General features: G+C 39.8%; 2 protein-coding genes across 9 annotated transcripts; both read right to left on the bottom strand.

Moving 5' to 3' along the window:
* Positions 1-1,997: 1,997 nt before the first annotated feature.
* kdm5c (lysine demethylase 5C) lies at positions 1,998-33,663 on the bottom strand. Of its 5 annotated transcripts, none has more exons than XM_062999257.1 (28): positions 33,520-33,663; positions 21,862-22,012; positions 21,500-21,577; positions 20,633-20,755; positions 20,166-20,336; positions 19,292-19,426; positions 17,439-17,492; positions 15,729-15,849; positions 15,341-15,585; positions 14,501-14,659; positions 14,106-14,225; positions 13,825-13,983; positions 13,477-13,658; positions 13,069-13,231; positions 12,314-12,433; positions 11,936-12,130; positions 11,399-11,580; positions 11,181-11,305; positions 10,489-10,721; positions 9,585-9,970; positions 9,357-9,495; positions 7,763-7,942; positions 6,848-6,967; positions 5,185-5,934; positions 4,872-4,905; positions 4,542-4,741; positions 4,177-4,338; positions 1,998-2,981 (listed from the first exon to the last, which is right to left on the bottom strand). In XM_062999257.1, exons 2-28 carry the CDS (start codon positions 22,006-22,008, stop codon positions 2,973-2,975), a joined length of 4,692 nt encoding a protein of 1,563 aa, XP_062855327.1. In that variant the 5' UTR covers positions 22,009-22,012; positions 33,520-33,663; the 3' UTR covers positions 1,998-2,972. The 5 variants fall into 5 exon arrangements, with proteins under 5 accessions (XP_062855327.1, XP_062855326.1, XP_062855330.1 ...); XM_062999256.1 differs by having other exon boundaries at positions 7,763-7,945; XM_062999260.1 differs by lacking the exon at positions 17,439-17,492.
* A 9,495-nt stretch (positions 33,664-43,158) lies between these two features.
* On the bottom strand, positions 43,159-108,300 carry iqsec2b (IQ motif and Sec7 domain ArfGEF 2b). Of its 4 annotated transcripts, none has more exons than XM_062999263.1 (14): positions 107,797-108,300; positions 59,469-59,751; positions 57,059-57,376; positions 55,880-56,895; positions 54,873-55,034; positions 54,562-54,684; positions 53,534-53,700; positions 52,937-53,076; positions 52,373-52,498; positions 51,108-51,207; positions 50,854-51,015; positions 49,680-49,877; positions 47,743-47,792; positions 43,159-45,686 (listed from the first exon to the last, which is right to left on the bottom strand). In XM_062999263.1, the coding sequence occupies exons 1-14, from the start codon at positions 108,234-108,236 to the stop codon at positions 44,334-44,336; spliced, it is 4,638 nt and encodes a 1,545-aa protein (XP_062855333.1). In that variant the 5' UTR covers positions 108,237-108,300; the 3' UTR covers positions 43,159-44,333. The 4 variants fall into 4 exon arrangements, with proteins under 4 accessions (XP_062855333.1, XP_062855335.1, XP_062855334.1 ...); XM_062999265.1 differs by lacking the exon at positions 107,797-108,300 and adding an exon at positions 64,532-64,591; XM_062999264.1 differs by having other exon boundaries at positions 44,430-45,700.
* Between the last annotated feature and the right edge of the window lie 5,977 nt (positions 108,301-114,277).

The raw sequence follows: 114,277 nt of genomic DNA on the forward strand, positions 1-114,277 counted from the left end.
TATTCACTATAATCTCTTCATCATTTATAAAAGTTTTTCTGTTAAAGACCAACAATCTTGTTGTTGTTATCTAATGTGTGACAGACCTTGGCAAACAAGCACATAGGTGTGTTTAAATGTTGTATATTTTATAGTACATGAAAATTTCCCTGTACAATGAAAATCTTATAGAAGTCAGGTTTAGAAGATTTAGGGCAGGATGTAAAATGCTATCTAATCTGTAATCCCACTACCATATATATATATATATATATATATATATATAATAAAAATAAATTAATAACAGGGACATCCAGGAAAGGCTTAGCGCTTTATAAACAAGGATGGGTGCTCCTCAATGAGTAACTGCAATGATTTTACTTCTACCAGTCAACCAAGTACTGAATAAATATGTGTCTAAAGAGCAAAACCAAATTTACCTGAGACTTTTAATCCCTTGGTTGCTCTATTCTGCTTCCATTCTGTCATTTCTTGACACAGATGTAAATGTGAGGTGCAAATTAGCGTTTAGTCTCTGGACTAACTGGCCTCAAGTCTGGGACAATCAAGACTGATCCCATGGGCAGGGCTTTTTAACTCATCACAAGTAGCTCTGAATGAATGTGTCTACCAAGCTAATAAAAAAAAAAAACCCTCTAAGGCAGTGATGGCTCAGTGATTATAGTACAGGACTGCTGACCATAAGGTTATAGATTCAAGTCCTAGCACCAAGCTGATAACAACACATTGTATCCGGTCCTGGGTGTCATCTGCTTTAGATAAATGTGACTGCCATAAATGTAAATGAACCCTTTCTTTATGTGCGTACATTCAAATCAGGAACTGATCCAAGCATGAACCAGTGGAACTTGACTTCTGCACACCACAACAGGCATGAGTATTCAGACATCCCTTTTAAGTGCAGCTACAGTATTCATTAAACCCATGGTGCATACAATCTAGCACACACTTCAGTCTTAAATGAATATTGGCAGTAGAATAAATTGTACTTATACGTTCTCTTTGAATGCTACACATGAACAAACTAGTTCACCAAATCCCAGCCTGTTAAAAGTGGTTTGGGCAAATAGAGGTCCTGTTGGAGCTCAACAGAACTACTGTAAGATGAATCGTGATATTTACTTAACTGTGTCACTACAGTTGCAAGCTAGCTCTGAAAGCAAAATCAAGGCAAGAACTGCTTGTCAAGAGCAGTGTCATATCTACCTTATAAATAATAAGCTGCTGCTTATTTCGCTTGAGGTTTATTAACACACCCTTCCTACACATTCACCCTGATCAGGGTCATAGCGGTTCCAGCTCTTTGCGGTAACACTGGGCACAAAGCAGCATCACACATTGAACAAACAAGAGAAATGCCCTGGGCCCGATCAATAAAATGGTTCCAGATGGACTGAGCTTGCTCAAGGTTAATTGTATCTAATTTTATTTAAAACTACGAGGAAAACATAATTCATTAACCTTTTTGCAAACACCATTGGCTAGAATGAATCGGTACTTCAAAAAATTAACAGTGAATACTGGTGACCCCTGTTGGCCAAATCTGGTATAGCACTCAGTCCTGTAATAGTGACTGTCTATAAATAAAGCATGTTTGTATGTCATTTATTAGATACCCATGCCTTTTTTACATGTGTGCCAGATACTTCAGTACATACTTGTAAACTGTTATTTTTATACAATTAGGTACAATAAGCATTATGTACAATATGTTTTTTTCTTCAGGATTTCCATGACCATATGAAACCTTTAAAAATATTTGCTCACTTGTAATCTGTCGAGCAGTCTCACTGTAAAGAAAACTATAAAAGCCTTTATTTATAGCCCACCTCTATGTGCGGTTAACTGTGCATTTTTAAGAATATGGCTGCAAAAATAAAAAGGGGTATCAGATTATGCAGTCCTAACTCAGTGCCCACCCAGGGGCCTTAAACACTCCTTATTCAATGGCTATAAAAAGAATTAAAAAAATAAATAAAAATCACACCTATAACAGATTCCTAAAACAAGTCTAAACTTTTATTCTCTAACAAGAGTGTAAAGAAACAAAGGCAACTTTGAAATGAAAATGTTTATACACAAACTCACAATTGCTCAGCTGCAATACCAATAATAATAACAATAATAATTATTAGAACCCAGGACAAAATAAAGGAAATGAAGTGTTACAGTGAGGTGTGAGGTTTGTACAGTTCCTTGGACTTAGAAAAGAGAGAACGAGGTGAGAGAAAGATAACAGCAAAATAAACAAAATTAAAAAAAATAATCTGATAATAGATAATTCAAATGAAAGTCAGTAGAGTAAGGAACAGAAATAATATACAGTGACCTATTCTGGGAAAGTAGCACCAAAACTGCCTGTTTATTTCCCCCACCCATCCAAAAACGTTACTAGTTTATTCAGAACTGAAAGCCTCCATCGACAGCCTCAACGAAACACAAGACTTAATACATTGAAAATACAAGTATTATCATGGCACCCGGGCCACATTTCTGTTTACAGCTCCAACACCATCAAACCATCGTGTGTGTGTGTCTGTATAGCTGAAGTGTGTGTCATTATGAGGGACAGCGAGTTGGCATTTAAGGTGGTACAGTTAAATGGTACAGACAGAAGGACAGCAGGAGGTGTGGCTAACTCTCAGTTGTGCCCACTGTAAAGCAGCAGATAGAAGGGCGTGGTTTAAAGTAATTAGCACATTAATAAACAGCAATGGAGAGACAGAATATGTAAAAGAAAGAAAACATAATGCTAATGCCAACTGGAAACAGAAGGGAGTGTGGTTTTTAACGGTAGCGCTATGCTGAATGGAGGAGTGTCCATGAAGCAAAAAAATATCAGTGTGTGAACTTAGAGCCAATGTCCATAAAACCTCTGCTGTCTGGGTACGTCTTTGGCCCACTGTGATTTTCTGAACTCTGAGACTCTCCGTTCCATCGTTTTCCTCTTTACCAGTTCCTAACACAAGTCATCACAAAACCTGCAGTGGAGAAAGGAGACAGGTCAACAAATCTGGAAGATTCACAAGCATTAGGTGTACAAAGTTCATCATTAACACTGAGTCTAGTGGTGTAGGGATATTTCATTTGTTTTGGCACTACTAAAAAAAAAGGTCATAAGGTGCTCAGGTGGTGCAGAGGTTAAACATGCTAGCACACCAGAGCTGACTCATCAGTTTGAATCTCAGCTCTGCTAGCGGCAGGCTAGGTAATTACGACCTCTGCTGACTGATCGATGGCGCCTGCACAGAGACGGGGGATAACGTGATCAGGGTGTGATCTCTCAGTGCGCAAAGCTGATCCACATAAGAACTCGCCTCATGCAGGTGAAAAGATGCAGTGGGTTGCTGCACACGAGTCAGAGGGGGTGTGTGTTAGTCAAGGCTCTGCTCAGTCAGGAGTAGAGGACAACATCAGTAAAGCAATCGGATACGACTAAATTGGTAAGAAAATTGGGTGGGAAAATGCAATAAAAATGTAATTCATGGCTAAAAACTGCTATTTACATTAAGACAGGACTGCTAGTGTGTCCAATTAAACAACAGCACCTGGAGACAAACCTATAGATGTGCCGCCATACTTTGACTGCAGAACCTGATTCTCCATCAGCGCATTACTTTGTCTTATCTGTAGTGGATTGTATTTATTTATTAGTAAAATGTTATTTTTCAACCATCAGTCTGGCTCTGGTCATGGCATTTGCGCTGTGGTAACCAGGTAATAGTTTTATTTTATTGAATGTGCCCCAAAGCCCCCAAAGTGAGGAGGAAAGCATAATCTAGGGGTGCCAATGCTTTATTTTTTGGGATGAATTCACTTTGTGGGGCAGCACAGTGGCGCAGTGGGTAGCGCTGTTGCGGCACAACAAAGAGGGTCAGGGTTTGATCCTCCGTTCCTCCTTCCCCACAAGTCCAAAGCCATCAGTGCAATCAGCGTGTTTGTGATGGACTGGTGACCTATCTGGGCTGTTTCCTGCCTTTCTTCCAATTAATCAGACCCACTGCAGCCCTGACCAGGATAAAGTGGTGCTTAAACAGACATTAAATAATGGAAAAGATAAAACTGTTAGGAAAAAAATGCATGCGTTTGTACAGTTTATGATGCTGTGAGAGCTGTAATGGTTTGTTTTTTTTGTGTCTCCAAGGTCCCGGAGCGGTTACTGAGTGCTTGAAGTACCTCTTGCTCAAGCTGTACAGGCATGTGGTTAACAGGTCGGGTTTTCTTGGACTCCGAGGGCTCGGTACACTTGGCTCCGCCCTCTTTTTGACCTTTCCTCTTTCTTTTGGAATCTTTCGTCCTGCTGCTGCGACCTGAGCGCGTCTGCTCCTGCAGCTCGATCTAACATACGGGGGGAAATGGAAACGTGACCAAAATGACCCAAAAGCAAAGACGTCCACAATGATGCCATTATATACAGAAAGCTATTGCATATAATGTTTACCACATATTTCCCACTCTAAGACTGAAAAGCCTGTATCTACTCAGACAACAGCCAGGACTTTGAGGTAAAAACTTAATATGGCATTTCAGAATTCTTTTACCTGTATGAGTGTGTGTAAAGCCTGTTGTGGTGGTAGAGAAGCAGCCTGCAGGAGTCGGTAGATGGTTTGTGTTTGGTCGAGAGTAACCTCTAGCAGGTCTCCCTCTAGCTGCAGCTCTTCTAACTGAGCTCTGGTTGAAGGGGCCAGTTCTATTACACACCCCTTAAGTTGTGGAACCACTGGTGCTAGAGACTCCACACCTGTAAAAAAGAAACAATGAACAGTCACATAAAAGCTCTGTAAGATTCCAAAGTCAGCTAATTTTGGGAAAATTAAAATCCAGTAAGACTGAGTGAAGCACACAAAGCTTGATGAATTAGGAGCACTAACCTGTTACACTTTCAATGCTATTTTCACAGCCCGACTGTGGAAAGAGAACCAGATTTCACAAGTTACAATGTGGTCAAAAAAATGTCAATAAAATCAATCTGCTTTGACTCCCTCCCCTCACAAAAAGCCAGTCTAATCATGTCCAGTTCCCCTGTTAAAATACTCCTGCATTTTATCACCTGTCAGTGGCAGTCTTACAGAGAACAGTACTGCGTATGGAGAGGCATACAGCTCAAGTGAAGCTCAGTCAAGGGTAAGGATGCACTTCCATAATTTGTGAAGAGCTAATTTAAGCTTTTTTTCCAACACTCACCTGTATGCCATTAGCAGCGTTCCCGCCGTTACTCTTCTTCGAGTTGCTCTCCTCAGTCAGATCGATCACTCCATCATCCTGCTCCTCAGAGTCCGACAACACGATTACATCCTCCACGTTTCCTTTCTTTTCCTCCTGCTCGGTCTTCTCCCTGCTTAAATTTGTTTTCAGTTCTTGCAGCCTCTCCAGGGCCTTCTGCACTTCTGGAGTGTCCAGGACCTGTTTGGCCCGCCCCTGCCAATTGATGGCTCTTTCAGTGAGACACTGCAGCGCCTCGCCTTCCGGGAGCCGGACAGGCAGCTTCTGCAGCGCGACCAGCAATGCTAGAATGGTTTCAAGCCGTGGGCGCCGGGTCCGCTGACACCGCGGGCACAGAAAACGCGTGTCCCAGTCCCACCAACAGAGCGGGTTGACGAGCGGTACGTCAGCAGGGCCGAGCAGCGACGGAAAGGGCACGCAGCTCCCGTGGAACCAGTCTCTGCACAGATGGCAGCGGTGGAGCAGGGAGTTAGGCTGGCCACCACACACGCACACCGATTGGCTGCCTTTGTGAGAAGGGGAGGTGCCGCCATTCTGGTGTGGGACTTTTTCTAAGGGCAGCGACGTGTCCGTGTCCATTGAGTCACTCCACCGCTGCTCTTTTTTAACGTCCTTGTTGGTGCTGTCCACACCGGGCTTTTCCAGGTTCAGCTGCCGTAGACGCTGGAGAGCCGCTTTCTCCTGCCGCTCTCCCTCTTTAAACGCCATCACCTGGCCAAGTGAGAAACCACACAAAATGTTTAATTGTACTGAACAGAAAAAATAAAGCATTAGGCAGTAAAATAGAATAAATTACAGAGGGGGGTTTTGACCCTTTGCAGTGTGCCCTGCTCATTTACTGCAGAGGAAATACCAGTCAGATTAGCACTGTTTTTACACAGCTTTATCCTTGGTCAGGGTCACAATGGGTCCGGTCTTCCCGTAATTACTGGGCGCAATGCAGTTACATACCCCGAACAAAACGCCAATCCATAGTGGGGTCTCGGCCATCCCCCCCCTTAGACATAACCAAACTCTGAATCCCATGCTGTGCCATCTAAGGACATCTTCAAATATTAAGTCTGCTACCAGCAGGCCGGGCACCTATATGGACAACGATTGGCTCGTCTGAGGGGTGGGAGTGCTGAAGGGGGTTCCTGCAATTATGATCACTGCTGGCTGAACAATGGCACCTACACAGACACGCTGCATAATGGAGATAACAGCATGTCTCTCCATGTGCAATAACAATAATGTGAACGCCCACATGCAGTTAAAAAAGAAGAGGTCGGTTACAGCACGTGTCGAATGGGCGTGTGTTAGTCACAACCCTCCTCGGTCAGAAGTGGAGGTCAAAAGCAGTACAGGAAGCGAAATGTGTCAAAATTGATGGTGAATAAACTTACACACAAGATGACCACTATAAAGCTGATAAAAGCAATTCCACCTTGGATTAACTTTGCTAATTGAAAACCAATGAAAAAATAAAAACAGTAATATGCAGTATAACCAATCAGCAAAAATGTTCTGCTAGCTATTTCTGTTAGTAGAATCTGAAGTGGGAATTCTTGGTAATGGAAACTAGCATTGCGGGGTAGAAAAAAGAATTATTTTTATGTGGATGTCTGCTTATACTCTGACATACAATTGCTCCTGGGTCTCTGAGGTCCTGAGCAGTGAGACCCAAAACATTAACATCAGTGTCTGCTTCTGAACTTGAATCCTCCTCCTTCTTCTTTCTCTTCTCCACACATGGACACAAAACCTGCACACAGAGAGTGAAAAAATGCAGAATAGGTTGCTTACTTAAGAAATCCCATCTGACCAGTATGTCTGAGGCAGTGGCGGCTGCTGGTCTTTCAAAGAGGGGAAGCTCATTGTCAGCTTACATCATAAAATTTGTCAATTTATTTATACATAAATTCTACCCTCCGTTCCTTTTCAAGAAAATGGCCTGTGATCCTATCGTACCAAGTAGGCGTCTTTTCCAGGGACTTCACCAGTGTCCTCTCAATGGCCAGCAGAGCTAGGCTGCTTAGGAAGCTCTCAGTGATTAAGTGACGGTGTAGATCTCAAAATAGCTGTCAATCAAAACGGGATTCAGCCTTTCGACTGATCCTCCAATAATCTTGCAGAAGCGCCCACAGCTCCATTCACCCCCAGAGCGTCCGGGGGTGGGACAAAATCGTGGCATTTATCCAATGACCGGCGAGTTTCGAAGCAATGAAAAAACCGTTCCATGCAGTCCCGTTGAAGTGAATAGACGCTCAGCTTCTACGGGCAAATGCACTGACGCTACGGGAATGTATGAGAAGTTCGAGTCAGTCGATTTGTGATAAGTAGCTGATTCTGAACGAACTCGTCTTCGAGATGAACGTGTTCTAACGCATTTGTAGTCAATGAAATGTTAACACAACTGTACATATTTGACCATAACATTTTTGACATTTTAGGGAAAGCTGAGCTTCCCTTGCAGTCTTAGAGAAATCGCCACTGGTCTGAAGTCTGTTGTTTGGTAAATGCACAGTAAATGATACCAGTTCTTGCTGACCAGACTCACCTCCAGCAGGCTGTGCTGACTGGACTTCTTTAGGAAGGTCTTGCTGGCCTTCTCTCTCCAGGAGTGAGCGCTGGCCACCTGTAGCTCAAGCTGCCGCAGCTCCTCCATCCACACGGGCAGGTCGCGGCCGATTGCCACCAGACCCTCAAGATCGTCAAGACATGGGTAGTGCTCTCCGTTCTGCTGTGAGATGTAATGTAATGTGAAGAAGAAGGAGAAGAAGAACATTAGACATTATTAAGATACAACAGAGATGCTCAATCATGCTGAGTGAATTAAAACCCCTCATTTTAATTAATAAAAGAAAAGAGCTGTGTGGGACTTCATATTAATGCCCAGGGATGTGGAATGTCTAACAAGCTCATGGTCAGCTGTCCACATAATTATGGTCATACTAGGGCTGGGCGATATGGATCAAAAATTATATCTCGATATATATTAGCTGAATGGCGATATACGATATATATCTCGATATTTTTTCATCCCATAAGGTAATAACAACAAGACACTTCTGAGACAAAGCTACATGTTCCAAATACTAAATACCAAAAATTTTTACAGGCACTTTTATTAATATTCATGCTGGGAAGCTTCACACAGGAACTATTTTTCCTTAAAAAAAAAAAAAGAGCTATTCTAAGAAAAAGTTTGTTGTTTTCTAATGTCTCGCCTGTCGTGTGATGTGAATTACAAATATATTGTCTGGCCCTTTAAGAATGTTAAGTGCACTATAGGGCGCAGGGAGCGAGTGTGTAGGGAAGGTATCAGAATTTATCTGATCACGACCACGTACAACATCCAGTACAGAAATCACTCCCCATAATGTTTGATTTTTACAGATAGAGCAAATACATGCACATCACATATACAAACACACACGTCAGAACAACAGGAGACGCACCGTTACGTTATTATTACTTTCTCAACACGTGCATACACTGTTTATATATAAAGTAAACACGTGCATGTCAGCGCGTGCATGCGCTTGCGTTTGTTTATTTCCGTTTTCCAATATTGGTTTTTAAAACGAGTAACGATTTCTTGTTTTTCAACTTTGGGATTTGAAGTGAAAAACGAATGAGCAAAAGGAACCTTTTGTCTGGACTTGTTTTCGGTTTTCTCTACAGAATACATTATTCCGCTGCTCATCTGACACTTTGAATCCGAACCATCTCCAAATAACTGAGCCATTATTATTCTTTTTACTAAGCAGCTCCTCCACCGTCTCCAAGCTATCATGGGAGTTTTACTTACAGAAATGTGTTCTGAGGGCAGAAATAATTGGCGGTGGGGAGGGGTGAGTTGTGTTCAGTGAGGGAGAGGGGCGGGGCAGGTGAACATGTGCAGAGACAAACTGGGAGAAGAGAAAGACGAACTGTCGGATCTAACTGGAACGCAACATCTATATCGATATATGCGATATTGTCTTATCTTATATCGCGTATGAAAATATATCAATATTTTATAAAATCTCGATATATCGCCCAGCCCTAGGTCATACATAGTATAAGCTAGAAGAGAAAAGGTCACAAATATTTGCTGGATGGCAGGTCATCCTAACAATGGAAACATGCATTAATGAAAAAGCTCTTGCCTGTATCTCCTCTAGGTCAGTGACCCAAGCACGGGCACGACTTAGGCAAGCCTGCAGGGCCAGGATGTTGGGCAACTGCACCGGAATCAGCTGGGCTTCGTTAACTATAGCCTCCAGCGTGGAGAGAGGATGCTTCTGCCTGTTTTAATAAATACACAGGGCAGCAAACCTTAGTCATAAGTGTACAGTAAAACATAATTATGTTATGAACTGTGCATCGAGCATCACCTGTGCTCGAGGCAGATTTGAGCCTTTTCCTCCCAGCGCTCAGCAATGGTCAACAGCTCCTGCAGCTCTGCCATCGCCGTCTCGACGCTGACGCTCTGTGGAATGCTGCAGCCGACCTCCATCAGGTTTCTCAGCACGGCCAAAGTGACATCGCCACCTCCGGTTTTCATCGTCCGGCGCACCTGCTCCAGCCAGCGTCTTTGCTCCTGCAGACCCGACAGGTGCTGACACGATGGAACCACGACCGGCAGAGCAAGTCCCTCCTCCAGCAGAGTCTGGACCTCCTCTTTCGATGGAGCAGGGGAGGAATGTTTCCACTCGCCAGCATTGCTGCTTAGGACAACCTGGGCACGTGATTCGAACTCTTCCATCTTTTGTAGAACAGCCTGAAAGAGCGAATATGTGGGATGTTTCATGCATGTTTGATGCTTAGTGCAAGTGAAGGGGTTATTATTAAATGATTTAAAGACTGAACCGAAAGTGCAGTCATGCACAATTTAAGCTTTTAAAATAAAGAAAATCAATTATTAAATTTGGGACATAGGGGTTGTTCACCTTGGTGGAATAAATCATAAACTGCACATAATAAACTGCACAAACTGGCTGATCACTTGGACCAAAGATTTGTTGCTTTCAATTCCATCCGATTTTGATCATTCACACCCACGTATTACCTACTTAACCACAACATTTCTAAGAATGGTTTCGTACTAAGTTTCCCCCCTACTCAATAGAGCACAATTCTGTAATTCTTCTGCTTCTTTTGTTTAGAAATGGTTTTGTAAGTATAAGTATTCACCTATTTAAAGCGTTTCCCCAAAGCAAAGTTTAGTACACTAAAGATATCACTCCCAGCTTATTTGCAAAGTTTGTTTTTCACTGGTTTGGCATTCACTCAGCTCACCTGCACTTCAGTCAGCTGTTCTATGACACAAGGAAGGTTTTGCATGGTTTCCACAAGTGTCTGAAGTTCCTGCAGACTCATCTTGGCCTTCTGGTTGCCATTAATAAGCTCTGTACTTGTGCTCTGACACTTCTGGGCGTCAGCCAGTACAGATGTTAATCTCTGGAGCAGCTCGTTGTCTGGAAACTTGCGCTCCACTGCCTCCTCTTTCAGTTCCTCCAAATTTTTAATGCCTAGAATAGAAACCAATAGCAAATTTACTCAAGCTGTAGTTGTAGATTTGAAAACCTTTATTTTCACATGTAAAGCTGCTCGCAGTGGACTGGTAGCTCAGGACTGTGTTCATTAACTGATGTATTGACTATACTGAATATAAATACAGATATTATATTGTCTATAATATACATTTACATATACAAAAAAACAATATATATATATTGTATGCAGACCATTGTACAGCACCCCAGGAGCTGAGATGGTTAAGGGCCTTGCTTAAGATCTTCCAGTTTACCCACTAGGCTACCACTGTCCCAAAAAAACAACCTTATTATAAAAGCACCACATTCTTTTATAATTTACATATAAAAAATATTTTATGGGTTTTTCAGTATTCCAGCTTCTAAGAGCAACATTCAAACACTTTAAGCATCTTTTCTACTAAATAATGCTTGCTATTATTAATAAATTCAAACCTATTTTGTTGCCCTCTTCTTGCTCTAGGGCTTCTTTCACTCTGTTAGCCCAGGAGTCAAAAGACTCAGCCCGAACTTTCAGCCGGTGCAGCATGGCCAACAGCTCGTCTAAAGTATAGCGATACCTGAAGAAAAAACACCACAGTTATATTTCATATCCATCTGCTGTATCAATGTTAAGTGGGAGGCAAAATCCCATACAGCAGCACTGTTCGTACCTGAGGTAGAGTTTCTCTGTGGAGCAGGAGCAGAGGTCTTGTGTGTGGTAGAGGCAGACCAGGTGCTCGGGGCAGTTGGTGCAGGCCAGGGCAGAGAGAAAGCAGGTGGTCTTGCACTTGTCACACTGCCTCTCATCATCCGGTAACAATTCAAACGCCTCCCGTTCTGCCTCGGTTATACCCTGTGATCAGGATTACCAGGTGAGAAAGAACATTAATGTGATTAACATTTACAACTACGGCATTTAGCAGACACTTTTATCCAAAATGACCTTCAATTGTGACCCAATACAATTCAAGCAATTGAGAGTTCTTGCTCAGGGGGCCAACAGAGAACACTCTATCTCCTTGCTGTCCTTTCATACATTATATGGACAAAAGTATTGGGACACCCCATTTAAATTTGGAATTCAATTTTGCAGTGTTTACAAAATCTGATACTGGATTGTCTAATATAAAAGCACATTTTAACTCCAGCTTTAGCACAAGCATCCTACTACATCCTCCCAAAGAATGCATCTCCACCTCCCAACTGACCTTCTCCAGCAGAGCCTTGCGCAGTTTCCTTTCCTCTTGTACAAAAATAAACATTTCCCGATGTGTGGCAGCAGCCAGGTTTAAGTCCAGCTTCTCCGGGCAAGCAGCCATTTTGCACGTGAGCTCCTCATGAGAGAATACGCAGTAACGCCTAAGACGACGGTAATGCTCGATACAGGAGCGCCCTGTGGGCAGCTAATAAAGAGAACAAGGAAAGAATTTTTAAATACAAACATCCAACCATTATAACATAAAAAATATTCAATAAGGGTTATACAAGACTAGCTTTACGTGTTTTAATGTACATTTTAATGTATGTGGAAGGATTATGCAATACAAAAATAAAGCAATCAGATTTCCACAGACAGCTATAATTACCCAGTCTGCAGTGCAAAAGTTGACAGCTTCAGCAAAGTTATATCCCTGATTAAATCCACTGTGATAGGCTCGAGGAAACGTGATGACGAACTCTCCTGCACACTGATTGGTACGCACAACCTGTTAAATATACAGAATTTGTATTTTAAACATTAAAGCAAAGCTTACTAAATGACTAAATACATACAGTGTATTTAAGTTCCTTGCAGGTTTCTAGGGGCTTTTACTATCATCCAATAAATTAAATATCAGATGTGATTGGTCTAAGGTTGTGCAGCTTAAACTGGTTCCATTTAATGCATAATGATAATAAATAATAATAATATATACATTATTATAATTTATAAATCATATTTATTTATTTATTAGCATTTTAATGTCATGTTTTACACTTTGGTTACCTTCATGACAGAACAGGTAGTTACTGGTTATATAAGATTCATCAGTTCCAAGTCTTTTAATGTCAAACACAGTCATGGACAATTTTGTATCTCCAATTCACTTCCCTTGCATGTTTTTGAACTGTGGGAGGACACCCACACAGACATGGGGAGAACATGCAAACTCCACACAAAAAGGACCCGGACTGCTCCATCTGGGAATCGAACCCAGGACCTTCTCGCTGTGAGGCGACAATGCTACCCACCAAGCCACCGTTTGCAGCAGGGGCTAAATGTATTACCATCTGTATGTATTTAACACAATGATTAAATGTAAAGTGATAACATTGAATAAAAGATCGATGTTTTACTGACCGGTACTCCATGAGCCATGAGTATATTAGGGTTCATGATTGTTACAAGTTGATGGAGCAGGTCTGGCTGGAACTCAAACAGTTCAGGAGTGAGCTTTTTCATGACTTCCTCCAGCTTTTCTGCTGCTATTGCTGGAACACCATACCATGTTTTGGGCTCCCCCCTGAAAACACACACATTTTCATTATTGTTATTTTGCCTATAAAATGTACAAGGCGCACCCTAAACTATTACACACCCTAAAGCTATTTAGGGGTGTCCTGATATAAGGATTTCAAACACACCAACCAATCACAGACAAGTACAAACAGATATACTATATTATTATATATTATAATATACATTTTTTGACAATAGCAAACAGAATAAGTTGAAGTTGACACAATGGAATGTGTGTGGCATTATTACCAGTGTAAGTAGTTAATGGAGTAGCTCCAGTGGTCCTCAATGTGCCAGCAGAAGGCTGAGAACACCATGCCCACATACAACCACGGCACCTTCATACCTGAGATGTCGGCATTGATATGGCACAATACCGACTGCTCCAACACTGGCAGCACATTCAGATTCCAGCCACTGTGTGCATATGCCTATAACAGGAGGGCAGGGTGACAGTTTAAACGACGGGTTACTAGATAAGGATCATTTAAACATCTTAAACAGCAAAAACAAAGAAAAATTCTGAAAAATAAACAAGACCGTAAACAAAGCACGACTGAATACTTAGAATGGTTTGGAGGGTGATAAAATGCAAACCTCTTCTTCCTCTGTCAAATGTTTCTTGCCGTTGTTGACAGGAAAGCCGCTGCCAAAGTCTTTTGAGTGAATGTCCGCTCCATATTCTACAGTCACGTCCTCCTCAATACTACTAACCAACCGCCAAAACTCCCTTTCAACCAGCTCTGTCGGCACCATCTATAAACATACACGTGTACTTTAGTGAGTTTAAATGCAATATTTAAGCTCTGATAAACACCCCTGATACACACTGTAAACTCACTGGATAATCTACATAAACTTCATTCTAAATAACTTACATGAACTGGCATGTTGAAGTAATCAGCCTTAAACGCGTCAGCCATCTCGCCAAAACTCTGCAATGTGTATTCTCGCGTGGCCTGCTCAAAACCGAACGCTTCTGTGGGTTTCTTACACTCCTATCGCACAGAAAAGCAGAAATACATCTTTAAACATGTTGCAGCAATAACAAGAAAAAAAAATTGAATTAGAAGTGTAGCAGTGTGGTTTTTGCAAAACACACTATATTATTTTAAAAATGCACACAGTAAACTTGAGCTTAATGTCTTTTATTAGTTGTCACACCCTAAATAAAATATTCTACATTACTGAGCTTTACTCATAGCCTTAAAGGGCGAATTACAGCAAATAATTTGTATACAACTTTTAAACGTAATCCCTAGAGATTGCTCACCTCTGCCACACATTTGGGACAGCGCCAATTGCCCTTGGGTGGGTCTGTGAGTGGGGGCAGTAGGCAGAAAGTGTGGTAATTATCATCGCAACCATCACACAGCAGCAGCTTCTCATCGTTGTCCCCACGGCCACACATGCGGCACACAAATGAGTCCACCTGGGGCAAAACAAGGAATTCTGGGTTAGAGATGTTATAGAAATGGCTGTACATTTCACATCTCTTTTGACAGCATTTATTTTTATATTACTACTTTATAGGTTGACATTTTAGAAAATGCGATAAGAATCTTTAATTTGTTAATTTCCTTGAATCTGTATTAATACAAAAGCAAGATCTGTAAATATGAACAAAATGTTGAATTCACGTTTAGAAAAGTTGGTACAGAGGCAAAATAAGAGTAAAATTTTTATAGAACATTCAAGCTGCACTGTTTTGAAACATTCCACAATGAGCAGGTGAGTTGGAACAAGTGAGGATATTATGATCGATTGTGGATCCTGCTTGTATTAACAAAGATGTATCACAGTCCACTAATTACTTTTTTTTGCAAATAATCTAGGCCTTTTACCATCTACTGCACAAAATACTGTAAAAAGGAAATACAGAGATAACTCAGTGGAAATGTGTGCTGTGGTCAGATAAGTCCGTGTCCAAGCAAAATTTTACTTGCAAACTTTATTAAACAAAAAAAAAATATATCCAATCAAAATCTACACACACACAATGATAATGTCAATATCAGTACCGATTGTAGGAGCTAAACATCCCCATTTGCTAATCCTTCATCAGTTGTCAACAACTGTTTTCTCGTTTACGCACAGCTGCATTCACACTTACAAACTGCGGGTTGTTGAGGTTTCGCCGAAGCCTCATGGTCATCTTGGTGCAGGGTTCGTTTGTACTAGAATCGTTGGGCTTAATTGGACTGAGCTCCTCCTCCTCCTTTTTCTTCACTTCGCTCTTTATAATGAGGTTTGGGGGCGGAGGAGGGATGTCTGGGTCTGACTTTGTGATTAACATCTCCCCGGATTCTTCTTTAACACCGCTGTTGTCTTTAACTATCACAGTCTGAGGAAGTTCGTCTGAGGAAACGCAGACAGAAAGGTCAAGCAGGGCGGGTATATGATTTCATGCTGATAAGTAACATTTACTTTGCAATATGTGTGTGTGTATCTAAACATGTTAATGCAAACGCTTGACATGCCTAATGCGTAGCTCAAAATACCTTTCTTCCTAGCCTTATCTCGCGCCACTAAGCCAAGGCCCATCATTTTGGGTCCGGCGCCATAGATTTGCAACTTTTTTAGCTCAGGGTTCTTCTCAATGTCTTCCTCAGTGGGTTCAGGCTAAAAAGAAATAAATAAAACAAAAAACAAAAGACACAGCAGGTTAACGGACTAAATATAGGTAAAGAATTAATGAATTTTTACACATTATAAAGAGCAGTGAAGCTGAATCAGCATGGTTTGTGTTAACAGTAATCTAGTCCTGGAGTTCTTCCGCTTCATCTTGGCTTGGTTAAAGATCGTAGTCTTAGATATGGCTAGAGACTGTTGTTCATTCAGTCAGTATGTGTTTAACAAAAAACAGGTACTCAGCAGGTAATGAAGGTTTTACAAGCAACATGATTTAAAACTGACCTACACCTTAACCTCATTATTATGAAATCTGGATCATCCCCAATACTGGATCATCTGGATCATCCCCAATACTGTAATACACAGTACAGCTGTTCCTAAACCCAGTGGCTAAATCTAAAACTGCATCCTACATGCAAAATAGTATGCTGAATGAGTAACAGCACACACAGTTTGTAATTTGGTATACTAATAAGCAAGCCTGTTATATTCCTTGAAACGTACATTAGAATTTCAGTTACAGAAAAGATGTATTGTTTTTGTTATTCTGGCCATTTTAAGAGCTACACCTTTGTGGGTAAACAATTACTAAACTCACCACTCTCGACCCCACTCAGCAGTGGAAAAGGACTTTATAATAGCCTCACTGACCAGATGTTACATGGGTGGACCATTCTGAATACAAATAAACCAATGACCCATGAAAATGACACAAACATAGTAGTAGGGAACAAGGCAGAACGTGCCGTTCTGGTATATGTGCATCAGGTGTAGCAGCTTTAAAATTGTTTGCTTTAAGTGGACTATTTTAGGAACACATTTCCTGTTAGCTCCCACTGTATGGTCTTCAACCAGGGGACAGTTTTTGATTACACAGGATGAGTGAAACGTTATTCTTCTCACCAGATTAACAGTGAAGTTTAAAAAATAAATCCAAACACCCCTGCTGCACCTACTAACCTGTTAGTGTTATTGCACTGCGTAGAATAAGTCCCAACCCAAATAATATCTGGTCATTGGGAGTCTTTGCATTAATGGTTGGTGTAGAGTGGTGTGTAGTCAGTAATTGTACACATACAAAGTACATCAATATCATACGAGTAGCTAAGACAAGGCCTATCAATGTACCTTCAATATCAATAAGTGAACACACACATACAAACCTTTGGGCAAAACAATTCAGGTCAGGTTAATCAGTCTGTTACTTATTAACACAAAAGCAAGATCAGATGTGTACCAGCTGCAATATTTTATTGTCAGTCATTCAAATTGTGAGTTGTAAAAAAAAGCAGCAGCGAAGCTGAGGAGTTAGTGCATTAGAGAATACAACAGCAGAGATCCCAGTACAGCACACTACAGGAAAACACAAGTAAGCGAGCACTGGCTATTAAACAGCACAACAAGCAAGAAAGCCCAGCTTATAAGAGGGATGCTAGATAATTAACACAGAATACAGAGCAGCACAGGAACCCAATGTTAGTGGGTGTGACAGAATGAGTATGAGCATGAGAGGGTGTTAATGAGTAAGCAAAAAAAGCAGAATGAGAAGGACAGAGTGGGTCGGTGAGAAGCAGTACCGAAGTATGTTGAGAGCCAGTGGCTAGAGGTTGATGGCTCGGATCCTCTGGACCCTGCATGGGGAGACAACAACCATAACAAAATAGACTCCAAAGACAAACAAGTGGCCGTTAGGTTTAAATAAAAAGAGCTGACATTAAATAAAAAGGAGCAGGGCAAAAAAAAACAAAGACAGATCTGAAAACAGGGTGTGTGTGGCTTTTCTAAAATATGTCCTTTCAATCCATTTTATGTAATTAAAACAATCATCTTTTTTATCTGTCTGCCAGGAACCAATCAGAGCAAGCCTGTGGTCAGCTGGGACTGTGATTCACTACTAGAGACAAAGAAAATAAGAGTCTGAGATTTTATCATAGAAATAAACAATTGGTTAGCAAAACAGCTTACTAACCAGCCTCCTGTATTATAATAGTATCAATATGTAATATCTACCCAATAAGGAATCACTAATCGTAAGTGTTTAGATCAAATATCACATAGTCTAAGTGGTTATATCTTATAACAAAGCTTTAAGTATACCTAAATTATCTGATTTTAGATTTTATTGAAACAGGAAAGATGTTTAAAGGTTTCAGATTATTTCTGTTCAGTGTCAAGAGCAAATGAAATTAGTCTAAAGCTAGTCTAATGCTTCAATGGAATTACAGCTTACTGTAGAAACTAAAATGCCGATCTTTAATACCTCCACCGATCAAGCATTCAGGAAGACAAAAAGCCAGGATGTGCAAAATAAAGGCATGTGATGAAAAGTGGCTTTGATGAAAAATGACTGAAATGGACTGCATGAACGGTCTAACTTTAAACAAAACCCCCATATTAGGATCCAGCTAAATGTATTTGCAGATGCAAAGTGAAGACAATAAAGGACAAATAATGACACATCAACATCAGGAAAATAATGTCCTTTATCCCGACCCCTCGCATTGCGAGGGGTCGGGATAAAGGCTGAAAAAAGAAAAGAAATAATGCATCCAGTAGAGAAATAAAAGCTGCACATGGATGCATTTTGCAGCACAAGGTGCGAAGCAAGCCGGAGCACTGTTCCTAAGAGCAGAGTAGTCAGAGGTTGCCTGCTTTTGGATTGAATATTTCACACACAAAAAAAACAGGTTCTATGTACCACTTTATTTTAAATACTGTCAGAGATAAATTAACTTTGTTTTATGCTTAGGCTAAGATTTCTGATAAAACTGATTTTTAATATTAAAGGTTACTAAACAGCACCCCTGCATAAATTTCTGCTTTGTGGTACCTGCATTGCACAGGTTCTGTTTCAACTGGGTCTTAGGGGTGCTCTCTGGTCCTCCATGACTTTTCAGACTGTTTTCCTTGAAACATGATACACTTCAGCAATTTAGACACCATTTTTGGCTGCTTTGTAACAGTGATCTAGCTTAGGTTGCGTTGAAGTATCAAAATGAATGTCAAAGATATTTTCTAGCTGATAGATGGTGTTAAATCTGCAATCAGCCTAAAACAACTTGTGTACCTGTGAACTTGTCATGATGTAAGCACTGATGCCATAGCTTTGCCTTAAAAGACAGTTTGCTGGTTTACAGACATTATAGCAAAGAGGATTATCTCCATACAGTCTTACATTTAGCACAGATTTGTACACAGGTTCCCTTTAGAACTAGGTGTCCTGTGGTTGATGGAGTACATACATTTCCAGGCACTGGCATGTAATTAAATCATGCTTTATAACAATGTAATAACCTCCTCTAGTGCCTTCCTAGCAAAAAATATAGATTAGGGTGGGTGTGACAGTGTTGGTGGTCCGAAACTGATCTTGTAATTAGCATACATGGTTCTCAAATTAGGATTTGACCAGACCAAGACAGATAATATTCACCTCAGACTGCAGACGTTTGGCTCTTCGTCCATAATTGTTGATCTTGGGTGGCTGGACTGACTGTCGTAGAGGAATGGAGTGTGGTTTGTACTCCTTGTCCACATCGTCACTCTCGTATGGCTTGGGCTTACATGGCTGCATAGAGGTTTACAGAAACATAACATTTTTGATTATGAAATGAAATTGTCACTGACCAACCCGAATTTGCAAATAAATGACACTTGTACCGTTATACAAATTAAAAATCAATCAAGAATTTCTTTACATTTGAAAAGAACTCAGTTCGTTGCTCTGGAAGCATCGGATGCTCTCTCATTATTTAGTTAGTTCATCACTCAGGATTAAGGATCACTCAGTAGGTAGCATTTTGAGGTATCTAAGAATTAGACAGCCTTCTTCTCGAGAGCACAAAGGATGACATAATATGCTGTCTATTTAGAGAGCATACTAGGTTTTCGGACAGACCCTTATTAGGTTGTGATGGGATGATTCAGATACATTCAGTGAATTCTTTGTTAAATCAATGACACATGTCTGTAATACAGTCATTTATGTGCCATCTGCAAACCACTCCAAGAAGTTAGCACGATGCATACTATAAACAAACTACACCGAATCCAAAGCATGTGGAAGTTGTTACAGATGACGTTTTATTTTCAGTTCTTGAATGTTGGTTTGAGTTTAAAGCGTAAATGTGTGGGGTTGTTTCCAGGAAAGGTAACCTTAAAAAAGCACCCAAGTTTTGAGTGTAAAAAGGACCTGACATGACACTTAAAAGCTCACAATTACATTCACTCTGAAGGGCTTGTGTATGAGCACTTAAAAATACGATCAGAAAATGACAGCATAAAAAAAAAATTTGTAAAAAGTGTACCAGTAAGCTGGCACCAGACTGGAACATCTCGAAAGGAGAGACAATCCTCTCATAGTGTGACCTTAGCAGAGATCCAATGTTTTTGCCCGGTGGGTAGCCGAGTCTCTGAGCCACCCGTGCCCATCGCCTCTCCTTGCACACCGTCTCGAAGCCCCCCTCTTCTGTAACGATCTGCAAACAGTAGTCAAACAAAACTGCAATATTTAACATAGCACTACAAATAATCAATTCTTAACACTCAGCAAGCATCAAGGCCAAGGCCTATCATCAGGTTTCTATTGTTTGCAAAGGAACACAAAAGATGTTGAAGAGGTCTTAAATTATTCACTACTATCTTATGATGGGACTTGCCTTTGACCTATTTAACTGTCACACTAACAACACAAACATAAACATGTCAATGTTACTGTAATGTAAGTGGACTACAAATTTCCAAGACACATATCAGTACATTGAGTAAACTGTACCTTGGACAAGCTGAACAGATCTAGAATGCGGCGCTCCAAGTTGGGAAGTTTGAGTGAGGATCCCTGGATCTCCCAGAACTTGGCGATTCTGTCCAGATAATTCAGCTTAACTCTTGTCTCCGCCTAAAATGTATTAGAAATAATACATACACTGTACTTACTGCAGGATGGTTAATTGGTCTTAGTTGCTAATTAAATGTGGAAAATAAAATGAATAAACTACCATTTTGCACACAGTATGTAAATCAAGTTGGTCAACAACAGAGTTTACAGCCAATAAGGCGACTGCTGTGCTCTTTTACGTCTGCTGTGTTTAATTAGATATCCTAGTTACTTAGTTCTGTGCTTAAAATACACTTTGTTTAATAAAAAGAAAAGACCACATCAAGACCATGTATGTAATGTAAGTATGTAATATACTTGTTTAACTTGGTGTGAGTCTGCAATGAATCCTTACTGTGCAATGAGAGCTCATCAGTAAGGCCCTACCTAATTCACGGCCGTGAAAATCACATCATGGACTGATAAGCCTTTTCCCTTGTAATATGCAATTAAATTAGGTCTTTGCAATCTTACGGCAATTCAGGTAGCAATTGGTTATTTGAAACGTCCATTTATTCTATCATTTATATCATCTGTGGTCCATGAAATTAAGCACATTTCCTTGTGAATTTCGTAGAGCCCTACACAGAAATGTAAGTAATCAATATTTCTTACTCACATTTATGTTGAGCTCTAAATGCTTAATACATTTTGTGACAAAGCAGAGATACGTACATTATAAAACAGCAAGCTCTTGTGCAAAGTGTACTAATGTGGATGGTGGCAAATGTAATTAGTATAAAGAAAAAGAGCCATAGAACCCACCTCTAGTTCATTTAGTCTCTGTATACGCGGTGTAAAATGGAAATTGTCCACCTCTACAGCAAAGGGTGGCTGCCAGTCCTGTAAATGATAAAAGACAGCTGAACGAACACTCAAACTGAATTAAAAGCAATTATTTAATCATTGTGCTTGCTCACTGGGAACCATTGAAGAACCAATGTCAACCCTAAAAAAACATAATTTCTAGCATAGTGTGAAGAAGAACTTTAGAAGCACCTAAATGGCTTCACTTTAGGCATAAGAAAAGCAAATGTAAGCACAAACATTCAAACACACATTCAAATCACTACTATTTCAAAAGAAAACTGCACCTATTATAATAATAAAACAGAACTGAAGCTTACTGGTGGAGGGCGAATCTTGCATATTCCAGACTTTTCTGCAATTGGACGAATCTTGGCAATATAACCGAGCGGATCTGCAAACTCCTCCCATGACGGCTCAAACACTGGACATTCTGGAGGTGGAATAAATTCATCTCCTCCCTCCATTGCCCTGAAACAGTTTAGGAGAATGTTAGACCTTCCTAAGGCATAAGTAAACATCTTAAATACTACTGATCCATTTTTCAAATCTCAATCTACAACAGTCATACACGCTAAAAACTAATGCAGTAAATAAACTCTTATCACCACACTTTGGCTAAGAAAACAGGAACATACAATTATCAGGAAGTACACACGTTCAAAATGTATTACTTGTTTTAAACGTATTACAAATACATTGCTAAATTACATACACCTGGTTGTATAAAGTCTCACAGGAACAAATCAGATCAGGGCAAGGATATAAACAATATCTAAGGCAAATAAGTGTCCCCAGTACCACAGTAGTTACCACAAATTTGCACAACCCTGAGCCTTCCAGTAGCTGGCCCTCCAGTTAATTTTGTTGTCTAGACTAGAAGGTCCTTCACCAGGGACATAAAGAGCCAAACAATTACTGTAATAGAGCTCCAAAAGCCCTGTGCAAATTAATGATTGGAAAACTTATTGGACAGACAGCAATCTATGTAGCTTTTCAGAATGGTAAGAGTAACTCTGACTCTGGCAACATGAGGAAAAACCTTCTGTGATCTGACTCTTTGGGCAGAACAGCAAGCACTGTGTCTGGTGAAAAACAGGTACTGCTAATAACCGAGTTAATACAATCCCTAAGGTGAAACATGGTGGTGGCAGCATCATATGTCAAATCAAGAAACGTCCTTGAAGAAAATTCAGACTGAGGTGACAGTTCACTTTCTAACAGACAAAGCAATACTGGAGTGTCTTTGGGGTAAGTCTCTATACTTGTGTAACCCAGATAAAACTTAAAACCTATTTGTGGAAACATTTGTGGAAAGACCCCAAGATGGCAGTTCCCAGAGGCTGATTTAAGGTGCATGTGCTAAAAACAATCATGTTCAACTCTTTAAGCGCAGAGAAAGTTCTGTATACAAATCTGGAGCATCAGTACAACTCAAATGGTATTTTGAAACAATGACGTGTAAAGAATTTAGGCTACTAGACTACTAGAATGATCAAAGGTACTGAAGGTTATAATGGTGCTGTTTACAATATCAAATTATCTTAAAAGTGGTTGTCAAATCTTTAGTTAAAAGGGTTGTGATACATTATTTATAGGTCAACAAAAAGGAAGGGAGTCACTATTCTGTTTTCTGTGTATGTACGTTATGTGTGTTGCTTTACCTTTGTTATTGACAGGACATTTAGGAAATGTCCTTGGTTTTGTGTTATTGAACAGTTCTTGAATGGTCTTTGCTGTTAAGATTTGTTTGTTTGTTTATTAGGATTTTAACGTCATGTTTTACACTTTGGTTACATTCATGACAGGAACGGTAGTTACTCATTACACAAGGTTCATCAGTTCACAAGGTTATATCAAACACAGTCATGGACAATTTTGTATCTCCAATTCACCTCACTTGCATGTCTTTGGACTGTGGGAAAAACCCGGGGGAAACCCACACAGACACGGGGAGAACATGCAAACTCCACACAGAAAGGACCCGGACCGCCCCACCCGGGGTTAAAACCCAGGGCCTTCTTACTGTGAGGCAACAGTGCTACCCACTTAACCACCGTGCCGCCCTGCTGTTAAGTTCTGTCATCTCGCTCTCATAAATGACCCATTCTAGCATTAAGTGTTTTTTCTAAAGACCTTTAAGTCTAGACATGCCATATTAAAACCTGGTAACTATATATTTTTGTTGATTATGTAAAATACAACTTTAAAAACTGTAGACAGCAACATAAAGGGCACAGCTTCTTTAACTCCACATTTTGTTCATTTCCTCTCAGGTTAATTAGAGAACTGTTTCACACTATGCTTCTGCTTCTGTTATCAAATGTGACGACAACTCAAGATTAGAGTTTCGAGCCTAAATCCTTATTTTCTTTGTTGGGATGGAATACGTCCGATTGCAACTGTATCTTCATGGACTTGAAGATTTAGTCATATAACAAAAGGGCAACTTGTCCACTAGTCCCATCCCATTTACTGAGTGACGACATATGGCTTATAGTGCTTAAATGCAAGGCTAGGCCCTGTTTGCATCTTAAAGCTAGTTGTTGTTTAAAATGACGTGTATGTTTTTACTTTTTTTCCCAGTAATTACTGGGACGTTCCAAGAATTTTGACTATGCATCTGTTATCAGTAAAATGTTGTACATACTACAAATGTTAGACATCAACACATGTAATAAGTATTGTGAATTATATGTTAATAAATCAACACATAGGTTAAAAAAGTGATCACTGGGGATGAGTATACAAAAAGTAAACACTTAATGTGCCCAAGGGTCTATTGCTCTCACAGCCTTTCAAGGCCCATTAGAAATAGTCATAATATAAGCTAGACATAAGTAGACATCTAATAATTAATTAATGTTTGCTCACATTTAAATAAATGCTAATTAACATCTAGATAAATCAAGCTCATAATTCAAAACCATACGTTAATAATAAGAATAAAAATAAATCTGTCACCTATTTATAACTCACCTAAATAGAAAAACCACAACAGCACTGAAAATTTTACTTTTCCTGCTTCAGTGTCTGAGCTTTAAACAAAGCCCTAATTCGGTGACTTTTCTGCTAACGTAACAGGGCTGTTTTATGACTTATGAGGTCTAACAACTTAATATCAAATTATTATATTAAACCCCTACTTTCCCAGAGACAGTATGACTAGTACAATATGCAACTAATTTGCCATATTAGCTCGGTCAGAAGCACAGCGCGTACATAGTGCTATATCTGTTTAAAGATTGTGTACACATAGCCAGCACTAAACTTGTTCCAAGAAAACCGTGAAAACAATCTAATAACTCATTATTAGGGGTTATGCAACAAAATAAGTAAACTGATAATCAGTTTGGTCTGTATAATATATAAATATGTCAGTAAAAGCCATATATTATTAGCAGAAACCTCAAGACAAAGAATCATCACAAACAAAACCAGAGGCTAAATTAGCTGTTAGCTTGCTAGCTAAGCTAACCTTGCTATGAAGCATACAGATTCTGTACACTAGCAAGCTATCAAAACATTAGCTTAGCTGTTAGCTATGGCAACCCACATTTTTTTCCGAAACAACGCAATATTAAATGTGACTGAATGAAACATGTAATACTTACAAAACATAGTCGTGAAAAACACGAACCGAGATAACTGATATCAAACGCCGACAGTAATACTGTTGTGAGAATGTGTCCCAAACCGCAGCCTGCCTACCGCACTAAACAGTGAACCAGTGCACTAAACAGTGAACCAGTGCACTAAACAGTACGTTAAACCAGTGCACTAAACAGTGAACCAGTGCACTAAACAGTGAACCAGTGCACTAAACAGTACGTTAAACCAGTGCACTAAACAGTGAACCAGTGCACTAAACAGTGAACCAGTGCACTAAACAGTACGTTAAACCAGTGCACTAAACAGTACGTTAAACCAGTGCACTAAACAGTGAACCAGTGCACTAAACAGTACGTTAAACCAGTGCACTAAACAGTACGTTAAACCAGTGCACTAAACAGTGAACCAGTGCACTAAACAGTGAACCAGTGCACTAAACAGTGAACCAGTGCACTAAACAGTGAACCAGTGCACTAAACAGTACGTTAAACCAGTGCACTAAACAGTGAACCAGTGCACTAAACAGTGAACCAGTGCACTAAACAGTACGTTAAACCAGTGCACTAAACAGTACGTTAAACCAGTGCACTAAACAGTGAACCAGTGCACTAAACAGTGAACCAGTGCACTAAACAGTACGTTAAACCAGTGCACTAAACAGTGAACCAGTGCACTAAACAGTGAACCAGTGCACTAAACAGTGAACCAGTGCACTAAACAGTACGTTAAACCAGTGCACTAAACAGTACGTTAAACCAGTGCACTAAACAGTACGTTAAACCAGTGCACTAAACAGTGAACCAGTGCACTAAACAGTGAACCAGTGCACTAAACAGTGAACCAGTGCACTAAACAGTGAACCAGTGCACTAAACAGTACGTTAAACCAGTGCACTAAACAGTACGTTAAACCAGTGCACTAAACAGTGAACCAGTGCACTAAACAGTGAACCAGTGCACTAAACAGTACGTTAAACCAGTGCACTAGACAGTACGTTAAACCAGTGCACTAAACAGTACGTTAAACCAGTGCACTAAACAGTGAACCAGTGCACTAAACAGTGAACCAGTGCACTAAACAGTGAACCAGTGCACTAAACAGTGAACCAGTGCACTAAACAGTACGTTAAACCAGTGCACTAAACAGTGAACCAGTGCACTAAACAGTACGTTAAACCAGTGCACTAAACAGTACGTTAAACCAGTGCACTAAACAGTGAACCAGTGCACTAAACAGTGAACCAGTGCACTAAACAGTGAACCAGTGCACTAAACAGTACGTTAAACCAGTGCACTAAACAGTACGTTAAACCAGTGCACTAAACAGTGAACCAGTGCACTAAACAGTGAACCAGTGCACTAAACAGTACGTTAAACCAGTGCACTAGACAGTACGTTAAACCAGTGCACTAAACAGTACGTTAAACCAGTGCACTAAACAGTGAACCAGTGCACTAAACAGTGAACCAGTGCACTAAACAGTGAACCAGTGCACTAAACAGTACGTTAAACCAGTGCACTAAACAGTACACAAAGCTATAAACTTTAAGTAAACATTTGCATTAACGGCACTAAGCAGACGATTTTATTCAAGGCGACTTGCATTTTCTACAGAATTCAATCCAAGCAATTAAGGGTCTTGAGCCCAACAATGCCGGGTCATGAACCAGCAACCTTCTGATTCCTGCCCCCATAACCCATCACCTTTATACCTTTCATCAGCACCGATTGCATTTAGACCTATGCACCAGTATAACCTGAACACGTGATATTAAAATATACTTATTAATATATATTTACATTTTCAGCATTTAGCAGTAAACAACCTGAGCAATTGAGGGTTAAAGCCATGCTCAGAGGCCCAACAGCGGCAACCTGGCATTGGCAGGGCTTGAACCGGCAACCTTCTGATTACTAGTCCAGTGCATCAATCACTAGGCTACAACTGTCCTGTTGCATGTATCAATAACAGAAAAAATAGTCTCTGGCTTTATGTGTCCCAAACAGTATACTATTCTATATATGTGTCCCAAACAGTATACTATTCTATATGTGTCCCAAACAGTATACTATTCTGTGTGTGTCCCAAACAGTATACTATTCTATATGTGTGTTCCAAACAGTATACTATTCTGTGTGTGTCCCAAACAGTATACTATTCTATATGTGTCCCAAACAGTATACTATTCTATATGTGTGTTCCAAACAGTATACTATTCTGTGTGTGTCCCAAACAGTATACTATTCTATGTGTGTCCCAAACAGTATACTATTCTATATGTGTGTTCCAAACAGTATACTATTCTATATGTGTGTTCCAAACAGTATACTATTCTATATGTGTGTTCCAAACAGTATACTATTCTATATATGTGTCCCAAACAGTATACTATTCTATATGTGTGTTCCAAACAGTATACTATTCTATATGTGTGTTCCAAACAGTATACTATTCTATATATGTGTCCCAAACAGTATACTATTCTATATGTGTGTTCCAAACAGTATACTATTCTATATATGTGTCCCAAACAGTATACTATTCTATATGTGTGTTCCAAACAGTATACTATTCTATATATGTGTCCCAAACAGTATACTATTCTATATGTGTGTTCCAAACAGTATACTATTCTATATATGTGTCCCAAACAGTATACTATTCTATATGTGTGTTCCAAACAGTATACTATTCTGTGTGTGTCCCAAACAGTATACTATTCTATATGTGTGTTCCAAACAGTATACTATTCTGTGTGTGTCCCAAACAGTATACTATTCTATGTGTGTCCCAAACAGTATACTATTCTATATGTGTCCCAAACAGTATACTATTCTATATGTGTGTTCCAAACAGTATACTATTCTATATGTGTGTTCCAAACAGTATACTATTCTATATGTGTGTTCCAAACAGTATACTATTCTATATATGTGTCCCAAACAGTATACTATTCTATGTGTGTCCCAAACAGTATACTATTCTGTGTGTCCCAAACAGTATACTATTCTATGTGTGTCCCAAACAATATACTATTCTATATGTGTCCCAAACAATATACTATTCTATGTGTGTCCCAAACAATATACTATTCTATATATGTGTCCCAAACAGTATACTATTCTATGTGTGTCCCAAACAGTATACTATTCTATGTGTGTCCCAAACAGTATACTATTCTATATGTGTGTTCCAAACAGTATACTATTCTATATGTGTGTTCCAAACAGTATACTATTCTGTGTGTGTCCCAAACAGTATACTATTCTATGTGTGTCCCAAACAGTATACTATTCTATATGTGTGTTCCAAACAGTATACTATTCTATATGTGTGTTCCAAACAGTATACTATTCTATATGTGTCCCAAACAGTATACTATTCTATATGTGTGTTCCAAACAGTATACTATTCTGTGTGTGTCCCAAACAGTATACTATTCTATATGTGTCCCAAACAATATACTATTCTATGTGTGTCCCAAACAGTATACTATTCTATGTGTGTCCCAAACAGTATACTATTCTATATGTGTCCCAAACAATATACTATTCTATGTGTGTCCCAAACAATATACTATTCTATATGTGTCCCAAACAATATACTATTCTATGTGTGTCCCAAACAATATACTATTCTATATACAGTGTATCACAAAAGTGAGTACACCCCTCACATTTCTGCAGATATTTAAGTATATCTTTTCATGGGACAACACTGAGAAAATGACACTTTGACACAATGAAAAGTAGTCTGTGTGCAGCTTATATAACAGTGTAAATTTATTCTTCCCTCAAAATAACTCAATATACAGCCATTAATGTCTAAACCACCGGCAACAAAAGTGAGTACACCCCTTAGTGAAAGTTCCTGAAGTGTCAATATTTTGTGTGGCCACCATTATTTCCCAGAACTGCCTTAACTCTCCTGGGCATGGAGTTTACCAGAGCTTCACAGGTTGCCACTGGAATGCTTTTCCACTCCTCCATGACGACATCACAGAGCTGGCGGATATTCGAGACTTTGCGCTCCTCCACCTTCCGCTTGAGGATGCCCCAAAGATGTTCTATTGGGTTTAGGTCTGGAGACATGCTTGGCCAGTCCATCACCTTTACCCTCAGCCTCTTCAATAAAGCAGTGGTCGTCTTAGAGGTGTGTTTGGGGTCATTATCATGCTGGAACACTGCCCTGCGACCCAGTTTCCGGAGGGAGGGGATCATGCTCTGCTTCAGTATTTCACAGTACATATTGGAGTTCATGTGTCCCTCAATGAAATGTAACTCCCCAACACCTGCTGCACTCATGCAGCCCCAGACCATGGCATTCCCACCACCATGCTTGACTGTAGGCATGACACACTTATCTTTGTACTCCTCACCTGATTGCCGCCACACATGCTTGAGACCATCTGAACCAAACAAATTAATCTTGGTCTCATCAGACCGTAGGACATGGTTCCAGTAATCCATGTCCTTTGTTGACATGTCTTCAGCAAACTGTTTGCGGGCTTTCTTGTGTAGAGACTTCAGAAGAGGCTTCCTTCTGGGGTGACAGCCATGCAGACCAATTTGATGTAGTGTGTGGCTTATGGTCTGAGCACTGACAGGCTGACCCCCCACCTTTTCAATCTCTGCAGCAATGCTGACAGCACTCCTGCGCCTATCTTTCAAAGACAGCAGTTGGATGTGACGCTGAGCACGTGCACTCAGCTTCTTTGGACGACCAACGCGAGGTCTGTTCTGAGTGGACCCTGCTCTTTTAAAACGCTGGATGATCTTGGCCACTGTGCTGCAGCTCAGTTTCAGGGTATTGGCAATCTTCTTGTAGCTTTGGCCATCTTCATGTAGCGAAACAATTCGTCTTTTAAGATCCTCAGAGAGTTCTTTGCCATGAGGTGCCATGTTGGAACTTTCAGTGACCAGTATGAGAGAGTGTGAGAGCTGTACTACTAAATTGAACACACCTGCTCCCTATGCACACCTGAGACCTAGTAACACTAACAAATCACATGACATTTTGGAGGGAAAATGACAAGCAGTGCTCAATTTGGACATTTAGGGGTGTAGTCTCTTAGGGGTGTACTCACTTTTGTTGCCGGTGGTTTAGACATTAATGGCTGTATATTGAGTTATTTTGAGGGAAGAATAAATTTACACTGTTATATAAGCTGCACACAGACTACTTTTCATTGTGTCAAAGTGTCATTTTGTCAGTGTTGTCCCATGAAAAGATATACTTAAGTTTCTGCAGAAATGTGAGGGGTGTACTCACTTTTGTGATACACTGTATGTGTCCCAAACAGTATACTATTCTATATGTGTCCCAAACAATATACTATTCTATGTGTGTCCCAAACAATATACTATTCTATATGTGTCCCAAACAATATACTATTCTATGTGTGTCCCAAACAATATACTATTCTATATGTGTCCCAAACAATATACTATTCTATGTGTGTCCCAAACAATATACTATTCTATATGTGTCCCAAACAATATACTATTCTATATGTGTCCCAAACAATATACTATTCTATGTGTGTCCCAAACAGTATACTATTCTATGTGTGTCCCAAACAGTATACTATTCTATATGTGTCCCAAACAATATACTATTCTATGTGTGTCCCAAACAATATACTATTCTATATGTGTCCCAAACAATATACTATTCTATATATGTGTCCCAAACAGTATACTATTCTATATGTGTCCCAAACAGTATACTATTCTATGTGTGTCCCAAACAATATACTATTCTATGTGTGTCCCAAACAGTATACTATTCTATGTGTGTCCCAAACAATATACTATTCTATGTGTGTCCCAAACAATATACTATTCTATATGTGTCCCAAACAATATACTATTCTATATATGTGTCCCAAACAGTATACTATTCTATATGTGTCCCAAACAGTATACTATTCTATGTGTGTCCCAAACAATATACTATTCTATATGTGTGTTCCAAACAGTATACTATTCTATGTGTGTCCCAAACAATATACTATTCTATGTGTGTCCCAAACAATATACTATTCTATATGTGTCCCAAACAATATACTATTCTATATGTGTCCCAAACAGTATACTATTCTATATGTGTCCCAAACAGTATACTATTCTATGTGTGTCCCAAACAATATACTATTCTATATATGTGTCCCAAACAGTATACTATTCTATGTGTGTCCCAAACAATATACTATTCTATATGTGTCCCAAACAATATACTATTCTATATGTGTCCCAAACAATATACTATTCTATGTGTGTCCCAAACAGTATACTATTCTATGTGTGTCCCAAACAATATACTATTCTATATATGTGTCCCAAACAGTATACTATTCTATATGTGTCCCAAACAGTATACTATTCTATGTGTGTCCCAAACAATATACTATTCTATATGTGTCCCAAACAATATACTATTCTATATGTGTCCCAAACAATATACTATTCTATATATGTGTCCCAAACAGTATACTATTCTATATGTGTCCCAAACAGTATACTATTCTATATGTGTCCCAAACAATATACTATTCTATGTGTGTCCCAAACAATATACTATTCTATGTGTGTCCCAAACAGTATACTATTCTATATGTGTCCCAAACAATATACTATTCTATGTGTGTCCCAAACAATATACTATTCTATATGTGTCCCAAACAATATACTATTCTATGTGTGTCCCAAACAATATACTATTCTATATGTGTCCCAAACAATATACTATTCTATGTGTGTCCCAAACAATATACTATTCTATATGTGTCCCAAACAATATACTATTCTATATGTGTCCCAAACAATATACTATTCTATGTGTGTCCCAAACAGTATACTATTCTATGTGTGTCCCAAACAGTATACTATTCTATATGTGTCCCAAACAATATACTATTCTATGTGTGTCCCAAACAATATACTATTCTATATGTGTCCCAAACAATATACTATTCTATATATGTGTCCCAAACAGTATACTATTCTATATGTGTCCCAAACAGTATACTATTCTATGTGTGTCCCAAACAATATACTATTCTATGTGTGTCCCAAACAGTATACTATTCTATGTGTGTCCCAAACAATATACTATTCTATGTGTGTCCCAAACAATATACTATTCTATATGTGTCCCAAACAATATACTATTCTATATGTGTCCCAAACAGTATACTATTCTATATGTGTCCCAAACAGTATACTATTCTATGTGTGTCCCAAACAATATACTATTCTATATATGTGTCCCAAACAGTATACTATTCTATGTGTGTCCCAAACAATATACTATTCTATATGTGTCCCAAACAATATACTATTCTATATGTGTCCCAAACAATATACTATTCTATGTGTGTCCCAAACAGTATACTATTCTATGTGTGTCCCAAACAATATACTATTCTATATATGTGTCCCAAACAGTATACTATTCTATATGTGTCCCAAACAGTATACTATTCTATGTGTGTCCCAAACAATATACTATTCTATATGTGTCCCAAACAATATACTATTCTATATGTGTCCCAAACAATATACTATTCTATATATGTGTCCCAAACAGTATACTATTCTATATGTGTCCCAAACAGTATACTATTCTATATGTGTCCCAAACAATATACTATTCTATGTGTGTCCCAAACAATATACTATTCTATGTGTGTCCCAAACAATATACTATTCTATGTGTGTCCCAAACAGTATACTATTCTATGTGTGTCCCAAACAGTATACTATTCTTTTAAACAATATATACAAAAAAAGGTTTTGTAGAAATTGTGTTTAGAAACGAAGCATGCTATTTAGGACGAAATAGGTTTGCTAAGTAAGTTGTTAACTTAGGACACATACATGGATAATTCAACTACACAGTAACAAAAGGTGCTGGGCAAACTATGCGTGATGTACAAGGCCATGGCTACTTAAAGTGCATACTACCATACTAAACAGTATGCCTGATCAGTACAACACCTACAGTGACGTTATTATTGTGACACACTATCTAGTATGGAAGTATGCGGTTTGAGACGCAGCCCGTGTTTAGATCACTAAGCTAGAGCTAACTAGCAAAACTTTAGCTTTTCAACATTTTCAGGCCATATGCTCTTACATTCCCACACTTGATCTGTGCGCACTTCTTCAGATAAGCTGTGGTGCTGCTGCTGAGTGATTATAGACCCGTGTGACAGAGGAAAATAATCCGGGTAGAGTGGATGTGTCGGCGGATAACAGGCTCTATTGTTCGGCTCTGGGTCACTCTCTCTGGGCTGAACCTCTGCGGCCTCTCCGCTCTCAGCCCATCCCAGCGATTCCACACTTCTCAGTGACTTTACTCACCCAGGTATCGCTGATCGGTGGTTTTCCTTATTTCCAGTAATATCACAAATTTTGGCACTTCTGTTATTAGACCAAATTCTTGTTAATAACCAGTTTTCTTCAACTATCCCCCATTCGTCCTGTCTAAGCTAAACGCCATTTTGGTTTTCATCACGACCTAAGCACAACCCTCAACATCCACTCATCACAGTTGGGCTTGACTGGATACCACTAGAGTTGCACATAAAATAGTCCTCTACCCTTAACGTTTAATTAAAAATTACTGGCAGTTAAAATCTATCACAATACGTGGATTTGTATGGTTAAATTGTACTAAACTATAAACGACGTCAAGCAGTGTGTAAGCAAAATGTACTGCATCGCAGGTGATCATACAGAGGTGACGCGGACTAATACTAGCAAGGAGTTCACACAACCGTCTTCTGAGAAGTAGCTCCGGCTAGTCTTCACAGAATCTTCACTCAAAGCCAAGAGCCTGATAGCTACATACAGTACAGTGCATGTTATAAAATACTGTAAAATAGTTTATTTACAGTAGTATGCGATATGGTTTTATGTCATAAAGTAGGTCATAAGTTCACACAAACTGTCTAAATGATACTGTTTATATAATAACATGATAATAGCCATGTTACAAAGCACTGGTCAACTTAAACTGGTCCCTAGAACATGGCAATGAGTTCTATGTACTTCAGAGATGTTAGTAAGTGGAGAATGACCAAAGTGTTTCAAGCTGACAGGGATGGTAAGCTATGGTAAATCAAATAAGCACTCTTTACAACCATGGCGAAGAAAAACATCTCAGGATCAGCATCTACTAGAATTCACTAAAACCCAGAGGTGTAAAAATGATTTTCCTGTGAGTAATTGCCTCTTTTAACAAGACTGGACAAAAAAATATATATAGATATTTCCCACCTACTAGATTTTCATAATGTTAGGATCTGTCAGTGTTCCCATCAGTTGTTGATATGGCTGGGATGTTTAGAATGGCAAGAAACCAGCCCCCCAGGTAGATTTGCCCCCCTCCCCCATGCTCAGTTCATGGCTACGCCTTCCTTGGATTTTAGATTATTCAATGAACATGACATTACAAATAGGGAACTTGAGTGAAACATCATTTATTTAAGAAATTAAGTTACCCAACTTGCATTTCACCTTTGTGAAAAATACATTTTAAACCTTGACGTTAAAGTAAAGCAAATACCTTAAATGTACACAGGAATGCTATGCCATGAAGTAAGGACATCTTTGAAGATTTGATTTGAATATACAGTACATACCTGTGTGATGGTGTTTAAGCATCTGGAACATGGGTGACACTGTCTACAGCCAAGCAAGTTTAACATTATTATGAGTGGGCTTACATGCTTCTGCAAAAAAGCGAATGGAAACCGGCACCTTGAAGCTTGACTGAAATTTGCTACTATTCACAGAAGCAGAGGCTTTTTCCTTTTTTTCAAAAGGGTATTTAAAACTTCATTATAAATAAAGAAATTTTAACAGTCAGTCAAGGGTCAATAGCATTCAGCAAAAACAATTAGCATTTAGGAGTTCAAATCAGGTTTGTCATATGTTGGTGGTGCATGGGTGGTGAAGCATCACCAACCCACACCAAGCTGTTGCACATTTAAGGTAGAATGTGAACTCTACAGGAAGTAAGGTCTAACTTCAGTCATTCTGTCCCTTGTGTGCCCAAAAGGTGCGACAAGCAGAAAGCATTTTCCTGTACAGATGCTTTACATATAAAAACTCGTCTCACATTTGCCAAAAAGCACCTTGATGACCACTAAGTCTTTTGGGCTAATGTTCTGTGGACTGTTCATGGGTCTCCTTATATCCTGGCCATTGTTAGTGCACTGATGTGATCTGTTATTTGGTATAATTATATGGTGGTCATTGAGTTTTAGGTTTGAAGCACTTGAGCTGGCCATTTAGATGGTTCTAACCAATTAAAATCAATATGTTTCCATTGTTTATATTATGTTATATATATATATATATATATATACAGGGGTTGGACAATGAAACTGAAACACCTGTCATTTTAGTGTGGGAGGTTTCATGGCTAAATTGGACCAGTCTGGTGGCCAATCTTCATTAATTGCACATTGCACCAGTAAGAGCAGAGTGTGAAGGTTCAATTAGCAGGGTAAGAGCACAGTTTTGCTCAAAATATTGCAATGCACACAACATTATGGGTGACATACCAGAGTTCAAAAGAGGACAAATTGTTGGTGCACGTCTTGCTGGCGCATCTGTGACCAAGACAGCAAGTCTTTGTGATGTATCAAGAGCCACGGTATCCAGGGTAATGTCAGCATACCACCAAGAAGGACAAACCACATCCCAACAGGATTAACTGTGGACGCAAGAGGAAGCTGTCTGAAAGGGATGTTCGGGTGCTAACCCGTATTGTATCCAAAAAACATAAAACCACGGCTGCCCAAATCACGGCAGAATTAAATGTGCACCTCAACTCTCCTGTTTCCACCAGAACTGTCCGTCGGGAGCTCCACAGGGTCAATATACACGGCCGGGCTGCTATAGCCAAACCTTTGGTCACTCGTGCCAATGCCAAACGTCGGTTTCAATGGTGCAAGGAGCGCAAATCTTGGGCTGTGGACAATGTGAAACATGTATTGTTCTCTGATGAGTCCACCTTTACTGTTTTCCCCACATCCGGGAGAGTTACGGTGTGGAGAAGCCCCAAAGAAGCGTACCACCCAGACTGTTGCATGCCCAGAGTGAAGCATGGAGGTGGATCAGTGATGGTTTGGGCTGCCATATCATGGCATTCCCTTGGCCCAATACTTGTGCTAGATGGGCGCGTCACTGCCAAGGACTACCGAACCATTCTGGAGGACCATGTGCATCCAATGGTTCAAACATTGTATCCTGAAGGCGGTGCCGTGTATCAGGATGACAATGCACCAATACACACAGCAAGACTGGTGAAAGATTGGTTTGATGAACATGAAAGTGAAGTTGAACATCTCCCATGGCCTGCACAGTCACCAGATCTAAATATTATTGAGCCACTTTGGGGTGTTTTGGAGAAGCGAGTCAGGAAACGTTTTCCTCCACCAGCATCACGTAGTGACCTGGCCACTATCCTGCAAGAAGAATTGCTTAAAATCCCTCTGACCACTGTGCAGGACTTGTATATGTCATTTCCAAGACGAATTGACGCTGTATTGGCCGCAAAAGGAGGCCCTACACCATACTAATAAATTATTGTGGTCTAAAACCAGGTGTTTCAGTTTCATTGTCCAACCCCTACACACACACACACACTGATCAGCCATAACATTAAAAAACTGTCCATTTTATCTACAGTTACTGACTGTAGGTCCATCTGTTTCTCTACATACCTTTTTAGTCTGTTTTCACCCTGTTCTTCAATGGACAGGACCACCACAGAGCAAGTATTATTTAGGTGGTGGATCATTCTCAGCACTTCAGTGACACTGACATGGTGGTGGTGTGTTAGTGTGTGTTGTGCTGGTATGAGTGGATAAGACATAGCAGCGCTGCTGGAGTGTCCACTCACTGTCCACTCTATTAGACACTCCTACCTAGTTGGTCCACCTTGTAGATGTAAAGTCAGAGACGATCGCTCATCTATTGCTGCTGTTTGAGTTGGTCATCTTCTAGACCTTCATCAGTGGTCACATGACGCTGCCCATGGGACGCTCTTGGCTGGATATTTTTGGTTGGTGGACTATTCTCAGTCCAGCAGTGACAGTTAGGTGTTTAAAAATTTATCAGCGCTGCTGTGTCTGATCCACTCATACCAGCACAACACACACTAACACACCACCACCATGTCAGTGTCACTGCAGTGCTGAGAATAATCCACCACCTAAATAATACCTGCTGGTGGTGGTCCTGGGAGAGTCCTGACCATTGAAGAACAGCATGAAAGGGGGCTAACAAAGCATGCAGAGAAACAGATGGACTACAGTCAGTAATTGTAGAACAACACAGTGCTTCTATATGGTAAGTGGAGCTGATAAAATGGACAGTAAGTGTAGAAACAAGGAGGTGGTTTTAATGTTATGGCTGATCAGTGCATATGCTAGTTGATCTCACTATAACATTTTGTAAAGCATTGTGGGAGCCACGTTTGCATACTTGGAAATTGGATTAAAATAGCACTTCAAACAGGTCTTTTTACATACTTGAGATATTTATACTATACAGAAATTTTGCCTCGGGGTAGGGTGAGCAGTAGAAAAGGCATGAAGTAAAAGATGAATATACGTATAATACGTATATACGTAATATTACGTATAATAACGTAATGCTACTGTTGTTTGCAATGTTATTTGGCTATAGTACACAATTTAGGATGTAGCCATATAATACAGCTCAGTTGCCAAAATGAGTTGACATGTTGGTTAACAGTCTCCACCAGAATATCTATTAAAATTGTGTTAATTCCTAGTTCATATGTTTTAAGACAGTCCATCTATATTTTCTACATTCATGTTTCTGCATTAACACACAATAAGAAATAAATGACACCAGATTTAATCCACTGCAAGGACACTTTATAATAGTTTAGAAGCAATAAATATTGACATTTCTATATTCATTGCACACTTTCTGTACACAAATTATATGACTCCATATTTCTAAAAGAACATTCAGCTCTGTTATGACATATAGGTCTGCATTTTTATAGGCTTACAAAATAAATATGCAATATTTACCCACACTGGTGATGTACTCTCACACGCATCACATTCACACGTGCACAATCAAACCATGGTAATAGTTATTTGTATTGTGATCAATAGGATGTATGATATAATATTATAATAGGCTTTTTTATGTACAAATCTGTTTACAGAACACTTTTCATTCGGTAAGTACTGCAGTCATGCAAGGGAAGGGGGAATGCACCTGGAGAGAATGGCTATTGACTGGCTCTATCCAATATATTATATGAATTTTCTGGTTTTAGTGGTAGCAGATAAGCACCCTGATTAAAATAGCACTATTAATAAAACTACTTTGTGTTCTGATTACAAATAAAAAAGGCATTTGCTAACACCTTTTTAAAACTGACCCGTTTCAGTTTTGTATTGCACACTATAAACAAACCAAAAGCCAGGGACTAAAAAGACTGAATAAATACAAGCCTGCAACATTCAGTAAACACTTGTTAAGTCAAGTGTGATTGTCCATTTAAAAACAGCAATATTTTCTAATCTTCCCACTACTCTCTCATCACATGTGAGTGTATTTATATACAACACGGATCTATTTTACTTTGTTGTATCTATAATCTCTGTATAGACATTAATTATAATTATACGTAATAATATTCAATATAAATCATGTTCATAGTAAACAATAATCATCATAAAAAAGAAAACATTGCACAAAATTATGAAAGCTTAAAACATCAATACAACCCTGTGGGATGCATGAGCACTAACACAAACGAGCATTGTAAATATGCAACGACCAAAAGGAAGAGAGACAGTTGAAGCAGCTCAGTCTTTTCTGGAACGTTGCTTTAAGTTAACCGTGAATGTCCTTCATATTTCCCCAGATCAGATCAATTCAAATGAATTATGTAACACTTACTATTGCGCAAGTAAACGAGGAATCACTTTGACTTTCAAAGAAATACAAATGCTTTTAGGAATGACACCACCCTCTTTTTAACACTTTGAGTAACTTCATCTGTTAGTCAAAGATCTGTAATAAACAACTGTCGTGATCATTAATGACATACAATCAGAGCCGAAGTTTCCATACATTTGTAAGAGACATGTAAATCATAACAGCCGTTTTTTTAATTGAATGATTAAAACGTGCGCAACTTGTCCAAAATCTAAAGTTTGTTGTTAATCACATGGAGAAATTGCATTCTTTTTGGCACGGCATCATCTAAGCCCACAGCAACTGACCATTCAAACAATAAACAATTTCCCTCTAAGTGTACTTGTCATATATATCAGGGGTTTTGAAACTTTTTTTTTAAGCGACCCGCATTTTGTACATGATTGTTACCGTGACCCAGGCAACACATCAAAACACATTAAATTTGCCGCTCAGGTGGCACAGCAGCAAAAACACACGCTGAACACCAGAGCTGGGATCTCGAATACATCGTATCGAGTCTCAGCTCTGCCTGCAGGCTGGGCTGAGCGGCCACATGAACAACAGCTGGCCTGTTGTTTATATAGGGGTGGGGCTCTCGTAAATGATGCACTACGACCTCTGCTGGCTGATTGATGGCGCCTGCACAGAGATGGGAAAAGAGTGCGGATCAGGGTGTGTCTCTCCGTACACAGAGCTGATCCGCAGCTGATCTCATCTGGTGTGGGTGACAAAATGCATACGACCGCTGCCCACGTGTTGGAGGGGGCATGGGTTAGCTTCGTTCTCCTCAATCAGAGCGGGGATCAGCATTAGTGGAGAGGAAGCATGACGTAATTGGGCAATTGGACGCGATAAAAGTCGCAAGATAAAGGGTGGAGAAAATGCACAAACAAAATATATAAAAAATAATATATAAAATAATATAAAAAAACACATTAAATTTGTCAAAACATCAAATTTATCAAAATCAAACATAAAACAAAATATACTTAATTAATGAAAATTGGTGGCAATCTGGTCCCACTGTGGTTTACAATGTGTAACATAAAGCCTCCACAAGGGGCCGTTTGTGTACAAGTTTCTTTTTTTATGTGGCAGTTTAAATTTGTTTATTTAATTATTATTATTTTGTCTGCAACCCATTTGGTTACATTCATGACAGGAACGGTAGTTACTCATTACACAAGATTCATTAGTTCACAAGGTCATATCAGCTCACTTGCACGTCTTTGGACTGTGGGAGGAAACCGGAGCTCCCGGAGGAAACCCACACAGAAACGGGAGAACATGTAAACTCCACACAGAAAGGACTGGGACCACCCCACCTGGGGATCGAACCCAGGACCTTCTTGCTGTGAGGCGACAGTGCTACCCACTTAGCCACATGTTCTCCAATTATTCAGTTGCAGAAAAAAGTCACACAGATAATCCAGTAATAATTGTCCTGGTATTGAAAGACTGTCAGGAAATACATGTCTCTTGCAAGGTCTCTGCTTGGAGCTAATCTACAGTAGCTATTGCACTTATAAAAGTCCTTCACGGTTACTTGAATAGCTAACCAGCAAACAACGTTTTGTTATTATTAGTGACAACCAGTAGTCTTAATTTTGACTCACTTTCCACAAATAAACTTGTCTGTTTACACAGCTATACCAAACTAGTCAAATACTTTAGATCAATACAAATCAAGCCCTTAAGCACTTTCTTCATAAAAGCATACAATAATAACTTGGATAATGGATTACACCATATCTATTGAAGTAAGCACTGGTGCTAAAACAGTGATACCAGAGCTTGCTTTTATATATTTTTATATGTATTTTGAGCTTAATTTAGTTGATCTGTAAGGACTCAAGGATGTACATAAAAAAAAAGATATTTTCACGAGAGATTTGATGTAGGACATGCTATTGCACTAGTTCACCAGCAGATGATGTTAACATTACACTGGTACTTTATTGTTCTAGTGTGGAGATATTAAAAGAACTAATAATGAACTAATAATGAACTAATAACTAATAATGTTCTTTGAAATAATGAAAAATACATAATAGTACACCAGTGGCATAACTAGGAGCTCACAGGCGCCAGTGCAACAAAAAAATGCTGTATGCTGATCAGAATGAATTAAAGGTACTCACTCACTTTTAATATTTTACTTAACAAAAATATTGTAATATAATAATCACGATCTGGCGAGTGCAGCCAATGGGCCCCAGTGCAGCTGACGACCCATCTACCCCCACCCCCCGCCATGGTAGTTACGCCCCTGTAGTAGAAAGAAAGAAAACTATTATGAGTAAGAATGAGTCTGTAATGTAATAAAACAGAGAGAAGGTGAAGGGGTGTGCAGACTTTCCTGTACATTTAGACAATGACTTCATGGCATGTGACTTAAAATCCTTTTCAATAGTTTACCTACTACTGAAACAAACCATTACTGAAAAAATACCATTAAAACACACGCATAGGTTTTACAGTGTTTGATTGCTGGGGATACCTGGGTACGCCTCACTAGCTTAAGTCAGGCAGTGGAACTGCATGTGCATTAAGTGTATATGCTCTATAAAGGAAATAAATAAATAAAAGCTGTTTGACTAAGCACAGATCAGCAATTGCTGTTAATTGGGAAATATTTTGCCAACAAAACAACCATTTTATTTTTTATAGTTTTATATTTCTGCTTCTTAGATAAAGGTCATTTATTATATACATACGGTGGTACCTTAAAACTTAACGTCAGTTGGTTCTGGGACTGGCATTGAGTTTAAAAGGCGCTGAGTCTCAAGGCATTTTTTCCCATAAGGATGTATGGGAAACCTGTTAATGCGCTCCAAGGTCTTGTGGATTTGCATATATTTTAGGCTTATGTAAAATAATTGGGTTGTTTTTGACACGTATACACTAAAAATAACACAAATATAATATAAAAACACTGAAATAAAAAGCTGATTCTTACAATTTCTCAGAACCCTGAGCTGTAACACAAGTTTAAAAGTGAAACAGTGAGAAAATTCCAGCTAAACACACATACATGTGGAGCTTTCAGAGTGAATTTGATGGTTATTCCATACAAATGCAGATTCGTCTCATATGCACACTTTGCTAACTAGGGGTGTAACGATGCATCACGATGCAAAAATGTAGCGATGTGCATCGTGGACATCTTCGCGATTGCGCGTGCGTTCTGTAATTTATTAGTGATGGGTCGGTCGCGAACAATCTGGCTCTTAGAGTCGGCTCTTAAAGTAAACGACGGGATCCGGCTCCTCATTGGGAGCCGATTCGTGTTTTTTCCGGGTTTTTTTCTGTTTTTTCTGAGAGAGAGAGAGAGAGAGAGAGAACTTGATTTACAGAGCGTAGTTTTACATAGCGCTTTACGCAGCCAGACATTACACGCTGGAAAGGTGAGGAAAATGAGTGACAGGAAACAGTTCAGACCCACTGAGCTGGTGGGAGACCAAGTGTTCAGTCTACCCACATCTTATACATGTCACTGTGTATTGTAGCAACATCTGTCCCCTCAGATAGAATCTTTTCTAAAACAGGGCAGATCATAACAGAAAGGAGAAACAGGATCAACCCCTTAAAGATGAGCTGCTTGGTTTTTCTGAATGCCAATCTTCACTAAATACTTACAAATACTGTCACCTGGATGCTGCTTTTTGTTTTGCACATTTTCATTTATATTTTGTTGAGTGATGCTTTGTTGATGTTGTGTTGTTCCACTGTAGATGCAAATTTACAAATAATATACACAATCAGACCTTTTTGTCTAATTGAGATGGGTCTTTTTGTATTTTATAATTTATTGTTGTGGCACTCTGTTCCACGTTAAGTATATAAATAAAGCCATTTAAATAATAAACATTTAATAAAATGTTTTTTACATTAGTATTTCATTATACATGTAATTTGGTAATTTTAAACAACAACAAAAAATCTGTTTAAAGACTCAGCTCAGCTCAATGAGCTTGTTTGATTACTTTGATTTTCAATTTAAGATGGCGATAAGTAATTTAAAATTTGGTAAACCTGTTAGTAGGTTACAGTAAAGTACTCTGTTCTTTGTAATTACCTTTAATTGCAGGGGACTGAAGTTTTTTTTTTGCTTAAAAATGTACAAGAAAATGTGCATTGTTTTGCACTGTTTACACTTCAGAAAAAATCGTGAGAAAATCGAATCGTGAACTCAGAATCGTGAATCGAATCGAATCGAGAGCAGAGTGTATCGTTACACCCCTATTGCTAACGTATTACCGCACCGGTCAAGCTGAGTGCTGAGCAAAGCGGCTGTTCATTGTTTATTTGAAATGAAATAAATACATTTTTAAAAACAAACGTTTAAAGGAAACGTTGAGTTTAAGGGTACAAATTTCTCGACGTAGGGTGTTGAGTTTCAAAGACTTAGAGTTTAGGGGACGTTGAGTTCCAAGGTACCACTGTATTAGGCCAATATCTTATTTTTTCTTCACACAGAATCATTAGTGCTTCATTGTATTAGCCAAAGTATTATGCGGAGTTAAGGAAAGTGCTCTGTGAAATCAGTAAAGTATTTCTCTTAAATTCCATATGCTCTCTTTAAACATGCATCTTTCTCTCATCCTGTAAAAGTTCAAGACTAACCGTTCATCTGAGCAAGAAGCGAAAACATCAAAAAATTCATAGATTGATTATTGCGTACAGTTCTTCTCACTGTAATGCTTGAGACACGTCTTGTTCTATAATACAGGATGGATGCACACTGTATGCCTTATATAGGATAAAGACTCAGCACTGTAGGTGTGCTTTCCCTGATCTACAGGGTCCAGTTTCATTTCTTTATCAATAAAGAAATTAACACAAGCTCTTCTTCTGATGTAAGAACCGACTGAGAACGCATTCTCGTATGGCTGTAGGTATTTATGCACTCTCTGTGCAAGGTCAGTCAGTCAGAATTGTGAGCGAATGTCAGTCTGTGTGCGTGTTTCTTTGTGAATACATGCATGTCTTTAATAACTTTAAGTGCTAACATTTTCATTAATGTTATATAAGAGAGAAAAATTCATTTTTTGGCACTGAGTCAGTAACATCCACACTTGCAATTAGACAGTTCTGCCTTTTCTTAAGTGGCATTCTATGTATGATGGCCCTAAAACATAAGAGTGCACTTATTTATGTGCTCTAACTTGTCTCTGTTGTCCCGTGTCCCTCTATACTTGCGGGAAACGCAAGTGAAAGTAACAGAGTCTTAACAGGTTGCGTTTCTTCTTGCTGCCTTCCGTCCTGGCGCGACTTCCGCCTCCCATGTCTTCCAATCTCTCCGCAGTTCCTCCTCCCACCATTAGTGGGCCTCGTAGCGAGCCCCAGGATCGCACCTTTGGCCTTCCCCTGTTTATACTACCGTGCTGATCCGGCTGGAAGGTTTGGATTTGGCCCTGTCGGCTGTGCCAGTTTGACCTGGCGATGGTGCCGTAGCCTGTGGCGGTGGCGGGGCGGGGTGCTGGGGGGGGAGAGGGGAGAGAGGCATAAGAGGGGTAAGGGGGGAGGAAGGGGGGGGTAAAGGGGAGTGGGGTGGGGGAGGCGGTATGGAGGACATTGGAGGATACGGGGGCGGATACGGGCCGGCCGGCGACACGTGCTGGGCAGCGGCGGGCTGCCCGGAGGCTGGCAGGGCTGGCGGAGTGGGCGCTGGAAAGGGCGGTGGTGGGGGGCTGGCGAACACGAAGTGTTGCGGATGGGACGGGGGGAGGGGCGTATGCCCGTGGGAGTGTACGTGCTGGTGCGGGTGTGGCTGAGAGTGAGACAGGGCCAGTGGCGTTTTGCCCACTATGGCGCCCCCTCTGGCTGAGTGTGTGAGCTGCACGTGGCACAGGGTAAACGGTGGGAGTTGGGATAGTGGGGAGTGAGGAGAAAGGGGGAGAGGTGGGACGCAGGTCAAGCCCCCGCTGCCCGAGCTCCCACTGCCCGAACTCCCGTAGCGACCCTGCAAAGCATGTTGGGAGAGCGGTGGCATGTAGGGGGAGGGGTTGTGTGTTGGTCGGCGTGGCAATGTGACCCGCTGAAGCGTGGCATGCTGTCGAGGCGGGCCAGCGTAAAAGCATCGTTGGTGCGGGTGGCAGTAGGGGGGTGGAGGATGCCCAGCCATGCCCGCAGCCATGGTGTGGCAGTACTGGATCTTGGCAGTGCCACCTGACTCTTGTGGGCACAGGGTTAAAGGGGTAAGCGGCGGGGGCAGAGGGGGCACAGTAGGGGCGGGGTAAGGTGGCCCCGACTGGGTGATTGGGCCTGGCGTTTTGGCCACCCGCTTCGTCCCAAACAGCGATCCCAGGAAGGAAGTGGCGCTGGTCGTTGTTCCACTGGTACCCCCTTTCTCGCTGCTGCTGCTGCTGCTGGAAGCCGGCACAGTGCCAGAGGGCACGGGTGCCGTGGTGTGTTGCTGCCCCGGCCCACCCCCCACCCCCACTCCGGGGCTCAGGATGGGGCGGTGAGGCCGGTAATCTTCGGTTCCATAGCATCCCGACAGTGCAGTGGCTACTGGGTAACGTTGGTGAGGCTGTGGACTGCTAATGATGGAACCCTAAGACAAAGAGAGTGGGGGAGAGGAACAGACGGCAAGAGGGCCAGAGGAGGAGACGCAGGGCAGGAGGGAGGCACAAGGAAATGAAGGGCATGGGGTAGAGACAGAAAGAAGTGAACAAGGGATGTATATGTGCAGCAGTAACAAGAAGTGTAGGAGAAGGCGAGAGAAAGAGAAAGGGTGGATACAAGGTACGACAGCATTGTAAGACAGGGGGAGGGGAAATGGGTGAGTTGGTTAGAGTCATGGAACAACTTTAATTCAGTATTATTCAGAAATACAGTGTAAAACACTACTACGACTGATGCAGATGCTCATCACAAACCACTTACAGCTCATGCTTATCCATGCATAAAGACCACATAATGCACATTCCACCATAACACATGCTAGACTTGTGCGATAATGATTTTTAGTTCTAGTAAATATCTGTTTCTAGTTATTTTCTTAAACAGCTTTAATATCCTATTAAACTGAAACTGCAGCCCCACCCTAAGTCATGATGCTTAGAGTGAATGTGGGCCTTTAACGTATCACAATGCGTGTCAACCTTCCAGCTTTTACAGTCGGACAATTGGACCCCGTATTACTCTAAGCCGCTCTTCTTTACACATCTCAAACACTGATCCTGTCCTGCTCTAGATACTCTATGACAGGGGTGTCAAACCTATTTTCATCGAGGGCCACATCAGCATTATGGGCCGTTTGTTTGTTTCGTTCGTTTATTAGGATTTTAACGTCATGTTTTACACTTCAGGTTACATTCATGACAGGTTATATTGAACACAGTCATGGACAATTTAGTATCTCCAACTTACCTCACTTGCATGTCTTTGGACTGTGGGAGCAAACAGGAGCACCCGGAGTAAAGCCACGCAGACACGGGGAGAACATGCAAACTCCTCACAGAAACGACCCGGACCGCCCCAGCTGGGGATCCAACCCAGGACCTTCTTGCTGTGAGGCGACAGTGCTACCCACTTAGCCACCGTGCCTTTTGTAACATGTTTGTAACATATCCTGCTGCGATTGCAGTCTGGAGTATGGACAATTCTTTCTATCTATCTATCTATCTATCTATCTATCTATCTATCTATCTATCTATCTATCTATCTATCTATCTATCTATCTATCTATCTATCTATCTATCTATCGGTCACAAATTGAAATGCATTGTGGGAGATGTAGTTTATGTTCAATTATATAATGTATGCTTTAAAGCAGCATAGACTTTTATTTTAAGACAATCATACGCCTTTTAGGCTCTAGCGACCACAGAAAATGAGGTGGTGGGCCTCATTTGTCCCCCAGGCCTTTAGTTTGACACGTGTGCTCTATGACAAGCTGTTTACTGAAAAGGTTTTCGAAGTATTTCCGAGCCCACATGCTCGTACTTATTACAGAAGCAAGTGCCATCAGCTGGAGTGTATTAGCTAGTGGGGCTGCACCCGAGCAGCAGAAAGCCCCTGCCAAACGTTAAGCCGCTGGTACTGGTAGGACTAATGTAGCCAATATCCCACCACCCTTCATGGTAATGGTAATTGTTTAATAATGACTAATGCAAAACTAACCATGAATCACTAAATCAAAAGTAATGTACGATGGACTATTTTTGTCATTTAAATAGAAGAAATAAAGAAGCAAACTTGCTCATTTAGTTAAACAATACAATTATAGTAAATGTTACTGGACTATTATAAAATCATATCGCACAAGGCTAATACATGATGTAACAACATCACATTTAATATGCACATTTTCACTCTCACTGGGATTCAACAGATGATGTTTTTTCACTACGGACAAACACACCACAGTAAACCATCATTCTGTAGCACTAGCAGGTAGCATATTACTGTCTGGTCACATCCATTTATGGCTTTAGGTGTGTGGAGTGTTAGAGATGCATGCGAGGCAGGGCCGCATGTTCATTTGGAAGTGGGGTTTTCAAGGCAGACATGCTTGGTGAGTGGGATGATCGCTTTGGTGGTGGGATTTGGGCGGAAGCTAAAGATACAGACCTCTGCTCCACTCAGACTTACTTCCATTGTACTGTCAAGGGAACCAACGCTGTTTCTGCGACCACGTTTCCCTGCACCAGATCGGGACAAGGCAGAGTCTTTAACAAATGTGTAAGTGGTTGTGTGTGTTTGCATATGTGTGCAGACAGTTCAGGTTAAAAGTTTTAGGATTTTCATTTCTGCAGCTGTTCTACTTCTGTGACTTTAGGATTAGACATGCTTCCTTGTAACTTTTATGTATTTAACTTTACTGGGAGATTTTTATAAAAGCATGAAAAGAATCTGCTGGGACAAAAAAACGACAGTAATTCAACTTTGTATAATGACATTCATAATTCATATTTGTTTGGGATTAAATTGACTATGGCTAGTGACTGCTCTGTGCTCATATCAATAGAACCATAGTGGTTGTCCTTCATATACAGTGGGGGAAATAAGTATTTGATCCCCTGCTGATTTTGTAAGTTTACCCCCTTACAAAGACTTGAACAGTCTATAATTTATATGGAAGGTTTATTTGAACAGAGAGAGACAGAATATCAACAAAAAATCCAGAAAAAAAACCATTAAATAAAAGTTATAAATTAATTTGTATTTAATTAAGGGAAATAAGTATTTGATCCCCTACCAACCAGCAAGAATTCTGACCCCCACAGACCGGTTATGTGCCCATGAGGCACACAAATTAGTCCTGTCCCTGTATAAAAGACTCCTGTCACAGAATCAGTTTCTTCCGTTCAAATCTCTCGACCACCATGGGCAAGACCAAAGAGCTATCAAAGGACGTCAGGGACAAGATTGTAGACCTGCACAAGGCTGGAATGGGCTACAAGACCATCAGCAAGAAGCTTGGTGAGAAAGAGACCACTGTTGGTGCGATAATTCGAAAATGGAAGAAATACAAGATCACAGTCAATCACCCTCACTCTGGAGCTCCATGCAAGATCTCACCTGGTGGGGTAAGAATGATTCTGAGAAAGGTGAGGTCAGTCCAGAATTACACGGGAGGAGCTTGTCAATGATCTAAAGGGAGCTTGATTGACCTGGCTGTGTGGCATGAAGCATTGTCATACTAAAAAAAAATTATTAGAATTGAGGAACATTGTCAGAGCAGAAGGAATCTTCCGGGAACACCTTGTACATGGCTTATTCACGTGTCCTTTACAACATTCCAGCCTTGCTGAGGCATCTCAAGATCATCCCGACCCTCCACCAAATATCACAGTGGGTGACAGATCACACCCACTCTGACTGTGGGATCACAGTCTGGTCTCTTCAGATGTGTTTACTTCAGGGACCCAATGAGTCTGGTTCCTCTCAAGATTTCTTCTTGTAATTTTAAGGGAGTTTTTCTTTGCCAATGTTGCCCACGGCTTGCTCAACAGGTGTTGTATGGTCTGTCAGTCCTTGATTCTGTAAAGTCCCTGTAGGATCCTATTTCAGTCTGTCCTCGCCATGCACTTCACCCCTGCTGCCTTTTGCCATTCTATTAGGTCACTTTATACTGTAGGTCATTTGATGTAAGCCTACGATTATTGAGAGACGTTTAAATGACAGAGGAAAGCTGTTTTTGCTCTGCTGGTTGGTAGCCTTGTTGTCCCCAAATGTTATTTAAAACTCATATTTTCCTCAAAAAATCTTGGTCAGTGTTATTTTTAGTAAGATTTGGTCCAGGTGATTATTTAATCAGTATCTCGTTAAGTAGAAATATGTGCATACATGTAGAACTGCTGGTTTAAGAAACATTTGGAATGGTTTGTTCATTTTTCCATGGTATATTTTAGTTAACAATTTAAATTAAGAAATAAATGCCGTCACTTTTCAATCTGCACTGCATATAATCATTAAGTACCTCATCTGAAACACTCTACTCATACCGGCTCAAAATGGCTTTAATTCTAGTCCATTTTACAATAAGTGCATCATTTTTCCATCGTTCTTGCATGCAAGACTCTCACCTGAATCAGACAGGTCCCTCAGTGAGGAGCTGAGAGCAGTGCGTTTCAGGCCCTCACTAGGCAAATAGTTGTCATCCAGACTCGGTCCTCCAATAGAGCCGTTCACCACTTCGTTCTTAACTCCTCCCACACCTGCACCCACCACACTGCTGTTTATCAGACTGGGCCGCAAGACACCTTTCTGCTTCTCCAGCTCCGCTGCAAAGAAAAAAAGATCAGCAAATTATTAGGGCTGTGTCACAAAAAGTATTGTCAACCAGGTCTGAGTGATTATTTCACCTTGTTGCTTCAAATTGTTTGTGAAAATAATTGGAAACAACACATTACAAAAATCACAGGTGATCGCTGTCATAGGGTGCATTCACATGAGAAGCGGCAAAACCACTTTTGAGCTGGCTGTGGTGTTGTTTCCTATGGAACTGGATTCCTGCTTAGCTTGCCTTTTTGAAGCGCCTCCAATGAGACAAACTGTTTGATATGACGTGGTAAATGCAACCTAGGCAGTATGAACAATGCTTAACATGAACAATGCTTAACGTGACTTATTGTATTAAAACAACAAACAAGGAATTTATTTAGTGGAGAGAACGTATAATTAAGAGAGGTTTAGTGTTCCTATTGTTCTTTTCATACATTAAATCATGTTCAGCTTTTTTTTTTAACAATAAGCGTTTTAGAATCTATCAGAAAAGTTGATTCTCACAATTTCTCTTCACCCTGAGCTGTAACACAAGTTTGAAAGTGAAACAATGAGGAAACTACAGCTAAACAAAGATACATGTGGACGTTTCAGAGTGGATCATATTCGCACTTTGATGACAATGAGACTCATTGGCGCTTCTCATATTAATGCACCCTTACACATACAGAGCTCAAGCAATTCACTTGCAGATACCTTGAAATGGATGAATTTATAACAAACCAAACACAGAGCAATCAGCAAACACCAAACAGTCTGCAGCAAAACAAATAAATAAGTAAATAAAAACTAGAAAATACAAAGGCACCTGCTTTAGCTATAGTTTATTGAGTTTAAAGTTACATGCCCCATACTGCTGTGTCAGTTCTGCAAGGAAGTCTGCTTTGTTGTGCTATTATCTTTTCTTAACTGTGTGTTTGATTTATGATCATGCTGCTACGTTTATGAAACACCAGCAAAGGAGGCTGTACTTACACTCCACCCTGTATTTCTCCATCTCCTGCACCTCAGCGATGCTCTCTCTCAGGTCACTAACAAACCGTGTTCGGTCCTGCTGACTCGGGGCGTTGAACACGATCAGCACCTTACGCTCACCACCCGGAATTGCAGATGTTAGCCTGATACCATGTGGGTAATCTGAAAGAAGTAGAGAGAGACATGAAGTGAGACTGACAATATAGGATACAGCAATTGCAATTTGGAACTCAGATACAGATAAAATATATTACAGGAGTTCTGGAACATGTGAACTTGCATCTCCACCAAAGCAAATGATTGTCGGAAACTGTATGTCACGGAGGTTTTCTTCTTCTGGAAGATCTTTGTTACCTAAAATAAAACAAAATAACACAAATGATGAATCAGAAATACAACAGAAGGTAAAAAGTTCATATACACATGTAAGGGACTGTGTGCCAAGGAATTCTTGGTATTTCAGTTCTTTTTCTGTGAGTAAACGATTGAATTACATCTGTTCTTGTTCAAGAAAGCTCACTAATGTTTATTTATTTTTAATCAGTGAATTTTGGGTTTTCTAAAAATCAACTGGTTCTAATATATACAGTACAGCAAAGGAAAAACCATCAGGGCCTATAGAGAGAGCCTAAATATTTGAATATAATATAACAATATAGAAAGTAAACAGTTTTAATTTTATTTTATGTACCCATAATGTACAAATCAACATTTAAGCAAACACAAATCAAAGCTAATAAATCCATCATATCTGCCTGTTAGATTTGTGTTGGAATGTGGGGGTTAGATTAAAGAATCCTGCCCTCTGCTGGCGGTAGAAAAAAAACATCATTTCAACTTTCATTCTCAGTAGGACAAAGCAATTAAATTCATTTACTGTTTTCTCCTATTCAGGGTAACAGTGGGTTTGATTCAATGGGTGAAAGGTAGGAAACCATAAACAGGTCGCAGTATATCACAGGGCAAACACAGACATTCATACCTAGGGCAATATGAGTAGCTCCAATTAAGCTAGCTTCCAGGTACCGGAGTAACAGTTTGCTACTGACATACAGCACTTGTTTGGTGGTGTATAATGTAGAATGTTATTTAGCATTGTGACATGGCCTTATTAGTTTTCCTTGTTAGTAATTATGATTGATCAAAGCTGGTAACTACTTTGTGTCCATATAAACGGGGCATGGGTGACACTGTCAACAGTCAAGCAAGCTTTATACTGCCAATAATTTAGAAGCTGATATGCAACAAAAAAGCCACAGTTCTGAAGTTTCTTTGTCCATGTTATTAGCAACTAAGTTTCTAAGCTTAAAGTGATGTGAAGCTTGCTTGACTGTGGTCAGTGACACCTATGTTCCAGGAGCTTTTATTTTGGATCACCTGTCCAGTGGATCCAACCATTCAGATATTTTTTTGTTTATGTACTTTTTATGTTAAGTGCAGCTAAACTAGTTCTATTTGTCTGGCCCAGACATAGTCAAACACTTTGGGTTCATGAGTTCATCGTAATTGATAGACGTACCACCAGCAGGTCATTAAAGAGGAAGACCTCTCTTTGGTGGACACCAATGCGCTGAGGTCGGTTGGGGTCGGGGACCTCGTAGAGCTGGCAGCAGCACACCAGCCTGCGATGTGGAAGAGACAAGACCTGCAGGACACAGGAAATTACAAATTATATAAACATACAGTGAAACAGAATAAACAGTGGTTAGCAAAAACATTAAATAGCCAAAAGTATGTGGACACATTTTCTAATAAATAGTTATTATTAATTATGTTTGGGTGTTGCTTTTCCAATATTTTTTGACTGAATGGGCACAGGGACAATACCAAATTATGTGGCTTTCCCAGAAGAGTAAAATCAATTATAGCTGCAAAGGGAGCCAAGGGTCAACTATTAATTCCCATGGTTTGGAAATAATTTACATATTAGGAAGCTGATAGATGCCAGCTGTTAAGTCATTTGGTAGGGAGGCATAGCATATAATTGTATAGGCAACGCTTCTAATGGAAATCATTAGTTCTAAGAACTGCTATGAACTGCCTTAGAACAAACAAATATAAGACAAATCTACTTCATACTCACTGGTTTCTTGCCTACGATGGCTCTTTCCACAGCCTGAACCTGGGAGACATGATCATCATTGGTTCTAAGTTCCCATTTCTGAATGCGCTGGTAGATCCCCACCAGCAGGTCGCGTGGGATATCCTGTCCATTATCAACTCCTGAGAGACACAGGTCATTTACTGTTAGAATATTAATTCATTTATTAACTATTCTGTTTCCAAGCAGTGTGGTCTGGGGTCTGGGTCCTTTCTGTGTGGAGTTTGCATGTTCTCCCCGTGTCTGCGTGGGTTTCCTCCGGGAGCTCCGGTTTCCTCCCACAGTCCAAAAACATGCAGTCAGGTTAATTGGAGACACTGAATTGCCCTATAGGTGAATGGACACCCGTCCAGGGTGTTACTGTGTGCCTTGTGCCCATTGAAAAGCTGGGATAGCCCCCCACCGCGACCCTACTTGGATAAGCTTTTAAGAAAGTGAGTGAGTGAGTTTGTGTTTAATATACTGTGTTTATAGGCAATACACAAAAAAAATCAAAAAGCCTGACTCTGCTCTCAATAAATGTTTATGTGTGTGTGTGTGTGTTTGTGTGTGTGTGCGCAGGTATGACTGGAATCTCACCTCGCAGGTTTTTAATAAAGTCCTCCAGCTTCATCTTTCTGTCTGGTTTAACACTGGGGCTGTACATGTCAGTGTTCAGGAGGATAATAGCAAAAGCCAGGATGAAGATGGTGTCAGGATTCTGGAACTGGCGTATCAGTACTGGGTTACACACACAATACCTCTGACTGAAGACAAGAGTGAGAGAAGAGAAAAGAAGATTTCTTAAAATGGTAAACTCGCGAAACCTGGCAGTATACCATTCTCATTGCTTTTATTGGTTTATATTCTATACCAGACCATCCTGATCAGGTATGTCAAAGAATACACCCCAGTCTGTCAATCCATTCACTTTGTTCACACACCTAGTGGCAATTTAGAGCAGCCAACTGTTCTACTGGCATACTTTTGGAAAGCTGGAGAAAACCCAGAGTACCAAGAGAAAAAAACACGGTAACACAGGAAGAACACATGAAACTCAAATTAAAATGCTTATTTTCTAAATTATATGAAACAAAAGTATTATTTTTATTATTTTATTTGTATGGTCCCAATTTAGATATATTACATTCACCTTGTGCACTCTGGAAAACCCTTGCTGGTCACTGACTTCTTCTATATGCTGACCAGCAATGGATTCTTACAGAAAGCCTTCCAGAGAAGGCTCAATCACTTATGCCAGCTCCTCAACAATTTTTCAAGGGCATGGCTCGTGAAGCATCACTGGGCAGGTTAACACACATGGAGGATTTTGCTTCCTGCCCACTTTCAACTGTGTGAGCCCTGACACACCTGAATGACTGTTTGATTTATAATTAATTAGAGTACAGCTACAGGTTACAAACAGCTCATGGTATTGTCTGAGCTCAGGCCTATAAGTGAGTTAACGGTGAACCAGGTCATGTTCTATTCTCAGTATAGGTAAACAAGTCTTGTCATTGGTGCCAATACTGTATGTAACAGTGTGGTGTAAAGATCACATGTAGACCAGGTACAAAAATGCTGAGTATTTCTTTAACCTTTAATGACATGAAAATAGACATACAGACCTGAAAGCTTCAATAAGTCGTTCCACTTTTTGGGCCTCTCCTTGGACTTTGATCTGAGCTTGAAACTTCCTTAGTGCATCATCTAAATCCATTCCAGAAAAATCCATCTCATCTACCACACAGCTACAACAGAGAATGGGAAGAAAATGATGATGAAAAGTGATTCAATCGATTGACAGCTGTCTTTATTTGACGTATGTTGAATATGTATGTCTTATCCAATGAACATCCTTCAGTGTTAACATGTTAATGTCCTAGCATTATTTATAAGGCCAATTTGTTTCTCTTATTTATGCAAAACATTTACATACTCAAGTACATCCTTGTTGAACTGCTTTTGTCTGTTGCCCAGAAACTCCCCAATCATCTGCCGGCTTAAGCCCTTCCTCTCTAGGATAAAGCGGGCGATGCCAACGGGTGTGTCTGACACAAAGCCATGCTCTATCAGGTACTGGATGCCCTTCTCTGGTTTCCTGTGGGTTACAAAAGCATACACATTCCATGAGGTCAGCTTAGTTTACAGTATAGAGCAGTTCAGTTTCAGTGTATTATTATGAACACAAACACAGTTTATCCAGATCATTATATACAGACATCTAGTAACAATGCCTTTTAGCATCTATATTATCCACATATTTATGTTTAGCGCCTAGTCATTCCATCCTTTATATTATAGGCAATAAATGTCATACTCCTGTTTTTATTCATGCTTTCTTTCAGAAGGCTTTTAATGAGAACAATCATGGTCCAGTAGTGGAGGAGTTAGTGCAGGGGTGTAAGAATTCATTCCTACAGCTTAAACTTGATAAAACCAAAGAGATGCTGATTGATGTTATGTAAGATTTATCATTTATCATCAATTGATGGCATATACACAGACGAGGCATAACATTATGACCACTGACAGGTGAAGTGAATAACACTGGTTATCTCCTCATCACGGCACCTGTTAGTGGGTGGGATATATTAGGCAGCAAGTGAACATTTTATCCTCAAAGTTGATGTTAGAAGCAGGAAAAACTGGCTAGACGACTGGGTCACAGCATCTCCAAAACTGCAGCTCTTGTGGAGTGTTCACAGTTTGTAGTGGTCAATATCTATCAAAAGTGATCCAAGGAAGTGCATTGCAGTTGCAGTGCATTGCAGTTGCAGGGCTGTTTTGGCAGCAAAAGGGGGACCAACACAACATTAGGAAGGTGATCTTAATGTTAAGCTGATCGGTGTAAGCATTTGGGACAATAATTGATGGGAAGCTGAGTTTCGATCAAAACACAAACTGGATCATTAAGAAATGTAGCTCAGTTCACATTTCACTTACTTGTTAAAGAGGTTAAGTCCGATTCGGTACTGCCTTCTCTGTGCGACATCATTGTTAAAGGCGGGTGAGTCCCAGCTATGGCGGCTCTCCCTCTGATAGGTCTGCTTGCCCAGAGGGGGCAGTGGCTCCCGTAGACTGTCTCTGGATGATGATCCTGAGCTGCAATTAATGGTTTCATTGGAGTTCGTTGTGGAGTTCAATGAGTCGTTATCACCGTCTGAGCAGCACTGCTGATTCAGGCTTTCAGAGGCCAGTGGTGCAGAAGAGGAGGACGACAGTGGTGTGGTCGGGGGCTGTTGTGGGGAGGACGAAGACGATGGGGTGTCTGGATACTGGTGATGGTGGTGATGATGGTGGTGGTGAGTCACGTGTTGCGGAAGGTGTGTTGCTATTGGGCGGTTAATGGGACGTGCCTGGCCTTGAGCTTTGGCATTAGGGTTATGCTTGAGCGTGCCTTGGGGTGAGCCTGCACTTGAGTCCTGCTCAAACACTAGTTGCCTGCTGAGAGAACCGCGATCAGAGCGGTCGCTCATGTCCACCGAGCTGTCACTGGGTGGCTCAATGGTAAGCAGGGGCAGGTGCGCCCCTCGGAGACGGTAATCCCTACACTCGGTGCATGGTGTGCTGCGCCGGCTGTTGCTACTACCGCCTCCTTCCGTGTCCCGGCTATCTTCTCGCCCCCCAACCCCGCCAGCCATGCCCCCCCAGAACTCTGTGTCTGTGCTGCTTGGTGCCCGGTCCAGAGAAAGTGGCGATGAAGGTAGGCCGTCGTCCATGTAAAGTGTGACATCACTGTATGAAGTAGCAGTGCTGTCCTCATGCATGCTCAAGCCTCCAGGTCCACCCCGATCCCGATCGGCTAGACCTCGACGGAGGGATGGGTGACTGTTGCTGCTCCAGATACACTCGCCAAAGTCATCCACTGCTCCACTGGAGTCCCCGAGGCCGTCCTGGGAATCGTCTCTGCCTGGACGGCATGTCAGTGCATCATCGATCGAGTCAGCCAAGGACTTTACCTAAAGAATAAACCACAAATCATGTTCTGGTAATGATCAGATTCTACTTGCTGGTACTTTTTTGAGTTTGAGACCAGATAATTTATCTATTTAAATGAATAGTAGTTGTAAGTTACTAGACTTTTACCATGTATTACTCATGTATTACTAAGCAGTACCCCACCTGTCTGGAGAATGAGTCCTCCAAATGGGTATACTCCGGGCTGGCAGAAGAGCCATGCTCCATGTCTGGTAAATGTGGAGGCCCCATTCCTGGAGTGTAGCAGGTCTGAGGCTGTGCCTGAGGCTGGCGGTCATCAAATGAGTACTGCATGCGCATGTTGGACAAGATGATGCGCCGGGTCATGCGGCTTTCAGAGGCTGAGCTGCGTAGGCGTTCAAAGTTCTTGTTCATGCGATATTGCCGGAAGGCAGTCTGGATAGTTCGGGCCGCACGTCTGCTTAGGAAATAGCCGCCGTACTTCCTCTCCAGCATTTCCACCTGGAGAGTGGTATTAAAAAATGGATGAAGTTTAGTTCTTGTATTTGTTGATTTCTCATGCACAATGATTTAAAACAGGGGGTCACATGAATACAAAAGGCTTATAGATACAAAGATTTAATGTCTTTCGGGATTAATAAAATATCCATCCATCCATTAATCTACCCATACAGTCCATCCATCCATCCAACCCACCCACCCACCCACCCACCCACCCATCCATCCATCCATCCATCCATCTATCTATCTTTATAAAACGGATAGTTCCGGTCCTAAAATCTGATTGGCTGAGCCACGTTCTAAGCCGTTGTAAAATCCCCGATAAACGCACACCTATGACCACCTCACATCATTCCATATTAATACGCCACTGAATAGAAAAAATTAATGTTATTTTCGCCCTCATGTTGCCTAGCAACACTGTTAATCGAACTATTTTGCGTCGCGGAAGAATGCTTTATTGTAAGTTTATACACAATAAATACATTTATGAATTAAACGTTGTATTTATTATATTTTATGTTGACCGCCGTTTTATAAAAGCAATAAGCAGATAAGAAGTTTTAGGCACTCCGCTTCGCGGATCTGTCTGTCTGTCTGTCTGTCTGTCTGTCTGTCTGTCTATCTATCTATCTATCTATCTATCTATCTATCTATCTATCTATCTATCCACCCATACAGTCCATCCATCTGACCATCTGTCCATCCATCCATCCATCTATCTGACCATCTGTCCATCCATCTATCTGACCATCTGTCCATCCATCCATCCATCTATCTAACCATCTGTCCATCCATCCATCCCTCTATATATCTGACCATCTGTCCATCCATCCATCTATCTAACCATCTGTCCATCCATCCATCCCTCTATATATCTGACCATCTGTCCATCCATCCATCCATCTATCTAACCATCTGTCCATCCATCCATCCCTCTATATATCTGACCATCTGTCCATCCATCATCTATCTAACCATCTGTCCATCCATCCATCCATCCATCTATCTGACCATCTGTCCATCCATCCATCCATCCATCTATCTAACCATCTGTCCATCCATCCATCCCTCTATATATCTGACCATCTGTCCATCCATCCATCCATCTATCTAACCATCTGTCCATCCATCCATCCCTCTATATATCTGACCATCTGTCCATCCATCCATCCATCTATCTAACCATCTGTCCATCCATCCATCCATCCCTCTATATATCTGACCATCTGTCCATCCATCCATCTATCTATCTAACCATCTGTCCATCCATCCATCCCTCTATATATCTGACCATCTGTCCATCCATCCATCCCTCTATATATCTGACCATCTGTCCATCCATCCATCCATCTATCTGACCATCTGTCCATCCATCCATCCATCAATCTATCTGACCATCTGTCCATCCATCCATCCAGTCATCAATCTGACCATCTGTCCATCCATCCATCCGTCCATCTATCTGACCATCTGTCCATCCATCATCTATCTAACCATCTGTCTATCTATCCATCCATCCATTTGACCATCTGTCTATCTATCTATCCATCCATCCATCCATCTATCTGACCATCCATCCAGTCAGGTCTATTCGCCTGACTCACGCCCCCTCCGACGCGTGCGCTGTCCCTCGACCCCTTCTTTTTTGCCCGTGCTTTGGTGGATTACATTCTTTTTTATTTATTTAATTACCTATTTTCTAATGACAGAGTTTGTCAGTGTCATCCAGTGGTTTCTTGGTTAAAACCTATAACACCACAATTCCCTTCTGAAAGTTGTGGGCTGAGATGGGTGGGAGGGTTTGCATTCCTGTCTTCCCTTTCAATCAGAGTGCCATTAGTGTCTGGCTAAAAAGCAGTAAGCATCCACTTATAGACACTTTAATCTGACACTGCATGAGCCCTAGCTTGTACAAAGACTGTTGGCTGACATGTTTCTTTGAGGAAGCACCTGCTAGACCTCAAACTTCCGAACTGGTGGTTGTTTGATGACAGGGAAGATTCATCCGCCTGCTTGGACTTGGCAGTGGGAGAAAAACGAAAATTGGCCCACAACTAATTACTCTGGTAAAGATACAAGCATGCTGTACCTTCTTATCCTGGAGGTCTGTTGAGAGCTCATAGCTGTCCGATAGAGCTTTGCACCTCTTGTTCTCCTCTTCCTCCTGCTTGCGTAACGCCAGACTTGCCGGCTGGTTGCGTGTGCGCTGAGCCCATGTAAGGCTAGCCGGGCTGGGAGGGGGCACGACAGGCCCCCGAGGGCCTGGTGGGCCACAGCTACCCTCACGGTAGCAGTCAGAGTGGTGCTGGTAAGGACTTTTAGTGCTGTCTAAGAATGGGTCCGATTCTGAAGCCTGAGTCTCCTCATCAACGCTGGATTGAGAAAAAGAAAACAGAGATGGAGAGAAAGAGATGTGGAGATGTTCACTTTCAGGTATGAAACAACATAGAAAAAGGCAGGGTGAGATAAAAATCACCTGCCCAAGGGGTTCTGAGGGATGAGTTATTGTTCATTTTTAATGACTTTGCATTTTCACTGGTAGATAACATTTAAAGCAGAAACTCTGAAACATTTCTACAATATATAAACAATTGAGGTTAATTACTTGGTTGATGTAAAATGAAAAAGGCAACAGGAGAGATATAAGCCTATTGTTTGTCATTTTTGACTTTTAAAAAATTGCCGTTGTGCACCAAGTCTATTAAACAATTCTCCAACTTGCAGTTGCATCATAGTATTATTTTCTTTATGCCCTACAGCTAGTTCATTTATTTTATCAAGCTTATCCAGTACTGCCTGCATATTATTATAACTGAAGCAAGGGAATACTTTTTTAATGCAGCACTTGCTAGTGAAACTGTCTAATCCACACTTGGGCATTGCATAATGTCGGTGGCAATACAAATCACACATACACCGATCAGCCATAACATTAAAACCACCTCCTTGTTTTTACACTCACTGTCCATTTTATCAGCTCCACTTACCATATAGAAACACTTTGTAGTTCTACAATTACTGACTGTAGTCCATCTGTTTCTCTGCATGCTTTGTTAGCCCCCTTTCATGCTGTTCTTCAATGGTCAGGACCCCCACATGACCACCACAGACAAGGTATTATTTGCATGGTGGATCATTCTCGGCACTGATGGAGTTTTTAAACACCTCACTGTCACTGCTGGACTGAAAATAGTCCACCAACCAAAAACATCCAGCCAACAGCGCCCCATGGGCAGCGTCCTGTGACCACTGATGAAGGTCTAGATGATGACCAACTCAAACAGCAGCAATAGACGAGCGATCGTCTCCGACTTTACATCTACAAGGTGGACCAACTAGGTAGGAGTGTCTAATACAGTGGACAGTGAGTGGACACTGTATTTAAAAACTCCAGCAGCGCTGCTGTGTCTGATATACTCATACCAGCACAACACACACTAACACACCACCACCATGTCAGTGTCACTGCAGTGCTGAGAATGACCCACCACCTAAATAATACCTGCTCTGTGGTGGTCCTGTGGGGGTCCTGACCATTGAAGAACAGGGTGAAAGCAGGTTTAAAAAGTATGTAGAGAAACAGATGGACTACAGTCAATAAGTAGAGTTTTTAACAAGACATGGACTTTTAAGTATTTATTTACAGAAGTGAGATGTAAAGCCGTTTAAAGATTACAGTTGAAATCACAAGGACTTGAACGATGCAGAGCGCTCATATATGAAGCCTGCCTAGCTAAACTGCAAAAGCAGTCCAGGCCAGCTTTGTGATATCCAAAAAGAATATTCAACAATACCAAAGGGACTGAAAAACAGCAGATGAGGTAATTAGACTCCAAACAAAATAGCAGTAGGACTTTTTGTAAAGGTAATTTACAAACCTGCACGTTTTGTTCACACCTGTTTTCATGAAAGTTGATTAAATAGTGAAATAATGTTGATGTTTTTACTCTGCCTGCTTCTCATTTTCATTACCTGACTGTAACATCGACTCTTAACAGCAACAGCTTATGGTTTTTCTATAAAGAGATACAACTAACATTGAGCATAATTAAGTTTACTTTATTGGTCCAGCCCTCCATAACAGTCCCAATTTCTTATTTGGCCAACTGAAGATTAGGTAATCAATTAAAATAAAGCAATATTTGAATTAAAAACTGTAATCCTATAATATAAGATGAATCTAACTATCATTATATTAATCATTTTAAATAACAGCTTCATTATTAAATCTCTGAGACCACAAAACCCTAGAGCTGTGTGGTATCAGCACTACCTGCTGCACCACCCAAATATTATATAAACAAAATACTCTGTTTTTAACTTGTGTACTCCCTTTCTGACCTTTTGGGTTGCAATATCAATGTATAAATCTGGTTTTACAACTGCTTAAAATGACATTTAACAGATTCTGGAGGACACAACAACTAGGATTCATTTTAATAATATAAAAATGCATGTGCAGGTTGTTTGTTTATACCCTGCCTTTGGAATGACCTCAGATTAATTGGCTGCAGCCTGGCAGGCCGCACGACTCATCCATACAAGTCGCTTTGAGCCTGCAGGCTGACTTGAAAAGCTTTGAGTCCAAAGTAATGAAATCATGGTATGCTTAAAGTGTAAGAGAATAAAAAAATAAGAAAATATGTATTCTGTGCCCTTTCCAAAACTTACCAAGGTTAAGAAGATTCATTGTTGAAGAATAAACAGATTAATTTAATGGTTATGAGATGCAAACAGGCAAATCTGAGTAGACATACAGGGCAATTCCTTTTTTGGGGAGGGGCACGGTGGCTTGCACTGTCGCCTGATTTACATTTTCGGCATTTAGCAGACGCCTTTATTCAAAGCGACTTACATTACAGTTACAGTCTGAGCAATTGAGGGTTAAGGGCCTTGCTCAAGCAAGAAGGTCCTGGGTTTGATTCCCAGGAGGAGCAGTCTGGGTCTTTACTGTGTAGAGTATTCCCTATGTCTGCGTGGGTTTCCTCCGGGAGGAACTGATGAATCTTGTAACCAGTAATTATCTGTCCTGTCCTGAGTGTAACTAAAGTGTGGAAAACATGATTAAAATCCTAATAAATAAATAAAGATTTTTTACAAGGGTGATATAGGTGTTGAATATGGAATAAAATGCTTTTAGTTTCATGGTTTTTTTTTACAAAATCCATCAATGTGGAATGAAATAACAGACAAGGGCAATTATTTTGCGAAGCACTAGGGCTGGGCGACATATCGAGTTTTAAAGATATATCGATATATTTTCATACGCGATATAAGATAAGACAATATCGCATATATCGATATAGATGTTGCGTTCCAGTTAGATCCGACAGTTCGTCGTTCCCTTCTCCCAGTTTGTCTCTGCACATGTTCACCTGCCCCGCCTCTCTCCCTCACTGCCCCGCCCCTCTCCCTCACTGCCCCGCCCCTCTCCCTCACTGCCCCGCCCCTCTCCCTCACTGAACACAACTCGCCCCTCCCCCACCACGTGAGTCGCCCGCAGGGCATGTTCTAAACAGCTCTAGTGACTATAGAGCTCCGTCTAAAAATGATATTTTCGTTGTTGATCTCTTTGAATCAATAACACTTGCATTAATGTAGATTTGAAAATGACAATACTGAATATAACATTTCAAGAACAAAACTGTTTGATGTTTATATGAGCTTTGATCTGGTCTGGGTGCAGAGTTTTATATCGGGCGCAGAACGCTGAGACGAGCGAGCGAGCGCAGCTACTATGGGGAGCGAGATGCGGGTTTTATCCTGAAAAAATAATAACACACAAGACAAGCAAAAGAGAACTTAATATTTTCACAATGATTGGGAGGAAAAGTGTGTGTTTCATTCGCGGGACGACGGCAGAGAGCGGCACAATGTGGAGAGAGGATCAGTACGTGTCACAGAAACGTCTATTTAAATCGTAGCTTTTAAAAAATCTTACTTAACTGATCATTTGTATAAACATGGGACAGAGTTCATGATTTGTTCTAAAACAAAAGTAGTGATCAGTACAAACGGGACATTATTTGAAGATGGGACTGTTAATGATTTCCTAAAAAAATGCTACAGAAGTCATAATTTATAAAAAATAAATAAATAAATAAAAAAAATTGTGTGATTTTGCTACAAATATGCTCATTCATACAAAACTGTCAGGAACAATATTTACAAAAATATCAGAGATGTGATCACTCTGACTTTCAGAAATAAATAATGTTACATGTTTAAATATGTCTGTGTTTCCTGCCATGGTAAATCATTGTTAATAATTATTGCAAGAAATAATTAACATGTGATCAAACATGTGTCTCTTCACATATATGAATATTTATTATTAGTATTATTAATCATAATATTATCATTAAAGGTGAACCATGCAACCTTATGTTATTCAGGAAGTTTGTATCCTACAAGTAGCCCTTTGGCTTACTCAGTACCCTTAAAGTAGCCCTCTGTTTCAAAAAGGTTGGTGACCCCTGATTTAATATATGCCAATAGTTTATTTTTGAGGAATTTCTCTACAGCGGAATGTTAATAAAAGTGCCTGTATAACATTTGGAACATGTAGCTTTGTCTCAGAAGTGTCTTTTTGTTATTACTGTATGGGATGAAAAAATATCGAGATATATATCGTATATCGCCATTCAGCTAAAAAATATCGAGATATTATTTTTGCTCCATATCGCCCAGCCCTACGAAGCACTGTCTAAAATAAGAAGCAAAAACACTATTAAACAATTAAAAACACTATTTGGGACAGTGGTAACCTAGTGGGTAGAGCTTTTGGCTATCAACTGAAAGGTTGAGAGTTCAAATCCTAGCTCTGCCATGTAGCCACTGTTGGACCCTTGAGCATGGCCCTTAACCCTCTCTGCTCCAGGGGTGCCGTTTGATGGCTAACCCTGAGCTCTGACCCCAGCTTCCAAACGAGCTGTGATATGCGAAGAAAGAATTTCATTGTACTGTATATGTATATTTGACCAATAAAGGCGTTCTGTTCTGTTAAATCTGACCTTTATATTGATCATTCTAAGCTTTCCATATTGACATATCAACACAAGACCAATAGGACTAATATTTAACCAAAGAGTTGCATACACCTTTAATAAGAAATCCCACTTTATACCACAACACTACTTAAAATTCACTTACATGTAGAACTGAGCCCTTTGAAGCACGTCTCCTGCTGGGTAGCATTTAAACAATAAAAGATCCACTCATTCAACCACAATCACACAACTCAATAACAACACCCAACTTCAATTCAACTATTCATCTAAACGTGTCAGAACTCCTCTCTGCAAAACCACTGAAACTGCTAATAACAAAACTACAGCTCACTTTACTGTGAGAGATCTGACTGTCACTGTTTTCTCAGTGTCCATAGTGTCCACAGGAAACACAACAGCATGTGATTATAATGCACATAGTGACACATCTTTCCAGCGACGTCATCTGTGTTCTTGTCTGGATCTAAAGTACTTCCTAAATCGAATGAAGCCTGTGTTGTTTCCTGCACATTTCTCCTGCTTCACATGTTTAGTATATTCCCTGTTTATAATTTCAATTCAGAACATAGTTCCTGAGTGCAGATCTATCCAAAGCATTTGATTTTAGCACAACAGACTTTTTAACCAACATCGCTGATCAGACAATTGCACATTTGTTGGTTATAATTAAGGCCCTACCTAATTCACGGCATGAAAATTGCGTCACGGACGGTAATATGCAATTTGTGTTTAGTGTTTTATGATTTTTCATTTGTGTAACATTCAAGTGTCTCACGTTTTCTGGTTAATTCGCGCTATGAGTCGATTCTAGAAATCCTACAGCAATTCAGTTAGCAATCAGTTAGTCAAAATGTTCAGGTGGTCTAAAGCAGCTAAAACACTAAAACTCCCAAACAATTCTGTAGATGCTGGTGGATGCTCTAGGTTTACATTCAACTATTAAGGTAGCTCTGCTGTGTATTGTAGCTTCAATTCATTCTATCATTCAATTTATGAGTGTTATTTAATGACTGCCATGAAATGTGTCACTTTTCTTTAAAAATCTGTGAAATCTGTGATTTTTGATAAACGAGGTCCGTAAAATGAAGCACATTTTCCTGTGAATGACCCAAGGTATGATTTACACAGTTCATCACTAACATCTGGACTATAATCACAAAGTGCATATATACTTGTGCACTTGCACTGTGGGACACAGTGACTGACCCTGTGTAATCTGGATAGTTTGTGTTACTCGTGATGTTGTTTGTACCATTGCACTTTTGGTATTTGCTAGGGATGTAACGATTCACCACAAGCGGAATTAATAACTGATTCAAAAATTCCACGATTCAAATCGATTTCACATGTAAAATGAATCAATATTTACTTTAAACAGCAGAGGGCACTGGCGCTATACACCTCGTCTGGTTGATGTCACTGGCGCTATACGCCTGGTTGCCAAATTCGGGGTTTTTCAGCCAAATTGGGCTTAATTCAAAATTGTTTTGCATAGTTTGTACCTACCTCAGAAATAAAAGGGCATTCATTATTTAGATAAATAAAAAAATCGGGAAAAAATCATATCGTGAACCCAGTATTGTGAATCGCATCGCATGGTGGGTTGAGTGTATCCTAACATCCCTAGTATTTGCACTGGTTTAAATTACTTGTACTCCACCCGTCTTGTACTGGACAGTATGTCCAAGTATTTGTAAGTGTATGTGACCAATAGAAGTATTCAATTTCAGGCAGTTGTAGCCTAGTGGTTAAGGTACTAGACTAGTATTAGAAAGGTTGCTGGTTTAAGTCCTACCACTGACAGGTTGCCACTGTTGGGCCCTCAATTGCTTAGACAATATACTGTCACAGTACTGATGCATAAACATCTATGCAATCTAAATAGCATTACTAACAATTATGTTACATAGTTGTATAGTATCTATTATTTTATTATTAACACCATTTAACTCCAACCCTGAAAATGCTAGGTTTACAAGTGACCTACTGCACAAAGATACACAAACGTATAACACACTCCCTATACATATACTACACATATAATACCCTAGATATTAAAGCTTCAACAGACACAGAACAACTACACACATGGACATATAAACATTAACATATAATAATAAACCTAGACTAGAATCGTGACACAGACACACCATAATATGCACACACATACACACTTATTTAGCAAAGATCTTTCCCTGATGGTCCCAGTTTAAATAATCCAGCAGCTTTTCAACTCGATTAACATGACAAGAAAGTCAGCAGGTCATCACCACCTGGTCACATGTTCGTACCTCCTCCCTCTTCCTCTGAATCTTCCTTCCTTTTTTTTCTTAGAACTCAGTTACATAGAAGTGTCCCTAAGTTACCAGCTTATAATAAAAGAGTTTTGGAGAACAGTGTTAATGTGTAACCGTACAACCATATACACAGACAAACTATTAAAAGAAAATTTCTGTTAAACAGTTCAGCATGATCTTATGTTTAAACCCTTATAGTGAAGGCAGAACTGGCAGCAAAGCACTTTTAGTTTAGTACTTTCTTTTAATTCTTTTACTAACATAAAAAATGAAGCCCAAAGTGACGTGTAATGCGATTAAAAGTTTAGTTCACTATATGAAAGTGTGCAGCTTTAGTAAAGCAATGAACATATGCTAGGGTGACCATATTGATATTTCAAATAAGAGGACACTTAGCAGGATGGCAGCATGGGCTTGACGGACATCTTATCTGGGTAGAAGGTTTGGTACGGGGATGGGGGGGGAGTTAGATTGGCAAAGTAATTTCATGCAATTGGTGACACCATGGCAACGTGTATAAAGTAGGGTTTTAAATATTGGACAAATGCATCAATGACCATGAAACTATGTTATTGAACTTAATACAAAACAGCTACTTTTTAACAAGACAACTAACAAATGTATTTACGATCAGATAATCTTATTACTTACAATTAAGCGTTTGCAAATCATCCAGTAAACATAAGGCACTTGAACGCTAAGCAAACAAAAAACGAAAATCAATCCATAAGTTTCAGCCCAAAGCAGGACTCAAACGAGAAGAGGAAAAAATACAACCGCATTACGGGAGCAGAACCACTGCACTCCACACAACGCTATTACCCTAAACTACACTTTCGGTTATGAACCATAAAAACACTTTTAAGCTTTTACTAGCTCAACTGCTTTGATTACTCTCAATGCAATAGTTTATGGAACAGCATGTAATTTTCCTTTGATAAGTGCACCACAAGATTGACCAGTAAACCAGTATTAAGGAAGAAAGAAACAAGCAATCACTTAAACAAAAATCTAAAAGCCGCAGAAATAACAGCTACACAGAGTACAGTAAGCAATAAACTCCACCACAATTTTGTGATGTGAATCAAACATCCACACACAGACATTAATAAGTAACAATGGGGTGTGGTCAGACAATACAAATATAAAACTCTTTGGCAATAATTCAGAATGGATGACATGATCCCACCAGACCCACAGTAAAGTATGGAGGTGGGAGCATAATAATATGGGCTGCTTCTTTCAGATGATACTGAGGCATTACAGTTTATTGTAGAAAACATGAATGAAGTCAAACGAATAATTAAACAACTTTAAACATAATGCCAAAATACACTGATCAGCCATAACATTAAAACCACCTCCTTGTTTCTACACTCACTGTCCATTTTATCAGCTCCACTTACCATATAGAAGCACTTTGTAGTTCTATAATTACTGACTGTAGTTCATCTGTTTCTCTACATACTTTGTTAGCCCCCTTTCATGCTGTCCTTCAATGGTCAGGACCCCCACAGGACCACTACAGAGCAGGTATTATTTGGGTGTTGGATCATTCTCAGCACTGCAGTGACACTGACATGGTGGTGGTGTGTTAGTGTGTGTTTTGCTGGTATGAGTGGATCAGACACAGCAGCGCTGCTGGAGTTTTTAAACACCTCACTGTCACTGCTGGACTGACAATAGTCCACCAACCAAAAAACATCCAGCCAACAGCGCCCCGTGGGCAGCGTCCTGTGACCACTGATGAAGGTCTAGAAGATGACCAACTCAAACAGCAGCAATAGATGAGCGATCGTCTCTGACTTTACATCTACAACTAACTAGGTAAGAGTGTCTGTTAGAGTGGACAGTGAGTGGACACAGTATTTAAAAACTCTAGCAGCGCTGCTGTGTCTGATCCACTCATACCAGCACAACACACACTAACACACCACCACCATGTCAGTGTCACTGCAGTGCTGAGAATGATCCACCACCTAAGTAATACCTGCTCTGTAGTGGTCCTGAGAGAGTCCTGACCATTAAAGAACAGCAAGAAAGGGGGCTAACAAAACATGCAGAGAAACAGATGGACTACAGTCAGTAATTGTAGAACTACAAAGTGCTTCTATATGGTAAATGGAGCTGATAAAATGGACAGTGTGTGTAGAAACAAGGAGGTGGTTAATGTTATGGCTGATCGGTGTATGTAATAACGTTAAATAGGGAATAAAAGCAGAGTGTCCAGATCACACTTCCTCTTATTCATCACCTGGTTAAATCCCTGGTCCTCCCACACTTCCTGACCACCCACACACTCTCACTTACACACAGCAAAGGAGGAATCAGAGTTGCTTAGAGACTGTTGCTGTGAGACCAGTGTGGGAGGAAAGACAGTCCATAGAGAGAGAGACAGAGGATGGAGTTGCCATGGTTACAAAGGTTTTTTTTTTTTTACAGAGTGAACATTTTGGATGAGCCACAGTTGTAAAATTCGGCTACAGTGTTACATTTGGCAGCAGGCTATAAATATACCTCTACAACTCCTAAGACCTGAAATATACCCCTAATGCCAAAAAAATATATAAAAAAATAAATAAAAAAATAAACAAAGAGGTAAACATCACCCAAACAGACAAATGAGCAAACCAGCATGGTGTGACGTTATATAACAGTTTCAAAAATGCAAATGTGTTAAGCACAGTTCTGCAGCTATAAACCAAATGCTCACCTCATATGCAAAATAATTCTTTCCTCACTGCAGCATCTCATATGTCGAAAAAGTGCAAGTGTTTTCTTTTTTTTGTAACAGTAAATATAACAAACAACAATAAGAAAAAAAACACTAGAGCCTACATTTCTACAGAGGCAATACATTTAAATTTAAGTACTGCAGTACAATCAGGTGTATTACAGAAGGGATTTCCCTTTTATAAGGAACTAAAATCACACAGGGCAACTCTCTAAACTAATAAAAAGTTTTTAATACATAAAAATGGATCTTAAATGTAAAACCTGATTTATTTAGACTGGACTTAAGAATTTCAAAAATGTTTAATTAAACTACATTTCCAGGACATTAAAACCACCTCCTTGTTTCTACACACACTGTCCATTTTATCAGCTCCACTTACCATATAGGAGCACTTTGTAGTTCTACAATTACTGACTGTAGTCCATCTGTTTCTCATCATACTTTTTAACCTGCTTTCACCCTGTTCTTCAATGGTCAGGACCCCCACAGGACCACCACAGAGCAGGTATTATTTAGGTGGTGGATCATTCTCAGCACTGCAGTGACACTGACATGGTGGTGGTGTGTTAGTGTGTGTTGTCTAGCAGTGACAGTGAGGTGAGTGATCCACTCATACCAGCACAACACACACTAACACACCACCACCATGTCAGTGTCACTGCAGAGCTGAGAATGATCCACCACCTAAATAATACCTACTCTGTGGTGGTCCTGACCATTGAAGAACAGGGTGAAAGCAGGCTAAAAAACAGACTGACTACAGTCAGTAATTGTAGAACTACAAAGTGCTTCTATGTGGTAAGTGGAGCTGATAAAATGGACAGTGTGAGTAGAAACCAAGAGGTGGTTTTAATGTTATGGCTGATCGGTGTATAACAAACTCAAAGTTTTATTTTACATGCACATCTATGGCAAATGTAATTTCAGCAAAGGTATTACAATCAAGGGGAACTGAAATGATTCATCTTGGTCTAATTATACACACACTAGTGACTAAAATTAATTAACACCAACTGAACCAATAAAAATGGAATATACAACAGCGCTGTGATGTCTAATTATAATTTCCAGGCCTATTTTCTCTTCCCATAAGTGAAGCCTAAAAAATCACTGATTTATTTATTGTTTATTTAAACATTCAAACCTAGAAGCAACCACACAGACCAAGAAGGAACTAATTCACAGCCGTGAAAATCGTGCCGCAGGCAGTGAAATGAGCCGTTTTCAGTGTAATATGCAATTTGCTGTGAAATTCAAAATGTAAGGTTTGTGTTTAGCTATTTAACATTTTTCAATAACATAGAGTAGACTTTTCTGTGGTGTAGTGTGCTGACAATGTTTGATGTATGTGTTTACGTATTGAGTTTATTTCATCTCTTTGGAGATTCTATAATCAATGGAAAAGTGTGCTTCTCTACACACGTGATCATCTCTCTATAGTCTGTGCTGCGCCTTAAAAGAACAATCCAGTTAAGTATTATGCTCCCGATAGTTTGCCTATGTACAGTTTATTCCTTACTTAATAAACTCAGCAAACTGTAAAGTCGCTCGATTACACTAGCAATCGTTTATAGACAAAATGTCAAAGATGTCGAAGTCTAAAGCAACTAAAGACACGACTCAGGTAACTGAGTGTGGAAAACTTCCAACCAATTCTGTGGACGTGGAACAAGAAGGTGGTTTTGATGTTATGCCTGATCCGGTGTATAGTGGCTATGGTCTGCAATCAGACAGATTTTACTTTACATTAGAGATTAATAATATACAGATGTGATATAAATTGCTCGGCTGTAGAAGATATAAAAGATTTGGCTATTCCTTTCATACAGTAGTAAAGACAACTCCTTAGAGCTATGCTGTAAACTTTAACCTAGTGCTACTCATCATAAATCCTCACCTGGGGGCAGACCTGTTTTTATGTGAGATTTTATGCATAAAGCACTCCGACTGAACATGATAGGGCTTGAACGGTGCAACAACTTTTGTCGGGTAAGCAGGTTTCCAGTTTTTAAAATCTGGGAAAACACCAAGCCAAGCTAAGAAATATAATACAACCACTAGCACTATTCTACAAAAATACTACCATTTGTCGTCACTATGATATTCAATTACATATTCCATGATAGAAGGTTCTAGCATTATTGGTTAAAATCAGCAGCGCATATAGATAATGCTAATCCAACTTTCCCCCAACTCCAGTGCTAGATTAAATAGCCAGACTTCTGTTTTGTGCCCCCTACCTACCTCACCTGCTCATACACAATTGTATCCATAAACTGGATATAACCCACAGTCTATTTAAACTAAATACAAAGGTGCATGATAAGATGAAGGTTCCGTCATTTGCAATACCTGCATTTGTCAACGCTTTATAAAGAACACGTCTTGTATGTACATGCACTGGCAATTGTATAAGCTACACCTAACACATAGATGCACCTTGTGTGAATACATATTCTAACTGCAGTCTCTCTATCACTTTTTCAACACCATATACCCCATCCATACATGAAAAGGTATGCCACATGGAACCCATTCTGACCACATGCTATTTGGTGGACCATTCTCAGCACTGAACTGACACTAACATGGTCATGGCTTGGTAGGGTGTGTATCATGTGCAGTTTTTAACATACTGTTCACACTTACTTGCTTCTTTACGCAGAAAGAAACCACAGGATCGTGTGGAGTCATTCTGAGGTAAATTACCCACAGTAGCCTGGGGTTAAGTGCTCAAGTCAAGGGCAGTTCTCTGGACCTTAAAAACTGCAGCCATACTGCTTTAGGTTTTAGGTTCATTTCCCATGATATCCTGCACACAGATCAGGTGTCGACACGGCTCCATCTGACTTAGCCACAGGGACATCTTGTATTAAAGTGTTTACAGAGCCACATATTGTATAACAGACATGATCATTCAAAAGCAACACAGGGAAAGAAGAAGCTGGTGCTACAAAGCCGAGTTTGCAAGTTCCGTGTTTTGTTTTTCATTAACGTTCCTTTGGGGTTTAATCTTCAGATTTACTTTCTCTTTAAGTGAGCCATAAACACCCACCAAACGCCGTTTCACTGGAATGTAGACCTGCTCAACAAGTTGCACTTCTTCTTGTTTTTAAAAGTCAAGGGTAAAAACGTTATGCTTCTGTGTTGAAGTTTGTGTATTATAAATGTAAATCAACTATTTGACAATCTTTATAACAATTAAACCTGCTGTAATGTCTTAGCAACAAGTCATACCTGACAAAAATTTATCCATGGGCAAAACCTCAAACTTATAAGTAGGCAGAAAAGCTAAAGTAGGCAGTTTTAACAAACATTTCACCCATGCTAAGCTCTGTTAACTATGTGCTACACAGGTTGGATGGCCAATAGGATAAGGACACCACTCATAATGAGTGACTTCAAGTGTTTCAGCAGTCCGATTGTAAACAAGTACATAAAATCAACTACAAAATGGATTATACGCTTCCAACATGTTTCCACATGACGATGCCCTTGTGTACGAAGCAAGGCAAGTTTGTTGTGAAGAAACCCCAGTGAGTGCACAGAGTCCTAACTTTATTTTAACACTGCAGGGTTTAATCACTTGTTTATTGGTTACATTTACATTTTTGGCATTTAGCAGACACTTTAATCCAAAGCGACTTACAGTATTGTGACAGTATACAGTATACAGGACTCAATATACAATTGAGGGTTAAGGGTCTTGCTCAGGGGCACAACAGTAAAAGCCTGGCAGTAGTGGGGCTTGAACCAGTGACCGTTTGATTAGTCCAGTACCTTAACCACTAGGCTACTACTGCATACTACAGTTAGTGAAACTCATAATCATCTTATATTTTTTTTGGAATCCCTGTGCTTTGTAAACAAAAGTGAAGGATGTACGCACATTTCGTTAATCAAGTAAATACAAATACATAATACACAAGGAAACGAACGCCTACACCCATTTATTTTTACAACTGCTTTGCATTGTATTAAACTAGTGGTCTGAATACGTTGTTGCCAACCATGCTCAACGTAAAGTACACAAGACCATCTCTAAATAGCTTGATGGTCTCATGAGGTAGAGGGGTCTATGGTAAAGGACACAGTCCTTCTGGGAGAGTGTGCTTTGTATAAATAAATCAAATTAGATAAGTCAAACTAGCTCTAAGTATCACATTAAACTAGAGTGGTCTAAATAACATTGTTGCCAACCATGCTCAACGTAAAGTACACAAGACCATCTCTAAAAAGCTTGATGTTCTCCTGACCATGATTAAATCCCATGAGACTGTAGCCAACAACATCTTGGAATTAAACAGATTGTTTGAATAGTTGAAAAAGGACAAAAAATCTAAACACATCCAGGTGGTCCTTCAGGCTCAAAATAGACTCTATGATAAAAGACCCAGGAGATAGAGCTATAGGGCTCTATTGTAGAGGACACAGTCCTACTGAAAGAATGTGTTTTGAACAAATCAAACAAAGTTAGATATTTTTGGAAGTCAAAACCAGCTCTAAGTTTAAAGGAGTAAAAAAACAAAGCTTTCAATAAAAGAACTGTGCTTAAGTTGCTTGTCATGTGTCTTCCAGGAGGATAGTGATCCAAAATCTATACAAAAGAAATAGGTAATTAAAAAACCTGGGGACCACAATTTTTGCCCATGCCAAGTTCACTTGTTTTTTAATGTTCAGTCATAAAACTTAAAGCTTTTAAACACACCAAAGTAGATAGATGTTTAAAACTCACCAACATGCAGTCCGCAGGAGTTCCTATTCAGACTAGTCCAGAATGACTGTTCTTACACACTGACTGACACACCTGTACCTCACAGCTAAATGATTAAAATTCCTTCCAACATTCCTGTCAAATAAGATCTTCAGTTCATAACACACCTGCGTACTGACGTTACATTGTTAAAAAAAGGTGGCAACAGAAGTAAAGTGAACTGGTGTGAATCAGAGGTGTTCTGTATTTCCTGAACTGAAACTGGAATATTTGGTGTGTCAGTCAGGAGGTGGAGCTAAATCCCTGCTATTTTAGAGATTCTGATGTTACAAAGCCACACTAGTGTTAGGTATTACAGTAAGTACAGCTCCTGTTCCTTAACTAGGTTGTAAGTATATATCTAGGTGAGAGCAAAACCTGGGAAACAGGAAAACAACTTGCAGCAGGAATCTCAAGTGCTTACAAAGCATCACAGCTTAGTAAGTTGCAATTTGTCACTCACTATTTGACATCTATCTGTAATTGTTACCTTATAATTTAAAGGCTCACATATCAAACTGACAATCAACCTGATATAGCTGATGAGTGCAGCAGTGTCATTTTAAGTCAAGTTTTTTGTCTCATGGTGTCCACCCATTTTTACAAGAACATTGCCCTTGATATGGAGAGTAATGTCCACTCCTTTACAGTCCACCCTGTTATGTTTTGTAATGGTAATTGTAACAGGGTGGACACCCTAGAATCTTTTGTATATATTATAAAACAACATTGTCTGTATTAAAGAGGCAGCAATGTGATGACATGACTCTGTAATGTTGCAGTAGCATCTATTATTATTTAGTCATGAAAGGAGAAATTCTTGTCTCTTCTAAACATAAATCTTCTTGTATGGGGGCAAAATACCCCTGTGTCTTTTTCATGCAGGGTCATTACAGTTACAGTTGTTTTCATTTTTTTCAATTATTGCCCTAACAACGGATATGGGCATTTAGGGTGTGTAACTATTTTATAGCAATTGCCTGACTTATAAAGGTTATACCTAAGGCCCTACCTAATTCAGGGCCATAAAAATCGCGTCACGGACCATAAAACAATACTTTTCCCATGTAATATGCAATTTGCTGTGAAATTCAAAATGTAAGGTTTGTGTTTAGCATTCTAACATTTATTTATTCGTGTAGCTTTCAGGTGTCTCACGTTTAGTGGTTAATTTGCTGAGTTTGCATGTTCTACTCCGCGTCCGCGTGGGTTTCCTCCGGGAGCTCTGGTTTCCTCCCACAGTCCAAAAACATGAAGTCAGGTTAATTGGAGACACTGAATTGCCCTATAGGTGAATGGGTGTGTGTGTGTGTGTGTGTGTGTGTGTGTGAGCCCTGCGATGGACTGGCACCCTGTTCAGGGTGTTACTGTGTGCCTTGCGCACATTGAAAAGCTGGGATAGGTAACCAGCCGTGACCCTTATTGGCTAAGCGGTTAAGAAAGTGAGTAAGTGAGCGAGTATTTCATTGTGAGACTTTTTTACCCATCTTTACATTGGGTGCCAATAATCATGCAGCTTACTGTACCTGCTTGGAGGTCCTATATGCATTGGGCATAACTAAAAAAAGAATCATCTGTTCATCCTGGTCAAGGTCATTGTAGGTCTGGCAAAACCTGAAAACAGTGGGCTGGCCACCAGTATATAACAGGCCAACACACACTTACACATTAACACACTCACACACATAGGGGGGATTTATAGCAGCCTGTCCACCTTGTGAATGTTTTGCGAGGTAAGAAGACACAGGAGGAGTGTGTAATACTCCATACACACATGGACCAAGTGAGGATCGAACCCAGCTACCCAGGACTCATTTTACAATGCTACACCCACACAACCACTACTACCATGCCACTGTACAAAATGTGTGTATTCATTTATTAAACAGCTTTATCCCAATTAGGTTTTTGATGGATAGTGGTTGGAAGGATGGGTGGGGACTTGACCATCTGGACATTCCAGCATGGCAGGAATACTTTCTGAACAGGTTGCCAACTCATCACAAGGCAACACGCACTCACACGTTAACTCATTCATTTATACCTATGTACAATTTGGAAAGGTGGAGAGAAAACTGTAGAACATAGAAACTCCTCTCAGACAGTCAGAGGTGTGGATCAAATGCACTTAACCCTTTAATGGTTTCACCAAGAAAAGAATGGGTTTTTTTTTGTATTTCCTAGTTTCTTGGGACTATACCAACAGCAAACACTGATTTTTACTAGTGCACACAGTATTTTAATGAGCCTCTACCAAAAATGATGCAACTTCCATGGATGATTTTTCAGCTGCTAGCTTCAAGTTGACATATACGTAGGTTAGAAAGGCTGTTTTATTAAAATCATCTACCAATATTTTTGAGTCTAACACGTCAACCAAGGAGTAGATACGGCCCAAACAAGATTATTTAAAAACAGCTTATTTTTCCCAAGTATTTAGACCTCAAGTAAGCGCAATCAAATGGTTGAACAGACCAATAAAGGGTTAAGACCCGTGTTGCTGCGCCGTCATACCGCCTCATACTAATACATACGCGATCAACATGCTTGGGCAATCATGTCATTACAATGTGAACACTAAGTTTTATCCTGTCATGTTCCTAAAAATACACCTCCTGCACAGTCTGACGCTCCCACTGTGCTGATGCAAGATTATGCTGCAGCATCTTGCACACTTCAAGATCCTGACAAAACTGATATAAATAGATCAGGATATACAGGGTTATATAACTTCAGAAAAACAAATGTTCTCAATACAGTTCGAAGTGTGGAGAGGAGGTTGGGAAAGAATGAAATAATCCTGACATGTTGCAGTGATGATTGCAGGTTAGATATTTAGATAGATATACTTTATTTGTCATATATACATATACAGGTGTACAGTACAATGAAATTCTTTCTTCGCATATCCCAGCTTGTTTGGAAGCTGGGGTCAGAGCACAGGGTCAGCCATCGTACGGCGCCCCTGGAGCAGACAGGGTTAAGGGCCTTGCTCAAGGACCCAACAGTGGCTGCATAGCAGAGCCTGGATTTGAACCACCAATCTTCCGGTTGATAGCCCAAAGCTCTACCCACTAGGCTACCACTAGCCAGAGGAAGGGCTACTGTGGTAGAGGGACAGTTGTAGCCTAGTGGGTAGAGCTATGGCCTATCAATTAAAAGGTTTAGAGTTTGAATCCCAGCTCTGGCATGCAGCCACTGTTTGGTTTTTGAGCAAGGCCCTTCACCCTCTCTGCTTCAGGGGCGCTGTACAATGGTTGAACCTGCGCTCTGACCCCAGCTTCTAAAAAAGCTGGAATATGTGAAGAAAGAATTTTATTGTACTGTACATGTGTATACCCCGATCAGTCATAACATTAAAACCACCTCCTTGTTTCTACACTCACTGTCCATTTTATCAGCTCCACTTACCATATTGAAGCACTTTGTAGTTCTACAGTTACTGACTGTAGTCCATCTGTTTCTCTGCATGCTTTCTTAGCCCCCTTTCATGCTGTTCTTCAATGGTCAGGACTCTCCCAGGACCACTACAGAGCAGGTATTATTTGGGTGGTGGATCATTCTCAGCACTGCAGTGACACTGACATGGTGGTGGTGTGTTAGTGTGTGTTGTGCTGGTATGAGTGGATCAGACACAGCAATGCTGATGGAGTTTTTAAACACCTCACTGTCACTGCTGGACTGAGAATAGTCCACCAACCAAAAATATCCACCCAACAGCACCCCACAGCAGCCTGTGACCACTGATGAAGGTCTAGAAGATGACCAACTCAAACAGCAGCAATAGATGAGCGATCGTCTCTGACTTTAAATCTACAAGGTGGACCAACTAGGTAGGAGTGTCTGATAGAGTGGACAGTGAGTGGACACGGTATTTAAAAACTCCAGCAGCGCTGCTGTGTCTGATCAACTCATACCAGCACATCACACACTAACACACCACCACCATGTCAGTGTCACTGCAGTGCTGAGAATGATCCACCACCTAAATAATACCTGCTCTGTGGTGATCCTGGGTGAGTCCTGACCATTGAAGAACAGCATGAAAGCAGTCTCCTATAGTGCTCCTATATGGTAAGTGGAGCTGATAAAATGGACAGTAAGTGTAGAAACAAGGAGGTGGTTTTAATGTTATGGATGATCAGTGTATGTATATATCACTAATAAAGGCATTCTATCTACTGCATTCAGAACCATCACTTTGCAACTCCTTTTCCTCCACTCTGCTCACCACAGCCACAAGTTGAGTCCCATTCCCAGAAAGACAGACAGTCAGAAATAGAGAGGCAGACAGACAGAAAGAGAATTAAAAAAACATTAATAGTATGAACTAAAGATGAAAAACACCAACAGCATGAGCAGAGAACAGAAAACACTAAAGGGGGGGGGGGGGGGGGGGGATAGTCTGTGGCTCTGCTTGGTCTTGTCAGGGGTGGTGCAAGAAGACGTTACAATCAGGAAACTGGTAGTTCAGGAGAAAATGGGAAAATACAAAAAAAGACATTTTATTAATTTTATTTCTATCCTCATTTCAACATTATTATTATTATTATTATTATTATTTTTGCTGCTGATGTTGTTTTAGTGAAAGTATTAGTACATTTCACTAAGAAGCACACACAATTTTCTTTCAGCAGCCAGAAGTAATGCAGCTGCAGTTAAATTTAGAAAGCTTTTCTCTCTGCTCAGAGTAGACATCCATGCTGAGCTCTAAATGATACAGTTAATGAGACAGCGCTTCCGTTTACTCCTTCTATTCCTTTGCCTGGCCTGCTCTGGGCAAGAGTGGCTCAGGTCAGTGTTCTGCAAATGTAAGTTCTATTACATTATTATTATTCTAACATGCATAATATGAACACAAAAATACTAAATGATTGCTTCTCTTTGCAGAAAAAAAAAGGCCCAGACGAAGGAGGAAGGAGTCCTCTGGTAGGCGAGCTGGTTCATCCTACAAAACATCCTGGTGCCATCTGTTCTGCAGGTAAATCATGTGCATGTGCCAAGCTGTCCACATGATGAAAAAATATAATTTGTATAACCAGTCAACTTTATTTTAATGCTCCAATGTCTAGTCTGATGGACAGGAGTTAGCATGGACACTATGACTGGCCTGCGACTATGCAGAAACACACATGCATTGTGTGTTGTGACATATTCACCTTACCACCAAAATAAAAGTACAGAAGAACCTTGATTTAACGGACCTCCATTTAACAGATTTCGCATTCAACAGACAAATTCTGGAAAGTCGAATGTCCGGAGCGATTGTTTAAAATTCCCGAGAGAAGCGTACCAAGACCCATTGACAGTGAGGTGTTGGAAAACTCCAGCAGCGCTGCTGTGTCCGATCCACTCATACCAGCACAACACACACTGACACACCACCACCATGTCAGTGTCACTGCAGTGCTGAGAATGATCCACTACCTAAATAATACCTGCTCTGTGGTGGTCCTGTGGTGGTCCTGACTATTGAAGAACAGGGTGAAAGCAGGCAAAAAAGATATGCAGAGAAACAGATGGACTACAGTCAGTAATTGTAGAACTACAAAGTGCTTCTATATGGTAAGTGGAGCTGATAAAATGGACAGTGAGTGTAGAAACAAGGAGGTGGTTATAATGTTATGGCTGATCAGTGTATATACATTAAGAATGTCATAAAGAACAAGAAAAACTAGGTCATCTCAAGGATGTTTTCCTCATTTTAATAAGCTGAACAAACCTCCTAGAAAAAGAGCTTGAACACCAATCATGCACAAGTCTGGATATTTCCTTCCTTATAAACTGATGTATTTTTAAAGTTAGGTTGCTGATCTATCCTGTCTACTCTAAATATGGTTCCTAATCGATAGTGAAAGCACTGCTTAAATTCTGCTGTAGTATAATTTTAGTAAGTGGAGACAGTTAAAGAGTCTGAAAGAGAGAAAAGATTTGAATTGAACACTCCTACCTCTCCAAAATCTTACATAAGACAATAAAGCTAGATCTCTGCACATTCCTCTAGTCCCCTATTATATATTGTTTCTTTAATTTTAGCTTTTATTTGATTTCATCACTCACTTTTTAATACTGCATAGCTAAATTCACTATTGACACCAACAGTACGTAATGTATAATTTTTTCCAACCCCACTGAAAGGGTCTTTTAAAGCCTTCCATACTGAACTGGTTGGTTGGACTGTGTATGACTCATTTCAAAAGTAATGTGCTTGAGTTTTAGCACTGTGAATGAGCTTTGATTCACATTAGCATCTAAAAGCTCTAGGCTTCTTAGTAAGGCCAGCTGCTGTCAAACACATTAATCAAAATGCTCTCATTTTACCATGGAAACTAAAAAGCATGATGTTCCAGCTGTTTCTGTTTCTTAAGAAATATACATTAATAAATTATAGGTCAGGTATATAAGGTAAACTTTCAATTACTGCATTTTTGGGGAAAAAAACTGTAACTGTCACAAGTAAGAGCTTGTCCAACAGTAGGGTGACCATATTTTGGTTTTTAAAAAAGAGGACGCCTGGTTCGGGGAAGGAAGGGGGGTGGTTATTTCATGTCGTTGGCGACACCATGGCATTGTGTATGGGGTAGAGGTTTAAATAGTTGACAAATGATTCAATAACCTTCCAGCTGTGTTACTGAACTTTAATAAATGTACAGCTGCTCTTTAACAAGGGCCTTTATGGTCAGATAATCGTATTCCTTCACATTCAGCGTTAAGCCCTAAACAATAATAACAACAAATTAAAAAACTGTTGTCACCTATAAATAAAAATCCCTTTATTTTTTAGTTTCTTTGATGTATTGTACAATCGTATCAGCCGACTTATTAGGAGTGTTTTTAACTTTAATATGATTCACTTTAATTACTTGCTCCCGTCAGTAGAAACCCAGCAGTAAGATGTGTCTTCTAGTGCTTGCTGAGCAATTTCCACAGAATGCAGGGCCATCACGGTGTTGACAAGAGCCTGTGTTAGTACGTGCACGTGAAAATCAGACTTATTCTAACAAAACAGATGCACTCCTAAAAAGACCTAAAAACAAACCAATGCAAACCAATGCAAGAACATACACACAGAATAGCGAGTGCAGATTAGTAAAGCAGAATCCCGGACATTTTTGACATTGGTGATTTAAAAATCCTGGCCGGACACATTTTTTAGGTCTCAAAAAGAGGACATGTCCGGGAAAAAGAGGACGTATGGTCACCCTATCCAACAGTGGTGTTTGTGATTTTATGACCTTCAATTAAAATATTTAACATAAAGAATTATACAAGTATGTATAGTACAATTCAAAAATGAAATGTGCCAAATAGAGTGAATATACAGTAAGTGCTTTGGAGCAAGTTTCTTTTGTGCCCGGAAACGTTTTGTAGGCTATCACCAAGCAGCCCACTGTTTAATTTTGCTAAATGTAGAGTATAAATAGTACAATGACGTTTTCTTAAAATGTCATTAGCACAGAGCTTACAGTGGGGCCAAAAAGTATTTAGTCAGCCACTGATTGTGCAAGTTCTCCTACTTAGAAAGATGAGAGAGGTCTGTAATTTTCATCATAGGTACACTTCAACGATGAGAGACAAAATGAGAAAAAAAAATCCAGGATTTTTAAAGAATTTATTTGTAAATTATGGTGGAAAATAAGTACTTGGTCAATAACAAAAGTTCAACTCAATACTTTGTAACATAACCTTTGTTGGCAATGACAGAGGTCAAACGTTTCCTGTAAGTCTTCACCAGGTTTGCACACACTGTAGCTGGTATTTTGGCCCATTCCTCCATGCAGATCTCCTCTAGAGCAGTGATGTTTTGGGGCTGTCGCTGGGCAACACGGACTCCACAAATTTTCTATGGGGTTGAGGTCTGGAGACTGGCTAGGCCACTCCAGGACCTTGAAATGCTTTTTACGGAGCCACTCCTTCGATGCCCGAGCGGTGTGTTTGGGATCATTGTCATTCTGGAAGACCCAGCCACGTTCCATCTTCAATGCTCTCACTGATGGAAGGAGGTTTTGGCTTAAAATCTCACGATACATGGCCCCGTTCATTCTTCCCTTAACACGGATCAGTCGTCCTGTCCCCTTTGCAGAAAAACAGCCCCAAAGCATGATGTTTCCACCCCCATGCTTCACAGTAGGTATGGTGTTCTTGGAATGCAACTCAGCATTCTTCTTCCTCCAAACACGGCGAGTTGAGTTTTTACCAAAAAGTTTCATCTGACCACATGATATTCTCCCAATCCTCTTCTGGATCATCCATATGCTCTCTGGCAAACTTCAGACGGGCCTGGACATGTACTGGCTTAAGCAGGGGGACACGCCTGGCACTGCAGGATTTGAGCCCTTCTCGGCGTAGTGTGTTACTGATGGTAGCCTTTGTTACCAGCTTTCTGCAGGTCATTCATCAGGTCCCTCCGTGTAGTTCTGGGATTAAAATCCAGGAAATCACATTGTAGGATTTTTAAAGAATTTATTTGTAAATTATGGTGGAAAATAAGTATTTGGTCAATAACAAACAAGCAAGATTTCTGGCTCTCACAGACCTGTAACTTCTTCTTTAAGAAGCTCTTCTGTCCTCCACTCGTTACCTGTATTAATGGCACCTGTTTGACCTCGTTATCTGTATAAAAGACACCTGTCCACAGCCTCAAACCGTCAGACTCCAAACTCAACCATGGCCAAGACCAAAGAGAGAACGGTGAGCAAAAATCCCAGAACTACACGGAGGGACCTGATGAATGACCTGCAGAAAGCTGGTAACAAAGGCTACCATCAATAACACACTACGCCGAGAAGGGCTCAAATCCTGCAGTGCCAGGCGTGTCCCCCTGCTTAAGCCAGTACATGTCCAGGCCCGTCTGAAGTTTGCCAGAGAGCATATGGATGATCCAGAAGAGGATTGGGAGAATATCATGTGGTCAGATGAAACTTTTTGGTAAAAACTCAACTCGCCGTGTTTGGAGGAAGAAGAATGCTGAGTTGCATTCCAAGAACACCATACCTACTGTGAAGCATGGGGGTGGAAACATCATGCTTTGGGGCTGTTTTTCTGCAAAGGGGACAGGACGACTGATCCGTGTTAAGGGAAGAATGAACGGGGCCATGTATCGTGAGATTTTAAGCCAAAACCTCCTTCCATCAGTGAGAGCATTGAAGATGGAACGTGGCTGGGTCTTCCAGAATGACAATGATCCCAAACACACCGCTCGGGCATCGAAGGAGTGGCTCCGTAAAAAGCATTTCAAGGTCCTGGAGTGGCCTAGCCAGTCTCCAGACCTCAACCCCATAGAAAATTTGTGGAGTCCGTGTTGCCCAGCGACAGCCCCAAAACATCACTGCTCTAGAGGAGATCTGCATGGAGGAATGGGCCAAAATACCAGCTACAGTGTGTGCAAACCTGGTGAAGACTTACAGGAAACGTTTGACCTCTGTCATTGCCAACAAAGGTTATGTTACAAAGTATTGAGTTGAACTTTTGTTATTGACCAAGTACTTATTTTCCACCATAATTTACAAATAAATTCTTTAAAAATCCTGGATTTTTTTTTCTCATTTTGTCTCTCATAGTTGAAGTGTACCTATGATGAAAATTACAGACCTCTCTCATCTTTCTAAGTAGGAGAACTTGCACAATCAGTGGCTGACTAAATACTTGACTAAATACTTTTTGACCCCACTGTACATATCCCAGCCTTACTAAACAAGTACAGTCAGAACTCATGGTTATGGCACCCAGGTGGCACAGCGGGATATTCCGCTGACGCACCAGCACCGAGTTTCTGAACTCCCGGGTTCGAGGCTCGGTGTTGCCACCGGTCGGCTGGGCTCCATCTGGCGGGCATAACTGGCAGTGCCTGCAGCAAATACAAATTGGCCACCGTATCTGCAGGGTGAGGACCGGACTATATGTGGGTGCGTGGGTCTTCATACGCTAACACAGCATGAGGTAACAAACAGTTCCAGGATAACAAATTATGGGGGACTAAATTGCAGGTCCCCCAGTCATAAAACTGAAACAATATTTAATGTTTTAAACGAGATGCTCAAAGTTCCTGTAGTGTAAGTAAAACAGTGGTCTGAAGTTAATGCTTACTGAATCCGACTAAACTGTTTACATGCACAACAATAGATTATCCAATTACATGCTGGTTTCATGCAATTCATGGTTTACTGTTCTTCGCATGTCCATATTGAACAGATAGTTTAACATTAAATTAATCACCTTTGCAACAATAATTAAACAGTTTTCATTTATATTATTTATTTATTTTGAGCTTTTTAGCTTTGTTCTAGGGTACAAAATGTCCTGCCAATTGGCTGTAAACTATAAAAAAGCTCTGCCCTTTTGTATTACAGGCCTATTATTACAATACATTAGCAGCAGACTAATGCATGTATGCTGCCCCAAGGCTTGCTTTTAGCCACTTTGGCAATCCAGATGACAAAAAGGTTAGGAACTACTGGCTAAGAATTAAATTTGATGCTGGTCCAAGCTGGATAATGCTGGCTTGTGGATTGCTGGTTTGGGGTTTGGAAATATTTGTCAATCTAGCAGAGGTATCTAGGTGTCAAAAATTCTGACAATGACGCTTTATGTGGATGATTTATACAGTTTACACCAGCAACACAGACAGTACAAAGAAATCAGTGGTGGCCATGTGTGTGTATGAATGACAAAATATACCTATTTTAACTTAAAACCTTAAATTTAATGGGTAATTTCTAACTTTGTGACATGGCCTCCTAATTTATCCTTGGCGATTATGATCATAAACATCTGTGCAAACAGTTCTATGTACTACATGGAACTACTTACCAAGATCAGGAAGGAAATTCAAACTGTCACCTTAAGCTACAATAAAATTTGTCCATATATACACTGATCAGCCATAAAATTAAAACCGTTATAAAAAGGTATTATTTAGGTGGTGGATCATTGTCAGCACAACAGTGACACTGACATGGTGGTCGTGTGTTAGTGTGTGTTGTGCTGGTATGAGTGGATCAGACACAGCAGCACTGCTGGAGTTTTTAAATACCATGTCCACTCACTGTCCACTCCTACCTAGTTGTTCCACCTTGTAGATGTAAAGTCAGAGACGATCGCTCATCTATTGCTGCTGTTTGACTTGGTCATCTTCTAGACCTTCATCTGTGGTCACAGGACGCTGCCCATGGGGTGCTGTTGGCTGGATATATTTTTGGTTGGTGGACTATTCTCAGTCCAGCAGTGACAGTGAGGTGTTTAAAAACTCCATCAGCGCTGCTGTGTCTAATCCACTCATACCAGCACAACACACACTAACACACCACCACCATGTCAGTGTCACTGCAGTGCTTGGAATGATCCACCATCTAAATAATAGCTGCTCTGTGGTGGTCATGTGGGGGTCCTGACCATTGAAGAACAGGGTAATAGCAGGTTAACAAAGTATGTAGAGTATGTCAGTAATTGTAGAACTACAAAGTGCTTCTATATGGTAAGTGGAGCTGATAAAATGGACAGTGAGTGTAGAAACAAGGAGGTGGTTTTAATGTTATGGCTGATCAGTGTATATCTGATGTAATCCAAGAACTACCAGAAACAGCTATGCCATGAAATAAAACAGTATATAATACAAGAAGTGAACTGTTGTAATGACTCAGGATGTGACAACTGCCATTACACTACACTCAAGTCAGTGTGAGTGTGAAGAGGGTTCAAGGTAAGTGTTCCCAAATGGTCCAACATCCAACCACAAACCAGTAAGGAATTGCGCAACACTATTCAGACTGGAATTAAAGCTCTTCTTAATTATACGTATTGCAATTGATTGTTATCAGTTTCAGATTTTATGCAAGTTACATAGCAGTTCTTTAATATTTTAAATGCAGCTGATTTTGCATATGGGTACAGGGCCAGAAATTAATGCTGATTCATATTCAAGAAAAGAAAAATGTGTTGTGCATTTAATCGTCACAAAATCAGCCAGCTGTCAAAGCCTGAAGATGTTTGTAACAGGGACAGAAAGCAAGAGACTGTGTGTGTATGTGTGTGTGTGTGTGATTGTGCAGGAGTAACTGTCCAGGCGAGCACTCCCCAGTGAGAATGCTTATATAACACCAGCCATTTAAGTGTCTCCAACTCTCCAAAGTCACATTATTCATTTTTACCTGCACACAGCAGGCAGCAGCTCTCCTTTAATGCATAAACAACAGGGTCACCTAATGGGGTCACAAATCCAATCTCAATACACACATAAACAACATCCAGCCACCTTTATACACATTAACATTAATAATGTGCCTTTTCTCTCATTTCTGCCTTCTGTCTAATGGCTGAATATGCAATAAATAAATCTTTAATTAAAGTCTAGAAAGAACCTTAAATCCAAAATCATGACAACACATTTTCCTTTAATGCAATTTAAACATTTAAAAAATGACTCCCTCCTGTTGCTGGAAAATGTGACTGTATGGTTGACAAAATATAGTAAAAGTATGGTTGTAAAAACCTTTATAATATTTATTAAATCCATTTACTGTTACCATATAGAAGCACTTTGTAGTTCTACAATTACTGACTGTAGTCCATCTGTTTCTCTGCATGCTTTGTTAGCCCCCTTTCATGCTGTTCTTCAATGGCCAGGACTCTCACAGGACCACCACAGAGCAGGTATTATTTGGGTGGTGGATCATTCTCAGCACTGCAGTGACACTGACATGGTGGTGGTGTGTTCGTGTGTGTTGTGCTGGTATGAGTGGATCAGACACAGCAATGCTGATGGAGTTTTCAAACACCTCACTGTCACTGCTGGATTGAGAATAGTCCACCAACCAAAAATATCCAGCCAACAGCGCCCCGTTGGCAGCGTCCTGTAACCACTGATGAAGGTCTAGAAGATGACCAACTCAAACAGCAGCAATAGATGAGCGATCGTCTCTGACTTTACATCTACAAGGTGGACCAACTAAGTAAGAGTGTCTAATAGTGGACAGTGAGTGGACACGGTATTTAAAAACTCCAGCAGCGCTGCTGTGTCTGATCCACTCATACCAGCATAACACACACTAACACACCACCACCATGTCAGTGTCACTGCAGTGCTGAGAATGATCCACCACATAAATAATACCTGCTTTGTGGTGGTCATGTGGGGGTCCTGACCATTGAGGAACAGGGTGAAAGCAGGTTTAAAAAAGTATGTAGAGAAACAGATGGACTACAATCAGTAATTGTAGAACTACAAAGTGCTTCTATATGGTAAGTGGAGCTGATAAAATGGACAGTGAGTGTAGTAAAGAGGTGCTGGTGCTGGTCATAAAATTAGAATATCATGAAAAAGTTGATTTATTTCAGTAATTCCATTCAAAAAGTGAAACTTGTATATTATATTCATTCATTACACACAGACTGATATATTTCAAATGTTTATTTCTTTTAATGTTGATGATTATAACCGACAACTAATGAAAACCCCAAATTCAGTATCTCAGAAAATTAGAATATTGTGACAAGGTACAATATTGAAGACACCTGGTGCCATAATCTAATCAGCTAATTAACTCAAAACACCTGCAAAGGCCTTTAAATGGTCTCTCAGTCTAGTTCTGTAGGCTACACAATCATGGGGAAGACTGCTGACTTGACAGTTGTCCAAAAGACGACCATTGACACCTTGCACAAGGAGGGCAAGACACAAAAGGTCATTGCTAAAGAGGCTGGCTGTTCACAGAGCTCTGTGTCCAAGCACATTAATAGAGAGGTGAAGGGGAGGAAAAGATGTGGTAGAAAAAAGTGTACAAGCAATAGGGATAACCGCACCCTGGAGAGGATTGTGAAACAAAACCCATTCAAAAATGTGGGGGAGATTCACAAAGAGTGGACTGCAGCTGGAGTCAGTGCTTCAAGAACCACCACGCACAGACGTATACAAGACATGGGTTTCAGCTGTCGCATTCCTTGTGTCAAGCCACTCTTGAACAAGAGACAGCGTCAGAAGCGTCTCACCTGAGCTAAAGACAAAAAGGACTGGACTGCTGCTGAGTGGTCCAAAGTTATGTTCTCTGATGAAAGTAAATTTTGCATTACCTTTGGAAATCAAGGTCCCAGAGTCTGTCCAGTGTAAAGTTTCCACAGTCAGTGATGGTTTGGAGTGCCATGTCATCTGCTGGTGTTGGTCCACTGTGTTTTCTGAGGTCCAAGGTCAACGCAGCCGTCTACCAGGAAGTTTTAGAGCACTTCATGCTTCCTGCTGCTGACCAACTTTATGGAGATGCAGATTTCTTTTTGCAACAGGACTTGGCACCTGCACACAGTGCCAAAGCTACCAGTACCTGGTTTAAGGACCATGGTATCCCTGTTCTTAATTGGCCAGCAAACTCGCCTGACCTTAACCCCATAGAAAATCTATGGGGTATTGTGAAGAGGAAGATGCGATACGCCAGACCCAACAATTCAGAAGAGCTGAAGGCCACTATCAGAGCAACCTGGGCTCTCATAACACCTGAGCAGTGCCACAGACTGATGGACTCCATGCCACGCCGCATTGCTGCAGTAATCCAGGCAAAAGGAGCCCCAACTAAGTATTGAGTGCTGTACATGCTCATACTTTTCATCTTCATACTTTTCAGTTGGCCAACATTTCTAAAAATCCTTTTTTTGTATTGGTCTTAAGTAATATTCTCATTTTCTGAGATACTGAATTTGGGGTTTTCATTAGTTGTCAGTTATAATCAACAACATTAAAAGAAATAAACATTTGAAATATATCGGTCTGTGTGTAATGAATGAATATAATATACAAGTTTCACTTTTTGAATGGAATTACTGAAATAAATCAACTTTTTCATGATATTCTAATTTTATGACCAGCACCAGTATATATGTATATACAGTATATATATATATACAGTACAGGCCAAAAGTTTGGACACACCAGCCAAAAGTTTGGACACACCTTCTCTTCAATGTTTTTTCTTGATTATTTTTATTTTCTACATTGTAGATTAATACTGAAGACATCCAAACTATGAAGAATTATGTAGTGAACCAAAAAGTGTTAAACAAACCAGAATATGTTTTATATTTTACCAACTCTACCTCTGCACAACCCAACTGATGGTCTCAAACACATTAAAAAAGCAACAAATTCCAAAAATTCACTCTAGACAAGGCACAAACCATTCCAGGTGGAAACCTAATAAAGCTGGTTGAGAAAATTTCAAAGAGTGTGCAAATCTGTCATTAAAGCAAAAGATGGCTACTTTAAAGAATCTAAAATATAAAACATATTCTGGTTTGTTTAACACTTTTTTGTTTACTACATAATTCCATATGTGTTCCTTCATAGTTTGGATGTCTTTAGTATTAATCTACAATGTAGAAAATTAAAAAAAAATTAAGAAAAACCACAGGAATGAGAAGGTGTGTCCAAACTTTTGGCCTGTACTGTATATATATATATATATATATATATATATATATATATATATATATATATATATATACTGTATATGTACAGTGTTGAAAAGAACAGCTAAATTTTTATTGCAAATAGGATGAAGAATGAAGACCATTACAGCAAAGAGAAGCAAGTAATCGACCAGTTTTGCGTAAGTTTTGCTATTTAATATACTTTTAGCACATACATCCATAATCTGAAATGCAGAAAAGGATTAAAACTACATTGTGGGGCATCCACACTGATTAAATCATTTTTTTAAATTTTATTTTTATTACATTATGTCATGTTATTTTATTATAAGGTAACACAGAGGAGCTGCAGATTGTGTGGGTCCAGGATCTTGAACACAGGCTCCAGGCGTTCTGATTCTTAAACCTCACCTTCAGTCACACATAGGTTTTGTTTCAGCACTTTGCTTTCTTCCAGCTCCCAAAACATGCTTAAGGTAAAGTGGTTGTTTTAAGTTGGTGTATTCTTGCTACTTATCTAGTGATTTTATGTAGCGCTAGACCTACCACAACTCTGACCAGGATAAATCACCAGCATAAGTAAAATAAACAAAAACAGGTCTTGTGCATCCTTGTGCAGACCAAAATACTGGCATTGTTTTTCCAGTTGAGTTCCTCTGGACGTAGGATTGAATAAAAGGTTAACACCATAAATTAAGACACATACTTAGCTCTACACTTACAGCCTGCATAATCATTCCTCTCGTTTGTCTTGTCACACGCAGCTGTAATTAAATACTATCTTTTTCTTAAGCAGAGTTTGCTATTTATAACCCCCCGCACCCCTTCACACCTACATCCTATCCTCTATTTCTCCTGCCTTCCACCTCCCCAGATTTTTGGTAGGCTGTATGGTCAGAAAAACGGTCCAGTAGAGAGTGAAAGCAAGAGAGAGAAAGAAAGAGAGAGTCAGAGAGAGAGAGAGTATGCATCTATGTGTGAAAAAGAGGAAGGCACAAAATGCAATATGAAGTGTGGAGGACACCCACACAGTGAGCAGTAAGTGGTCAAATCGGTGCTTCAAATGGATGTTTGGATGTAACACAAGCAGGAAGACCAGATAGGAGGCTGAGGGACACCACGTGGAGAGGAGAGTGGGAGTACAGAGAAATATACTGCAGGAGAGGAGGAAGAGGGGGGTGTACAGGCTGTCTATTGGCAAGGCCAAGGGCAGATAGACAAAGATGAGAGAGATGTAAAGATGAAAAAGAAAGAGATGGTAAAATAAACATGAAAATCTGATTTCCACTGCACAATGACCACAGAGCAGTGTCAGTGTGTGCATCTGTTTATTACAAAAACAGAGGAAACAGGATAGGATGAGGGATGAAAGATTGTAGAACAAGACGAAGAATGCCTTAATTTGTCATATATACATATACACAAGTACAGTACAATAAAATCCACGTGCCAGCATGTTTGGAAGCCGAGGTCAGAGTACAAGGTCAGCCGTTGCACAGCGTCCGTGGAGCAGGCAGGGTTAAGAGGCTGGATTTGAACCGACTATCTTTCTATTGATAGCCCAAAGCGCTACCCACTAGGCTACCACTGTCCCGTTGTAAATGATAGAGCAAAAAAAGGATAAGCCAGACAGAAGCATTTTCTCCAAAGTAACTTACAGTACTGTGACAGTATATTGTCTAAGCAACTGAGGGTTAAGGGCCTTGCTCAAGGGCCCAACAGTGGCAACCTGCCAGCAATCATTCAATTACTACTCCAGTACCTTAACCACTAGGCTACAACCGCCCTACAGAAAGACAAACACTTCACACTGAGGGCCAAAAGTTAATACAAGGGGTCTTCAAAAAGTTTTCGCACTTTTTTAGTTTCTTTCTTTTTACTGAGTTTTATAACAAGGTGATACAACAATACAATCAGGAAAAAAAGGACATACATAAAACAAGAGATGTGTTCACTAATCCCCTTATCCCACACTCCACATCAACAACCGTTTCACGAACACCCAAACCATTATCAGGCAAGGTCCCGCCATTGTAAAAGAGTGAAGGGAAAAGAAAATGAATTAAAAAAAAGCCATTATATCAAATTAATAAGTATCTCTAGTATATTTGAATCCTCTGGGTCTAGTGTGTCTATTTTATCCTTAATATAATCAAGAATAGGAGCCCACACTTTAGGGAAAATCTTATCTTTTCCAATTTAACACATGCCAAAACCTCTTTAACCCAGCAATCATATGTAGGTGGGAGACTATGTTTCCATTTAAGTAGGATGGTACGTCTAGCCAACAATGTGGTAAAAGCAAGAACCTTTTGTGAGGGGTATTCGCACTTTTTTATTGTCGTTGGAAATGGTGAGGGCGGGAGGAGGAGTAACTGGTCGTGTCTGAGAGACTGAGAGAGAGCTTATAGTCTGGATTTAGTGGCATCTGATTTCCACCTTTTTGGACGCTCAAAGAAGCTTTAAGGGGAAGAAGATTTTCATGTGATGATGTGAAAGCAGCGCTGCATCAGTCGCTACGCGCTCAACCAAAAACCAAAATATTTTTCGCTGATGGCGTTAAACAGTTGGTACAACTCTGGGAAAAATGTATCGGAAAGTGACTGTGTAGAAAAGTGATGTTATTTGGTTTTTTAAATTCTTAATAAATAAATAGAGTTAAAATAAAGTGTGGAAACTATTTGAAGAACACATGTGTAAGAAAGCTTTTAACGCTGGTTATTAGATGATAGATAGATGTCAATCATTTCTGCATCTTCCTATTCTGGAACTGAATAATGTATGTATGGACTATGATTGATTCCAGCTTATTTAGTATTTATTTCATTTATTGAGAAATAAATTACATTTTTGTTGATTATACTTAAATTTTATCAACAAATATGTACTTGAAATACTTCATTAATATTTCAATTGCATTTTTTTTGCGCATTTGAATAGACAGCTCTTGTGTACCCGTTCACAGTGATTTCAAAAACATCCCAAAATGTTGCAACAGCAAAGTAATGCTGCAAACCAAACTATATTAAGAACACAAATAAGCACAACAGATAACCTAAGTTACCCCTTATCTGCTAACAAAATGCTTAGTCACATATTCTGGGGGGGTGATAAGACACCCACTTAGTCCCCATTTATTTATCCCCCTAATCTCATCTATCTGTTTTACACGGTTCTCTTTCTCGCTTTCCTTCCACCCACTATGTATCTCTGGTTCTTTCTTCTGTCTCTCGCCCACTGAGCTCACGCAGTTCCCTCGGCAACCGATTCTCCTCCATGCAGAGAGATGCGTAATAAAGAGAGAGAAATTTGCTAATGTTTTATAAAATCTTACATATTCAAGAGCACGAGAAGCCAGGAGACACCATCCAAGCAAACACAAACAGTTGTCCAAACACCCCTGAGAGTGCACACTTTTCTAGCAAAGCCCGTTTAGGAACGATTTCAAGTAATATTCAACTGTGAAAATTTGTATCGGATTAAGAGGTATGTGGTTTCACTATGAGGTTTGAATTTATCATGGATTGATGAAGATTATACGTTATACAAATCACTCACTTAAAGTGCAATAATAAACTCTTCACTTTGAGACATGCATCTCTGTGCGCCTTTATAGCAGATGAGTTTTATGTGGGGTGTAGAAATGCAGACGATCATGGTTCATTGGTTAATGCTCACTGTGTAACTGTTGTTTATGCTGTTTTTAGGTCATTTGCAACTCTTTTCCGTATATTTTTAGTATTTACAATGGCTTTGTGCATAGCAAATGACCAGAGGGTTTTCTTCCAGGTTTCATGGTTTTAAAAACTTATTGTGATCCCTTTATAATAAAAACAAAACAGTAAAAATAAATGCCTGATTTACTGGGCATGAATTAATCTATATACATATTATTGCACAAATAAATGTGTATTTTTCCCTGAGCCCCTAAAAAAGAAATGACGTTTGTGGTATTAGAAACACAGATGATCATGGTTCATTGGTTAATGCTCACTGTGTAGCTGTTGTTCATGCTGCTTTCTCTGGTATTCACTATGGCTTTGTGCAGGTTAATGGAGTTCCTTCATGCCAAACTTGTCCAACCATATTTTTATAGTCTGTCATGCCATAAACAAACAAGGGTCTTCCTCAAACTGTCACCACAATGTTGAAAGTATATATTTTATGGATTACTTCTTTTATGTACCTGTTAGCAATGATGTAAATAGCTATATACACCGATCAGCCATAACAATAAAACCACCTCCTTGTTTCTACACTCACTGTCCATTTTATCAGCTCCACTTATTATATAGAAGCACTTTGTAGTTCTACAATTACTGACTGTAGTTCTTCTGTTTCTCTACATATCTTTTTAGCCTGCTTTCACCCTGTTCTTCAATGGTCAGGATCCCCACAGGGCAGGTATTATTTAGGTGGTGGATCATTCTCAGTACTGCAGTGACAATGACATGGTGGTGGTGTGTTAGTGTGTGTTGACACAGTAGCGCTGCTGGAGTTTTTAAATACCGTGTAAACTCACTATCCACTCTATTAGACACTCCCACCTACTTGGTCCACCTTGTAGATGTGAAGTCAGAGACGATCGTTCATCTATTGCTGCTGTTTGAGTTGGTCATCTTCTAAACCTTCAACCACAGGACGCTGCCCACGGGGCGCTGTTGGCTGGATATTTTTGGTTGGTGGACTATTCTCAGTCCAGCAGTGACAGTGAAGTGATTAAAAACTTCAGCAGCGCTGCTGTGTCTTATCCACTCATACCAGCACAACACACACTAACACACCACCACCATGTCAGTGTCACTGCAGTGCTGAGAATGACCCACCACCCAAATAATACCTGCTCTGTAGTGGTCCTGTGGGGGTCCTGACCATTGAAGAACAGGGTGAAAGCAGGCTAAAAAGATATGCAGAGAAACTACAGTCAGTAATTGTAGAACTACAAAGTGCTTCTATATGGTAAGTGGAGCTGATGGTGAGTGATGGACAGTGAGTGTAAAAACAAGGAGGTGGTTTTAATGTTATGCCTGATCGGTGTATGTATTATTTAATGAGTAAAGCAAGCAAGAAAAACTGAGAATGGAAAATTTGAATCAATGTAGAATCAATGCCAAATGTTTTAAATACCGTCCTCTATACTAAATAGTGTGCAAAATTTTGATTGTAATCAATTGCAAGACTATATTTTGCAAACTGTATACGATGTATTTTTAGACACCCCCTTTCCAGCTTGCCGACTAAGCGGCTTCTTCTGCTCTGTGAACAAAACAGCAAAGGTGGGGTCTTCAAACGCTGTGTAAGGACCCTGATTGGCAGACAGAGAGGCGCCTGTGCAGAGTGCATAGGTGATAAAGGGTTCCGCTAAGGGCTGCGCACGGGTCAGAGGAGGTGTGAGCAGCAATATACCCACCTCGACTACAGTCAGGGATCCCCCAGCAGTCGAAGACAAATTGACTATGCTAAATTGGGAGAAAATGGGAGAAAATGCATAAATAAAATAGAAAAGAAAGCACGGAAATTACATGCAACAAGTTGCATTCGTAACACACCACACAGAAATGCTATGTGTGAAGCTAGCACAGGACTTTACAACCATGGATAAAAGAAGTCTGTTTAATCAACCAGCAGGCTTGTCAGGAATCAGGGCTTGCAAGACAAGTGTGTGATTTTTCCCTGACAAACTGATGAAACAGCTGACGGTCCTGTTAAATTGGTTTACACGCGTCAAGTAAAAGTTAATACACGCTAACCTCACGGCCTCATGCACTACCTGTTCAACCTGCCACATAATAGCAAGAAAACACAAATGCATGACTAAGATATATAGATAGGGCAGAGACATTCTGATGAGAGGCAACAGTGGCAACTTGGTGGTGGTGGGGCTTGAACCACCAACCTTTTGCTTACTAGTCCAGTATCTTAACCACTGAGCTACCACATCCACCTATTTATATACATGTAATAGGTGGACTAGCTCAGTTCAGTGGTTGGCACTGTGGCCTCGCAGCAAGAAGGTCCTGGGTTCAATTACCAGGTGGTTCAAATCCCGGGTCCTTTCTGTTTGGAGTTTGCATGTTCTGTCCTCCGGGTTTCTTCCCACAGTACAAATCCATGCAAGTGAGGTGAATTGGAAATTCAATTCCACTATCAAACATTCAAAATTGTCCATGACTGTGTTTGACATTAAACTTGTGAACTGATTAATCGTGTGTAATGAGTAACTACCATTGCTGTCATAAATGTAACCAAAGTGTGTAAAACCTGACGTAAAATCCTAATAAATAAATAAATAAATTGCCCAGTGAGTGTGTTGCTCTGTAGTAGTTTGGCACCCTGTGTATAAGTATAGCAAGTATATTCAGTAATTAAACTAAGCTGTTTTTGACAGCTTGATAAAACAGCCAGCTGGCTTGCCAATGTCTTATTCAGGAATGGTCAAGCATTGCAATTACAACCATCAGCTGGAAGCGAGTTGAACCCAGTAATTAAGTCATCCAAAAGTTCCCTTCCTTCCACAGCTTGTTTCAAGTGTATTTTTACAATCTATTTACAACTGTTTACAAATACACCGATCAGGCATAACATTATGAGCACCTTCCTAATATTGTGTTGGTTTCCCCTTTTGCTGCCAAAACAGCCCTGCAACTGTGATGCACTGTGTATTCTGACACCTTTCTATCAGAACCAGCATTAACTTCTTTAGCAATTTGAGCTACAGTAGCTCGCCTGTTGGATCGGGCCCCAGCCCCAGCCTTCGGTCCCCACGTGCATCAATGAGCCTTCGCCGCCCATGACCATGTCACCGGTTTACCACTGTTCCTTCCTTGGACCACGTTTGATAGATACTGACCACTGCAGACCGGGACCACCCCACAAGAGCTGCAGTTTTGGAGATGCTCTGACCCAGTCGTCTAGCCATCACAGTTTGGCCCTTGTCAAACTCGCTCAAATCCTTACGCTCGCCCATTTTTCCTGCTTCTAACACATCAACTTTGAGGATAAAATGTTGCTGCCTAATATATACCACCCACTAACAGGTGCTGTGATGAAGAGATAATCAGTGTCATTCACTTCACCTGTCATAATGTTATGCCTAGTTGGTGTATATTTTCCATAATGGCTATGAATACACATGCTAGTCATCAACTGTACTTAAATTTTTATATTTGACTTCAAAAACAAAGTTGAAATACATTGAGAGTAAAGTCTGAACACTTAGAGAATAGAAGTCAAAATATTATGGTCAGAACATGTGCAACAGAAAGATGAGGGATGATACAGATTAAGTTTTACTTTTATATTGGTTTCACAATTAAAGGAGTACTCCTGGCACATCAGCACCGGACTGATATTAGTATAAGAACGCTGAAAGTCAAAAATGGTGGGTGGGGGGCAGAGAGCCAGGTTTAAGAGTCATGGTTCGCTACTGTAATCACTCAATTCAGTTGTCCGAATTCGTATGAAATTTCCTCTTATTGTCACACTTAAACTGAAATGAAGACCCATGCACTCTGTTTAAAATTAATGGCAAATCATGGGTAATGTGATTATGCAGGTACTAATGAATTGATTAGAAAGCATTTGATGCTGTCATTATGCAACAGCTTTTTCTGAGGGTGATGAATGAGTAATGTATTCAAGAATTCTAAGAGGCACTATAAGTCTAACACACACACACACACACACACACACACACACATGAGTGTCTGTGGGTGGGAAGCAGAGGGAGGCAAGGTGCCTTGAACCCTCCAAACTGCCAAAGGAAAATCTTCTGTTTCCACAGCAACAGCATTACTCACAACACGCCAGAGTTTGCAGAGAGAAAAGGATATAAAATATTTTTTAATTCTTAATACGCCAAAGTGAGGAAAGAGTGAAGCTGCATGCGTCTCTCTGTCATTCACATACACAGGTTTTGGGGACACCTGAACAAAATACACATTTCATTGTTAGGTAATGAAATCTCCCCAAACTTTTGCAAAAAAGTTTTCCAATAAGTATTGGGTCATTATAATATACACCAACCAGTCATAACAGTATGACCACTGACAGGTGAAGTGAATAACACTGATTATCTCTTCATCACGGCATCTGTTAGTGGGTGGGATATATTTGGCAGCAAGTGAACATTTTATCCTCAAACTTGATGTGTTAGAAGCAGAAAAAATGGGCGAGCGTAAGGATTTGAGCGAGTTTGACAAGGACCAAATTGTGATGGCTAGACGGCTGGGTCAGAGCATCTCCAAAACTGCACCTCTTGTGGGGTGTTCCCGGTCTGCAGTGGTCAGTATCTATCAAAAGTGGTCCAAGGAAAGTACAGTGGTAAACCGGCGACAGGGTCATGGGTGGCCAAGGCTCATTGATGCACGTGGGGTGCGAAGGCTGGCTCGTGTGGTCCGATCCAACAGACAAGCATCTCACCACAACCCATTTACTACATGATTGACAGCAATCCTAGCAGGATTAAAGCTGTTCTGAAGCTGAAGGGAGGTCATATTCCTTATTAACTCAAGCACACTGCCATGGGTTTCCATTTTTATGTCCAGCTGAGGTATTTTAAAGCAATAAGGTTATGTGTTATTGTTTGGATTGGCTCTTCTCTTGAGTGCAATAAGCTGTTTCTAGTAGCTTCAGTGCTGTGGGACTGCTTTTATAGTGTGAAAAACCAATTTTAAAGTATCCTGTTTATCGATGCAGAGATTCTGACCCACACAGTCTTGTGTAGTCAGTGAGCTGGAATTTGGTTAAATCAGATAACAACAAAAACTGTGCTTTCACATTTTATTTCTACTCTTTTTCTGGCTTAAGTTGACGCACATATAAAATGTCTTTCTTCTGATAAGCCGTTAACATTCCAGTTTATTTCAGGTGGCGAAAGAACTTCAGGAAAAGCATAAATGATGCTTAAGATTTGACAGTGGTAAAATGAGTTGTACCAGCTCTTATTGGTGCATTGCTTAATAATGAAAAGTGAAAAACATAAACAGAAAGCTGAACTAACACCAGTGATGACAGAGATTCTCAAACAGACTTCAATAAAAAATGTGACTGTCCACATGTGCTCCCTCCCCAAATAATGAGAATAGCAGCAAGTGGCAGGAATGGAACGAGGGGACTGTGTTAAAAATAGAACAGCGGCGAGTTAGCAGAAGAACACATTAGTCTGTGGTGAAAAACGCTGACAGTAAATGCATCTTTAGTTGGAGAAACTGAGAATGAGTCTCTACAATGAGCCAGTTCAACGTTAAATGTGACACGTGGGTCTATATAGGAAAATAATGTATGATTACAAGGGCTGACTAATACTAGGTTCAGTCCAAGATGTATTTTCATACTAATTTGAGGGCAGTGGAACATAAACCTTTGAAATATTTTAATATATAAAGAATTATTAGTACATATTATTTACTATTATTAAAACAGGAAGATTTAACCATGCAAAATGTTTGGTTAAAACCCCTTTCATGGGATGACAAACATATAGTCAAGAATTCATGCTGTTATCAGGGATACCAGCACTGATTTTTCACTGTACCTATATCACCCATTGATCAATGGTAACGATATACGCTCTCTTAGCTTCAGTAACAGTTTAACCAACAGTTCAATAACTGGATAATCAAGAGGACATTGTAATTCTAGCTTACCTTGTGTAGTTTAACATCAAATAAACAAAATATTTAATAAAATATACAAATAAAGTAAGATCAACCAAGATCAACACATTTGCCAAACCTAGGTATTATTTCCTACATGACTTTATATACTACTGGCACTTGTTGTCATTTTATTATTATGAGGTTCAGTTTCTGTCCTGATGAAAGGATAAAAGGAAACACCACTATCAAACATCTTTACCTCCTTAACCTACAAGGGGCTGGCCATAATGACATGGCAGGTAGGCATGATTCTATAACTTGTGCCCCCTGCCAGTCTATATGGCAGGTGGGCACATTACATTAAGTTATAGAATGGCGAATAGCATCACAAGTGTTATAATCTGTAATAATTTTTTGGCACGTCCTCCTGTGTTTTTGTTAAGTATATTGTGTATTTATTAAAGTTAATGACTGTTGACGATGTGCCAAATTAAAGTGTTTCATCAATTCGTTTTTAAATTCAGAGACATAGTTTGAGGTCAAACCTCACCAAAGCCAGCTAATTATTTAATGGCATTTAGTGACCAAGGAGCACTGTGGTAATTAACACCCCATGCACTCAAACAATTATTGCCAGGTTTCACTAATGAAAAACGTCCATCCCTTTTACACTCTGGGTTAGCCACACTGTGTTCATGAAGCACAAGTGAACCTACATAAAAAGATGTGCAGTTCATACTACTTAGTGTCTCACACTGTCCTTATACTATGTTTGTAGCATGCTAACTTATTCCTGATTTAGAAGGGCATCCTCTGAAATAATTTCTTCTCAATGCAAAAAGACCTAATGGCATTGCTCTGCAAAAGTGTCCTCAGTGAGAGGTTCTTTATATGATTGTGAATAATTATCTTTAATTACACAATTAAGATTTTATGATAACTCAAGTGCGTACAGATGAGCATTGAGATGGATAGACAGACAGACGGACGGACAGGCAGACATAAAAAGATACACAGACAGGCAACTTACAGTTTTGAGTGAATACAGTTCAAGCAATTGAGAGTTAAAAGCTTTGCTCAGGGGTCCAACAGTGGCAACTTGAGAATGGTGGGGCTTGAACAAGTGACCTTCGCAGAACTAGTCCATCACCTCACCTAATATGCTATCACTGCCCTCAATGATTTTAAATGACATATTTAATATGCCTGTTAGTGTTGGCCATGGCTGTTGAATAAAAAGTATAAATACAGCAAGAAGATTGGTGTGTTGTTGCAGAATGTTCTACGATGCCATTTAACGCTGACTATACACCGACCAGGCATTATGCACTTTGGGAAGAAGGTAAGCCAGTGGAGGCAGTGTGATGCTTTGGGCAATGTCCTGCTGGGAAACCTTGGGTCCTGCCATCCATGTGGATGTTACTCTGACACGTACCACCTACCTAAACATTGTTGCAGACCATGTACACCCTTTCACGGAAACGGTATTCGAGTTTGAGGTGTTGACTCGGCCTCCAAATTGCCCAGATCTCAATTCAATCGAGCATCTGTGGGATGTGCTGAACAGACAAGTCTGATCCATGGAGGCCCCACCTCACAACTTACAGGAGTTAAAGGATCTGCTGCTAACATCTTGGTGCCAGATACCACAGCACACCTTCAGGGGTCTAGTGGAGTCCATGCCTCGATGGGTCAGGGCTGTTTTCGCAGAAAAAGGGGGACCAACAAAATATTAGGAAGGTGGGTATAATGTTATGCCTGATCGATGTAGCTAGTAATTTAAATAGGGAAGTTTGACTGTATCCATTACAAGGTACATGGAACAGTTGTCTCACAAGGTAGAAAAGAATACAGCAAATGTTATAAAAAGGACATTTGTCTGAAAGCTTAGATGTAATCAATAGATGCCAAAACTGCTATAAATTAGAAGCTAAACCAAATGGCACTGTCCACAGTAAAGCAAGTTTTACATTGCCTGCCATGCATAAAATATGCTCAACAGAAGATGGTTTGTGATTTCAAAGACAAATAACTAGTCATTTTCATTTGGGGCAAAGAACTTATCAAACTTACTTACTATAGCCATTCAGAACCAATAAAATAAAACTATGAGGTTATCAAAAGTAAATGATAACCATTAATTAATATTATAGATGATGTATTTGTATGACCCTGTTGATTTTACATTACAGCTACATTTATTACATTCACAACCCATAATAGACAATCTTCAATTTATGAAAGTTTAAAGAAGTATGTTTCAATCATTTAGTTACAGTAGAAGAACGGTTGCAGAAACTACTTAAATCCAAAGACTGCAATAACATAATTGTTTAGCATGTTTATTGTAAATCAATGTAAATCAACAGTAACATAAAGAGAGAGAAAGTAAAAGAGACACAAGAAGGGCAACATATAGAGAGGGAGTAGAAAGGCTGCCAGCATACTAGATTGTCCAGCTCTGGAGCCTGTCTCCTGAACCATCAGTAGCAGTTAAAACACACCATGGATCGATAATTAGCACTGTCAGATGTACCATGACCTTCAGCTAATGAGCTAAACACTGCATGATAAACAATGGCAAAGAGAGGAATACACAGAGTTCATTAAATTATTATATGTGAGAGCAAAAAGCAAGAGAGAAAAAGAGGAGACACACAGAGGAAAAAATAAAAAAAATAATATGGGTTGAAGATAAAAAGAGGCAAACAAAATGAGAAAAGCTAGCGGTCGGAATGGCATGAAGAGTAGGGAAAAAAGAACGATTTCTTCCCAGCATGATCCTTTCTAAAAGAAAAAACAGTAGGACACAGATGATCTACCATCTGTTATCACTGCAGAGTCAGAGAAAAAAGGTAAAGAAAGATTGACAGAAACAGGAAAAGCACCAGAGAAATTTGGGTGGAGACAGTAATTCTAGTACAAGAATAGAAAGTCCAACCCTATGTTGTTACCGGCAATGTTTTTGGAACTCACACTAGAGTCGTGCCCTGTTGTGTGGACTAGTTTGACCACAAAGGGGACACAAGGTCACAGTTTGTGATCTGTCATTCTCATCACCTATGACAATCACCTGTGATTCATGAGTGCTGAAGCACTTCAGGTGGAAGGATTTCTATAAATATTACGGCTTCTTTCTGTCTCCTTTGTCAGCGAATTGGCTGGTTTCTCTAGAATCTGTGATGCCGACTTAGGATGGTTAGCTGTTTTTTGATTGGAAACTTGCCCCGTTTTTTGAGTGGGTTTAGGCCATGCGCTATGCAGGTTTTGGAAGAGCAGAATGCCCCAATAGCAGCACTACGTCATGGTTTCTTGGGGTGACACACCAGTATATACAATTCACACACAACATGTATATAAAAATCTAAGAACACTTTGGGTGTGTTCGAAAACCTAGTGAGCTGCCTTGCTGTCTTACTGCCTACATAGGCACCTGCCTCAGTAGAGAGGATTCTAATAAGTCAATGACTTATAAGTCAGGTTATTCAAACATGCTACTTAGACAGCGCTTCCATCGGGTTTCGCGTTTAGCATTTAGCATCTTGCCATTAAAACCAATGGATTGAGGTAGCACAGCACGCTAACATGTAAATATAGCATCTCCCTTCGTGTACCGATAACGGTTACATTTCCTGACAAGCCCGAACTTGCAAATAAAAACACTCGGTACAAGTTTATACAAGTTAAAAATCAGTAATATCAGAACTCCATTCGTTTCTCCGCACCGTCAGCCATGTTTATTTTTCTGTGAGAGAAGAGCACCCGACCCGCAATGAATTCTGGGATTGCCTTGATCACTAAGGCAGCGTCGGATGCTCACTCGTTCTTGAGTCAAAATAACATTGAAATATTAAGATGCCTCAGTAGTGAGGATATTAAGACATCTAGGATTTCGAACAGCCTCATTCTCGGGAGCGCGCACAGGATGACGTAAAATGCTGCCTATGTAGACAGCACACTAGCTTTTTGAACACACCCTATGTCTTTCATTACAAACTATATAATCAAATAATCAGCCTAACATTTACAATTCTATGCCATCAATTAAATAATCCCAGATTTTCAGTTGTAGAATTAATAGAAATCACAAGACTTCTGTGGCAATCTAGTCTCCTACAAGTGTTCAGCATTACATCAATAAGTGGAGATAAATTGAAAGCAAATATGGGAGGCTGTTTTCATATTTACTTCCTTCATCTGCATTGTCATTTGTACGTAAAACCATCACCACATCACCCCACTGCTGCGTTCTCTTCACTGGCTTCCTGTAGCTGCATGCATTCAGTTTAAAACACTGATGCTCGCCTACAAAGCCAAAAATGGACCAGCCCCAAGCTACCTTTGAGGTCTAATAAAACCCTGCCTGTACCACACAACCTCTGAGCCACTAGTCTGGCTCGACTTGATCCTCCACCCAGGACTCGAGGAAGACACAAATCAAGGCTCTTCTCTGTACTTGCACCCAGTGGTGGAACAAGCTTCACTTGTCTGTCTGAACATGAGTCTCTCGCTGTCTTTAAAAAACGATTCTGGATAAGTGCGTCTGCTAAATGCTGAAAATGTAAATGTATAGCTCACTGGCACCTAAAAATGTTTTCAACTAATCCACACATAAATGAAGAAATGTGCTTCATCTGTGATCTACCAAAGCAACTCCCCAGCATTTGACACCTACATAAAGAACTGGTATGTGTTACTTAATAATGACTAACAGGCATGTGGGAGTGTTGAGAATAGAGGAGGGGGAACACAATTATGTATAATAAAAGGCAACAGAAAACAGAAATGGTGTGAATGAATATTAGTCATAATTCGCCATAGCTCTCTCCGAATACAAAATCGTTGATAAAAATCTGATAAATACTGCAAGGCCATGTATTCTTGTAAAGCTCTCTTTTTTGTAAGAGTAACATACTGACTAGGCATAACATTATGACCACTGACAGGTGAAGTGAATGACACTGATTATCGCTTCATCATCTGTTAGTGGGTGGGATATATTAGGCAGCAAGTAAACATGATGTGTTAGAAGCAGGAAAAATGGGCGAGCGTAAGGATTTGAGCGAGTTTGACAAGGGCCAAATTGTGATGGCTAGACGACTGGATCAGAGCATCTCCAAAACTGCAGCTTTGTGGGGTGTTTCCAGTCTGCAGTGGTCAGTATCTATCAAAAGTGGTCCAAGGAAGGAACAGTGGTAAACCGGCAAAAGGATCATGGACGGCCAAGGCTCATTGATGCACGTGTGGTCTGATCCAACAGACGAGCTACTGTAGCTAAGATTGCTGAAGACGTTAATGCTGGTTCTGATAGAAAGGTCTCAGAATACACAGTGCATCACAGTTGCAGGGCTTTTTTGGCAGCAAAAGGGGAAACCAACACAATATTAGGAAGGAGCTCATAATGTTATGCCTAATCGGTGTATTTCAATGAGGTACTGTTGGCAGGTGAACATTTTTAATACATGCTTGGTTAGACCTACATGTTGTACAATTTGCTATTTTAAAGGGGAAACACTTATTTAAGTAAAAAATTACAGCATTGAAATCAGCTCTTATTTTGAATAAATGAATCTATGTGTAACATCCATGCTCAATTTGGCCTGACAGGTATGGGGACACATTTGGACAGAAAGTGAGCCTCTCCCTGAACTACACTTCAAAGCCGTCCCTGCTCCTCATCAAACGTTACTTGCTACATTAGAGGGAAACGGCCCTCTTTATAACCGTGTCTGGTACTCAGGTCTAGGCTGAGTGTTTGACTTCCTGATTTTCTGACACACTTAGTACGTACGAGCTTGTTGCTTTACCGGCCAAGCAGTGTGCACTACCTCAAATTTAGTACATTTATATCTCTTAACTCCGTCTATAAATGATTGAAATATTCTGGTCACGTAGCTGATGGGCATTCTTATTCTCAAATTTTGTACATAGATGGAATCATAGCTTTCTCTTTGTATTGTCAGCAGTAGACTGACAAAAGCTTCTTGTTTCTTTTGTTTCCTGGGGATTGAGTAGTGAAGAGTGCAGTAGTTCTGTTCCAGTAATGGATTCAGCACCATGGCATAGCATTTTAGCTATGGCTAAATTACATTTTTAAACTGGCAGCTTATCAAATGCAAATCAATCATCTGCAATTAATTTGACAGACTAAATGAAGGATTTAATATTCTCGCAATTCGACTACACAATGTTTTGAACAGAAGCAATGCAAAATAATATTTTGGTCTGTAAATAAAAGTAAAAAAAAAAAAATACAAAAAATAATAAACTGGCATAGTCAGTATCCTGGTTGGTGTGAGAATATTAGTACTGAATCAAAATCATATCAACTGATATTAGAACCAATAAAAATAAATTATGAAATACCTGGTATATCTGTAATGATTAATAAAGTGTAATAAATAAATGAAGTGGAACTAAACCCAGTTCATCAAAACAAAAACAACTACATTCTGGGTAGGTAACACAATCAGGATGATGTAAAGGGGCTTTCACACTAAACACCTGATTAGAAAATGCTGCAGTAGAGTTTTTTTCTTGTCCAGTCTATACTTTTTTTATAATAATAATAATAATAATAATAAACAAAACGTACAAGTAAACCACTGCAACAATTTAGGAGACTTGAATAGAAACCATGGGGCTGTGCTGCAGCTGGCTGCAATAACAGAGCAAACATAATTATATAAGCTCAGTTGGGAAGGCTGCTTACTGTGCAAGGGAGGATGACACATGCTGGGGCTAATTCTCTCTAGTTGCTTTCATTATGTTGTATTTCAAGCATCTACAAAGCCTTTTCAGTAAGCAGTACAAAACCTCGGGTTTTGATGGAAAATGGATTGAAGAGACCAAAAACTACTGATACACACATTAACAAGAATAAAATGTCTTTCACAAAATGTTAAATAATGCACTCCCAGCCATAACCTCCTTCCTTAAGTACACAAGCGTGTTGCAATCACAAAAAACAATGTTATTTTCTCAGCTACCAGCTAAAACGTCATCCTACGCGCGCTCCCGAGAAGGAGGCTGTTCAAAATCCGAGATGCCTTAATATCCTCACTAGTTAGGTATCTTAACATTTCAACGGTATTTTGACTCAAGAACGAGTGAGCATCCGATGCTGCCTTAGCAGTGAAGGCAATCCCAGCATTCAGTGCGGCACAACTTTTCTCATAGAAAAAAAAATATGCCGGACGGTGCGGAGAAACAGAGTTATTTCAAAACGTAAATAAATTATTATTGATTTTTAATTTGTATGAACTTGTACAAGTGTCGTTTATTTGCAAATTCTGACTTGTCATCAAATGTAACCATTTTCGGTACACGGAGGGAGATGTTAGTTGACATGCTAGCGCCTTGTGCCACCCCATCCCATTGGTTTAAATGGCATGAGGCTAACTGTGTTAGCTCAGTTGGCGAAAACTGATGGAATCTCTGTCTAGCGTGTTCTAATAACCTAAAAGTAGCGTGTTCTAATAACCTGACTTATAAGTCAATGACTTATTAGAATCTTCTCTACTTAGGCAGCTGCCTATGTAGGCAGTAAGACAGCCAGGCAGCTCACTAGGTTTTCGAACACACTCTAAATGTCTTGCGTGTTTAAATGTGTGCTGTCTCTGGTGCTGAAATAAGTGGACGCTAACCGAGCACTTTATCGGGTAAATCTATGTGGTACACACAAGAATTTAAACAATTACTTTAGCCTGTCTGTTTCTCTGTACACTTTGTCACCCCCTGTAAGCCTTTTATCCATAGAAAGAGCCCCCCATAGGACCCCATTTTTGTTGTACAAAGAGCGTACAGTGGCAGTGATGTTGGAATTTTTGTTTTAAATAATGTTTAAACTATCTCTTATATATATAAAGAACAATTAAATATTAGCACTTGTTATAGTTGTACAGACTAGAGCAGACTAGAGCTACATTCTTGTTGATGCACACTGTGTGTTAATCTTCCTTTTGTCTTGTATCAGTAGAAACTTTTTGACTTTTTTAGACTGGCTTTATATTTTTAATGGAACACTATTCTCCTCCCAGCAACTCATACCGTTGCAGTGCACCATATTATTACCATGTTAGTGTCACTGCAGAGCTGAGAATTGCACCCCCTCATCTAAATAGTATGTTCCAACTGATAAATGAGGTACAGGGAGTGACAAAGTGTAAAAAGGAAAAGATGAACGTACCTATCAGAAACATGTACCTAATAAAGTGCTCAGTGATTATTAGTGTATATTACCAATAATAAAGTGTAGATTTATGCTCAAACATATCAACAAATCAGATTACTTACATGAATTTTATATTAGCTAATAGCACATGACACGTTTGGATTGTACTTGATATTTAAACTTAGTTACTTATGATTCTCTGCAACCAAACAGGGTAAGCATTAGGTGATTTATCTTACCAGAAAGTTAGCCTGTGATTTTATGGTTTTACTCCCACTTTTTTATGGTTTTATGTTCAAATCCCAAAAATGCAATTTGGTCAGGCCTATAAATAAGACCTCATACCCCTAAATTCGCAATGACTGACCCAATAACCTGATCCAAGCGTCAATCCATGGATTAAAAATACATAGAGGTGAGAACAAAAACTAGCTACTCACTGTCTCCGTAGAGTAGACATGCTATTTGTGCCACTGCTATCATTTCTCTCCAGCTTCCCTCTTTCTTCCTCCACAGGTGCAGAACCGCATGATAGGCCACGACTCAGCCTGGTGTGAGTCCTCCGTGCCGGGCCAGGAACCGTGGATGATGGTAGATTACTGCTGTTGATATGGGGGGCACCGGTGGCATTGTGATTGGTCAACGACGAGGGCCCGCTGGACTTTGACTTCTGCTCGTAATTGTGGTTCTGTGTAGTGTTATCATCACCAGGTTTTAAGCGAAGGTCCTGGTTCTCTTGGTTGACCCGATCGAGCTGTGTCTCGAGCTCCTCTATGCGCCTCCTTTGCGTCTCTAGAAGTTTGGCCTGGTTCTCAATTATGTTATTGAGTTCCAAGAGGTACTCCACAGCCCGACTCGGGTTGTCTTGGTTCGACTCCATTGTCCAGGCCAGGTGCCAGAAGTAAAGCCACTGGAAATATGGAGTCCCCCCCCCCCCACTTGACTAATTCAGTGGGGGGGAGATAAACAAAAGGGTTGTAGAAGAAAGATAAATATGGTGGGTATTATAGACCTGATGTTATCAAGTGTAATAACATAAACCACAAGTGTTCAGCTGACCAGTGGAGTTTCAGTCATAGTCTCTCATGTTAAAAACAAGACTGAGCAATACGCAGGGAAAATACTTTAACATGTTCTAGTAGTCCTTGATGCGTTATGAGTTAATCTTGAATTGGCACTTTTGACATCTTCTCAATGTACTTATAATATTTATGATGGAAATGAAGTAAAGAAAAACACAAACTGACCTAATTTGGCACTATAACTGATCATATAAATAGAAATTGGAATAAAAACAAATGCTTCTTCGAAAATTATGGACAATTAGTTTAAGTTAAATTAACAAATTCCAGTCCCCAATTTTGCAATCTCCAGCACTCAGAAAACTCCCTCAAAAAGTAAATTCTGCAAGCTTAACTCAAATAAAAAAATAAGAACATCAAATGCAGCATTGTGACTGGTCCTAAATCACAAAAAACAGCTACAATGCCAGTAGACCTCCTATCTGGAAAGCCTTCCATCTGCTGAACATGAGTAAGTACTTAAGAGTATGAGTTACCAGACAGGTCCATGAGGTGCTTCGCATCTAAAAAATAAATAAATAAAATTCACAGAAACATAAACACAAAACTCATTGTGAGGCACCAGAATATGACATGACCTGTAAACAAAGCTGTACATTTACATTATGCTGTTTTGTTCTGGTGCTGTATTTTAAAGGTGAATAGTCTATGTGAAGATGTTCATTTCTGATCCCTCATCCGCTCCATCATCATCATCATCATCATCATCAGCCCATGGTGCAATCCGGCTGTTTGAAGAAGCGCGCGGCAAGAGCGCGAGGGTTTATATCCAGCACGCGCTTCCCGCCCTTTTCCTGAGGTAAATCCGTTAAACAAGACAGCACCGATTTCATCTTCCATTTGTTTATAAAGAAAGTCGCTGTTTGTGGATATGTAAACGGTACGGTGAAAGGAAATTAGAAAAGGAAGCCACGACGCGCCTTCTAAGATAAAATCCGTCAAAACATCGTTAAGTCGTTCATTTATATTTTACATTTTTCGTTTTCTTCAGGCACTCGCCTCACAAGCCGCCCTCACTCCGCAATGCTTCTGTTAAACCGAGCAGAAAAGGTAAGACGACGCATTTCCAAACCGTCACGACTCATTTAATATCGTTCGTTAAGCTGCTTCAACATTACCGACAGTAAAACGCGAACCTACGTGTATTTACTTCAGCTCGGTTTCTCTGTTGCTCATTTGAGCACTTCGTACAAATTACTCCGCCGATAAAACTGTAAAAAGCCTCCAAACACAACTAGACCACCCAGAGAGTTCAATACGGGTGAGGAGTGAACAAAATAACTCCATCCGCTCCAGAGCTGAATACAAAATACTCCAATATATCCGCGTCTCCCAGGATCTAGTTCTTTGATAGAAAGTGAATCAAATTCTCCACAAGTGTAGGAACGCCTCATACTCTCTCTCTCTCCCTTTCTCTCTCTTACTTGCTCTCTCTGTCTCTCTTACTTGCTCTCTGTCTCTCTTACTTGCTCTCTCTCTCTCTCTCTCTCTCTCTCTTACTTGCTCTCTCTCTCTCTCTTACTTGCTCTCTCTCTCTCTTACTTGCTCTCTCTCTCTCTCTCTCTCTTACTTGCTCTCTCTCTCTCTCTTACTTGCTCTCTCTGTCTCTCTTACTTGCTCTCTCTCTTTCTTACTTGCTCTCTCTCTCTCTCTCTCTCTTACTTGCTCTCTCTCTCTCTTACTTGCTCTCTCTCTCTCTCTCTCTCTCTCTTACTTGCTCTCTCTCTCTCTCTAAATTTCAATTCGAAGAGCTTTATTAGCATGACTGTTGAAGAGGTTACAGTATTGCTAAAGCAATGGAAAGATGTTTATATAATTATACAAAACTAAATAACTTTAGGAAAAATATTAAATTTTAGATAATAATAAAACAGAAGCATAAAAAGGAAATTAGAATAAAGGCAGATGTAGAAGAATAAAGATTAAACATTGTCTCTGTGTGGGTCCATCAGGGTGGTTCCTGTGTTTGGTTGTATCAGTCCGTGTCTCTCAGATTGTGGCAGGTAGAAACGTACTGAGCTGCTACTGTGCTGCTCTTCTTCTCCTCTCCCAACATGATGAAGAGTTTCTGGGTGTTGGTGAGGGAGCAGAATGTTTGGTAGTACACCTCTCGTATGTGAGTGTATTTGGGACACTCAGTTAGGAAGTGCAGCTCAGTCTCGGTGGTGTTGGTGTTGCACTGTGTTACACTCTTAGTTCTGTGGGGAGCCAGGAGTTCCTGTAGCGTCCGGTCTCGATGGCCAGCTTGTGAGCACTGAGTCTGTACCTGGTCAGTGTGGTTCTGAGTTTGGTGTCAGTCACTGTACTCAGGTAATCAGCTACAGTGTCGATTTAGGGTGGAATAGCACCGCATTAATAATTCCCAATATACACCAACACCAGTCACAAGTCTCTCTCTTAATCATGAATGACTTCAATCATATTTTTTAATATTTTAATGTTTAATGAAAACGTTCATTGCTTTCAACCCACAAATAACCAATGAATTATTTTATGAATATGCTGCAATTTTACTAACTGCACCAGTTAAAAAATGTAAAAGATGTAAGAGGTATATTTTGTGTTCTCTCATGTGCACATATAAAGAACCAAGTGCTCTTTCAAACGTTGGTTATGTTCATATGCATGTTGAGCATTGCTTCCATCTACTGTTCAGAGTTGAAATGCCATGTTTGTAGCACAAATACTGTATGCCAGTGTCCTCAAATTGTTTTGTATTGTAAGACAAACAATGCACTTATTACATTTGACCTAATGACTGCATAGCACAATGAGTAATACACCTTAGTTAAAATAAAAGCATGCAGCACATGCTACTGGACACTGCTGCTGTAGTGTCATTAAAAGGTTTTAATATGTAAAATATGTTGAAACAAATAAATGAATGAATAAAACAAATCCCATTTTATTAAAAAAAGGTAAGAATTAACTTTAAAATAAAACAATTATATTGGGTTAAAAAAAAACCTTTAAGACCTTTGTTGCAGCATTTAATGAAAGACATGACAAGATCGTTGATTTACTGTAGATTTATGAATCTTTATTGAGTTAATATACTTTAATACAATTGGAATTTGGTTAAATTGTATACAATAAAATAAATATAATAATGCACATTATTTACCGTATATGCCATAATAAACTGTACACACGTTTATATATTATTTATATATATATTTATATGTTTGTGTATATATATTTATGAATACATATTTACAGTACATACATGGTAAAAGACATTTAAACCTGCACTTTTATTGCAAACAAAGAAAAGAAGCTTAAATCACCAAATCTGGCATTGGCTGATATCCTTTACATTATAATATATACTGTGTATATATACACATATCACCCACAGCACACACTAAAGACTAAGCCCAGACCTGCTGGGAACATAAAGACTATGCAGTTATATGATTAGCTTAAAACAGTGACATTATACTTGCTAATAGTATAGATATGGCATCTAGTATCGTTGAGTACAAAATAATAAAAATAATCTTATTATTGATATATATATAATATTCCCACGGTAAAGGAAAATATCTGGAGTCATTAAATAACCCACACTAGTTTAGAGTTAAATAGCAGCATGATTAATGGGTTAATATCCAGTCTTTTAATTTGATCATATAGATAAGGTGAGGCAAAAAGCCAAAAACACAGAAGTCCCTCACTGGTTCAGTCTCTTTCTTTTCTTGCCAACAAGCACTTCATCAACAGAGATAAAAGGTCATATTGGTGAGCGTTTTCACAGCATATTAAAACAGATGATGAAGATTTCAGCTTAAAGAATGTCATGCTTTCTTTGGTTAAACTGATATTTAAGATATTTAATACAAACAAATTCTAAAATTAATCAATGTCCACAAGGTACACTCAGGGAAATGTAATACTCATCAGGAAAGTCAAAGAGGCGATGGAAACATCTCAAATGTATTGCGCTAAAACACAGAGGGCACTTTCAGTTAGTTTTATAATCTCTGAGTTTGTCATTTAATGATATTAACAGTTGCAATTGGAAATGTTCAAGAAACCCCCCCCCCCCCCCCCCACAATTAGGGTGCTGTTTATAGAATTAAAGAAAATATTCTCAGTGAACTGAGAGAATATTAATTGACACACAAGCAATGTAAATTGACATATTTCGTAATAAAATGGACAAAATGAAAGACAACAGTACTTAATGGAACATCTTTTTTGCCTCACTTGTGGAATCTTTGTCCTTTCATCTTATGCAATGTCTTTATACTGCGACTGCTTTCTTTATAAACGGCCAAAGAATTTTATGGGATGTAAATCTGGAGACTGAGAAGGTCACTCCATGACACTCCAGGACTGATTTCTTAACCTAACCTTGGTTGGCTTGGAAGTGTGGTTGAAATCATGTCTTGTTGGAAAGTCTATTGATCACAAAGGTTTGAATTTACCACATAAGGCATTCCATTCCATCTCAGAATGCCTTGGTATTCAACTTATAAAGACTTAATTTAAAGGTAATTCTAAAAAAGATTGTTATAGATCCTTGTTTACTTTGTGGGGTTGAATATTTCCATTTGCAACCGTATATCACTCGTTAAAGCCTTCACATCAACAGTGCATAGAAAAATTCCCATACTTAACAATATATAATGTGGGACAGGGTGACTTTCACAGGCAATATATAATATCAGTGATGTTATTGCCATGGGCAATGGCTTATCATTCACAAAACATGTACATCCTAGGCAACTCTTAAATAGAGGTCAGTAGGGTCAACCAACATGATGAACTTGAAGTGACAGACACAAATACGGTAAGGCATTAAGCCTATAGGGCTAGAATTAAAACGAACTTACATTAAAGAGCATATATCACAATTCTTTGAAACATATACTGTATAAGTGGGCATTTAGTACCCGTCAATGCTGATTATATATATTTAGATAAATTGTCACTACAGGACAACATACTCAAGGGACATACTTAGTAAATGGTAATTAAGGTTTTTTAAGACAAAATTAAGTTAGCATGACTAATGTGTTATACTGCTTGTAAAGTGGAATGAGTAATTTACAGTATATCACTTAATAGTCAGAACCTTTTTTCATATAAAAACTAAATCTTAGTTTGTAGACATATTATTGCTTAATGTCTGCCCCACATTGTTAGACACATCAACTGATTTTACATTCTACCATAAACGTCTTTAAAAATGATAAAGAAAATAAATCTTACAACGACAGAGAAAAAACAGTGTTAGCCCAAAGCTGAGAAGGTTTTCTGGTAGATAGTTGACACTTCAGAATTCAAATGAAACAGGCACATAGTAAGTACAACAAAAATAATGACCCAGCCCTTATTCGAGGAAGGACAGCATATTACACAGCCAGTGGGTGCTGGGTGAAAGTCAGGTCAGACTCTATTCTTCTTTTTCAAACTCAGTATTTGATGTATTGCACTGCATATGCCACACATGTCCAAAGATTTTAACTCCAAATTTGTATCTGGTTAAAATGTTGATGCATCAATCTCACTCTTTATGTATACAGTGTATGAAATATAGTGTATGATTTGTGTCATAGGATTTCAAGAACTGTCCGATCCACTCTCAGAGAAATACATTTTCAGTTTGAAGCCTGTATCTGTCCAAAACCAATACTCAGCATGTTATGGAAATGTTAAACTTAATGGAATAGAAATGTGTATATGGCCTATATTCAAATTTACAATACAGGGGTAAAACATCCTGCTTTTTGCACTGATGGGAGCTCAACTTTCAAACTTACATACTGAAACACACTGTCTGCTACTGTAATATACAATATATCAATTAAGTTTGTCCTTACTTTATAGCACT

The sequence above is a fragment of the Trichomycterus rosablanca genome, chromosome 7, assembly GCF_030014385.1.
Source record: "Trichomycterus rosablanca isolate fTriRos1 chromosome 7, fTriRos1.hap1, whole genome shotgun sequence".
NCBI lineage: Eukaryota > Metazoa > Chordata > Actinopteri > Siluriformes > Trichomycteridae > Trichomycterus > Trichomycterus rosablanca.

Coding starts and splice junctions, on each gene's coding strand:
- kdm5c (XM_062999256.1), bottom strand. CDS start 22,008: ATGGAGGGAGGAGATGAATTTATTCCACCTCCAGAATGTCCAGTGTTT. Junction 19,427..20,165: donor AGTCTGGTGCCAGCTTACTG/GTACACTTTTTA, acceptor ACCTCTATGCAG/CCATGTAAGCCCAAGCCATA. Junction 4,742..4,871: donor TAGCATTGAAAGTGTAACAG/GTTAGTGCTCCT, acceptor TCTTTTTTACAG/GTGTGGAGTCTCTAGCACCA.
- iqsec2b (XM_062999263.1), bottom strand. CDS start 108,236: ATGGAGTCGAACCAAGACAACCCGAGTCGGGCTGTGGAGTACCTCTTG. Junction 53,701..54,561: donor CGACTTATTGAAGCTTTCAG/GTCTGTATGTCT, acceptor TCTTGTCTTCAG/TCAGAGGTATTGTGTGTGTA. Junction 52,499..52,936: donor CCATCGTAGGCAAGAAACCA/GTGAGTATGAAG, acceptor TGTGTCCTGCAG/GTCTTGTCTCTTCCACATCG.